General features: G+C 49.1%; 5 protein-coding genes across 22 annotated transcripts; 1 reads left to right on the top strand and 4 right to left on the bottom strand.

The window, feature by feature from the left end:
* Window positions 1-4,191: 4,191 nt before the first annotated feature.
* LOC133234530 (interferon alpha-inducible protein 27-like protein 2) lies at window positions 4,192-15,530 on the bottom strand. Of its 2 annotated transcripts, none has more exons than XM_061395190.1 (6): window positions 15,405-15,530; window positions 14,654-14,779; window positions 14,170-14,307; window positions 6,182-6,211; window positions 4,972-5,133; window positions 4,192-4,435 (listed from the first exon to the last, which is right to left on the bottom strand). In XM_061395190.1, exons 2-6 carry the CDS (start codon window positions 14,724-14,726, stop codon window positions 4,296-4,298), a joined length of 543 nt encoding a protein of 180 aa, XP_061251174.1. In that variant the 5' UTR covers window positions 14,727-14,779; window positions 15,405-15,530; the 3' UTR covers window positions 4,192-4,295. The 2 variants fall into 2 exon arrangements, with proteins under 2 accessions (XP_061251174.1, XP_061251175.1); XM_061395191.1 differs by having other exon boundaries at window positions 14,654-14,775; window positions 15,405-15,520.
* Window positions 15,531-36,594: 21,064 nt separating this feature from the next.
* Window positions 36,595-51,083, bottom strand: LOC133234528 (interferon alpha-inducible protein 27-like protein 2A). Of its 8 annotated transcripts, none has more exons than XM_061395181.1 (7): window positions 50,942-51,083; window positions 45,575-45,819; window positions 43,531-43,686; window positions 42,998-43,150; window positions 38,536-38,565; window positions 37,354-37,515; window positions 36,595-36,845 (listed from the first exon to the last, which is right to left on the bottom strand). In XM_061395181.1, exons 3-7 carry the CDS (start codon window positions 43,601-43,603, stop codon window positions 36,616-36,618), a joined length of 648 nt encoding a protein of 215 aa, XP_061251165.1. In that variant the 5' UTR covers window positions 43,604-43,686; window positions 45,575-45,819; window positions 50,942-51,083; the 3' UTR covers window positions 36,595-36,615. The 8 variants fall into 8 exon arrangements, with proteins under 8 accessions (XP_061251165.1, XP_061251166.1, XP_061251167.1 ...); XM_061395182.1 differs by having other exon boundaries at window positions 45,575-45,789; XM_061395183.1 differs by lacking the exon at window positions 45,575-45,819.
* Window positions 51,084-51,122: 39 nt separating this feature from the next.
* On the top strand, window positions 51,123-69,634 carry DDX24 (DEAD-box helicase 24). 3 transcript variants are annotated; one of them, XM_061395164.1, is made up of 9 exons: window positions 51,123-51,230; window positions 52,402-53,121; window positions 59,501-60,013; window positions 61,084-61,237; window positions 61,560-62,075; window positions 63,579-63,654; window positions 66,882-67,070; window positions 68,374-68,503; window positions 69,097-69,634. In XM_061395164.1, exons 2-9 carry the CDS (start codon window positions 52,407-52,409, stop codon window positions 69,357-69,359), a joined length of 2,556 nt encoding a protein of 851 aa, XP_061251148.1. In that variant the 5' UTR covers window positions 51,123-51,230; window positions 52,402-52,406; the 3' UTR covers window positions 69,360-69,634. The 3 variants fall into 3 exon arrangements, with proteins under 3 accessions (XP_061251148.1, XP_061251149.1, XP_061251150.1); XM_061395165.1 differs by having other exon boundaries at window positions 51,124-51,230; window positions 52,405-53,121; XM_061395166.1 differs by having other exon boundaries at window positions 51,145-52,132.
* A 1,967-nt stretch (window positions 69,635-71,601) lies between these two features.
* Window positions 71,602-94,701, bottom strand: OTUB2 (OTU deubiquitinase, ubiquitin aldehyde binding 2). Of its 6 annotated transcripts, none has more exons than XM_061395175.1 (8): window positions 85,385-85,511; window positions 85,266-85,299; window positions 81,005-81,100; window positions 79,593-79,711; window positions 76,803-76,853; window positions 76,281-76,365; window positions 75,604-75,798; window positions 71,602-74,641 (listed from the first exon to the last, which is right to left on the bottom strand). In XM_061395175.1, exons 1-8 carry the CDS (start codon window positions 85,399-85,401, stop codon window positions 74,435-74,437), a joined length of 804 nt encoding a protein of 267 aa, XP_061251159.1. In that variant the 5' UTR covers window positions 85,402-85,511; the 3' UTR covers window positions 71,602-74,434. The 6 variants fall into 6 exon arrangements, with proteins under 6 accessions (XP_061251159.1, XP_061251161.1, XP_061251162.1 ...); XM_061395177.1 differs by lacking the exon at window positions 85,385-85,511 and adding an exon at window positions 84,745-84,890 and having other exon boundaries at window positions 85,266-85,314; XM_061395178.1 differs by lacking the exons at window positions 85,266-85,299; window positions 85,385-85,511 and adding an exon at window positions 94,490-94,701.
* A 19,211-nt stretch (window positions 94,702-113,912) lies between these two features.
* On the bottom strand, window positions 113,913-127,286 carry CCDC197 (coiled-coil domain containing 197). 3 transcript variants are annotated; one of them, XM_061395172.1, is made up of 8 exons: window positions 126,684-127,286; window positions 125,953-126,174; window positions 124,583-124,665; window positions 122,670-122,848; window positions 119,307-119,417; window positions 117,811-117,882; window positions 117,393-117,509; window positions 113,913-114,162 (listed from the first exon to the last, which is right to left on the bottom strand). In XM_061395172.1, exons 2-8 carry the CDS (start codon window positions 126,006-126,008, stop codon window positions 113,959-113,961), a joined length of 822 nt encoding a protein of 273 aa, XP_061251156.1. In that variant the 5' UTR covers window positions 126,009-126,174; window positions 126,684-127,286; the 3' UTR covers window positions 113,913-113,958. The 3 variants fall into 3 exon arrangements, with proteins under 3 accessions (XP_061251156.1, XP_061251155.1, XP_061251157.1); XM_061395171.1 differs by having other exon boundaries at window positions 125,918-126,174; window positions 126,684-127,282; XM_061395173.1 differs by lacking the exon at window positions 117,393-117,509 and having other exon boundaries at window positions 125,918-126,174; window positions 126,684-127,283.
* Window positions 127,287-138,691: the final 11,405 nt, after the last annotated feature.

Genomic DNA, 138,691 nt, shown 5'->3' with positions numbered 1-138,691 from the left:
GACTCAATGAACATGAATTTGGGCAAGCTCCTGGAGTCGGTGATGGACAGGGAAGCCTGGCGTGCTGCAGTCCATGGGGTTGCAAAGAGTTGGACATGACTGAGCCACTGAACTGAGAAACTCACACAACATTATAAAACAACTGCACTCCAATAAAGACTGATTAAAAATAAACATAAAATAAAAAGACAAAATTCTGCTGTTGGCCTGCCTTCCAATCCATAACGCTCTTTCCTATTCACTGAAGAGGTAGGGAGTATTTAAAAAGGCAGAGACAGACACACAAGCCTGATTAGGAGGCTGCTCCAGTTTTCCCACAAGGACCGGCCCTTTAACAGAGGACAAACCACATCCTGTCCATAGGGCACAGTCACTGTCTTTGGCCACACAACTGTCCTGTGTCCCTGTTCTCTTTGAAACAGGAACTTACTTCTCTTTCAGGTACTGGAGTCCCTGCCCCGACCCTGGGCTTGTCAGAGGCCTGAGTGCTCCTGTCAGCCTCCAAACGTGAGCCCAGAATGAATGAAACCAATCATCATATCCCATCCTTTGGGCTAAAGTAACCAGTTTAGGAATAAATAGATGACTCCATTTAGGATATTTACAGGAACATTTACCAGAGATATTTGGGAAAGAAGTTTCCTTGCTTATCAACAGAAGTTCATGAAAAAATACCTTTTAGGGGGAAGACCAGAATTTAGAAGCAGATAACCTCCAGAGCGTGCAAACAGGCCTCTACTAAACCAGGAGTGTGGCAGCCAAAGGATGGAGCTGATACCTCAGAAAGTAGATGTAACCCAGCAGGACTCTATGGGGTCTCCCTGGGACAGACCTCACCCCCATAGCCTCTACTGTAGCTCCTCTCTGAGTGCTTCCCTGGTGGCTCAGTGGCGAATAATCCACCTCCCAATGCAGAAGATGCTGGTTCGATCTTTGAGTCGAGAAGATCCCCTGAAGAAGGAAGTGTCAACCCCCTCCAGTATTCTTCCCTGGGAAATCCCATGGACAGAGGAGATTGGTGGGCTACAGTTCACGTCCAAAGAATTGGACGTGATTAATGACCAAACAACAACAGAAGTTCCTCTCTGAAGTACACAATAGTATCTCATGCATATTTCCTGAGGTTTTCAGCTGCTAAAGTCCACCACCAAATGGAAGAGATTAATTACTCAGTGACCATGAGCATGTAGCCCATAGACCTGCTGGCACCTAAGGACTGATAATGTTAACTGCCCTATTGCCTCACCATAAACCAATCAGAGAACTGTACAAGAGCTAATCAGGGATGCTCAGGGATGCCTTCCCTCACCTGGCTTTTAAAACTGCTTTGCTGAAACCCTATGGGGAGTTTGGTTTTTCTGGGCACAAGCCCTGCCTCGGGGAACCCTGCTCTTCCGCCTAAACATAAAACCTAAGTGCCTTTGGTCTCAAAAAATGGGGTTTTTCTGGGCACAAGCCACCCATTACCCTTGCATGGCCCTGCCATAATCCCCAAACTCCATTTTGGTTTGTTTAAGCTTATTGTGCCTTGGGCACACAATGTTTCATTGGGTAACACAAACAGGAGGGATAGGAAAAAACAGCCCCTTGGATTCAGTGTTGAGCTGCTAATTTACACTTTGCCTGAAGACAAATGACCTTTTTATTGTTCAGTTCAGCAAGCCAGCAAATTCTCTTGAACTCTGAGCCAGTTATAACCAAGATTCTATTACTTATAACTACATAAGCCTTAAGTAAAGCAACACCTACTCCAAGCAGTCTTCCCAGATAACTACAATTACAATTAATGTCTGCCTTCTCTGTCCTCCATGTCATAAAGCTCGAATCTCTCAATGGATTACACACATTGTTTCATGTTATCGGTTAGTTATTGGTGGGTAACAAATGCCTCCCCCCCACTCCAAAATATTTATTTAGCTCGTGATTCATTGGGTCAATAGTTTTCAGTTCAGTCGCTCAGTCGTGTCTGACTCTTTGCAACCCCATGAACAGCAGCATGCCAGGCCTCCCTGTCCATCACCAACTCCTGGAGTCCACCCAAACCCATGTCCATCGAGTCAGTGATGCCATCCAACCATCTCATCCTCTGTCGTCCCCTTCTCCTCCTGCCTTCAATCTTTCCCAGCATCAGGGTCTTTTCAAATGAGTCAGCTCTTCACAGCAGGTGGCCAAAGTATTGGAGTTTCAGCTTCAACATCAGTCCTTCCAATGAACGCCCAGGACTGATCTCCTTTAGGATGGGCTGGTTTGATCTCCTTGTAGTCCAAGGGACTCTCGAGAGTCTTTTCCAACACCACACAGTTCAAAAGCATCAATTCAGTAGTTTAGGCATGTGGTTTTCCTGGTCTCAGCTGAGCTCCCTCCTACACCTGCAGTCAGCAGTGGGCTGGCTTTGTGAATCTTAGCTGGGCTCACTCCTGAACCTTGTCTGGGAAAAAAGAACTGACTCCTCCATTAGGTCTCTGTGTTAGTTTTCCTCCAGAAGGCCAGCTCGGCTTCAGGGAGGGATAATAAATTCCAGCTCTCAGTGAGATGAACTGTACAGGTACGTTGAAAGGGCACTGGGACGTGGTCATTTCTGTCCTTGACCACAGGCCTCTTAATGGCATTATATCTGTGCTTTCCTCAAACTGCCCACCAACACTGCACCTGTTTGGAGTCTAAGCTCATATTACTTGCCACATGACGGGTCAATAAATTGAGAGACAGGTTGTTGGGGCAATGAAAAGAGACTTTATTCAGAAAACCAACAGACTGAGAAAATGGCAGTCAAATGTCCCAAAAAATCATCTTCCCAGAGTTAGAATTCAGGCTTCTTTTATTCTAAAAGGGGAGGGGATGTGGCTGATTGTTCAATCTCCTTGGTGCCTTTATTCTTGGTACTATTCCCATAGGTCTGGTCACAATGTTCCTATAAACCTCCAACTAAACAAACGTTATGCTCTGTTCTGCAGCTTTTTAAAGAAGTGTTCTATCATTAAGAGCCAGAGCCTTGAGAATGGGCTGTCCTGTGTATTTCAGGCTACAGGAAACATTCTTTTACAAAGGTGCAAGCCAGCATGACTAAGCACAGGCAACAGAGAACAAAAGTTAGAGCTAAAGGAATAGACCCAGTGTGGAGTCAGCTTTGTTCAATGTTACACACACTGGGCTGAGAGGGACCCCGCCAATCTACTGCAGCCATAGGAGACTGGGATGGAGCCCTTGAAGCCAGCTGGAAGCTGCAGGAGTGAGCTGAGGCAGCATCGTAAGGAGACAGCCAGGTGGAGAAGGAGCAGGAGGGAAGGCAGATGTGAAGGCCAGAGTGGGGACCTGGGCTGGAGTCCTGGAGCCAACAGGTTGGGATCCGAGACTCACGTTTAAGTAGAAGCAGGTCTTTCAGAACCTGGTGTGGGTTATCCACATGGGCTGGCAGGTTGCAGGTGCCAAGTTAACACACACGGAGCCTGGCACTGGATCCAGGGCGAGGCACCCAGTGGGTCTTAGGAAGTGAGTGTTCTGCACTGACCAGCCTCTTGGGAGCCCCATGGTGGGGAGACCTGTCTGTCCTTGCAGGTTCTGGGCGGTCTCACTTGGGGCCAGTGAACTGAGCTCTAGACAACAGAGACACAGCTCTCAAGAAATGCAGATTTCAGGGTGGGGAACACATGTATACCTGTGGCAGATTCATTTTGATGTTTGGCAAAACTAATACAATTATGTAAAGTTTAAAAATAAAATAAAATTTACAATTAAAAAAAAAAAAAAAGAAATGCAGATTCTCTTCCCACCTTAAGCATTCCAAAGGCCACCAGGCCAGACAGACAGTGTTACTGATGAGTCACGAAACAGCCAGACCCAGAGTCTTGGGTGGGGAGGGGAGGGAATGAATACTGCCTGAGGATAAAGGGCTTGGTAACTGAGGGTCAGTGCCTCAAACTGACCCCAGGGCCAAGCCGTTGGCTCCTCTGGCTGAGGTCTTTGAAGACCTGTGGTCCAAGTTCCCATCTGAAAAGCAACAAACTGAGGCTCAAAGAAGAGACACAGTCTTCGCAGGGTCAAAACTGAGTGGCAGGACTGGGAAAAGACTTGGCTTCCTGTTCTGGATTGGTGCTCATTCTTACAGAGTTCCTGCCCTACACCCAACACCTACAGGGCTCTGTAGGTGCCCCGCACCTGCCTGGTGAACAAGAACACAGCACGGACACTTACTGAAGGTCACTGCATCTCAACTTTATTTCTTATGATTCTTTGAAGAGTTTGGGGAGGCAGGGGACTTGTGATTTGGGAGACTGACATCCTGATGCCCTGGAGGGTCATTTCCAGAATGGGAGCTCATTTCTGCTTCGGTACTGGGTCCTCCTGGAGGAGCTGTAGGAATCCCACAGCAAGGCCCCCAAAAGTGCCCCAGCAGATCCCAGGAGGATGTTGGATGGTGTGGAAAGTCCAGTTGCCCCTGGGGGAGAGGAGAAGGTTAGAGCACAAGAGGACAGGCAGACCCAGCAGTCCCCGGCAAGACTGTGGGTGTCAGAGACCTCAGGACTGACTGGAGGCCCTAGACACCAACATCCCACCCCTGTTTCCTCCTCTACTTCTGAGACCCCAGGATATCTGCTCAGGGAGGGGCGGCTGCACATGGCTGCCCAAAGAGGAGACATGAACGCCAATGATCAGTCCATCAGTGACAGGACAGACTCTCTGAGAAATGACAGGCTGTCCCTCCCCTTCACAGCACCAGGCTGGGCTCGGGAAGGAGTGGGCACCTAACCAGGTTTTTTAGGGTTGATGAGGAATGCAGGCCTCCTGAGCGACACACCCCTCGTCCCACCACCCCACACCCAACCAGAAGAGGGAACAGTGACGGGGATACAAAGGATAAGTGGGACACTGAGGACCACGAAGCTGGAAGAAGCCTGTCTGCTTCTTTAGCATCTGGATCAATCTTGTGCTATTTGTTACCCCTCCCCCGCCTCCTCCCCGGGAGACACTTACCCTTGGACTGGAGATTGGAGACTAGGCTCCCAGAGGGAACTCCGCCCCCATTGGCTCTTGCAGTTGATGACATCATCTTGGCCGCTAAGGAGGAGCGGGAGATTCCTTTTCTGGTGAAGCCCACGGTGTCCAGCAACTCAGGCACAGCCCTCACGGCCATGACTGTAAGGGCAGAGACACTTCAGGGCTAGCTGCGAGGGACAGGCTCGCCAGACCTCCCTGACACCTTCCTGGGGGGTTGAGGTGAGGGGTCCTCTTCGCTCTCCTCAGACCACAGGGCCAGAGGCAAGGGAAGGCTGTAGGTGTGGACACAACTGGGTGGACACCCACCCCGACACCCCGTCCTCCTCCAAGAACCTGGAACCCAGGCCTGCTCCTGACTCTGCTTGCCTGTGACCCTGGAAGAGTCAGCAGTCCTCCCTGGGCTTTAGTTCGCCCTTTATGAAATAAAGTTGAGACAAGGAGGGGTCTTCAAATGCCCCCTTTTGGTGGGAACTGGTGTCTTTCGTGCAAGCACAGGCCCAGAGTATGAGGACAGAACTGCTCTTCTGAAAAGCTGCCGGGTGGAAGCTTCTGTCCTCTGCCCTGAGGCCACCAGTGAGCATCCCCCCAGGGTCTCTACATCTCCAGACAGTGCAGGCATAGGACCTTCTGCAGCCAGGAACCTTCTGTGTCTGTACCGTCCGCATGGCGGACACATGTGGCCACTGAGCACTTGAGACTGTGGCTGGTATGACAGAAATGTTTCATTTTCTTTAATTTTGGCCACCGTGTGGGAGGACCCTGGCCAGAGGCCCAGCAGGAAACCGCTAGGCTTGCTGGATGACTAGAGGGTCGTAGGCAGAGCAGTTCTGAGTAATCCACACAACTCAGCTCACACACTCCTGACAGCCATTTGGAAGGGCCCCTGGCACTGCTTTCTGGGGAGGAATCATGGGTTCAGACAGATCTACCAACTTGCCTGGATCCCAGTCTGCACTTGGGAGAAGCTGAGATTGGAAGTGGTTGTTATGAATGAGTTTCCTTCAGTTCCTTCTCAGCTAGGTTCTTGTTACCTCAAGAATTCAACCTCTGTTCCCTGTCCACCCCACCCCTACCCACCCAGGTCTTGGGGCTGAAGGCAATCTTGGACTTGGTCAAGGAAGGTTGCTCCCAGGAGCCCAGGGACAGGGGCAGATGGGTCCTTGAGCTTCTTCCCAAGGAGACTTACCTCCTCCAATCACAGCAGCTGCAGTCATGCCTGGAGACAGAAAGAACCCCTGTGAGTGCCCAGCAATGGACTTCCACTGAGTCTCTGCTGCTGTCCCAGTGGGAAGGGTTCCCTGGAGTTGGGATCACAGGAGACAGAAGCCCTGTGTGGCTCTCTCTGCTTTTACAGAGAAGTCTGATTTTCCAGAAATCAGAGGAGGATGGACAAGAGTCCAGAGCTCTGTGATGCTCCAGATGGGGAGAGGAATCTGCCTTGAAAAGGTTTCATGCTGCTCTTTGAACTTAACACATTTTGGTATCATTAAAAAAAAAAATCAAGAAAAGCATGCTACTTTTTTGCAATGGAATATATTTGACTGTTCTGTCTGTTCATCTTCCAGACACCCTGTGCCCATCCCAGGCTACAGCTGGAGTGGAAGCCCCCCATCCTCTAGGGCTCAGCCTACTTGTGACTTTCTGCAGGAAGCACCCCTTATTCCCCCATTAGAAGGCACCATGCTTCCTCTGCATGTCCTGCCTTGAGGCTGGAGCCCCTGGCTACACTGGACAGAGCACGCTTGGACCAGACTGAGTTGCTCAGAGCTCTTGGGTCTGGCAGGGACTAGGGATTTTGGACACCTGGGACAGTTCCAGAGATTTCAGGATCTGCAAGAGTGAGCTCAGATAGCTCTCCATGAAAAAGAGTCTAGGTCCCAGGCAAGGGAAAGAAGTTGGAAAAGCAGTCTCCATCCCCAAGTCATTTCTGGAAGGTTGTAGCTCGTGGCTCACCAACATCTCTCTCCATCAGGACCCCTGACCTGTCTTGAGGGTTTCCATTTCTGCACAGACGATGTTTTCAACGAACTGATCTTACAGTTCTCACCTCCTCACTTTCAAGAATCTTGGATCCTATGCCACATACACCCAAGGTCATACCCTAGGCCAGGGGTTCCCAACCCCGATACTGGTCCCTGGCCTGTTAGGAACCCAGTCGCACAACAGGGGCTGAGTGGCAGGTGAGCCACCGAAGCTTCATCTGCATGTACAGCCGCTCCCCCTCGCTCGTATTAACGCTTGAGCTCCACCTCCTGTCAGATCAGCGGCAGCATTAGATTCTCGTAGGAGCTTGAACCCTACCGTGAACTGTGCTTGTGATAGATTGATGTCGCCCACTCCTTATGAGAGTCTAATGCCTGATGATCTGAGTTGCAGCTGAGATGGTGATGGTCGGACTGGGGAGCAGCTGCAAATACAGATGATCACTAACAGAAAGGACTGCACAGGGACCATAAGAAATGAATACCTTGCAGACTCATATCAAAACCCTACTAGTGAGAGGCAAGTGACAAGCTGCATCTGGTGGCAGGCTTTCAGTCAGAATCCGACACTTATTTTAGTGCCCACATGTCCCACTCACTGTTTTCTTTACCATTTCCATCCTTGCCTCTTTCCTGCACTGTGCACTTGTTTTAGTCACAGTTTTGGTAAGCCCACAAGCTAACCCTTGACAAAATAAGTAAAAAAAAAAAAAATTTTAAGCAAATGTCGCTGAAGGTTTCTTTGAAAATGGAGAAAGACCCAATGATGAGACTGTAGAAGACTCTAAGATGGCCAACGAAGAGAAAGCTACATTCAAAAGAAAATACCAAGACTGCTAAAGTACAAGTTCATTGCAGCAGGTGATTCACGTTCTCCAATCCTGCTTTGTGTAACACGTGGGACCAGCTACCCAATGAAGCTTTGAAACCTTTAAAACTGCTTTGCCGCATGGAGACCAAGCACCCTGCATTAAAAGACAAGCCTTTGCGGTTTTTCAAAATTTTAAAAAAAAATGTGAACATGAAGAACGGAAGCAATTATCAAAGGCCTTCACTTTATCAAATGTATCTGCACTGAGAGCATCATTCTTAGTGGTTAACTGCATTGCTAAATCTAAGAAACTGTTTACTATTGGTGAAGAATTGATCCTGCCTGCTGCTAACGTCATTTGTCATGAACTTTTAGGAGATGCTGAAGTTCAAAAGCTGGCATGTGTTCCTCTTTAGGAGAGGCTGAAGTTCAAAAGCTGGCATGTGAAACAGCAGACATGTTGAGGCCAATTGTTAGAAAGGATTAATGAGTCACCGTGGTATGATATCGGAGAAGGCAATGGCACTCCACTCCAGTACTCTTGCCTGGAGAATCCCATGGGCGGAGGAGCCTGGTGGGCTGCAGTGCATGGGGTCGCTACGAGTCGGACACGACTGAGCAACTTCACTTTCACTCTTCACTTTCCTGCATTGGAGAAGGACATGGCAACCCACTCCAGTGTTCTTGCCTGGAGAATCCCAGGGACGGAGGAGCCTGGTGGGCTGCCGTCTATGGGGTCGCAGAGAGTCCGACACGACTGAAGCAACTTAGCAGCAGCAGCAGCAGCAGTGGTATGCAATCCAGGTTGGTGAATCTACCGATGTTGACCACAAGGCAACTTTACTTGTTTTTGTGCGATATATTCTTCAGGAGGATGTGCACGGGGATGTTTTACGTACCCTTTTCTTGCCAAGCAAAACCACAGCTTCAAAACTATTCAAGTCTCTGAATGACTACATATCAGGAAACCTGAACTGGTCATTTTGCATTGCTATATGCACGGTCGGAGTGCGTGCCATGACTGGATGGAATTCTGGTTTTCACTATATTGATCAAAGTGGTCACCTCTGAATGTGAGTCTACACACTGTCATCCACAGAGAAATGCTCACCCGCTGAAAAATGTCACCTGAACTTAACGTTTTGCAGGAAGTGATGAAAATTATCAACCACATTAAAGTACATGCCCTTAACTCATGTCTGTTCATGCAGCTCTGTGAGGAAATGGATGCAGAGCACAAATGTCTTCTCTTACACACAGAAATGAGACAGCTTTCTAAAAGTAGATCACTGGCCAGCAGTTTTGAGTTGTGAGAGCTGCTCCAGGGATTTCTTTTAGAAAAGCAGTCACCACTGGCAGCATATTTCAGTGACACAGAAGGTGTCGAAAAACATCCTTACTTGTGTGACGTATTCAACTTGCTCAGTGAACTCAGTCTGACACTTCAGGGGAGAATGTCAGCTGTTCAAGTCACCAGGTCAAGTGGCTGCATTTAGAGCCAAACTGGAATTATGCAGGCAATGAATGAACACTGGGAATTTTGACGTGTTTCAAATATTAGCAGAGATTTGGAAAGAGACTCGGTCAGGGTCGTCTTTCTCCCAACTGGTGCATGATCCACTTATTTCAGCTTTCAAAAGAGTTTGACCATTACTTCTCAACCACAGAAGACCCCTGAACTGGGAAGGAATGGATCCCTGACCCATTTGTAAATAATCCAGGTAAACTGACTTTGTGCCTGCTAGAAGAGGATCAACTGCTTGAGATCACAAATAACAGTGGCCTTGAAAGTATGTTTGCTGCTGCTGCTGCTGCTAAGTCACGTCAGTCATGTCTGACTCTGTGCGACCCCATAGAAGGTGGCCCAACAGGCTCCTCTGTCCCTGGGATTCTCCAGGCAAGAACACTGGAGTGGGTTGCCATTTCCTTATTCAATGCATGAAAGTGAAAAGTGAAAGTGAAGTTGTTCAGTTGTGCCCGACTCTTAGCGACCCCATGGACTGTAGCCTACCAGGCTCCTCCGTCCATGGGATTCTCCAGGCAAGAGTACTGGAGTGGGGTGCCATTGCCTTCTCCGAAAGTATGTTTGAGATGATTTCAAATCTCCATATGTTCTAGATTAAAATCAAGGCAGAATAGCTTGAGATTGCCACAAAAGCACTGAAAAGCCTGCTTCTGTTTCCGACAGCCTATCTTTGTGAAGCAGGGTTTTCTGCAGTAACAGTAACCCAAAGGAGATGACGGGTAGACTGGACATAAGTCAGACACTTCAGGTATTATTGTCCCCTGTCACCCTCAGATGGGACCATCTAGCTGCAGGAAAACATGCTCAGGGCTCCCATTGATTCTGCATTATGGTGAGTTGTACAATGATTTCATTATATATCTCAATCCAATAATAATATGAATAAAGTGCATGATAAATACAATGTGCTTGAATCATCCCCAACCATCCTCCCTCTCCGTGCCTGTATCTTCCCTGAAACTGGTCCTGGCGCCAAAAAGGTTGGGGACTAGGGCCCTAGCCCAAGCTCACCACTATGGGAACAACTACCCATTCGAGTGTTCGAGTTAAATCTCACTTAATGAAACTTAAAACTCAGTTCCTGAATTGCATGGACCACTGCTCAAGTGCTCAATAGTTGCATCTGGCTAGTGTGATCTACCATACTGGATCACGCAGGGAACACGCTTACCATCACAGAGGGTACTACCAGAGAGTGCTGCCCTAGACCCATCACCAGTGAAAAATCCCTCTCTCTATGATCAATGACCAGCGCTCCCGTGGACACTCTCACCTCCTCCTCTTACAGATTCTGACTCTAACACAGCCTTCAACATTTCAGCAAACGCAGTGAGATTTTCAATCTCTGTCCAGGCACACCTTGGCGATACTGTCGATCAGGTTACAGATCACCAAAGTAAAGGGAATATCATGTGAACTTTTTGGTTTTCAGTGCATATAAAAGTTATGTCTATATACAAGTTATATTTATGCATAACTAGACTATACCCTAGTCTGCTAAGGGTGTGACAGCCTTATGTCTAAAAAGACAATGTGCATACCTTAAAAATACTTCATTGCTAAAAATGTGAACCTCCACCTGCCAACTCTTAAGTTGTTACAAATCTTCAACTTACAAAGCGCGTGCCTGTGTTAGTTTCCTGAGGCTGCAGTAAGGAATTACCAGGAACTGTGCTAATTCTCTCATGTTTTCTCCCAGTCAGAGATCCAAGATCAAGGTGTAAAGAGAGCCAGGCTTTTTCTGAAGGCTCTAGGGGAGGATCCTTCCTTATCTCTCTAGCATCATTGTCTAGCTGTTGGTGACAAACTCTGACTTGTGGCCGCATCTCTCCAATCTGTTTCTGGCTCTACCACTGCCATCCTAGTTACCATCACCTCTTGTAGTCCCAGATCAGGGAAGGGGACAATACAGAGGATGTTGGCCACTGGGTACAGGGAAGAGGAATGAAGGTGTTAAATCCCCTCTTTGCCCCCTGTGGCCCATAAGTTAAAGTCCACCTGTTCCATGAGCATGAGGGGGTCCCTGCACGATCAGGCTTCTGCTTAGATACCAGGGAATGAATAGAAGCCACCTCCCTGCCTCCTGATGTTCAATCTTTTGCTGGCCAAATCCAGGCACATTTTTAAGGACTCTGGCATCCAACACATCTTCCAGAACCTGCTCTGAGCACACGTTCCCAGTCTTCCTCGGCCACCTTCACCTATAGACTCCCAAGTGTGAATTGTGCTCCTGCTGCCACAAAATTTCCCACAAGGCAATATGATTCTCTGAAATCTCTGCTGGAATTTGAGTTCTTTCAGGTCAAGGGCCAAGCTGCATTCACTGCTGCTTTCTCCTGTGCCAGGCACAGGCTTGGGATCAAGGAGGCACCGAAGGAGGAGTTCAGAGAAAGAAGTACTAATCCAAAGTGCACCTTTGGGCATCCTAAGTCATGCTATGGTCTGAATGTTTGTGTCCCCAAAAAATGATATATTGGAACCTAATGCCCAATATGATGATGTTAGGAGGTGGCCCTATGGGAGCTGATTAAGACCTGCAGGCAGAGCCCTCCTGATTGAGGTCAATTTCCTTATAAAAGAGATCCAAGAGAGTTCCTCTTTTCCTCCCAACATGGGAGGTTAATGCGAAAAGATGGTTGTTCTAGGATGTGAGCTGTCATCACACACAGAGTGCACTGATGCCTAGATCATGATTTCCCAGCCTCCAGAACTGTGGAAAATAAGTTTCTGGTTTTTTAAGCCATCGGATTTACCGCATTTAGTTATAGCAGCCCTAATTCACTAAGATAGAGCACAATCAACAGAGTGAAAAGGCAACCTACAGAATGGTAGAAAATATTGGCAAAGCATGTATCTGTTTAGAGGTTCATATTCAGGACATAGTATAAAGAATTCCTCCAACGACAGAAAACTTGATTTAAAATAATTTGATTTAAAAATGGGCAAATGTGCAGCGCAACTGGAGAAAGCCCACATGCAGCAATGAAGGCGCAGTGCAGATAAAAAAAACAAAAAAAATATGGGCAAAGAATCAGAATAGACATTTCCCTAAAGATATTCAAATGGCCAACAAGAATAGAAAATATACTTAATATCAGTAACCATTAGGAAATTCAAATCAAAACTGCAACGAGATATCACACCACACCCATCAGGAAAGCCACTATATAAAAATAACAAAAATGGAAAATAACAAATGTTGGTGAGGATGTGGAGAAACTGGAACATTTGTGCACTGTTGGTAGGAATATAAAATGGTGCAACAAACATGGAAAACAGTGTGACAGTTCCTGAAAAAATTAAGAATAGAAAATCATATAACCTAGCAATCCCATTTCTGGATATAGATCCAAAGAAATTGAAAACAGGGTCTTAAAGAGATATCTGCTCCCTACGTTCATAGCAGCAGTGATCACAGTTGCCAAGAGGAAGCAAACTAAGTGTCGATGAATGGATGAATGGATCATTACCAAGTAGTATAGATGCCCGAGAGGATATCATTCAACTTTAAATAGGAACTTCTGACATATGAGGAACCTGGGGAACCTTATGCTAACTAAAATAGACCTGTCAGAAAATAACAGATGCTGTATGATTCCAGTCACATGGAAATTAGATTAGATTAGTTGAGCAAAGAGACAGAAGGAGCTGTGGTTGCCAGGAAGTGGCAGGAGGAAAACAATAGTTAATGTCTAATTGAGTTTCAGTATGAGGAGATGAAAAGAGTTCTGCAGATGGGAGGCACAGTAACACGAATATGGTTACCACTGTTCAAGAGCCGACTCACTGGAAACGACCCTGACGCTGTGAAAGATTGAGGGCAGGAGGAGAAGGGAGTGACAGAGGATGAGATGTTGGCTGGCATTACCGACTCAATGAACATGAGTTTGAGCAAACTCTGGGAGATAGTGAAGGACAGTGAAGCCTGGCGTGCTGCAGTCCATGGGACTGCAGAGTCAGACACGACTTAGTGACTGAACAACAAAGAACAACAATTCAGTGTATGCTAACAAATGGTTGTGTTTGTTAGTCCCTCAGTCCAGTCCACTCTTTCTGACTGCATGAATTGTAGTCCTGCCCATGGAATTCTCCAGGCAGGGATACTGGAGCGGGCAGCCGCTCCCTTCTTCAGGGGATCTTCCCAACCCATGGATCGAATTGAGGTCTCCCGCATTGCAGACAGATTCTTTAACATATAAGCCACCAGGGAAGCCCAGTTGTTTTGGTAAATTTCATGCTATGTGTATTCTGAAAGGACTTTAAAAAAAACTCTGTGACTTTTGCTGCTGTGGCCCTAGGATGGCCCCACATTAGAGGTGAATCTGCTCTTGGAGGGTGTGTTCTGGGAGGACATTAGTGACCTGGCCCTGGGGCATCAAGGGAGGAGCACAAATAGAGAAATGAAACTTACCTGCCTTGGGTGCTGGGGGGCAAAAGGAAATCATGGGCAGTGACCTTTAACTGGCAAAGAGCCATGCCCGAGCCTGTGCCACGTGGCTGTCAGGCATCTAACCTGAGCAGCACCTCTGCCCCACCTAATTGGAAGTGACCTGGTTCTGAGAGACCCCTAAGAGTGACCCCTATGCTTAAAAACAAACCTATAAAGGCCCAGAGAGGGCAAGTGACTGGCTCTGGGTCACTCAGCAAGTCAGAGGCAGAGCTAAACCCTGAAGTGCGGTCCCTCTGATTCTAGAGCATCATTTATTTCATCTCCTGTGTACAGTGTGGCTTTTTTCTGACAGTGTGTCAGAGAGATTCCATCAGGAAGACTGTCCTTACACTGACAACTTAGCAGGTTGAGCTGAGCAGTGGGTGTGGGGTGAGGATCCATGGATTGGTGCTCAGAGATAGCTTACCTGCATAATGGTAGAAATTGGGTGGGTCTCTGGGGTCAGAGTCAAAGTCATCTGGTCCCTGATGTGGCCCCCGTGGTGGCTTCCCAGGAGAAGAGCCATAGGAGACCTGGTTGGTTGACTGGGAAGGTTCTTCTTCCTCTGGAAGAAAGAAATAATGGGGGAGCACACAGCGGGGCAGGCAGCTGGGGAACAGACCCCACACAGCCCCCTCCACCCTTTCCTGAAGACCCCAGAATCTCTGATGTAGGGAGGGGACCTCAGGGGAAGCTGAGCTGAGAGGTGTCAAGGGTGCTTGGAGGTGAACCAGGGAGAAGCCCAGCACCAGTGGAGAGCTGGAGGTCCTGACTGCACAGAGCAGGAGGCTGAAGCCCAGGGGAAAGAGACTTGATGGGCACCAGGTCAGAACCCAGACCCTTGCTGCCCACGTCCAGGAACCCCAAGCTCTGGGCCACCCTCCCTCTGGAGATTTCCCAAGGGCACTCACCTTCCAACAGCAATTCTGGCAGGAGGGGACCCAAGGCATCGCCTTCCCCGCTCTCTATGGCTCTAGCTGACATCCTGGAGGCAGTGTGGGAGCACTGGTTCTGGATGCAAGGACACCACTGTCTTTCTGAGAAACAGAGTGTGAAGTAAAAACTGCTCTGCCTGATTTCAGGCTTTGCTGATAGCTCAGTTGGTAAAGAATCGGCCTGCAGTGCAGGAGACCTGGGTTCGATTCCTGGGTTAGGAAGATCCCCTGGAGAAGAGAAAGGCTAGCCACTCCAGCATGCCGGCCTGGAGAATTCCATGGACTGTATAGTCCTTGGGGTCACAAAGAGTCGGACATGACTGAGCGACTTTCGGGAGGGCATCTGTCTTCCGTTCCAGCCCTGCCCTCTGTCCCACTGCAGCCTGTGGACCACTTCCAGCCCACCCCCTTAATCTGCTCAGACCACAGTTTTGAAGTTAATAATGACTTTGCTTGGCTCCCTGATCTCCAGAATCCTGGCCACCTCTAACACCGCATCTCTGTCCCCTGCTCACTGCCCAGCTGGTCTAAGTTCCAGGGCTTCATAGTAACCTGGGTCAAGACAAGACCAGAGGTTCCCAACACCCCATGGTAAAGGTGGGATCAAGCCCCCTCCACACATTCAGCTCTGGTCGCAGGGTCAGCAGTCCTGATAGAAGTGGAGAGGGAGGCTGAGAGTGGAGTCCCTTTGCTCCCTCCCCTCCCCACCTCCCAGGCCCCCACTTACCTTGCTTAGTATTATTGGGAATCAAAGAGTAGTGTGTGAAGCCCGGCCCAAAGTGAGGCTGTTGAGAACTCCAGCAGGCTAAATAGTCCCTCCCTGGATTACCTCTGACCTCAAGAGTCCAAGAGGGAAGTGAGTCACCCTCATCCCCCGCTTGGTGCCACGTAGACCTCACATTTGCATGTTAACGGGAGGATGAGGGGCTGAGCTTCCCTCCCAGATTCCCCTTCCTGGATACGTGAGGAATCCCTAGTCCACCTTTTTATAAAACTTACCTGCAATTCTTGTGAACTATATTTTCCCTTCCCTCCACCATTTGTAGGTTTATGGTACAAAATATTTTTCCTTGGCTGACAAATGGCACAGAGCCCTAATCTCATATCTGTAATAACTGAGGAGGCAGAGCAGGTTGATGGTCAAAGCATCATTTCTAACCAGTGCCTGGGGAGGAATCCTTAGTTGCGACTAAGGGAGTGAAATACCCTTGATGTGCCTTACTTTAGTGACACACTGGCATTCACAGAATTGGTGGTATTATTACATTTACTTCTTTTTGTCCCTTGATGTATGGAAGTGTTAGTTGCTCCGTCATGTCTGACTCTCTGTGATCCCGCCAGGCTCCTCTGTCCATGAAAGTCTCCAAGAGTACTGGAGTGGGTTCCCTATTTCCAGGGGATCTACCTGACACAGGAATTGAACCGGTGTCTCCTGCATTGCAGGCAGATTATTTACCAGCTGAGCTACCAGGGAAGCCCCCTAAGACATATATATATATATGTTCCTTATTATTATATGACATATGTAAATATTATATATTTTATATGTGTATATATTTTACTTATTTTACATTATCTGCTAAAAGGAAATGAAAGCTGAACGCCAAAGAATTGATGCTTTTGAACTGTGGTGTTGGAGAAGACTCTTGAGAGTCCCTTGGACTGCAAGGAGATCCAACCAGTCCATTCTGAAGGAGATCAGCCCTTGGATTTCTTTGGAAGGAATGATGCTAAAGCTGAAACTCCAGTACTTTGGCCACCTCATGCGAAGAGTTGACTCACTGGAAAAGACTCTGATGATGGAGGGATTGGGGGCAGGAGGAGAAGGGGACGACAGAGGATGAGATGGTTGGATGGCATCACTGACTCGATGGACGTGAGTCTGAGTGAACTCTGGGAGTTGGTGATGGACAGGGAGGCCTGGCATGCTGCGATTCATGGGGTCACAAAGAGTCGGACAGAACTGAGTGACTGAACTGAACTGAACTGAAGAAAGAATAGCAAATTAGTTGTTTTACCCTTAATTTTGTTTTACTATTTTTGTTATGCAAAGCAGGACCCAATGCAGGTCCAGCTGCTTCCAAAGTGAGGTCTTGGAATGGCTCTTATTTGCTCCCTCCTAAGGCTTGTCTCTTCCCTGCCCATCTCATGCCTACCCCGCCTAGAGACTTGAGGGTCACCTGATGCAAACCAGGCTTGTTGCCCCAGAGTCCTAGTGCCCAGCAACAGGTGGGTGATTAAGAACTGATGAGACTCAGTTCTTCTCATCCAGTGGTGAATGTTTTAGAGTTTCAGCATCAGTCCTTCCAATGAATATTCAGGACTGATTTCCTTGAGGATTGACTGGTTTGGTCTCCTTGCGATCCAAGGGACTCTCAAAAGTCATCTCCAACACCCAGTTCCAAAGCATCAATTCTTCAGTGCTTAGCTTTTTTTATAGCCCAACTCTCACATCCATCAGAGAAGGCAATGGCACCCCACTCCAGTACTCTTGCCTGGAAAATCCCATGGATGGAGGAGCCTGGTAGGCTGCAGTCCATGGGGTCGAGAAGAGTCAGACACGACTGAGCGACTTCACTTTCACTTTTCCCTTTCATGCATTGGAGAAGGAAGTGGCAACCCACTCCAGTGTTCTTGGCTGGAGAATCCCAGGGACAGGGGAGCCTGATGGGCTGCCGTCTATGGGGTCACACATGACTGAAGTGACTTAGCAGCAGCAGCAGCTCACATCCGTACATGACTATTGAAAAACCTTAGTTTGACTAGATAGACCATTGTCAGCAAAGTAATGTCTCTGCTTTTTCATATGCTGTCTAGGTTGGTCATAGCTTTTTTTCCAAGGAGCAAGCGTCTTTGAATTTCATGGCTGCAGTCACCATCTGCAATGATTTTGGAGCCTCAGAAAATAAAGTCTGTTACTGTTTCCATTGGTTCCCCACCTATTTGCCAAGAAGAGATGGGACCAGATGCTATGACCTTAGATTTTTGAATGTTGAGTCCTAAGCCAGCTTTTTCACTCTCCTCTTTCATTTTCATCAAGAGGCTCTTTAGTTCCTCCTCAATTTCTACCATAAGGGTGGTGTGAACTGCATATCTGAGGTTACTGGTATTTCTCCCAACAATCTTGATTCCAGCTTGTGTTTCATCTAGGCTGGCATTTCACATGGGGTACTCAGCATATGAGTTAAATAAGCAAGGTGACATCCAGGAGCACTACAGATACATTGAAAGGGCATGGAGAATATGGTAATCGAGGTGGTATGGTAAATGACCCTTAATGACATCATCTGTGTGCGTGCCTTCCACCCCCATCCCCCACCGCCACGAAGTCTACACCTGTTACAGAATCTAAGCTCATATTGCTTGCCACATGACAGGGCAAGAAATTGAGAGAAAAATTGTTTGGGCAATGAATAGAGACTTTATTCAAAATGCCAGGAGACTGAGAAGATGGTAGACCAGTGTTCCCAAGAACTCTCTTCGCAGGGCTGCAATTCAGTCTTCTCTGATAATGAAAGAATGGTGTAACTGGTTACTGGAACCTTCTTGATGCCCTTCTTCTTGCAGCTATCCAGGTAGGTCTGGTCACAAGGTTCCGATGTTGTTGTTTGCTTGCTCAGGCGTGTCCGACTTTTTGTGACTCCATGGACTGTAGCCCGGTAGATTCCTCTGTCCGTGGCATTTCCCAGGTAGAAACATCCAGTTACACAAATGTTATTCTCTGTCCTGTATCTTTGTAAATTTATTTTTAATTGAACGATAATTGCTTTACAGAATTTTGTTGTTTTCTGTCAAATCTCAGCATGAATCAGCCATAGGTATACATATATCCTCTCCCTTTGAACCTCCCTCCCATCTCCTGCCCCATCCCACTCCTCTAGGTTGATACTGAGCCCCTGATTCAGTTTCCTGAGCCATACAGCAAATTCCCGTTGGCTGTCTACTTTACATATGGTAATGTAAGTTTCCATGTTACTCTTTCCATACATCTCACCCTCTCTGCCCCTTCCCCACGTCCATAAGTCTATTCTCTATGTTTCTTTCTCCACTGCTGCCCTGTAAATAAATTCTTCAGTACCATTTTTCTAGATTCCATATATATGCATTAGAACATGATATTTATCTTCCTCTTTCTGACTTACTTCACTCTGTATAATAGGTCTTAGGTTCATCCAGTTCATTAGAACTGACACAAATGCATTCCTTTTTATGGCTGAGTAATATTTCATTGTGTATATGTACCAGGTTTCTTTATCCATTCATCTGTCAATGGACATCTAGGTTGCTTCCATGTTCTAGCTATTGTAAATAGCGCGGCAATGAACAATGGGATACATGTGTCTTTTTCAATTTTGGTTTCCTCAGGGTATATGCCTAGGAGTGGGATTGCTGGGTCACATGGTGCTTTCATTCCTAGCTTTTTAAGGCATCTCCATACCGTCTTCCATAGCGGCTGTACTATGGTTCCCTTGTACATACGGCTGTACTATGGTTACGTTGCCACCAACGCTGCAGGAGCGTTCCCTTTTCTCCACATCGTTTCCAGCATTTACTGCTTTTAGGCTCTTTGATGATGGCCATGCTGACTGGTGCGAGGTGACATTTCACTGTAGTTGTGATTCGCATTTCTCTAATAACGAGCGATCCTGAGCATCCTTTCCTGCGTTTGTTAGCCATCAGTGTGTCTTCTTTGGAGAAATGTCTGTTTAGGTCTTTTTCCCACTTTGATTGGGTTGTTTGTTTCTCTGGCACTGAGTTGTATGAGCTGCTTGTATCTTTTGGAAATTAATCCTTTGTCAGTTGTTTCATTTCCCATTATTTTCTCCCATTCTGAGGGTTGTCTTTTCACCTCCCGTCTAGTTTCCTCTGCTGTGCAAAAGCTTTGAAGTGTAATCAGCTCCCAGTTGTCTACCTTTGTTTTTATTTCTATAACCTTGGGAAACTTTTGCTAATTGAAATAAATCAGTCAGAAAGAGAAAAATACATCATGATTCCATTTACTTGGAAATTAGTTTAATTTGGTCAGATTCACAGAGGCAGAAAGGACTGTGGCTGCCAGGAGCTGGGGGCAGGAGGAAAAGGGTAGTTAATGACTAATGCTTACAGAAGTTCAGGTTGTGGGGTGGGGAAAGGAGTTCTGGAGATCGGGGGTACAAAATGTGAACATAGTAAACACTGTTCGATGCACACTCACAAAGGTCATGTTGGTATTTAAGGCTATGTGCATTCTGCCATGATTCATTTTTAAAGCATGTGCCTTTGGTGCCCTGGCCCTGGGCTGGCCCTGTCTTAGAGGTGACACTGCCCTCGGAGGGTGTGTCTTTGGAGGACATTATTGACCAGGCCCCGTGGTATCAAGGGAGGAGCACAAATGAAGAAATGAAACTTACCTGCCTTGGGTGCTGGGGGCAACAGGGCAGGCGTGGCAAGAAGCTGTGCCAGCCGGCTGACCAGGAGCCAGAGCAGCCTCTGGGTCCTACCTAATTGGAGATGACCTGGATCTGGGAAACCCTTAAGAGTGACCTCATCCTACCCCTGTGAGGTCAGAGGTGGCTCCTCTCTCTGTTCTCTATGGTTTTAGCTGTCATCTTGGTGGCAGTGTGGAAACAGGATGCACAGCCAAGGACACCTCTATCTTTCTCACAGACAGAGTTAGAAGATCAGAAGTGCTCTCCTGATTTATGAAGGACTAGGGGGCGGGCACCTCTCTACTGCCCCAGCCCTGCTCTCTGTGCTATGACAGTCTGTGGGCTACTTCCACCCACCCTGCTAATGTGCTCAGAAAACAGTTTTGAAGTTAGTGATGACTTTGCTTGACTCCCTGACCTTCAGAATCCTGTCTACCTCTTAACACCCCGTCTCTGTCCGATGCTCACTGCCCACCCAGTCGAAGTCTTAGGGTTCAGAGCACCCAGGTTCGGGACAAAACCCGAGGCTCCCAAAGTCACATGGTAAAGGTGGGCTCGAGCCCCCTCCCCACACTAACCTCTGGTCACAATGACCACAGCCCTGGATGCTGCGGGTGGAGTCCTGTGCTCCCTCCTCTCCCGCACTGCCCAGGTCCCTGTTTATCCTGGTTGGTAAGTGTCTGGGAAGGAAGAGCAGTGTGGCAAGTTCTGCATGGAGTGAGTATGCGGCCTCTAAGCAGCTGAATAGTTCCACCATGGATGAGATCTAACCCCGAGAGTCCAAGGAGGAAGTGAGTCAGTCTCTTTCCAGCTGTGGTTTCTCCCCTACTTTGCTAGTGGAACAATGAGGGCCATGGGCTGGTCTTGGGCAGAGCATGACTTTCCCTCTCAGAATATTCTTCTTGCATATGTTTGAAATACACAGTCCTCCATTCTAATAAACTCACCGGGCTTCCCTGCTGGTCCAGCATTGAAGAGTGCAACTTGCAGGACAGCGGACACAATTCGATCCCTGCTCCTGGAAGATCCCACATGCCATGGATCTACTAAGCCCGAGCACCCCAACTATTGAGCCCTCACGCCTACATCCGTGCTCTGCTAAAGAGAAGGCACTGCCATGAGAATCCTGCCCACAACTCTTGCTGCTCTGAAGAGTAGCCCCTGTTTCTGCAACTAGAGAAAGCACGTGCACAGCAACAAAGACCCAGCACAGCCAAAAGTAACTAAATAAATAAAATGCTAAATAAACATTCACCTGCAATTCTCAGGAACTTTATTTTCCCTGTTCCCCACGATTGGCAAGTTTACAGTCGAAACATTTTTCCCTTGGTTGACATATGGCACAGAGCCCTAATCTCATATCTGTAATAACCGAGGAGGCAGTGCAGGTTGGCGGTTAAGAGCAGGATCTCTGACCAGCGCCTGGGTGGGAATCCTTACCTGTGACCTTCGGGGAGTGGTTTACCCTTGGTGTGCCTTAGTTTGGTGGCACACAGGCACGTACACATTAGGTGCTATGACTACATTTGCTTCTTTCTGTCCCTTAGCCCCAGTGGAGTAAGTCTCATGAAAAGTGTACATTTGTCAGTCTCCTTCTCCTGGGGCTGGAGCTCAGTAAATATGATTTGAATGACAGAATGAATATGGACAAGAAAGGGGAAAGTGACAGTGAGTGTGAAGCTGGGCTGGGGTGGGAGGACAAGGGGCAGGAAATGAAAGAAAGGGCAGAATCAGGGGTGGAAGAGGGCACTGCTTGGGACAGGTGACTGTCCTGGGAATGGGGGCCTTGTCCCTCCTTCCAGAGGAGGACAGGAGGGACCAGAGGCAGGGCGCTGTCTGTCCCCCACCCCCACCCCTGCTTAAGCTTTAGGACAACAGCTCCAAACATTTCAGCAAATCCTGCTGCAGTTTCCCTGAGACACTGCAAGATGCTGTCCATGGGGCTAAGAGCGGAGAGTTTGCAGGAGTCGGAGAAGGCAATGGCACCCCACTCCAGTACTCTTGCCTGGAAAATCCCATGGACGGAGGAATCTGGTGGGGTGCAGTCCATGGGGTCGCTAAGAGTCGGATACGACTGAGCGACTTCACTTTCACTTTTCACTTTCATGCATTGGAGAAGGAAATGGCAATCCACCCAGTGTTCTTGCCTGGAGACTCCTGGGGACGGGGGAGCCTGGTGGGCTGCCGTCCATGGCGTCGCACAGAGTCGGACACGACTGAAGCGACTCAGCAGCAGCAGCACCTTGTTGTCACTTGGTATTGGCTCCACTTTCCTGGAAAATTCAGGGCATGAGAGACACCTGCCACCTACAGAAGCAGGCAGATTCGTTTCTCTGAATTTCCTGTCGCTGGATGGTAGCTAGAGGAAATTAAACTAGACGAAATTAAAAGATGCTTACTCCTTGGAAGGAAAGTTATGACCAACCTAGACAGCATATTAAAAAGCAGAGACATTATTTTGTCAACAAAGGTCCGTCTAGTCAAGGCTATGGTTTTTCCAGTGGTCATGTATGGATGTAAGAGTTGGACTGTAAAGAAAGCTGAGCACCGAAGAACTGATGCTTTTGAACTGTGGTGTTGGAGAAGACTCTTGAGAGTCCCTTGGGCTGCAAGATCCAACCAGTCCATCCTAAAGGAGATCAGTCCTGGGTGTTCATTGGAAGGACTGGTGTTGAAGCAGAGACTCCAATATTTTGGCCACCTGATGCAAAGAGCTGACTCATTGGAAAAGACCCTGATGTTGGGAAAGACTGAGGGCAGGAGGAGAAGGGGACGACAGAGGATGAGGTGGTTAGATGGCATCACCGACTCAATGGACATAAGTTTGGTACACTCCGGGAGTTGGTGATGGACAGGGAGGTCTGGCGTGCTGTGGTTCATGGGGTCGCAAAGAGTCGAACACGACTGAGTGACTGAACTGAACCGAGATGGTAGCTAGAAAGACACCTCATGGAACAGAAAAGACTGGTGCCTTCAGAGTACATGTGACATTACAAACTCGTGAACACGGGTAAGAGAGAAGTGATCTACTGAGGGGAAAGGAAAACAAAACCTTTGCATTATTAGAATTCCCAAAGAGAGTGCTTACGGAAGAATATTTTTAAAGTCTTTAACAAGGAAGTCAGGGCACTTCCCTGGTGGTTCAGTGGTTAAGAATCTGCCCTGCAGTGGAAAGGACACAGGTTTGACCCCTGGTCAGGGAATTAAAATCCCACATGTCAAGGAGCAACTAAGCCCAAGTGCCAGAATTACCGAGCTCTCGGGCCTCAACTAGAGAGTCTGTGTGCTTCCAGTAAATGTCCACCCGGAATAACAAAGACCTGAGCAGCACAGCTAAGACCCAACGCTGCCAAATAAACAAATAAATATTTAAAAAAAAAAAAAGAAAGAAAAGAAACTCAGCCTTGGGAGTTCCTGGAGATCCAGAGATTAGGACACTGTCCTTCCACTGTAGGGGACACAGGTTCCATTCCTTGTCCGGGAAAAAAGATTCAGCATGCTGAGATGTGGCAAAAAAAAAAAAAAAAAGTCAGCCTAGAAAAGGTGATTCTTAAAGAGAGAATTGTTTACTACCAATGAATATTTGAGAAGACATTCAATCTTGCTGAGAGTAAAAATAATTTTTAAAAAAAGTAGCTCTGTGTGTGTGTGTGTGTGTTCCATAAATCATTCAGTTAGAATTTGGCTGCAGATATCAGGACTCACTCCAGCTAACTGAAGCAGAATGTGTTTTTACACAAGGAGTTCCATGCCTATAAAAGCACCCCAGGATTGGAGAAGAAGGTTCAGGGTTGAGTCTCCGGGAATGAACACCCCACCCTCTAGAGGAATACTGAAGGACTGGGCACCGAGCATGCTGGGACTGCTGCCGTGATCAGGAACCAGAGACACTGGGAAGCCACTCTGGGACCAAACTGCCTTGTATGTCATGTCTGCAGATACAACCATGCATCTCAGTCAGGTGAGAGCTGGATTCTGACTCCACTGCTGCTGCAGAAGACCTAGTCCTCGCTACTGTGCTTGGCAGCAAAGCAGCAGCCCTGTCTTCCTGCCTGACACAAGATCCAGTGCCTTTGCAGAACCGGTGTCGCCAGAGAATCTGGGGAATATGGTCATTACTCTCTGTCCTGGGGGTCACAGCAGGGGTGAAGCAGAACTGAGTGAGGACGACCCCCACAGTTGCTCCAGAGAAAGTAAATCAAAACACCCGGTGTTGGCTTGGGGCAAGGAAAGCTGAATGCTCACACCTTGCTGGGTGGGATGTGCTCTGATACCTAGGTCACAACCGGCAACACAGAAATGTGTAATAACAGCTGTCACTCCACTCGATTCAGAAATACTCTTTCTGGGAATTCATTGTAAGAAAAGAGTCAGATATGTGCACAAAAATATCTGTACGTGATTGATTTTCATGGTGTTATTCAGGACACCAAACCTTTAAAACAAGACGAAATCAAGGACTCATAATTTTATGCCCCTGAGTAACAGACATCTATGTGGCCACTGATGCTAGTGTCAAAGACCAGTTCACCATTCAGTGAAAGAAGCCTGGGAGAGTTGAACAATAAAGAAAGCTGAGCTCCGAAGAATTGATGCTTTTGAACTGTGGTGTTGGAGGAGACTCTTGAGAGTCCCATGGACTGCAAGGAGATCCAACCAGTCCATCCAAAGGAAATGAGTCCTGAATATTCAATGGAAGGACTGATGCTGAAGCTGAAACTCCAATACTTTGGCCACCTGATGTGAAGCACTGACTCGTTGGAAAAGACCCTGATGCTGGCAAAGATTGAAGGCGGGAGGAGAAGGGGATGACAGAGGGTGAGATGGTTGGGTGGCATCACCAACATGAGTTTGAGTAAGCTCCAGGAGTTGGTGATGGACAGGGAGGCCTGGTGTGCTGCAGTCTATGGGGTTCCAAAGAGTTGGACATGACTGAGCGACTGAACTGAATTAAACTGAAAGAAGCCTGAGTTCAGGGACCCTCACTTGCACTGGTTCTGTCCAGGAGAATCCCTGAGAACAATTCTGCAGTATGCTAGCATTGCTATCATTCAGTTCAGTTCAGTCGCTCAGTCGTGTCCCACTCTTTGTGACCCCATGAATTGCAGCACGCCAGGCCTCCCTGTCCATCACCAACTCCCAGAGTTCACCAAACTCTTGTCCATCAAGTTGGTGATGCCATCCAGCCATCTCATCCTCTGTCGTCCCCTTCTCCTCCTGCCCCCAATCCCTCCCAGCATCAGAGTCTTTTCCAATGAGTCAACTCTTTGCATGAGGTGGCCAAAGTACTGGAGTTTCAGCTGTAGCATCATTCCTTCCAAAGAACACCCAGGACTGATCTCCTTCAGAATGGACTGGTTGGATCTCCTTGCAGTCCAAGGGACTCTCAAGAGTCTTCTCCAACACCACAGTTCAACAGCATCAATTCTTCAGCGCTCAGCTTTCTTCACAGTCCAACTCTCACATCCATACATGACCACTGGAAAAACCATGGTCTTGACTAGACGGACATTTGTTGGCAAAGTAATGTCTCTGCTTTTGAATATGCTATCTAGGTTCGTCATAACTTTCTTTCCAAGGAGTAAGCGTCTTTTAATTTCATGGCTGCAATAACCATCTGCAGTGATTTTGGAGCCCCCTAAAATAAAGTCTGACACTGTTTCCACTGTTTCCCCATGTATTTCCCATGAAGTGATGGGACCAGATGCCATGATCTTCGTTTTCTGAATGTTGAGCTTTAAGCCAACCTTTTCACTCTCCTCTTTCACTTTCATCAAGAGGCTTTTTAGTTCCTCTTCACTTTCTGCCATAAGGATGGTGTCATATGCATATCTGAGGTTACTGATATTTCTCCCGGCAATCTTGATTCAAGCTTGTGCTTCTTCCAGCCCAGCGTTTCTCATAATGTACTCTGCATAGAAGTTAAATAGGCAGGATGGCAATATACAACCTTGACGTACTCTTTTTCTTATTTGGAACCAGTCTGTTGTTCCATGTCCAGTTCTAACTGTTGCTTCCTGACCTGCATATAGGTTTCTCAAGAGGCAGATCAGGTAGTCTGGTGTTCCCATCTCTTTCTGAATTTTCCACAGGTTATTGTGATCCACACAGTCAAAGGCTTTGGCATAGTCAATAAAGCAGAAATAGATGTTTTTCTAGAACTCTCTTGCTTTTTCATGGTCAAGCAGATGTTGGCAATTTGATCTCTGCTTCCTCTGCCTTTACTAAAACCAGCTTGAACATCTGGAAGTTCACGGTTCACGTATTGCTGAAGCCTGGCTTGGAGAATTTTGAGCATTACTTTACTAGCATGTGAGATGAGTGCAATTGTGCGGTAGTTTGAGCATTCTTTGCCATTGCCTTTCTTTGGGATTGGAATGAAAACTGACCTTTTCCAGTCCTGTGACCACTGCTGAGTTTTCCAAATTTGCTGGCATATTGAGTGCAGCACTTTCACAGCATTATCTTCCAGGATTTGAAATAGCTCAACTGGAATTCCATCACCTCCACTAGCTTTGTTCATAGTGATGCTTTCTAAGGCCCACATGACTTTACATTCCAGGATGTCTGGCTCTAGCTGAGTGATCACACCATCGTGATTATCTAGGTCGTGAAGATCTTTTTTGTACAGTTCTTCTGTGTATTCTTGCCACCTCTTCTTAATATCTTCTGCTTTTGATAAAGGACCATTTCTGTCCTTTATCGAGCCCATCTTTGCATGAAATGTTCCCTTGGTATCTCTTCAAGAGATTTCTTGAAGAGATCTCTAATCTTTCCCATTCTGTTGTTTTCCTCTATTTCTTTGCATTGATCGCTGAGGAAGACTTTCTTATCTCTCCTTGCTGTTCTTTGAAACTTTGCATTTAGATGCTTGTATCTTTCCTTTTCTCCTTTGCATTTTGCTTCTCTTATTTTCACAACTATTTGTAAGGCCTCCCCAGACAACCATTTCACTTTTTTGCATTTCTTTTCCATGGGGATGGTCTTGATCCCTGTTTCCTATACAATGTCATGAACCTCCATCCATAGTTCATCAGGCACTCTATCTATCAGATCTAGGCCCTTAAATCTATTTCTCACTTCCACTGTACAATCATAAGGGATTTGATTTAGGTCATATCTGATTCCCTAAAGATCCAAATGGCTAACAGGCATATAAAAAGATCCTTGAATTCAGTCAACATTAGGGAAATGTAAATCAAAACCATGAGATACCACTTCACATCCATCAGGATAGTTACTACTAAGAAAACAAAAAAAAACATAAAATAACAAGTCTTGGTTAGAATGTGGAGGAGGTAGCACTCCAGCTGAGAGGTTCGTAGGAATGTAAAATGCTACAAGAGTTATGGAGAACAGTATGGCAGTTCCTGAAAAAATTAAAATAGAAAATCATATGATCCAGCAAGCCAATTCCTGGATATAGTTTTAAAGGAATGGAAAACAGGGTCTGAAGATATATTTGCACCCCATGTTCAGAGCAGCATTTTTCACATTTGCCGAGAAGTGCAAGCAATCTAAGTGTCCATCAACGGATAAATGAGTCATAAACATGTGGTAGATACACACAAGAGAATACCATTCTGGCTTTAGAGGAAGTTATGACATATGGGTGAACCTAGGGAACATTATGCTAAGTAAAACAAACCAGTCAGAAAAATACAAATACTGTATGATTCCACTGATATGGAAATCAGATTACATTACTCAAAATTTGAGAGACAAAAAGAACTGTGGTTGCCAGGATCTGGGGGCAGGAGGAGGTGAATGTTTAACGGGTACAGACTTTCAGTTTCGGTAATGAAAAGAATTCTAGAGATCAAGTACACAGCAATGCAAATGTAGTTAACACTATTCAACCTCTGCTGACAGACTGTCATCTTGTCGAATTACATTCTATTGTGTATTGTCACCTGATTTTAAAAAAAGAAGCTGATACCTTTGGTGGCCTGGCCCTAGGCTGCCTTCATGTTAGAGATAACACTGCTCTTGGAGGGTGTGTTCTGGGAGGACCAGGTTCTAGGGTATCAAGGGAGGAGCACAAATGGAGAAATGAAACTTACCTGCCTTGGGTGCTGTGGGGCAACAGGGCAATCATGGGCAGTGACCTTCAACTGGCAAAGAGCCGTGCCCAGCCTGTGCCAGATGGCTGTCAGGCATCTAACCTGAGCAGCACCTCTGCCCCACCTTATTGGAGGTGACACGACACTGAGAGACCCCTAAGAGTGACCTCATCCTATCCCTGTGCTTAAAAACAAACCTATGAAAGCCCAGAGAGGGCAAGTGACTGGCTCTTGGTCACTCAGCAAGTCAGAGGCAGAGCTAAACCCTGAAGTGTGGTCCCTCTGACTCTACAGCATCATTTATTTCATCTCCTGGACACTGTGGCTTTTTTCTGACAGTGTGTCAGAGAGATTCCATCAGGAAGACTGTCCTTACACTGACAACTTAGCAGGTAGAGCTGAGCAGTGGCTGTGGGGTGAGGATCCATGGATTGGTGCTCAGAGACCCATTACCTGCATAATGGTAGACATTGCTGCCTTCCAATGTGGGTGGGTCTCTGGGGTGAGAGCCAGAACCATCTGGCCGCTGAAGTGGTCCCTGTGGTGCCTTCCCAGGAGAAGAGCCATAGGAGGCCTGGTTGGTTGACTGGGAAGGTTCTTCTTCCTCTGGAAGAAAGAAATAATGGGGGAGCACACAGCGGGGGGGTGGGGGGGAGCAGCTGTGGGAACAGACCCCACACAGCCCCCTCCACCCTTTCCTGAAGACCCCAGGATCTCTGATGTAGGGAGGGGACCTCAGGGGAAGCTGAGCTGAGAGGTGTCAAGGGTGCTTGGAGGTGAACCAGGGAGAAGACAGAGACAGGGAGGCCCAGCACCAGTGGAGAGCTGGGGGTCCTGACTGCACAGGGCAGGAGGCTGAAGCCCAGGGGAAAGAGCCTTGATGGGCCCAGAGCCCCTGGTGGCAGCACCAGGCCAGAACCCAGACCCCCGCTGCTCACGTTAAGGAACCCCAAGCTCTGGGCCACCCACCCTTGGGAGCTTTTCCAAGGGCACTCACCTTCTGACAACAATTCTGGCAGGAAGGGGCCCAAGGCATCGCCTTCCCCACTCTCTATGGCTTTATCTAACATTCTGGAGGCAGTGTGGGAACAATGGTTCTGGAGCCAAGGACCCCACTGTCTTTCTGAGGAACAGAGTGTGAAGTCAAAACTGCTCTGCCTGATTTCGGGCTTCCCTGATAGCTCAGATGGTAAAGAATCTGCCTGCAATGCAGGAGACCCTGGTTTGATTTCTGGGTTGGGAAGATTCACTGGAGAAGAGATAGGATACTGACTCCAGTATGCTGGCCTGGAGAATTCCATGGTCTTGGGGTCCACGGGGTCACAAAGAGTCGGACACGACTGAGCGACTTTCAGGGGGGTGTCTCTCTGCCATTCCAGCCCTGCCCTCTGTCCCACTGCAGCCTATGGACCATTTCCAGCCCACCCCTTTAATCTGCTCAGACCACAGTTTTGAAGTTAATAATGACTTTGCTTGGCTCCCTGATCTCCAGAATCCTGGCCACTTCTAACACCCCATCTCTGTCCCCTGCTCACTGCCCAGCTGGTCTAAGTTCCAGGGCTTCATAGTAACCTGGGTCAAGGCAAGACCAGAGGTTCCCAACACCCCATGGTAAAGGTGGGCTCAAGCCCCCTCCGCACATTCAGCTCTGGTCACAGGGACAGCAGTCCTGATGGAAGTGGAGAGGGAGGCTGAGAGTGGAGTCCCTTTGCTTCCTCCTCTCCCCACCTCCCAGGCCCCTGTTTACGCTGCTTAGTAATTGTTGGGGATCGAAGAGTAGTGTGTGAAGCCCTGCACTTAGTGAGGCTGTTGAGAACTCCAGCCGGCTAAATAGTCCCTCTCTGGAAGACCTCTGATCCCAAGAGTCCAAGGCAGAGGTGAGTCCCCTTCATCCCAGGCTGGGTGCCATGTAGACCTCACCTTTGCATGCTAATCGGAGGATGAGGGGCAGGGCTTCTGAAGGAGCATGACTTTCCCTTTCAGATTCCCCTTCTTGGATATGTGATGAATCCCTAGTCCTCCTTTTTATAAAACTTACCTGCAATTCTTGTGAACTTTATTTTCCCTGCCCTCCATGATTTGCAGGTTTACAATACAAAACGTTTTTCCTTACTAACAAATGCAGAGAGCCCTAATCTCATATCTGTAATAACTGAGGAGGCAGAGCAGGTTGATGGTCAAGAACACCATCTCTGACCAGTGCCTGGGGAGGAATCTGTAGTTGTGACTAAGGGAGTGAATTTCCCTTGTTGTGCCTAGCTTTGGTGACACACTGGCATTCACAGAATCGGTGTTATTACTACATTTACTTCTTTTTGTCCCTTGATGTGTGGAAGTGTTAGTCGCTCCGTCATGTCTGACTCTTGGTTACCCCAAGACTGTAGCCTGCCAGGCTCCTCTGTCCATGAAAGTCTCCAAGTTAGGGTACTGGAGTGGATACCCTATTTCCAGGGGATCTACCCGACACAGGAATTGAACTGGTGTCTCCTGCATTGCAGGCAGATTCTTTACCAGCTGAACTACCAGGGAAGCCCCCTGAGACTTATATATTTATAAGCCTTATTATTATATAACATATGTAAATATTATATATTCTTATATATGTATATATTTTACTTATTTTACATTATCTGCTGAAAGGAAATGACCAGATTATTTCCCTTTAAGAAAGAATAGCGAATAGTTGTTTTACCCATAATTTTTTTTTTTACTATTTTTGCTATGCAAAGCAGGACCCAATGCAGGTTCAGCTGCTTCCAAAGGGAGGTATTGGAAAGGCTCTTATTTGCTCCTAATAGAAAAAGCACAAAATGAAATCAAGAATGCCGGGAGAAATATCAATAACCTCGGATATGCAGATGACACCACCCTTATGGCAGAAAGTGAAGAGGAACTAAAAAGCCTCTTGGTGAAAGTGAAAGAGGAGAGTGAAAAAGTTGGCTCAGAGCTCAACATTCAGAAAATGAAGATCATGGCATCTGGTCCCATCACTTCATGGGAAATAGATGGGAAACAGTGGAAACAGCGTCAGACTTTATTTTAGGGGGCTCCAAAATCACTGCAGATGGTTATTGCAGCCATGAAATTAAAAGACGCTTACTCCTTGGAAGGAAAGTTATGACCAACCTAGATAGCATATTCAAAAGCAGAGATATTATTTGGCCAAAAAAGGTCCATCTAATCAAGACTATGGTTTTTCCAGTGGTCATGTATGGATGTGAGAGTTGGACTGTGAAGAAAGCTGAGCGCTGAAGAATTGATGCTTTTGAACTGTGGTGTTGGAGAAGACTCTTGAGAGTCCCTTGGACTGCAAGGAGATCCAACCAGTCCATTCTGAAGGAGATCAGCCCTGGGATTTCTTTGGAAGGAATGATGCTACAGCTGAAACTCCAGTACTTTGGCCACCTCATGCAAAGACTTGACTCATTGGAAAAGGCTCTGATGCTAGAAGGGATTGGGGGCCGGAGGAGAAGGGGACGACAGAAGACGAGATGGCTGGATGGCATCACTGACTTGATGGATATGAGTCTGAGTGAACTCCGGGTGTTGGTGATGGACAGGGAGGCCTGGCGTGCTGCGATTCATGGGATCACAAAGAGTCAGACACGACTGAGTGACTGAAGTGAACTGATGGCTGATTCATGTTGAGATTTGACAGAAAACAACAAAATTCTGTAAAACAATTATCCTTCAATTAAAAATAAATTTACAAAGATACAGGACAGAGAATAACATTTGTCTAACTGGATGTTTCTGCCTGGGAAATCCCATGGACAGAGGAGCCTGCCCAGCTACAGTCTATGGAGTCACAAACAGTTGGACACGACTGAGCAACCAAACAACAACATTGGAACCTTGTGACCAGACCTAACTGGATAGCTGCAAGAAGAAAGGCATCAAGATATTCCAGTAACCAGCTACACCAGCTATACTTCTCATTATCAGAGAAGACTGAATTGCAGCCCTGCGAAGAGAGTTCTTGGGAACACTGGTCTACCATCTTCTCAGTCTCCTGGCATTTTGAATAAAGTCTCTATTCATTGCCCAAACAATTTTTCTCTCAATTTCTTGCCCTGTCATGTGGCAAGCAATATGAGCTTAGATTCTGTAACAGGTGTAGACTTCGTGGTGGTGGGGGATGGGGGTGGAAGGCACACACACAGATGATGTCATTAAGGGTCATTTACCATACCCCCTCGATTACCAGGATGACCATATTCTCCATGCCCTTTCAATGTATCTGTAGCGCTCCTGGATGTCACCTTGCTTATTTAACTCATATGCTGAGTACCCCGTGTGAAATGCCAGCCTAGATGAAACACAAGCTGAAATCAAGATTGCTGGGAGAAATACCAGTAACCTCAGATATGCAGCTCACACCACCCTTATGGTAGAAATTGAGGAAGAACTAAAGAGCCTCTTGATGAAAATGAAAGAGGAGAGTGAAAAAGCTGGCTTAGGACTCAACATTCAAAAATCTAAGATCATGGCATCTTGTCCCATCTCTTCTTGGCAAATAGGTGGGGAACCAATGGAAATAGTAACAGACTTTATTTTCTGAGGCTCCAAAATCATTGCAGATGGTGACTGCAGCCATGAAATTCAAAGATGCTTGCTCCTTGGAAGAAAAGCTATGACCAACCTAGACAGCATATGAAAAAGCAGAGACATTACTTTGCTGACAGTGGTCTGTCTAGGCAAACTAAGGCTTTTCCAGTAGTCATGTATGGATGTGAGAGTTGGGCTATAAAGGAAGCTGAGCACCGAAGAATTGATGCTTTGGAACTGGGTGTTGGAGAAGACTTTTGAGAGTCCCTTGGGTGTCGAGGAGACCAAACCAGTCAATCCTCAAGGAAATCAGTCCTGAATATTCACTGGAAGGACTGATGCTGAAGCTCTAAAACATTCACTACTTGATGAGAAGAGCTGACTGTCCTCAGTTCTTAATCACCCACTTGATGCTGGGCATTAGGACTCTGGGGCAACAAGCCTGGTCTGCACCAGGTGACCCTCAAGTCTCCAGGCCGGGTAGGCATGAGATGGGCAGGGAAGAGACAGCCATTCAGTTCTGTTCAGTTCAGTCGCTCGGTCGTGTCCGATTCTTTGCAACCCCATGAATCACAGCACGCCAGGCCTCACTGTTCATCACCAACTCCCAGAGTTCACTCAAACTCACGTCCATCAAGTCGGTGATGCCATCCAGCCATCTCATCCTCTGTTGTCCCCTTCTCTTCCTGCCCCCCATTCTTCCCAGCATCAGAGTCTCTTCCAATGAATCAAGTCTTCACATGAGGTGGCCAAAGCACTAGAGTTTCAGCTTTGGTATCATTCCTTCCAAAGAAAGCCCAGGGCTTATCTCCTTCAGAATGGACTGGTTGGATCTCCTTGCAGTCCAAGGGACTCTCAAGAGTCTTCTCCAACACCACAGTTCAAAAGCATCAATTGGGAGTTCCTGGAGATCCAGAGATTAGGACACTGTCCTTCCACTGCAGGGGACACAGGTTCCATTCCTTGTCCGGGAAAAAAGGTTCAGCATGCTGAGATGTGGCAAAAAAAAAAAAAAAAAGTCAGACTAGAAGAGATGATTCTTAAAGAAAAACTTGTTTACTACCAATGAATATTTGAGAAGACATTCAATCTTGCTGAGAGTAAAAATAATTTTTAAAAAAAGTAGCTCTGTGTGTGTGTGTGTGTGTGTGTGTTCCATGAATCATTCAGTTAGAATTTGGCTGCAGATATCAGGACTCACTCCAGCTAACTGAAGCAGAATGTGTTTTTACACAAGGAGTTCCATGCCTATAAAAGCACCCCAGGATTGGAGAAGAAGGTTCAGGGTTGAGTCTCCGGGAATGAACACCCCACCCTCTAGAGGAACACTGAAGGACTGGGCACCGAGCATGCTGGGACTGCTGCCGTGATCAGGAACCAGAGACACTGGGAAGCCACTCTGGGACCAAACTGCCTTGTATGTCATGTCTGCAGATAAAACGATGCATCTCAGTCAGGTGAGAGCTGGATTCTGACTCCACTGCTGCTGCAGAAGACCTAGTCCTCTCTACTGTGCTTGGCAGCATAGCAGCAGCCCTGTCTTCCTGCCTGACACAAGATCCAGTGCCTTTGCAGAACTGGTGTCACCAGAGAATCTGGGGAATATGGTCATTACTCTTGTCCTGGGGGTTCACAGCAGGGGTGAAGCAGAACTGAGTGAGGACGACCCCCACAGTTGCTCCAGAGAAAGTAAATCAAAACACCCGGTGTTGGCTGGGGCAAGGAAAGCTGAATGCTCACGCCTTGCTGGGTGGGATGTGCTCTGATACCTAGGTCACAACCGGCATCACAGAAATGTGTAATAACAGCTGTCACTCCACTCGATTCAGAAATAGTCTTTCTGGGAATTCATTGTAAGAAAAGAGTCAGATATGTGCACAAAAATATCTGTACGTGATTGATTTTCATGGTGTTATTCAGGACAGCAAACCTTTAAAACAAGACGAAATCAAGGACACATAATTTTATGCCCCCAGGTAACAGACGTCTATGTGGCCACTGATGATAGAGTCAGGGACCAGTTTACCACTAAGTGAAAGAAGCCTGTGAGAGCTGGACTATAAAGAGAGCTGAGCACCGAAGAATTGATGCTTTTGAACTGTGGTGTTGGAGGAGACTCTTGAGAGTCCCTTGCGCTGCAAGGAGACCCAACCAGTCCATCCTAAAAGAAATCAGTCCTGAATATTCATTGGAAGGACTGATGATGAAACTGAAACTTCAATAGTTTAGCCACCTGATGTGAAGAGCTGACTCATTGGAAAACACCCTAACGCTGAGAAAGATTGATAGCAGGAGCAGAAGGAGACGACAGAGGATGAGTTGTTTGGGTGGCATCACTAACTGGATGGACATGAGTTTGAGTAAACTCCAGGAGTTGGTGATGGACAGGGAGGCCTGGCGTGTTGCAGTCCATGGGGTTGCAAAACACTGGACATGACTGAGCGACTGAAGTGAACTGAACTGAAAGAAGCCTGAGTTCAGGGACCCTCATTTGCACTGGTTCTGCCCAGGAGAATTCCTGAGAACAATTCTGTAGTATGCTAGCATTGCTATCATTACTATTTGCAAAAGTATGATATTCTAAGAGTAACAGGTTAAGACTACAGACTCCTTCCAAATTGTCTTTCCTCTCCCACCTTCCCTTGTTTCTGAATGACATTTTAGTGCTATTGGCATTTTAGATTGTAATTCTCTATTATATTTTTTAGAGTTTTCTCTTCCCAATTACTTTAATCTCAAACCCCTAAATCCTAGATCTGTCCTTGGTTATATAGATTTATATTTGTCAATATGGGTAACTGTTCCTTAGGTATTATTAAGAAGGAATTTGACAACGCAGTAGTAAGGGAAGATACTGTTTGGTGTTTTAACATGTACATATGTTTTTCTTTTGCTTGTTTGTTTTTCTGGTAAAATGTCACATAAAGTCAAACTTGCTATTTGAATTACATTTAACTGCATGTACATATCTTTTTCATTATTTAGTTTATTTCTCTTTGGCTGTATTGAGTTTCATTGCTGTGCAGGCTTTCTCTAGTGGTGCTGCTCAGGCTGCTCACTGTGGTGGGTTTTCTTGTCTCAGACCATGGGTTCCAGGGCACATGGGCTCAGTAGGTGAATCTTGGGGGCTCAGTTGCCCCAAGCATGTGGGGTCTTAGTTCCCTGACCAGGAATCGACCAATTCTCTGACCAATGTCTCCTGCATTGGAAGGTGGATTCTTAAGCACTGGACCACCAGGGAAGTCCCTGTACCTGTGTTTGTGATGTATGGTACTTGGAGCAACTTTGGAAGTCTGGGCAAAACTCTAGGTAATTTACGATGTCGCAGACATAAATTACTTTTACCATCTGAGTGAGAAAACAGAGTTTTTCAGTATCATGGCCACTCAGACGACTTTGGACGTCAGACGTGTGGATTTCTTTACAAGAAACTCCAGTTGTCTATGGATAGCAGCTGGGTGTCCTGGAATTTAACTTGATTCTAAGAAAAACTAGAGTTAACCCCATGGGTTAAGGGCTCAAACCCACAAGATTGCCCCACTTAGTGGCTCAGATGAGAAAGAATCTTCCTGCAATGTGGAAGACCCAGTTTCTATCCATGGGTCGGGAAGATTTGCTGAAGAAAGGAATGGCAACCTACTCCAGGATTCTTGCCTGGACAATTGCATGGACAGAGGAGCCTTGCCGGCTACAGTCCATGGGACCGCAAATAGTCAGACACGACTGATTGAATAACACTTTCACTTTTGGTCACAATAGAGTGGAAACAGACCTGGCTTCCTGTCATGGATATCACTGCCCATTCTTACAGAGTTCTTGGCCCATATCCTGTCACCAGTGGCTCTACAGATGCCCTGCACCCTGTCTGATAAATAAGACCCCAGTAGGGACACTCATGAAAGGTCACAGCATCTTGCTTTTACTTCTTATGATTCTTTGAAGCATTTTGGGAGGCAGAGGGCTTGTCATTTGGGGGACTGACATCCTGAGGCCCTGGAGGGTCGTCTCCAGCATGGGAATCACTCTCTTCTTCAGTACTGGATCCTGATGGAGAAAAGGCCTTCTTTATTGCATCCCAACACGATGCCCCAATTTTTGCCCCAGCAGAGCCCAGGAGGATGTTGGATGATGTGGAAAGTCCAGCTGCCCCTGGAAAAGAGGACGAGGTTAGAGCACAAAGGGACAGGCAGGCCCAGCAGCCCCCGGCAAGGCTGTGGGAATCAGAAATCCCAGGACCATCTGGAGGCCCAAGAAATAGACATCCCACCTTTGTTCCCTCCTCTACTTCCTGATACCCCAGGATGTCTGGGATGCTGCACATGGCTGCCCAAAGAGGAAACATGAACTCTGATGGTCAGTCTATCAGCGACAGGACAGATCCTCTGAGAAACGACAGGCTGCCCCTCCCTCCACAGCACCAGGCTGGGCCCAGGGAGGGGACCTACATGTAGGGTTGAGGAGGAATGCCCACCTCCTGAGCTGTACGCCACTCATCCCACCAACCGTATTCCCAACGAGAAGAGGGGACAATGAGGGTGACACAGAGGACCAGGGACCCTGATGACCACGAAGCTGGAAGAAGCACAGAGGCCCTCCTCGTGCCTGAATCCTGAGCTGGTTTGTCACACCCTCCCCATCCTCCTGCCCGGACACCTACCCACGGACTGGAGAGTGGCCACCAGGCTGCCGGCGGCAACTCCGCCCCCATTAGCCACGGCGGCCGCTGACATCATCTTGGCCGCGATGGAGGAGGCGGCGATTCCAGCCCCGGTGAAGCCCATGGCACCCAGCACCACGGGAACAGACCCCACGGCTAGGGCTGTAGGGAGAGGGGAGATTTGGGGTTAGCCCCATGGGACCGACTCCCTAGATCTCCCTGACACCTTCCTGTGACATGAGGTGAAGGGTCCACTTTGCTCTCCTGAGAGCCTCGGCGTCCAAGGCAAGGGAAGGCTGTAGATATGGACACACGTGGGTAGGGGGAACCCCTCCAAAAACCTTAATCCCAGGCCTGTTTGTGCCTCATTTTAGCTGTGTTCCTGGGAACCTCAGGAGCCCTCCCTGGGCTTTAGTTCGCCCTTTATAAAATAAAGTTGAAACAAGCAGGGGTTTGACGGGGAACTGGTGTCTTTCACGCAAGCACAGGCCCACAGTAGGAGGACAGAACTGCTCTTCTGAAAAGGTGCTGGGTGGAAGCTTCTGACCTCTGGCCCGAGGCCACTGGTGAGCATTCCCCTGGGTCCCTACATCTCAGATGGTGCAGGCATAGAACCTTCTGCAACCTGGAACCTTCTATGTCTACACCGTCCACATGGTGGACACATGTGGCACTGAGCACTTGAGACTGGCTGGTGTGACATAAATGTTTGATTTTCTTTGATTCCAGCCACCACAAATGACCCTCACCAGTGAATGACCCTCACCAGTGGATGACCCTAACTGGGCTCACTGGATGGGCTCCAAGGATTACAGAGCAGTTCTGAGGAATACACACAGTTCAGCTCACACATTTCCTACAAGCCTTTGCAAGAAACCATGCCCCGGCTTTCTGGGGAGATATCACAGATTCAGATAGCTCTAACGCCTTGCCTGGGTTCCCACAGTTTGCACTCGGGAGAAGCTGAGATTGGCAGTGGGTGATGTGAATGGCTTTGCTTTGGTTCCTTCTTGGCAAGGTTCTTGTTACCTCAAGAATTCCACCTCTGACCACTTCCACCCCACCCCTACCACCCAGGTCTTGAAGCTCAAGGCAATCTTGGACTCAGTCAAGGCCAGACTCTCCCAGGCGCCCAGGGACAGGGGCACATGGGGCCTTGAGTTGCTTTACAAAGAGACTCACCTCCTCCAATCACGGCTGCGGCAGTCTTGCCTGTAGACAGAAAGAACTCCCATGAATAGCCAGCATTTGCCTTCCCCTACGTCTCTGCTGCTGTCCCAGTGGGAAGAGTTCCCTGGAGTTGGGATCACAGGACAGAGCAGCCCCTGTGTGGCTCTCTGCTTTTACATAGTAGCCTGATAGTCCAGGAATCGGAGGAGGATGGAAAAGAGTCCAGAGCTCTGTGATGCTCCAGAGGGGAGCACAACCTGCCTTGAAACGGTTTCATACTGCTCCTTAACTTTAATACCTTCAGTATCATTTTCTCAAAAAGAAAAAAAAAGAAGTCAGAAAAGCATGCTGATTTTATTTGCAATGGAATAAATTTGACTGTTCTGATTTGTTCATCTTTCAGACACCCTATGCCCTTCCAAGGATATAGCTTGAGTGGAAGCACCCTGTCCTCCAGGGCTCAGCCTACTTGTGACTTTCTGCACAAAGCATCCCCGACTCCCCCATCAGGAAATGTGTGTGCTGCCTTGAGGCTGGAGCCCCTGGCCACACTGGATTCCAGCAAGCCTGTACCACACTGAATTGCTCAGAGCTCTTGGGTCTGGCAGGGACACCTGACCGCAGCAGGGACTGGGGTGTTCGGCAGTAGAGACCAGGTGTTACGGAGATTTCCGGAACTGTGGGAGTGAGCTCAGCCAGCTCCCCAGGAAAAGAAGCCTTGATGCTAGGCAAGGAGGAAAAGGTGCAAAATCAGCCTTGGGCCCCCAGTCATTTCTGGAAGGTTGTAGCTCCTGGCTCACCAACACCTCTCTGTCCATCAGGAGCCCTGACTTGTCTTGAGGGCTTCCATTTCTGCACAGATGAAATTTCTAACAACCTGGTCTTTCAGTTCTCACCTCCCTACTTCCAAGGATCTTAGACTCTATGCCATACACACCCAAGGTCATACCCTATACCTATGCTGCCTGCTATGGGAAGCACTAGCTATGTGTGCTACTTAAATCCTGAAATTGAAAGAGAAAGTCGTTCAGTCCTGTCTGACTCCTTGTGATCCCATGGACTATACAGTCCATGGAATTCTCCAGGCCAAAATACTGGAGTGGGTAGCCTTTCCCTTCTCCAGGGGATCTTTCAACCCAGGGATCGAACCCAGATTTCCCACATTGTAGGCAGATATCTTACCAACTGAGCCACAGTGAATTACAATAAAATAAAGATTACAACTCAGTTTCTGGTTCACATGACCCAGTTCTCATTAGTCAAACATGGCTAATAGCTACTGTCTTGGATCACACAAAGTTCATGGTCATCACTGCAGAAAGCTCTGTTGGACAGTGGGGCCCTAGATCTTGTCACTGACAAACATTGCCTCCTCCCTGCGATCAATTTCAGCACCCCTCTAGAAACTCCCAGCTCCTCCTTTCACAGATTCTGATTCCAATATAGCTTTCAACAGTTCCTCAACCACAATGAGATTTTTGATCTCTGTCCAGACACAACTTGGAGTGCTAGGGATTCAGTTCCAGGTTACTGCAATAAAGCAATTATCAGATGATTTTTTAGTTCCCCATTGCATATAAAAGTTATGTTTATAATATGCTGGAGTCTACTAAGTGAGCAATGCCCTTATGTATTAAAAAATGTGTATATCTTAAGTTAAAAATACTTTATTGCTAAAAATATGAACCAACTCTGCCAACTCTTGGTTGCTACAAGCCTTCAAATTGTTAAAAAAAAAAAAAAGAGTATCTGCAAACTCCAATAAAATGAGATTTGCCCACATTAGTTTCCTGAGGCTGCAGTAACTAATGACCACAAGCTCTGTTCATTCTCTCATGTTCTCCCGATTCTGGAGGTTGGAGGTGTAGGCAGAACCAGGCTCTCTCTGAAGGCTCCAGGGGAGGATCTTTCCTTGACTGTTTCAACATCACTGTCTAGTGCTTGCTGACAACTCCTGGCTTGTGGCTGCCTCGCTCCGATCTCTCTGACTCCACCGCTGCCACCCTCGTGGGCATCACCTCTCCTTGTCCAGGATTAGAGATGGGGGGCAACACACAGAATGAGACACATCTGTTGGCTGCTGGGTACAGAGAAGAGTGAAGGTGTTGGGGTCCCTCCTTGGCCCCGGTGCCCACAGGCGAAAGTTCACCTCCTTAGTGAGGATGAGGAGGCTCTCGTTGATCTGGCTTCTGCTTCTATCCTGGGGAAAGAATAGAAGCCACGCCCAGCCCTCAGCATTCAATCTCTTGCCTGACAAATCCAGGAACATCTTCCAGACTCTGCCACACATTCCCAATATTCCTGAGCCACCTCCACCTAAAGACTCAATGTGAGTCTACTGCGCTCCTGCTGCCACAGAATTTTCCACAAGGCAGTATGATTCTCTATCGTTTCTACTTTTTGAGTGTTTTAAAGTCAAGTGTAAATCCTCCTTCTCTGCCATCTCCCAACATGCCAAGAAGTACTGGCTTGGGAACAAGGAAGCTCTGAAGGTGAATTTCAGAAAAAGAAATATGAATGAAGCATATCTTTGTGCATGCAAAGTCATGTTATGATCTGAATGTTTGTGTTCCTGTATTTTCACAGGTTGAAACCTAATACCCCGTGTGATGGTGTTAGGAGGGGAGCTTCTAGGAGGTGATTCAGTCTTGAAGCCAGAGCCCTCTTGGTTGAGATCAGTTTCCTTATGAGAGAGACTCCTCCACCCCATTCCCCTGCCAGTTCCTTTGTTCCTCCCAGCATAGAAGCTTACAGGGATGGCTGTCTAGGAAGTGAGCTCTCACAACACACAGTCTACCGGTGTCCTAATCTGTGACTTCCTAGGCTATACAAAAGTGAAAAACAAATTTCTGTTCTTTTTAAGACACCTAAGTTATGGCATTTTGTTATAGCACCCATAATGATCTACATCAAGACACAATCCACACAGTGGAAAGGCAACTGATAGAATGGGAGAAAACCTTGGCAAATCACGTATTTGCTGCTAAGTCGCTTCAGCCGTGTCCAACTCTGTGCAACCCCAGAGATGGGAGCCCACCAGGCTCCTCCATCCATAGGATTTTCAGGCAAGAGTACTGGAGTGGGGTGCCATTGCCTTCTCCATCATGTATCTAGTAAGGGACTAATATTCAAGGTGTGGTAGATAGAATTCCTATGAGAGAGAACTCAAAGAACTCGGTTTAAGATTGGCAAAGAATTCAAATAGGCAATTTCCTAAAGAGATACAAATGGCTAACAAGCATTAGGAAAGATGCTCAAATTCAGTCATCATTAGGGTCTTGTACACTGTTGGTAGGAATGTAAAATGGTGCAAGAGCTATGGAGAACACTATGGCAGTTCCTGAAAACATTAAAATAGAAAATCATATGATCCAGCAGCAAGCCGATTTCTGGATATGATTTAAGAAACTGAAAACAGGGTCTTGAAGAGAGATTTGCACTGCATGTTCATAGCTGCATTTTTCACAGTTGTCAAGAAGTGGAAGCAATCTAAGTGTCCATTGATGGATAAATGGATCATCACCACGTGCTAGAGACCACAAGGGAATACCATTCTGCATTAAAGAGGAAGCTATGTCGTATGGGTGAACCTAGGGCCTTATGCTAAGTGAAATAAACCGCTGACATGGAAATTAGATTACCTTACTCAAATTTTAGAAATAGAAAGAATTGTGGTTTCCAGGAGCTGGGAGCAGGAGGAGACAGATAATTAATGTTTAACATGTACAGAGTTTCAGTTTTGAGAAATGGAAAGAATTCTAGAGATCAAGTACTCAACAATGCAAATGTAGTTAACACTATTCAACCTACGCTGACAAACTCTCATCTTGGCAAATTAAATTCTATAGTGTATTATCACCTGATTTAAGAAAAAACATACATGTACCTTTGGTGCCCTGGCACTAGGCTGCCCCACATTAGAGGTGACTCTGCTCTTGGAAGGTGTGTTCTGGGAGGACATTAGTGACCAGGCCCTGGGGTATCAAGGGAGGAGCATAAATGGAGAAATGAAACTTACCTGCCTTGGGTGCTGTGGGGCAACAGGGCAGGCATGGGCAGTGAACTCTGATCAGCAAGGAGCCGTGCCTGAGACCGGGCCTGCCGGCTGTCAGGCATCTAACCTGAGCAGCACCTCTGCCCCACCTTATTGGAGATGACCCAACACTGAGAGACCCCTGAGAGTGACCTCACCTTACCCCTGAGCTTAAAAACAAACCTATGAAAGTCCAGAGAGGCCAAGTGACTGGCTCTGGGTCACTCAGCAAGTCAGAGGCAGAGCTAAACCCTGAAGTGCGGTCCCTCTGGTTCTAGAGCATCATTTATTTCATCTCCTGTGTACAGTGTGGCTTTTTTCTGACAGTGTGTCAGAGAGATTCCATCAGGAAGACTGTCCTTACACTGACAACTTAGCAGGTAGAGCTGAGCAGTGGGTGTGGGGTGAGGATCCGAGGATTGGTGTTCAGAGACCCGTTACCTGCATAATGGTAGACATTGCTGCCTTTCGACTTGGGGGGATCTGTGGGGTCAGAGCCAGAGCCATCTGACCCCTGACGTGGCTCATGTGGTGCCTTCCCAGGAGAAGAGCCATCAGAGGCCTGGTTGCTTGACTGGGAAGGTTCTTCTTCCTCTGGAAGAAAGAAGAATGGGGGAGCACAAAGCGTGGTGGGCAGCTGGGGAACAGACCCCACACAGGCCCCTCCACCCTTTCCTGAAGACCCCAGGATCTCTGATGTAGGGAGGGGACCTCAGGGGAAGCTGAGCTGAGAGGTGTCAAGGGTGCTTGGAGGTGAACCAGGGAGAAGCCAGAGACAGGGAGGCCCAGCACCAGTGGAGAGCTGGGGGTCCTGACTGCACAGGACAGGAGGCTGAGGCCCACGGGGAAGAGCCTTGATGGGCCCAGAGCACCTGGTGGCAGCACCAGGCCAGAACCCAGACCCCCGCTGCTCACGTTAAGGAACCCCAAGCTCTGGGCCACCCACCCTTGGGAGCTTTTCCAAGGGCACTCACCTTCTGACAACAATTCTGGCAGGAAGGGGCCCAAGGCATCGCCTTCCCCACTCTCTATGGCTTTAGCTGACATCCTGGAGGTGGTGTGGAAACACTGGTTCTGGAGCCAAGGACACCACGGTCTTTTTAGAAACAGAGTGTGAAATTAAAACTGCTCTGAAAAAAAAGAAAAATAAAATAAATAAATAAAACTGCTCTGCCTGATTTCGGGCTTTCCTGATACCTCAGATGGTAAAGAATCTGCCTGCCATGCAGGAGACCCTGGTTTGATTCCTGGGTTGGGAAGATTCACTGGAGAAGAGATAGGCTACCAACTTCAGTATTCTTGGGCTTCCCTTGTGGCTCAGTGGGTAAAGAATCCACCTACAATGTGGGAGACATGGGTTCAATTCCTGGGTTGGGAAGATCCCTGGAGAAGGGAAAAGCTACCCATTCCAGTATTCTGGCCTGGAGAGTTTCATGGACTGTATAGTCCATGGGGTGGCAAAGACTCGGACATGACTGAGCGACTTTCACTTTCACTGCCTGATTTAGGCTGCACTAAGGTTTCAGGGGGGTATCTCTCTGCCGTTCCAGCCCTGCCCTCTGTCCCACTGCAGCCTATGGGCCACTTACAGCCCACCTGCTTAATCTGCTCAGACCACAGTTTTGAAGTTAATAATGACTTTGCTTGGCTCCCTGATCTCCAGAATCCTGGCCACCTCTAACATCCCATCTCTGTCCCCTGCTCACTGCCCACCTGGTCTAAGTTTCAGGGCTTCATAGTAACCTGGGTCAAGACAAGACCAGAGGTTCCCAACACCCCATGGTAAAGGTGGGATCAAGCCCCCCCCCCCACACACACACTCAGCTCTGGTCACAGGGACAGCAGTCCTGATGGAAGTGGAGAGGGAGGCTGAGAGTGGAGTCCCTTTGCTCCCTCCCCTCCCCACTTCCCAGGCCCCTGCTTACCCTGCTTAGTAATTGCTGGGGATCGAAGAGTAGTGTGTGAAGCCCTGCACATAATGAGGCTGTTGAGAACTCCAGCAGGCTAAATAGTCCCTCCCTGAATGACCTCTGACCCCAAGAGTCCAAGGAGGAGATGAGTCCCCCTCATCCCAGGCTGGGTGCCACGTAGACCTCACCTTTGCATGCTAATGGGAGGATGAGGGGTGGGGCTTCTGAAGGAGCATGACTTTCCCTCTCAGATTCCCCTTCTTGGATATGTGAGGAATCCTTAGTCCTCCTTTTTATAGAACTCACCTGCAATTCTTGTGAACTTTATTTTCCCTGCCTTCCATGATTTGCAGGTTTACGTTACAAAACATTTTTCCTGACTGACAAATGGCACAGAGCCCCAATCTCATATCTGTAATAACGGAGGAAGCAGAGCAGGTTGATGGTCAAGAGCACCATCTCTGACCAGTGCCTGGGGAGGAATCCTTAGTTGCGACTAAGGCAGTGAATTACCCTTGATGTGCCTTAGTTTGCTGACACCCTGGCATGCACAGAATAGGTGGTATTACTATATTTACTTCTTTTTGTCCCTTGAAGTGTTAGTCACTCTGTCGTGTCCGACTCTTGGTGACCCCAAGACTGTAGCCTGCCAGGCTCCTCAGTCCTTGGGGATTCTCCAGGCAAGATTACTGGAGTGGGTTGCCGTGCCCTCCTCCAGTGGATCTTCCCGACCCAGGGATTGAACATAGGTCTCCTGCATTACAGACAGATTCTTTACCACCTGAAGCACCAGGGAAGCCCTTCTGTCCCTTATCCCTGGTGGAATAAATCTTATGAATAGCATAGATTTGTGTGTCTTCTCCTGGGTCTAGAGCTCAATAAATATGTTTTGAATGGTAGAACAAAGAAGAAGAGGGAAGTGAGAATGTCAGTGTGAAGCTGGGTCAGGGAACAAGGGGCAGAAAACGGGGGAAGGGGCAGAATCAGTGTTGGAAGAGGCCTCTGCTTGGGACGGGCTTGAGTGTCTTGGGAATGGAGGCCTTGTCCCTCCTGCAAGACGAGGACAGGAGGGGCCAGAGCCAGGGCCCTGTCTTTCCCCAAACCCCACCTCTGCTTAAGCTTTGGGACAACAAAGCCAAACATTTCCGCAAATCTGCTCCAGTTTTGGTGAGCCACTGCGGGACGCTGTCCACGGGGCCAAGAGCAGAGAGGCTGCGGGAGCCCCTCCTCGGTGTCACGTGGTGTTGACTTTCCTGGCAGAATTCAGGACACAAGGAACATCCCCAACCTGGAGAATCAGGCCGATTGGTTTCTCTGAAATTCCTGTCACTAGAAGATAGCTAGAAAGACAGCCTATGAAACAGAAAAGACTGGTATCGTCCGATCACAGGTGACATTAAAAACACCATCCATCCCTGTCTCTTTGACCTAAGGGCTGTGGTGGTCACCTTGGGTCACGTTCTGGGACCCGGTCCCGTCTGTGGTGCCGGAGGAGCTTGAGAACTGACTGGGTTCTGGATGCCTGGCTCCTTCATGATGATACCTGGACAGGGTTTGGGGACCAGGCCCTGAGGGCACCACCAGCTGAGATCTGCCTCCTCAACCAGGTCTGGGCACTGTGGGAGGACCCTGATGGGGTACTTGACCTGGGCAGGGTAACCTACACCTTCATGTACCTTCTCTCCTCTTAGGCAGGGCCTGAGCCTCGGAGGGCAAAAGTTGTACCTTGGGACCTTGCTGTTCCTGCTTCCTTGGCAGGACAGAGAATAATCTTTGTTTGGTGGAGATTTACAGGAACATAGTGCCCTGACTGGGACCTGACCTCTAGAACAAGGGATCTGACATCAGGAAGGTTACAATAATCAAATACACCCCTCCCTCGTTTTTCCTAGAAAGGGGCTTTACTGAAAGCTTCCAGATTTCTGGATTTTTAAGGCATGAGCCACCTGTCTCCTTCCTGGCCCTGCAAGAAACAGTCCTCTGCTCCAAACTGACGTTTTGATATTGTTTGGCCCCACTGTTTGCTGGGCACACGGACATACATTCGGTTACATAACCTCTTCCTTGGGTTCTATAATTTGCCAAAAGGCTTACGGAACTCAGAAAAGCACTTTCCTTACTATTACTGATATACTACAAAGAGTATTAAAGGATGCAAGTCAACAGCCAGATGGAAAGATACCTCCGATGAGGCTGGAGCACAGGAGTTGCAGTCCCTGCGGAGTCTGGGGTGCATCACCCTTCCAGAGTGTGGATGTGTTATTGTTTCCCAATTGGCAGTTCTCAGAACTCCATATTGTAGGGATGTTGATGGAGGCCCCATAGTGTAGGTGTGATGGAATATTAGCTTCATTTTTATCCCTCTCCTCGCCCTGCAGGATTGGGGTTGGGGCTGATCATGGCTTGGTCTTTCTGGTGACCAGCTCCCATCCAGGAGCCCAGCTAGAATCACCCCATTAGAACAAAGGATGTTTCTGTCACTCAGGAGACTCCAAGGAATATAGGAGCTCTCTGTAAGATGCACCTATCACTGGTACAAAGGTTTTAGGAGTTCTGTTGTTAGGCATTAGGGTCAAAGATCAATATATATATATTTTTTTTCCTTATTATTTCACATCATCATGATATTCCATATTACTTCACATCACCTTCTGCTAAAACAAAATGCCAAAATTATTTCCCTTTAAGAACGAATAGCAAATTAATTGTTTTACTACTAGTATTAATTATTTTAGTAATCAGAATTAGATGCAGGTTAAATCCTTTGTGATAAGAATATATGGGTGATGTAGTTTCTTCTTTACTTGTTAAACATTCAAATAATGATAGATTTAAAGAAGTTCCCAAGTTCGTGCAGAGGGGTTCTGGGGATCCTTCACCCAGTTAACTCCATTGCTTATATATTATGTAATGATAGTATAAGCTAAAAGCTAGGAAGCTAACATTGGTAGAAAGAGTGTGTATGTCATTTTACTACATGTGTAACCAATATTGCCTCAAGATACAGAACTACTCCATCACCACCAAACCTCTCTCTAACTGAAGCCTCACACTGAACCTCTAACTATCTCCCTGGCCCAGCTTTCCTTATCCCTTGAAACCACTAATCTGTTTTATATGTCTATAATTATGTCATTTTAAGAATGTTATATGTTTCGTGACGGGCTTTTTTTCATTCAACATAATGCAGTTTAGATCCATTGAAGTTGTGTGTATCAATAGTTTGTTCCTTTATATTGTTGAGAAGTATACCATGATATAGATCCACAGGGTTTTTCCCCCAGTTTTATTGAAACATAATTGATGTATACCATTGTGTAAGTTATAGTGTGCAATGTGATTTAATACATGTATATATTGCAAAAAGATTATGTACACTGCCGTTTGTTTATCCATTCACCTATCTTGGTTGTTTTCGGTTTTCAGCTATTAGCTATTAAAGCTCCTATGAACTGTCAACAAATGGCTGACCAGGGCAGTACTCTGTAACTTTTGGTACCAGGTTCAACTACAAAAGTGGAGTTGAAGAGTCTGTTCTCAGCTAGAATCAACTGCTTACTCATTCATTCATTCATTCACTCAACAAATATCTATGACTCACAAAGTCAGTCAGACATTGATTAGACATTTTGGGGGGATGCCAAGATAAATCTGATGGGATTTGGTGAGGAGTTTGCAATCTAGGAAGAAATATAAGACAAGAAAAATACATCTCTCTCTCTAATACAGAGCTACAAGTGCTATTCAGCACAGCAAAAGCTCTGGGAATCCTGAAGAAGGAGATGTTGAGACAAATTCTTAGCCTGAATTATACTTTATTCAACTGTGGTTACATGTTTGAAACAACATTCGGCAAGGAAATTATTACAAATTTCAAGTTAATTCAATCTCAATGCTTTTATACTTTGAACTACATATTGAGCTAAGGGTCACAAAGCTGGTTTTGAGACAACTTCCTTGCCAGGTCTAAGGCTCTCCAAGCAACTTACTTTGCAGAGTGAGGAAATTTGACAGCTATTGTTTTCTTCTCAGTTTGAAACCAACTCAGAAAGAATGCCATTTCAACATTGTATCTATAATAATCAGGAAAAGTTTTATTATGAAAAAATAATGCATACATAAAAACTTAATCTGATGTCAGAATTTCCATCTCATGTGTCATTCATAACTTCTCCCCTTTCCCCAGCTTAGATTTGATTCAGGCTCTCATGTGGAGAGGTTTCAGAAGGGGAAGGGAGACAGAATCTGCTCCTCGCTTTTCTTTCCTCTACTTCCTTACCAAATGGCTGCTTTTGGCAACGTCAGGGTCAACTGAGTAGAGCCATGAGACATAAAGGTGCAAAAAGCTATTTTACTTTAGGTGGTACAGTATGTAGAGGTCTCTTGACTGTCCAATAGAGCTGTCTCGGTCAGGGAGGACATCCAAACAAAAGCTGCCCTTTTCTCTCCAAGGATGTTTTGATGGTTAATTTTATGCATCAGTTTGACTGGGTCATCATGCCCAGATACTTTTCACACATTATTCTACATGTTTTTGTGAAGGTGTTTTTAGATGAGATTAATATTTAATATCTAGACAGCATATTAAAAACCAGAGACCTTGCTTTGCCGATAAAGGTCTGTATAATCAAAGTGATGGTTTTTCCAGTAGTCATGGATGGATGTGAGAGTTGGACCATAAAGAAGGCTGAGCGCTGAAGAACTGATGCCTTCAAACTGTGATGCTGGAGAAGACTCTAGAGAGTCCCTTGGACACCAGGGAGATCAAAACAGTCAATCCTAAGGGAAATCAATCCTGAATATTCATTGGAAGGACTGATGCTGAAGCTCCAATACTTTGGCCATCTGAGCTCATTGGAAAAGACCTTGAAGTCGGGAAAGATTGAGGGCAGGAGGAGAAGTGGGCGACAGGATGAGCTGGTTGGATGGCATCACTGACTCAATGGACATGAGTTTGAGCAAGCTCTGGGAGATAATGAAGGACAGGGCAACCTGGCGTGCTGCAGTCCACTGGGTCACAAAAGCTGGACGCAACTTAGTGACTGAACAACACCAAACATTAAAAAAATATTATTATTATTATTATTATTACAATTTTGCGGTGTGCTGGGTCTCCATTGCAGTGCACTGTGTGGTTGTTGCTCCACGGCCTGGGAGACGTTAGTTCCTCATCCAGGGAGTCAACCTGTATCCCTTGCATTGGAAGACAGATTCTTAACTACTGGACCACCAGGAAGTCCTAAAGGACATTAACATTTAAATCTGTGGACTTTGAGCAAAGTAGATTCCCCTCTACGGTGTGGGTGTGCCCCAGCCAAGCAGTTGAAGGCCTTAATACAACAAAAATTGACTTTCCCTCAGCAATCAGGGATTCTGCGAGCTAATTGCCTTAGGATGCTTTCCCTGAGTCTTCAGCCTGCTGGACTACCTCAGCAGATCTTGGATTCACTCAGTTTCCACAATCACTGTAACTCAATTCCTTAAAACAAACCTCTCTCTATATATGGTATTCTGTTGATTCTGGGTCTCCGGGGAAAGTGAAATTGAAAGTGTTAGTCTCTTGGTCATGTCTGACTCTTTGCAACGCCATGGACTGTAGCCCACCAGGCTCCTCTGTCCATGGGATTTCCCAGGCAAGAATACTAGAGCAGGTTGCCATTTCCTTCTCAGGGAATCTTCCCAACCCAGGGATCAAATTCAGGTCTCCAGCATGGCAGGCAGATTCTTTACCATCTGAGCCACCAGGGAGAACCCTGACTAATACAGATGCTTTTGTTAGTTTTTTGGAGGCCTCCACTGAGAATCTCTATGTATCTTTTGGACCCCATAAGACAGCCCCCAAGTACCACCTCTGGGACCCTACTTATAGCCTCTTTCTGGTGAGGTCCCTTTTCCCTTGGCCACCAACTGGGCAAGGTTTGTCAAGGTTCTGTCACGACAACCTTGCAACGCTCCCGAGCTGGGTAGCTGGCCCAGAGTCGGACAGGACTGAGCGACTACCATTTTACAACTCAACCAGTCTGTACTGGAGGTTCTGTTTTCCCCAGGTTTTCATGCCTCCGCCTATTGCTCACTGATGGTTGGGGACTCTGTGCGACCGTACGAACTGCAGCTCGCCAGGCTCCTCTGTCCATGGAATTCTCCAGGCAAGAATACCATAATGGTTGAGTGGTCGGTTAAACGCTAAAACGTTTGCGAGGTTCCAGGCACACAGCCGATACGTAACACAGTGCGCTGAAACTAAAGCAAAAAGACAAGAAAACTTGCATTCCCGTGCATGAGCTAGCACAGAAGTCTCCTGGAGGAAGCAGGGTAAACCTCACCTGTTGCGCTTGCTCCCTAAGCCCTGGAGGAGGACCTACATTTCAGTTCAGTTCAGTCGCTCAGTCGTGTCCTACTCTTGGCGACCCCATGAATTGCAGCACGCCAGGCCTCCCTGTCCATCACCAAACTCCCGGAGTTCATCCAGACTCACGTCCATCGAGTCAGTGATACCATCCAGCCATCTCATCCTCTGTCGTCCCCTTCTCCTCCTGCAAGCGGAGGCCGATTTCACTCGCTTCCGCAGTCCGGCCGTCAGTCGCGCCGCAGCGAATCAAGTGCGGCGTCTAGAATGGGGGCGGGACTTCCTTCGCTACGCGCACGCGTGCCTGCGTGCAAGCCCCGCCCCGGAACTGCGGCGGACGCTGCCGCGGCACGCCGGTGCTGCGTGCTTGGACGCGTTTGCCGGGCGTCTGAGGGGGCCGCGGCAGGGTAGCCTCGCGGTGAGTGCCGGAGCCGGAGCGGGGCTGGGGGCGGGCTCTCGCTGCGGGCTCCTCCAGGCCCTCGGGTTCTCGGGACCAGAGAGGGGTGGCCGCCGGCCTTGTCAAGCGCCCTGGCCGACCCTGCTCTGGGGGCCTCTTCTAGGGCCTCCGAACCAGCCGAGTGGGCGTCAGGGCTTGGCTGGTTCGGCTTCTCCGCTTGGTGCGCCCGTTCGAGCTTGAGACGAGGCGCCGGTGCGGGCCGGGCCGGGCCCCAGAAGGAGGGACCCCCGGGCTTACCCCGCGAGTCACACTCCGCGTCCTCGACCCGCTTGTGCCTGACCCTCACGCCTCTCCTCGGTTGGTGAGGGTAGTCTGTGATCGCGGCGTCGCGGATGCGGGGTGGGAGTGGACCTTCCCTGCACGCTGGCGTGCTTTGCCTACGGGGCGCGATGCTAAGTGAACGTGCGCCACTTTTTCGTCATGGCGTGACAATCCAAGGAGCCGCAGGCTCTCTCATCCCCATTTTCCAGACGAGGAACTGAGACTCGTGGAGATTAATAACGGCCACCCCAGACCCACAGCTAACCAGTGGCGCGTCAAGATTTGAACCTAGGTCTCCTTTTGTTTTCCACGGAAGCTATGATTTTTCTCTTCCTTTCTGAAAAAGGGAGAACATGGATCAAGTTCCAGTCAAACGAGTTGTGCATCAATGGTTTTTAAATTACCTAAAATGTAATGATTAAAGCTGGTTGGGTTTTAAGTCACTTGGCAACAGCCAGAGTGGTGACACAGGCATTTGACCTCTTGGGGTAAGATTTGAGAGGGAAGAAAGCTTTGTGCACTCAGTAGAGCCGACCCCCTAAAATATGAAAACTCTGAGGTTCAGAGAGGATTGAGCAGGACCTGCCAAGGGCACCCAGGCAGTAAGTATTGCGTCTGAAATCCAAACTAGATCTAGCTCATCTGTCTTTGCTACACCTCCTGTGTCCTCTCTGTTGTAGGCCTAGCTGCGTGTTCTTGGGTACATTTCTTCCCTTCTGTGATCTTCTCCAGCTGGCAGCATTGGTGTTAGAGCCATCTTTGTGTCCTTAGTTTTTTGTAAGACCTGATAGCTGCTTAGGAAATATTTGTTGCCTCAGAATCCTTTGCTTCCCAGTTGCCAATCTAATGGAACATTTTTTTTCCTTTTCAGCAGCCATGAAGTTGAAAGAGAAAAAATCAAGGCCGAAGCCAACAAACTGTGGCAGATTTCAGAAGAAGGGAATCAAGGTTGTGGGAAAATGGAAGGAGGTGAAGATAGACCCAAATATGTTTGCAGACGGACAGATGGATGACTTGGTGTGTTTTGAGGAACTAACAGATTATCAGTTGGTCTCCCCTGCCAAGAGTTCCTCCAGTCTCTTCTCAAAGGGAGAGCCCAAGAAGAGAAAGGCACAGGCTGTTGCAGAAGGAGAGGAGGAAGGAGAGCCTGGCTCCTCAAAGAAAAAGATGAAGTTGAAGAAGAGTAAAGATGTGGAAACTGAAGGAACCAGTTCCCAGAAAGCGTTTGAGGTCAAAGATACTGAGCCAGCGCCCCAGGGAGAGAGCACAATTTGTCCTGATCCAGAGGTAGGGGAGATGGCATCAGAAGGCCTGGCGCAGACTGTACCAAAAAAGAAGAAAAAGAAAGGGAAAAAAAAATCAGAGCCTTCCCAGGGTACTTCTCCAAAGGTGCCCAAAAAAGCAAAAACGTGGATGCCTGAAATGCATGATCACAAAGCAGATGTATCAGCTTGGAAGGATCTGTTTGTACCCAAGCCGGTTCTCCGAGCACTCAGCTTTCTAGGCTTCTCTGCCCCCACACCAATCCAAGCGCTGACCTTGGCACCTGCCATTCGTGACAAACTGGACATCCTTGGGGCTGCTGAGACAGGTAAGGGCATTCTTATCTGGCCAGGGCGAGATTGCTTCTGGCTTGTGGCCACTAACAGGCTGGATGGTTGGGAGACTGGGGAATGTTGGGAACATGACCACAAAAGCACTGTTGCATGAAGACTTTAAGAAGTCCGCTAGCTATGGGTTGAAATGGCTCACTTCCTGATTGGTGCCCTATGCAGGTCACTTTATTTCTCTCAGCCCTGTAGACTGCATTATTAAATGGAGATAGGTAAATTCAGTACCTACATCTTTTGCTGTGTGCTGTGTACTTAGTCGTTCAGTTCTGTCGGACTCTTTGCAACCCCATGGACTGTAGCCCTCCAGGCTCCTCTGTCCATGGGGTTCTTCAGGCAAGAATACTGGAGCGCATACCCCTTCCCTTCTTCAGGGAATCTTCCCAACCCAGGGATTGAACCTGGATCTCCTATATTGCAGGTGAATTCTTTACCACTGAGCCACAAGGGAAGCCCTTTTTGCTATGTGGGTTAAGTGTAAATGCTTAACTAAATTTATACATTTACACAATAGTAAACTGCTAACAAAAAACAACAGTAAACTAAAATTTACACAGTACATTGTAAGTAATCTGTGAAAGTGAAAGTCACCCAGTCGTGTCCTACTCTTTGCGACCCCCATGGACTGTATACAGTCCATGGAATTTTTCAGGCCAGAATACTGGATTGGGTAGCCTTTCCCTTCTCCAAGGGATCTTCCCAACCCAGGGATCGAACCCAGGTCTCCCTCATTGCAGGCAGATTCTTTACCAGCTGAGCCACCAGGGAAGCCCAGGTGATCTGTAAATGGTAGTTTTTTCCAATTCTTGAACCTCTTCTGCATGACTCGGGGGTACAGTGGGACTAAGATCAGCCCTCTGGAGAGGTAGATCTTCATCAGTATAAAGAAGTGTCTAATTCTCAAGAGTTGTCTACAGATAAAAGGGCTGCATTGGGAGTTGGTGGGTTTATTGGCATTGGAAGGTTTCGAGTGTGTAATAACCATTGGGTGGATTTTGTAGGCAAATTTGGGCAGGCGGTGACTGTTGAACTAGGCATTGTTTAAAGGTCCCTCATACCCGGGCCGTCTGCGGCTTTCTGAAGTGATGCTAGGTTGACACCCTGGGAGACTAAACTGTTGATGGGGGTAAGGAGCAAACAGACCTGAAACTATTAGTCCAACTTGACCAACAGTAACCATTAGAAATAACGTATGCTATGCAAGCCTCATGTGTAATTTAAAATTCCCTAGGAGCCATATTATAAAAGGTATTTTTAAAAAGTGAAAATTAAATTTAATAGTATATTTAACCATTACATAACATTTCAGTGTTAATTAATGTAAAATTATTAATTAGATATTTTACGTTCTAATGTTTACACTGTTTTCAAAATCTGATGTGTATTTTGAACCCATCTCAGTTTAGAGCAGCCACATTTTAAGTGCTTGATAGCTGTATGTGGCTAGTGGCTACTATATTGTATGGCATAGACCTGTAACCAAAGTGGGGCGGCTGCTCGCTCCTCAAAAGCCAATGAAGAGGCCAGGTTGGTGGAAAGGAAAGTTTGCTTTATTTTGGATACCAGCAATGGGGAGTGGGGGAAGACTCCTGTCCAAAGGCTGGCTTTCCCCCTGCCACCCCATGACAACCAGTGGGCAAGAACTTTTATAGACAGAGGGAGGGGGCTTCATGCAGAAACAGCACAGTCAGCTCTGACAGACATCTTGAACTTGGTCATTGGTAGTCTGACCAGCCTCATTTTGACTGTTTTAAGTTCATTTAATTTCAGCTCCAAGGTCTGTTTGTTTCAGTTTTCTTGAGGCCGGTTCTCAGAAACGTGGCCGCTTATGGGCTTCCCTGGTAGCTCAGTGTAAAGAATGCATCTGCCAATGCAGGAGATGCAGGTTTGATCCCTAGGTTGGGAAGATGCCCTGGAAAAGGAAATAGCAATCCACTTCTAATATTTTTGCCTGGGAAATCCCATGGACTGAGGAGCCTGGGGGGCTACAGTTCAAGGGGTCACAAAAGTAGGTCATAACTTAGTGAGTAAATAACAACAATGTCACGGCTACCGTCCAGTCATCGTGCAGTTAACTTCTTTCATCTGGTGGGAGGTTCAGTATCTACAAGACAGCTCACAGGATGTGGCTCAGAATATTATCTGTAGCCCTTGAGAAGGAACTAAAGGTCCTTAACTGTGTTTATTGACTAAACTATTATTATTTAGTCTTGTTGGACTGCTTTCCTTTTTTTCTGCATTTTCTCACTTCTCTCATTTAACTTACTGTTTGGCTCAAGTTTTTCCACAGACAAAAGGCAGGCAGAGGGTATGATGGGGAAGAACTATTGGGTCCTACTCTGTTTCAGAAATAGACCATCTAGAAACTTTGTGCCTTAGATTTCTGGAAGAGTGGTCAGGGAACTTGAGGTGAGGTCCTGTATAAAAGTCACAAAGATGGAAGAGGGAGGAAGCCCCAGGAAAGGGGAATGGAGGTTTAACAGTTGTGTGTTACATGCGTTATATTGATGAAAGTTCTCACAACCACTGTGAGGTGGATGCCATTTTTATTCCCATATTACTGAAGAGGAAACTCAGCCTCACTGAGGATAGACAGTCCCTAAAACTGCCCCACTGAAAGCAGTAGTGCTAGGATTCTAGACCAGATCTGTGTGCTGTTCAGCGCTGCTGCAGGACTTGGGTATGTGCAGAGAGGCCTGGAGGCAGAGGCCAGGTGTGAGCCACTGCGCCTAGAGATTGGTGTTTGGGCTTATACCGCAGATCCTCTCAGGCTGTTTCTCTTGAGTGCTGTGGATCCACAGGTCCAAGTCTCAGAGACAAACTGCTGTAGACGGACTGCTGCCAATGCCGGTAATGAACTTACCCATCACCCCCGAAAGATGTTAGGCCCCTTAAGAATCCCGCCTTCTCTGGTCCGCTCCTTGTCCATCCCCAGATAACCTCTAATAGTCTTTTTATCGCTATAGATTAGTTTGCATTTTCCGGAATTTTAAAATAGATCCTACAAATATGTATTTTGGGGAGGGAGAACCTTGCGCTTTAACTCAGCATCCTTTGAGATTCAACCGTGTTATTGCAGATACCAGTGGTTCGTTTCTTTCCCCTGATAAGCGGCATTCCGCTGAATGGATATAGTGCAGTTTGTTTATCTGTGTTGATGGATGGTTCTGGTCTTTCTAGTTTTTGGCGTTTACAAGTAAAACTGTCATAAATATTGGCATATCAGTCTTTGGATGTATGCTTTGATTCATTGGCTGAATACCTAGATGTGGAATCGCTAGGTCTTTTGTAAATGTAACTTCTTAGGAGTTTTCCAAAGTGATTGTACCATTTTACATAATCACCAACCTATGAGTTTGAATTGATCCGTGTCCTTGCCAGGGCTTAGTGTGGTCGGTCTTTAATTTAGATTTTAAAATTTTTAGTGTTACTTCCTTGTGGCTTTAATTGGTATTTCCAAAGTAACTAGTGAAGCAGCATCTTTTCAAGTGCTTAATTGTCATCCATGTCATCATCTTTGGTGATACCTGCTTAGTTCTTTTGCCTGTGTTTCAATTGGGTTGTGGTTTTATTACTGAATTTATTATATGTTGTAAATACATCTCCTGTATCAGATATATGGTGTGCATTTTTCTCCCCTAGTTTGTGCCTTATCTTTTAGTTCTCTTCTGAAGAGCAGGAGTTACTATTTTGGTGAAGTTTAAATGATCTTTTACAGATTTGCTTTCCTGAGAATCTTTTGCCTAACACAAGATCACAAAGATTTTCTCTTACGTTTTCTTGTGGAGGTGTTACTAGTTTAGTTTTAGGTTCTCTGTTTCAGTCGGATTGTTCCTGTGTTAACTTTTGTGGTCAGAAATATGGATCAAAGATTTGGTTTTGTTTTGCATATGGATATCTAATTACTCCAGCATTGTTTGTTGAAAAACTCTTTCCCCACTAAATTGCCTTCACATCTTTTTTGAAAATTGGTAACAATATAGGTGTGGGTTTATTTCTGGAGTCTTCTCTTTTCCATTGACCCATTTGTCTATCTTTACTGTTTTCCCAACACCTCACAGTGTTGGATAGTGTAGCTTTAGTGCAAGTCTTAAAGTCAAGTAGTGTAAGTCCTCCAACTTTGTTCTTTTTAAAAGTTGTTTTGGCTATTCTGGTGACTGCAGCCATGAAATTAAGTGACGCTTGCTCCTTGGAAGGAAACTATGACCAAACTCGATAACATATTAAAAAGCAGAGACATGACTTTGCCAACAAAGGTCCATCTAGTCAAAGCTATGGTTTTTCCAGTAGTCATGTATGGATATGAGAGTTGGACTATAAAGAAAGCTGAGTGCTGAAGAACTGATGCTTTTGAATTATGGTGTTGGAGAAGACTCTTGAGAGTCCCTTGAGCTGCAAGGAGATCAAACCAGTGAATTCTCAAGGAAATCAGTCCTGAATATTCATTGGAAGGACTGATGCTGAAGCTGAAACTCCAATACTTTGGCCACCTGATGTGAAGAACTGACTCATTGGAAAAGACCCTGATGCTGGGAAAGACTGAAGGTGGGAGAAGGGGATGACAGAGGATGAGATGGTTGGGTGGTATCACTGACTGAATGAACGTGAGTTTGAGTAGGCTCTGGGAGTTGGTGATGGACAGGGAAGCCTGTCGTACTGCAGTCCATGGGGCTGCAGAGAGTTGGACACGACTTAGCGGCTGAACTGAACTGAGGCCCTTTGCGTTTCAATATGAATTTTAAAGTCAGCTTTTCAGTTTCTTCAAAAAAGCCAGCTAGTATTCTGATTAAGATTGCATTGGTTATAGAGCCAACTGAGGATGTGACATCTAGACAGTCTAGAATCTTCCAGTCCATGAATGCAGTATATCTCTCCAATTTTTTAGGTCTTTGCTTTTTCTTACTGCTGTTTGTAGTTTTCAGTGTATATACTTCCGCTAGCTTTATCCTTAACTATTTCATATTGTTGATGCTTTTGTAAATAGCAATTTAAAATTTCCTATTTCTGTTGCTAGTAAATAGAAGTATGCGTTTATTTATATTGATCTTGTATCCTGCAACTTGGTATAATTAACTGGTTTCCTGAAGATTACATAGGATTTTCTACAAAGGTGATTATGTCATCTGGTCTGGTTGCATTTTGTTTACTTTTTTCTTATCACACTGGCTAAAACTTGTGGGCACCGTTGCTTTGTCCCTGATTTGGGGAAAAATGTTCAGTGTTTCATCATTAAATATGATGTTAGCAGTAGGTTTATCATATTTAGCTTCTGTCAGGTTGAGAAAATTCTCGTCTATTTCTAGTTGGAGAAAGAGTCTTATCAGGAATGGTGGTGGTATTTTTTTTAAATGCCTTTTCTGCATATATGGGATGTATACTTTTTTCATTTTCAATTTGTTGATGATGATAAACTGAATTTAGTTGCAATATATTATTCCATTTATACATTGTTGGATTTGATTTGCTAAAATTCTGTTGATGATTTTTTAAATTTCTCTTAATGGGATATTTGTAGTTTTCTTCTAATGTCTTTGGTTTTGAAATCAGGGTAATACTGGGCTCAGAAAGACTTGAAGTGTTCTCTTCAGTTTTCTGAAGGAGTGTGTGTAGAATTGGCATTTTTCTTCCTGAAATATGCGATAGAAGTCATCTCAGAAAATGGGCAGCTCTAAGGAACAAGGTACTATAAGCAAGAACTCAGCTCATTTACTCTGAAAAATCATCTGTGAGTTTTTTGAGGCCTGTGATAAAAGCTTCTTCACATAGAGATCACTTATTTGCTTCTGCCTGGGGCATTGTAATTTTGGAATCACTTTAAATTCTCAGCCTGAGGTATTTTGTTTCTTTTGTTTTTTGACAACATAGATGGGCTCCATACACATTCAGAGGCTAGTTTGAAAATGTTCAAGCGTACACAAAAGCTTTAAAGTTTTCCTTGAAAACTAAGAAAACTTTCTTTCATTACCTCCTCCACCAAAGAAACGTGTTGGGAACGTATTATACAGATTTCCATTTTTTACCCTTCAGTTTTATGTTCCTCCACAACAGCAGCAAAACACTCACACCCACAACTCACCTGCCTCTTTGGGTCTCATTGTTTGGACATTTGTCTCCGGTTACTGTTGGCCTCAGCTCAGCGCTGTCTGTCGGACGCACCCTCAGGTGCCTAAGTATACGCGTGCCCTCTGGGTGCAGTGCAGTTGGGATACCCGCGTAGGGTGGAAGGAGCTTTGCATTGGTCAGGGTGGCACTTGGCTATTTCAGGGTCCCTTATTCCGAGTAAGAATAGAACCTCAGGCAAGAGTGTGTACCTCTGTTGATTCACACTGCTTTTGTTTGTTTTTTTGTTCTGCTTTTAAGGAAGTGGGAAAACTCTTGCCTTTGCCATTCCAATGATTGACGCAGTGCTACGGTGGCAGGTGAAGAAGAAGCCTACCCCAGCAATAAGTAACACAGGAGCTCCACCTGGGGAGACCGGTAATGAGGCTGGAGCTGTGCCTGGAGCTTTGCCTGATGAGATTGGAATTGAGGGGGAAGCACCTCCCAGTGAGGTCGGAGCGAAGACTGGAACACCACCCAGCCAGGCAGGAACCAGTATTGGAGCGGCCGCCTCAGACCCGGGGCTGCCGTCCCGTGACGGTGATGGTGACGCTGGTGAAGGGCCTTCTTCCCTGATCAGGGAGAAGCCCACCCCCGAACAGGAAGACAACCAGGTGGAAAAGCATGATGAAGAGCAGGCTGGAAAGTTGAAACAAGAATTGGGTGGCAGCACTGTGCCGCCGAAGCGTCCTCTGCTTGGACTGGTTCTGACTCCCACTCGAGAGCTCGCTGTTCAGGTCAAACAACACGTCGATGCTGTGGCCAAGTTTACAAGTGAGGTTTAATTCATTGAATAAATGTTTCCTGAAAGGATCGCAGTGGTGGGGGTGGTAGAGGTGAATGAGCTGTGCCTCCCGCCCTCTAGAGGGAATTTGATTTGCCAGAAAATTAAGCCGGACAGAAAACTGTTTGAGTGACACATTCTTAATTCTCCCAAGGATGACACATAGCTAACGCTGTTCTAGCTGCATAAGCGCTTAGTTACCTTACGGAATACAGTGGATACTTGGAGGGGTTTGGCAAACCACCGTTTAAGGGGTGGTTTATTTTTTTCTGGTAAATAAAGTGCTGCCACACCCATGTATTTACACATTGTCCATGGCCACTTTTGCACCACCAGTGAAGAGTGGAATAGAGCTAGTAGTTGTGACAGAGACCGTTTAGCCCACACACAGGGCCACAACTGTTGACTGTTCAAAAAAGTGTGCGGACTTCTGCTTTAGGGCATTAGCACTTAAATTTTCTCAGGGAATTCCTTGGGAAAGGCTGCATAGTGGGGGTTTCAATTTTATAGTAAAAGGAACGATTCTTTACCGAGCTCTTACTGTGTATGTGAGGCACTTGACTAAGCACTTTGCCTGCATGATCCTTTTTGTTCCTCCCACACTGGACACCTTGAGAAGTCCTCCACTGGAGAGAAGAGAACACTAGGCATTAGAGGAGATTGAGATGAATCTGGATTGAGGGGGACGGGCAGGAATTCCCCTGGGAGAAGTGTCACAGCTGCTGGTTCCATCTTCCCAGCACTGCGGTGTGCCACTGGTCTGCTTCTCCAGAGCCTTGGATGTCACCATCCCTGGGTTCAAATCCAGCACTACTGTTGCGGGTGAGGGGAAAGAGTAGAAAAAAATGAGGTTGGGGGAGTAGGCCAGGCCTAGGTCATAGCAGACCCAGTAAGCCCTCCAGTAATAGCATCAGCAGCCCAGGCCAGCTCTTAGCACTCCCCTGGAGAGGGGAGCTGTGCCGCTGACTGGCAGCCTTTGCTAATCTGGGGGCACTGGTGTCCACAGTGGAAGAAATAAGCAATCAGACTAACACTGTCCCTCGTGTTGTGTGAACCATAGGCATTAAAACCGCTATTCTGGTTGGTGGAATGTCCACGCAGAAACAGCAGAGGATGCTGAACCGCCAGCCTGAGATCGTGATCGCCACTCCAGGCCGGCTGTGGGAGCTAGTTAAAGAAAAGCACCCTCATTTGAGCAACCTTCGGCAGCTCAGGTGAGAGTACCTCCCTTTTCCCCCACCCCTTGTTCTGAAGTGGGCCTGAGGTGACTTGGCACAGTGCATCCTCCCTGTCACAAAGTGCCATTGTGGGGTACTAAGCCTTGGTACTAGGTACCCTACTAGGTACTAGAGACTTGGCCTTTAGAAAACCAAGCATGTGTGAAGGAGGTTAGTTGAGGGCCCTGGTGGAGGTGGTGAAAGTGGTGTTTGTCTTGGGTTGGCCAGGGGTAGGGGGGTGGGCACTGGCAGAGTATGCTGTGGTGACTCCTCTTTCCTGCTACTAACCTGGTGATCACGGGTCTGTCTGGATCTGTAGGTGCCTGGTGATCGATGAGGCTGACCGGATGGTTGAGAAAGGCCACTTTGCTGAGCTCTCACAGCTGCTAGAGATGCTCAGTGATTCCCAGTACAACCCAAAGAGACAGACCCTTGTTTTTTCCGCCACACTGACCCTGGTACATCAAGCTCCTGCCCGTATCCTTCACAAGAAGCACGCTAAGAAAATGGACAAAACTGCCAAACTTGACCTCCTCATGCAGAAGATTGGCATGAGGGGCAAGCCCAAGGTCATTGACCTCACAAGAAAGGAGGCTACGGTAGAGACGCTGACAGAGACCAAGATCCATTGTGAGACTGACGAGAAAGACTTGTATCTGTACTACTTCCTGATGCAGTATCCAGGCCGCACCTTAGTGTTTGCCAACAGTATCTCCTGCATCAAGCGCCTCTCCGGGCTCCTCAAAGTCCTGGATATCATGCCACTGACCCTGCATGCCTGCATGCACCAGAAGCAGAGGCTTAGAAACCTGGAGCAGTTTGCCCATCTGGAGGAGTAAGTCAGGCCTGTGCACAGACTGGCCACTGGGTCCAGGTTGCCAGGAGGGTGGGAAGCTACCTTCTATCTTGGGAGCCTTATTAGTAGAAGGTAGCAACGGCACCCCACTCCAGTACTCTTGCCTGGAAAATCCCATGGATGGAGGAGCCTGGTGGGCTGCAGTCCATGGGGTCGCTAAGAGTCGGACACGACTGAGCGACTTCACTTTGGCTTTTCACGTTCATGCCTTGGAGAAGGAAACGGCAGCCCACTCCAGTGTTCTTGCCTGGAGAATCCCAGGGACGGGGAGCCTGGTGGGCTGCTGTCTATGGGGTCGCACAGAGTCGGACACGACTGACGAAACTTAGCAGTAGCAGCAGCAGCCCCCAGCCTTTTTTAAAATTTTGCACAGCATGAGGCAGGTTCACTCTCATCTAGTACATTTATTTTTAAAACATATCTCAAGTGCTTTTGACTCTCCTCAAACTACACATACATTATGAAACATCATCCAGTACATAGTATTGAGTGTTTGTTTTGAACCTGCTACTGTGCTGCTGCTGCTGCTAAGTCACTTCAGTCATGTCCGACTCTGTGCGACCCCATAAATGACAGCCCACTATGCCCCCCTGTCCCTGGGATTCTCCAGGCAAGAACACTGGAGTGGGCTGCCATTTTCTTCTCCAATGCATGAAAGTGAAAAGTGAAAGTGAAGTCGCTCAGTCGTGTCTGACCCTCAGCAACCCCATGGACTGCAGCCTACCAGGCTCCTCCGTCCATGGGATTTTCCAGGCAAGAGTACTGGAGTGGGGTGCCATAGGGCCTGGTAATAGAGTAGTGCATAATGCAAAGTCCCTGCTCTCAGGGAGTTGACATCCATGTGGAGGGAAAAGTAAGTATATAGCTTGTCAAGTGGTGCTAGGTGCTAAGAAGTAAAGTTACCTGGGGAGTTGAGCAGACTGCGGGTGTGTGGTCTGGGAGGCTTTTCTCATAAGGTGAGATTGGAGCAAGTGTGGAAGAAAGTAAGGAAATGTGACTATCTGAGGAAAACCATTCTGGCCTGAAGTACGCTAAGCAAAGACTTGGAGGCAAGAGCAGATCTGGCATGTTTGAGCAAAAGCAAGGATGTCTACCTGTGTGACTGAGGGAATGAAGTGGGAGGGTGATAGGAGACGAAGTCACAGACCTAGAATATGACCCTGTTTAATTCACTTAAAGTAGTCTGTGTTATTGCAGAGTGTGGCTTTATTGATTGTGGCCAGTGAAACATAGGTTTGGATCCTGGCTCCACAGCCGAATAGGCATGTATGTATCTTGGGAGGTTAGTATCTCTGAGCCTCAGTTTTTTCATTTCTCAAAGGGAGATATGTACTTAATAGTGTTATCCGGAGATATGTACTTAATAGTGTTATCTTGTAGAGTGTTAGTAAGGGTTGTAGTATTTAGAGTACTCGATTGTGGTAAGGAGTTGGTTATGATAGCTGTTAGTTGTTATTAATAAGTTTTCTCTCTCTACCACAGTTGTGTGCTCCTGGCGACAGACGTGGCAGCTCGGGGCCTGGATATTCCAAAAGTCCAGCATGTCATCCATTACCAGGTCGGGACATCGGGGAATTTGTGGGCATCTCCCGGCATTGAGCAGGGACTTTTTAAAGCCAAGGTTGAGGGAGAGAGCAGGGAGAAGGAGAGTTGTTGGTCCCAAGGCCTCATGCAGCAGAGAATACCACTGGTGTCTGGTGACCAGCTAGCTGCTTCCACGTAACTGTGGTGAGATTTATTCTCCCAAACCTCTTGGCATTGTCTGGTGTCAAATAGGCCCTCTCTTTTTGACTTGGGTAGGCTATGTAATACTGGCAGGTAGGAGTCTTAGTTTCTTCTGTGAAGTGGGCATAGTAAAGTTTAGCATGTAAAATGATTACCCTGCAAGAGAGAAAAGACTGTGGTGGTTAAGTCCTGCAAGGTGAAATAGGTTATTATGTGTGAGGACTTTAGAAAGCCAGGCGGCACTTCCTAAGTGTTAGCTCCTGTTGATGCGGACGTTAATATTCGTGCATGAACCTAGCAAGAATTAGCAGAGAGTGGTGGTTAGGAGCATGGGCTCTCAAACCTCACTTCCAGCCTTTGAATGCTTCTTGGCTGCTTCTCAGTGGGTTAGCTTTTGGCATGTTACTGAGTGTCTTTGGTTTCAGTGTCTTTGTAAATTGGGAGTGGTGATGCTGCTGCCTACTTCATGGGGTTATTCTGATGAGATGAACTAATGCTGATGGATTACTCCTAGCACCGTGTAAGTACTCTGCTGCTGCCTACTTCATGGGGTTATTCTGATGAGATGAATTTAGGCTGATGGATTACCTGGCACCGTGTAAGTACTCAGTAACTGGTGTAATTATTTCTCCTTTTAAATCCTTCTTGCTTTCTTTTTTTTTCCTTTAAATCTTTCACACTTTTAACAGTCTTTGAGGGTGCCAGTTCAGTTGAGCAAATCTTTATTCTTCCTCTTTTTGGGAGAGTCCAGGTCAGTCTGTGGGAAGTATCCAGATGAACAAAATACAGTTCCCAGCCCCTAAGAAGTATCAAATCCACTAGAGGAGGTGAGATGCCTGCAGCCATAATTTAAGGCAGAAGATACTAGAAAGTGGCAAAATAAAGTTGGACAAAGAGATAACTTCTGGTGTGGGAGGTTAGGTTGGAAAGTGCTTTCTAAAAGATGCTTGGCATTTAGGGATGGAGAGGATTCCGGCATGTAGAGGTAGGGACGGAAGGAGGAGAGAACGTGTGGTAGAGGGTTGTTGCTGGGCAGTGAGAAGAGGGGGTGTGTGCTCTAAGAGGAAGTGAAGGATATTTCACGTCTCGCACCATCATGAACCATGGGTTAGGCACTGAATTAAATTTGCCCATTCTGGTCCATTTTAGTTCACTGATTCCTAAAATGTCAATGTTTACTCTTGCTGTCTGTCTCCTGTTTGACCACGTCCATTTGCCTTGATTCATGGACCTAACATTCCACATTCCTGTGCAATGTTGTTCTTTACAGCATCGGACTTTACTTCCATCACCAGTCACATCCACAACTGGGTGTTGTTTTTGCTTTGTCTCAGCGTCTTCATTCTTTCTGGAGCTGTTTCTCCACTCTTCTCCAGTAGCATATTGGGCACTTACCAACCTGGGGAGTTCATCTTTCAGTGTCATATCTTTCTGCCTTTTCATACTGTTCATGGATTCTCAAGGCAAGAATGCTTAAGTGGTTTGCCATTTCATTCTCCAGTGGACCACGTTCTGTCAGACCTCTCCACCATGACCCATCTGTCTTGGGTGGCCCTACAGGGCATGGCTCATAGTTCACTGAATTACACAAGGGCTGTGATCCATGTGATCAGTTTGGTTAGTTTTCTGTGATTGTGGTTTTCATTCTTTCTTCCCTGTGATGGATAAGGATAAAAGGCTTGTGGAAGCTTCCTGATGAGAGGGACAGGCTATGGGAAGTCTGGGTCTTGCTCTGAAGGGCGGGGCCATGCTCAGGAAATCTTTAATACAATTTTCTGTTGATGGGTGGGGCTGTGTTCTCTCCACTGTGGTTTGTCCTGAGGCCAAATATGGTAGGGGTAATGGAGACCTCCTTCAAAAGGACTTAAGCCAGCATGCTGCAGCTACCAGAACTGTTGCAGTCAGTGCCCCTGACCCCACGGCAGGCCACTGCTGACCCACGCCTCCACTGGAGGCTCCTGGACACTCACCGGCGAGTCTGGCTGTCTCTTGTGGGGTCACTGCTCCTTTCTCCTGGGTCCTGGTGCACACAAGGTTTTGTTTGTGCCCTCCAAGAGTCTGTTACCCCAGTCCTGTGCAAGTTCTGTAATCAAATCCCCCTGACCTTCAAAGTCAAATTCCCTGGGGGTTTTCAGTCCTTTTGCCAGATCCCCAGGTTGGTAAATCTGTTGTGGGCCCTAAAACTTTTGCAACAGTGCGAGAACTTCCTTGGTGTAATTGTTCTCCAGTCTGTGGGTCATCTGCTCAGCGGCTCTATGGTGGGGCTAATGGTGACCTTCTCCAAGAGGACTTAGGCCACACACCGCACCTCCCAGGTCTGCTGCAGCCAGAGCCTCTGTCCCCGCAGCACATCACTGCCAACCTGTGCCTCTGCAGGAGACACTCAAATCCTCAAAGGCAGGTCTGGCTCAGTCTCCGTGGTGTCTCTGGGTCCTGGTGTGCACATGGTTTTGTTTGAGCCCTCCAAGCATCTCTGGCGGGCATGGGATTTGATTCTAAACACAGTTTTGCCCCTCCTACCATTTTGTTGGGGCTTCTCCTTCGCCCTTGGGTGTGGGGTATCTTTTTTCAGTGGGATCCAACATCCTCCTGTTGACGGTTTTTCAGCGGTTAGTTTTGATTTTGAGCACACAGCCTCTACTCCACCATCTACTGGGTCTGCCTGGAGCGCTGCTCTAGGAAAGACACTGAGCCTTGCCTGGGCTCCGTGGAGAAGACTGCTCTTGATTAGTGGTGTGCGCCACGGTGTGGGGGGGCAGTCGTCCACTCCCGCGCCACGTTAGCTGTGGATGACACATCCACTGTTTCTGCTCTTTATTGGGATGGTCATGAGAACCTGAACCAGGGCAGGGGGCGGAGCCTGCATAGTGAAGGGGCCAAACCTGGGGACAGTTTGGATGTGGGACCTAGGGAGAAGGGCTTGATCTCTCCACAGGGCTGGCGAGGTTTCTAGCTGCCTGGCTGGGAGGGACGAGAGTCCTGCCTTGGGTTGTTGGCCTTGAGGGGACGAGTGGTGTTTGGTGACGGCCACGTGTTAACCTCCCAGTTCTTTATTGGTAGGTCCCTCGCACCTCAGAGATTTATGTCCACCGAAGTGGTCGGACTGCCCGTGCCACCAGTGAGGGCCTCAGCCTGATGTTGGTTGGGCCTGAGGATGTGATCAACTTTAAGAAGATTTACAAAACCCTCAAGAAAGATGAGGACATTCCACTGTTCCCCGTGCAGACAAAGTACATGGATGCAGTCAAGGTAAAAAGAAAAGCCAGAAGCCCAGTGCTGACGAGGGGAGGGCTTGTGCCGCTCCCTGACTTTGCCGTGGGATTCTTGGAGTACCACTCTTGGACACTAGTTCCTAGTTTTGTGTAAAAAAGAAATGGGAGGGTGCCGTTCCTCGAAGGGGGGGAAGAAAGGGTGAATGGCCAGAGTGAGGAGCTTTCTTCACGAGCTCTTCCTTTACTGTGCCCCCGAAACTTCCACCATCAACCGCTGCCCCCCGCTGGCCAGTGCAGCAAGCATAGCTGGACGGATGGATGGTTGTAGGGAAGTGGGGTCAGTGTGCCTCACTGAGGCAGAAACTGAAGGTCTGTCACATCCCTGAAGCTGATGCCTATAGTTCCTACCTTTGGGGTTTTACTCAGTAAACATTCACTTGAGTGAGTGCTACTGACTATGAGCTGTCGCGTGTCAGGCACCCAAGCGGGGTGGCTGCTTTTCCATAGGAGTCCACTGGCTCGTGCAGCAGGTTGAAGTTCAGGTGCAGAGGAAGCACTGTGGGCGGGTGGGCGTACAGTAACACGGGTAGGGGATTTAGTTTCCTACAAGCCTCCTGCAGGCAGAGATGTGAGAAGATGAAGAAGGGATGGAATTCCAGGAATTGGGGGAGCAAAAAGCAAGGAATGGCTCCAGTTCTGTTGGCTCCTCTGGTTCAAAAGGAATGTCAGTTGTGTGGGAAAATGAGGTGGGAGATGAGGCGGACAGATGGAGATTGCAGAGAGGCTTAGGAGCCACTGTGCTTCCCGTGGTTCTTCATCACAAGATCTTTCCCTTTTTTTTTTTTTTTTGGTGTTTCCTATCACTGCGGTCTGAACCCAGTACGCATAAGGAGAATCGAAGTGTTTTGGGAGGAGGAGGACGGGGGGAGGCAGTCCTGTGACAGGTCTGTGTTATCCCTGTAGAGTGAGAGCTGGGCCCTCACCCTGCTGTTGGGGTGTTTCCAGGTCTCAGCTCGGCTGTGGAGGTCAGCCGTGGTATCTGGGAAACACATTTCCCCTTTGAACACGTGTAGATTGGGAGTCTGACCAAGGTGGGCTGCCAGGAAGAGGGGCTGTTCAAGTTGGCTTGGAAAGCTGGCTTTTGAGGTTCGTGTGTACACACTCAGCAGTCGTGATTACTTTAACCAGGGACCAAAGAAATGCTTTTTGATGGGAGCTGAGGTGCCTCTCTCTGAGCACTGACGTCAAGAGTTTTTTTAAAAACACAATTTAAATGAGCCTTTATTCCCCAGAGGCCTGAACCCTCTGTCGGATGAATACTTTCTCTACCTTGCCCCTAGGAGCGAATTCGTTTAGCTCGACAGATTGAAAAAGCGGAGTATCGGAACTTCCAGGCTTGTCTGCACAACTCGTGGATCGAGCAGGCCGCGGCTGCCCTGGAGATTGAGCTGGAAGAAGAAATGTATAGGGGTGAGGAGCCAGATGGGCTTGAGGAAGGGTTCATTCAGCTTTTAGCTTTGGTTTTTCCCTTCAACTTCTGTCTGTTGGAGCCTCTCCCACCGCCATGGGTCCCCTCAAAACCAGCAGGATGCCTCCTCCTCCTTTGCGAGAAGCCCTAATCTCAGATGAGCCTAAACCCCTCAGCCGTTGCCATCATGTCTGGAGGCTGTAGTTCCATCCCTTGTGTGGAGAGATGGGGGAGGTCAGGGCAGGCTCTGAGAGCAGACTGCAGGTGTTTGCTGCCTATTCTCTTAACTAGCTATGTGACCAGGTCAGGTTACTCAACTCTGTTGTACCTATGCTGTCCTCATTTATAAAACCAGGGCATAAAGTACCTGCCTCATGGGGTTGAAGGACAGGGTGGCCCTGAGTGGTTCTCCTAAACTGTTGGAAGTTAGCCAACACTGGCCTCTGCAGAGAACCTAGGAGCCCTGTCTCCCCAAGAGGTCCAAAACATTTTTTCATCATGAGTATTATCCATCAAGGGAAAGAAAATGCTCCTATGCTGCTGCTGCTGCTGCTAAGTCATAGTAAATGCGATCTATTTTGAATTGTGTTTCAAGGAGGAAAAGTTGATGAGCAGGAAGAGCGTCGGAGACAAAAGCAGATGAAGATCCTGAAGAAGGAGCTGCGCCATTTACTTTCGCAGCCGCTGTTTAAAGATGACCTGAAAACCAAGTATCCCACTCAGTCAGGCAAGCTGCCCCTGCTCACGTCTGCCCCAAGAAAGGGTGAGTCCGCGCTGAGCTGCCTTTCCAAACAGAAGAAGAAGAAGAAAAAGCAGCAGCCGCAGGAGCAGCCGCGGCCGAGCACAAGTGCAGGCTGACCGCCCCCGGGCCAGAGTCAGCTGGCGGCCGCGCCGTGTCTGTGCTCGTGCTTGTAAGGAAACCCTCCCGCCTTGGATCTCACCCAGTGTCAGCTCTGGTTCCAGAAATCCCCCTCTCTTCCACGCCACCCCTCACAGCAGGACAGACCTCATGCAGATTTGTGTTGTTTCAGAGTACGAATTCTGTGTGCCAGCTTATATATTTCTGCATTTCAGTGTTTACAGGCTTCTTATATATGTAACTTGATTTTCTCAATTAAAAACAATGGTCAGAACCAACGTGTCATCTTGAGTTTCTGCCAGAGCCGGGGAGGGGGTGCCGTCCAGGCCTCGGGCTGCAGCCTGCTCACAGTGTGGATCAAGCAGAGGTGGTGAGTTTCGCCGATCACGATGGAGTCATTTCTGCCTGGGTCCCCAGCGTGTGTTCCCGCTGTTCTCCATAGCAGAATCCTAGCAGTTTCTTCGCTCTTTCTGCCTCACAGCTGTTGTCTTGTCTGAGCCTCCTTGGGAGGTGGGCAGGGTAGAGATTGCTGCTCTCGGGTTCCTAGAGAACACAGCTTCCTTAACCTCACTGAGCCCCTTGTGGGGAAGCCAGGAGCAGTATGCGGAGTCTGACCGTGAGGCGTGCAGGTTTGGCTCTGGCCGGTCTCCAGCCTGGTCTCTCAGCTTCCCTCCTCTGTATGACAGAATGGTTGCTGCCCACGCTCTCATGCCCCCATTCCTTTCCCCGAACCTTTGTCCCAGCATTTCCCTTGGCCTGTTTGCCTTTTCCCACCCCTGAGCAATGCTGGCCCCTGAACCCCAGGAGGTGAGGTGTTCCTCCTGTAGACACCCACAGCACTGGCTGCACTGCGATCTGGTATCTTGCTGGGCTCCCTGAGAACAGAAGCTGCTTTATTTCCCCTGGCAGCCCTTGTGCTAAGATCTGGGCCTGGTGTAAATAGGAGCTGAGGGGACATGTGACCTCCCGGCACCACCGCAGGTTCGCCAGTCAGTCTGGGTGAGTAGCCACAGGCATGGGAGAAGCAGACATTTCTGCACAGCTAAGTCTGTGCTTCAAAAGGTGTTCCCGTGGCCTCGTAGTTGGCAGCTGTATCCCTGTAGCCCCTGTAGGTAACTGCAACAGGGTGTTGGCCTGAACTCAGATTCAGGTATCACTGGTGTCGCTTCGGTGCTTTCTATCTGCTTTAATTATCGTTTAGTTTCTGTCAAGGCCCTGGGACATAAGTCTTACACCCTTTGTTGTAGTTGAGAAAGCTCATGCTCAGTGGTTAAGACTTGCTCAGAGCTAGGATTAGAACCCTGGGCATTTCCTTGTAGGTCAAAGGCAAATTTAGAAAACTGCTTTGGTTTTTATTTTTTTTTGGTATGCCTTTTTTTTAAGTGTTTTGTTTGTTCTGGCTGTGCTGGGTTTTGTTGCTGTGCGCAGGCTTTCTCTAGTTTGCAGTGAGCAGGGCTCCTCTCTAGTTGCAGTGTACAGGCTTCTCATCTTGGTGGCTTCTCCTGTTTTTTCGTGGAGGAGCCTGGGCTCTAGGCTGAGGGGCTTTAGTAGTTGTGGTTCCTGGGCTCTAGAGCACAGGCTGGTTGTGGGGCATGGGCTTAGTTGCCCCATGGCATGTGGGGCACTGATTTTCCTGGACCAGGGATAGGACCCATGTCTCCTGCATTGGCAGGCAGATTCTTCACCATTGAGCCACCAGAAACCCCCTGTTTTAAAGGATGTCTTCCCAGCATCACCAGTGACGTGGAGGAGACTGTGAAGTCAGCTTCTGAGTGACAGCTGTCAGGACGGCAGGGGCTCTCCCATTTTCCAGATGAGAGCAGTGGAGGTACAAGCAGACTCAAGGTCCCTCAGCAGCTCCTGAGCCTTGAGAGGCCTGAGGACAGTCGTCACAGGCCAAACAGACCCACTGATGTCCTTTGACATCCTGTCCTTGCCCCCTAACAGCAGATTGTTTTGTGGTGGGATAACATGGTAAAGAGCTGGGTTTTAAAAGATAGGGCCAGCCTCCAAGGCAGTTTTGCTCTCTGACCCGATGAGGTAAAGCTCTGGCGAGGCCTGTGGTTCCTTTGGCACTTACAGCCCAGCCCAAGGACAGAACTTCCTGAGTGGCTGGACCTTTCACTCAACGAAGACACTACGGCCCCTGCTGATCCACTCACACAGACAAGCCCTATGGGACGGCAGTGTTGCTGTTTGGTGCGGGCCAGGTACCGACTATTAAGAAGCCAGGACCAAAAGTTGTTATGGAAACCATTTTAATACTAGAAAAATGTTTTTAATCAATTGCCGAGGAAGCTGTAGGGCCTGGCCTACCTCCCACAGAACCAGGGGCCCCTGGGGACCCACTCATGGAGCCACAGCCCGTGCCCCTGCCTCCGCTCAGCATGGCAGTGTGTGTGGTCCTTTGATGACTTCCCTCTGCCTGGGAAACTGCAGAGCCACCGCCAAGGTGGCTTTTCCCCGTCTTGGGGTGTTCTGCCATGTCCCATTGGGAAGGGTCTGCGGGGGAAGCATCCCAATTGTAGGGCACCCACTACACGTCAGGTCACGTGATTATTTTCACACATAATCTTGTTTCACTTGAACCAATAATTCTGTGATATGTTGGTAATTGTCTCCATTTCACCAGTGTGGGAATTGGAACTCGGGGAGTGAAGTGACTTGGCTAAGGTCATATAACTAGTTAGTGACAAAGTCGAGATTTCGAACCCAGGCAATCTGGCTCCAGAGCCACTTTGTGCTTAAAGTAGGAACCAAAAGCGAGGACAACTCTGTTGCTAAATAGTCACACTGATTTATAAAGTTCCCTTCGGAAGGAAGCTAACACATGTGCAGTTGTAAAGACAAACTCTCAAAACAACTTTCCTTCCAGCTTTTGGTCTGCAAAGAGAAGGCATCATGGGATGGGTGCATTACCCAGGAAGTGGGATCTCCGGCATGACTGGCTGCTGTAGCCAAGCAGGGTAATGTACGTGGATGAGTGGATTTCTTAATTTTGTGTTCCTTAGAGTTCCTCTGAATTCTGCCACTCCTTTCCTCCACAGCGCTTTCCCTTCAGAAGCAAGATCTGAGGGCAGATGTGAAGGGAAGAGAGCGTTGCTTTGGGTTAGGCCAGTGGTTTTGTGAAAAATGGGAGAGCAGAGGGCAAGGTCATGACAACAGCCTGCCTCTCTCGGGTGCTCCGATTCTAAACTGATAGCATCTCTCCTGGGAAGAGGGTCCCCCCCCACCCCCCGCCACCCACAAGAGCACTGGCAGGCCTGGAAAGGCACAGACACACCCCGAAGGGAATTTCTCCAGCCTTCTGCTGAAGAGAAAGCTTCACTTTTGTGAATGCTGCACAAACTAGAAATGCAGTTAGGGAGCAGCCACTGCTGATTATACTGTGCCTGACAGCCCGGCCCGAGACCCAGGACACCTCTCACGATGGCTCAGAGCAGCCGAGATTGAGCTCAGGGTCCTTCAGTTTGGAAACAGGGATCATGACATTCACAAACCATGTAACGTGTTAGCCCACTCTGACAGTGTACTTGTCACAGTGTACTCCTCCCCAGGCCAAGGTGGGAGAGGCAGGGAGGGGGAACCCCTGCACCAATTCAGAGATCAGGGTCAGATTTACATTCCTGTGAAGAAGGGACAATCACTTAGCTTGAGCCCGTGGGTCCACATTCCAGCCCAGGGCAGTACGGGAACCTGGGCCCCTGCCTGCGATTAAGAGCACCCTGACACTGGTCTTCCCAAAGGCAGAAAATGGACGCAAGAGTGCCCTTTGTATACAGGGACTGGGAGCAGTCTGTTACCCAGCCCTGGCACAGTCTTGGCTGTCAGCAGACACTGCAGTCTGACACTGAAGCACCAGTAGATTCGAATAAATCCCTGCAGATTGGAACCTTTGAAGGCCTTCGATTAAGGAAGGCAATTCCACACCCCTGCATTCTCCCTTTCTTCCCAGAGGGGAAGACAGCTTGCTGGCAGTGGCCGTGGCCCAGCCAGGGCTCCTTGAGATCCTGAGGCAGCAAGGTGAGCAGGTTATTAAGGGCCAAGTCCAGATGGATGAATGAGGAGGCTGGCAGGAGCCAGGGCTCTTGGCTCCCCGGCAGCTCCCACAGTGGTGGTCTCCCACACTAACACCTGCTCATCTCCGTCTTTCCCACCTAACCTCTAGCCAGCCCATAAGAGGGAAGGGAGAAAGAAGCCAAAGACAGCCTCAAAAGGCTTGTCTGCTCTGCTCGGCTGGAGTCTGGTTGCATGTGCTGGTCAGTGCCTCCACCTGGCTGCATCGCTAGATCCTACTTCCAAGGTGTGTTAGGGATGACGAGACAGCTTCTTGGTCCTCCAGGACCCTCGTCTTTCTCAGTGTCTGTCCAGGTGGGGCTGGTGGCAGAACCCTGCAGGGCTGCCCTCCAGAAGGCAGGCAGTCCTGGCCCTGAGGGAGGTAAGGGGCCCGACAACTTGGGCTTCATGCTGATGGCCACAGGCCCCTTTCTAGACTTTGGTATTAAAGTCTTGTTCCTCAAGTTCGGGGTGAGAAAGCACTCCATCGTGAATGTTTGGAAGTACACTGGAGATCTCCAAGTTGGCCTCAGTTCAGCATCCCACGTGCACTCCAGCAGCTGACTGGACTTGATTTTTTATAGAACTGGTAAGACCTTGAGCTTGAGCTTTTCCTCCACTGCAGAGAGGCACTGCCTCCAGGGAAAATAAACCAAAGGACATTTTTTTACCCAACAACAGAATGTCAGCACTGGCAGGAACCTCCTCCAGATGGAGATTTGGACCCAGAGATGGGTAGTGACCTATGCAATGTCTCAGAACTGGGGGTAGAGCCAGTCTGGCATCCTTGCCCAGAGTTATAAAACATTAGATCCTCCATGAAAATAAATATTAAAAATATTATCACCAAGTTACCAACAGTCCATAGTGAGTAGGCCTTATTCCCAGTGCCTTTGCCCCAAAGGCAGCAACGTTCTCTAACTATAGTCTAAATCGCTTAAAAAACTGAAAAGCCATAATGTCCATTCAGAATGCAGTCCCGTTAGGTGACAGGCTCCACTGCATGGCCTAAAATTAATCAATGTTTATCGGCTGCATAAAGGATGTTGTAGTGGGATGTTTTATAGAGCAGGTACACGGAGGGGGTGGCAGCCTCGGGGAACACGTGGTGGTTCAGGGCCGTGTCCATCTCGTCCACGTACTCCACCTGCAGGGCGATGTTCAGGGCCTGGGACAGGGCCGTGATCTGGATGTGGTCACACTCCATAGCCATGGGCTCCACTTCCTGCAAAAGCCACAAGGAGAAAACAACCCAGTTGAGGATGCATGCCCAGCAGAGGACAGGTGAGAGGTCCCACCCTGGCTTTTTGCCCAGTTGCAGAGCTCAAAACCTCTGCAACTGTGCAATGGTCTCCACAACAGGCCTTGAGTCAGATGTCGACACACGCATTTTCTAGAGAAGGAAACGCAGGCTCAGTGAGGAAGGAACAGATAGAAATCACCAGAATTAAAAGGTTTGAATCTAGATCTTTTTGATTCTGGTCCCCTCGTTGTATGTCAGAAGAACACACCACTTTGAAGAATCTGGAGAGGAGAGCAGGAGTTTTTCAGCTTGGGCTTTCTAATGTATAAGGAACCTCAGAGCAGAAGGGGACTCTATCATAAAGGGATTTCAAGCTTAGGTGCTTAAAGAGGGCTGGGCGAGCAAGTGAGCAAGTCAGTGGAGACAGGCAGAGATGGTGACAAGCTGGCTAGTGAGTCCCAGTAACTCAGGCAGCTGCCACTTAGCTCCTGCTGATTGTTGCCAGGCAAGAATAAAGCCTGGGGAGCTGGATCTTCTGATTTTTCCAGAGAAATCCAGACATCCATATAAAAACTGCACAACGTTTAAATGGTTGGCAGTCCTTTCAGGTAAACACCACACATCATAAAACATGTCCTGGAGCAAAGATGACTATGGGGTTGCTACTCTGTCATTTTGTAAACAGTCCAGTCCAAAGGCCCTTTCATGAGACAATCTGAGGCTCAGAGAGGGAAAGCGACTTGCCCAAAGCCACACAGCTCAGGCAGCTCAAGGACAACCTGTTCAGTTTTCTAATCTAATCTAATGCTCTGAATTGCCATGTAGACGTGACACCCCAGCCCCTGGTTAGGGAATGTCGGTGTTAAGGTCTCCTAAGGAGAGAGGGATGAGAGCAGAGCCCAGGGTTGGAGGCCACATCCCAAGCCAGGACCCCGAGGACCTACATGAGCGCAGAAGTCTTTGATGTCCATCTCCTCGTCGATGAAATGTCGGAAGAAATCTGCACGGTTCCTGATGAAGGCAGAGGTCAGCAGGCGCAGGAACTGCACGATTCGGTCCGAGAAGCTCTGGTCGTTGAATACCTTCAGCAGGCTGGACACGGAGCCATCCTTCTCCACCAGCTCTACCACGCTGTAAAACTGTACCCCCGGGCCCTCAGCTGGGGGCCAGGCAGGCTCTGCCCCTCCCTCCACGAGCCTGGCTCCATGAAATTTCCACTCTGAAATCCTCAAGTTGAGGCACCAGAATCAATCCATCAGAGATCTCACCAAAGCTAAGTGACAGGGTTAGAGACACTCTGTAGTGAGTCCCTTGGCCCCAAGTCTCCCTCCTCACTGCCGTGACTGTGATTCTTACATACAGATTCAGAAGTGAGAGTCCTCCAGCCCCGCACCACCCTCACTAGTGGGGTCAGGGGGGTGAGGTGGGGAGGCTGGGGGAAGTTTCCAGCCTGACAGCTACCGTTCCAAAGGAGGTGCCTCCTCCCAGAGGAAGGGCAGGGCCTTGGGCTCCCTGGCCCCTCATGTCCCCACAAGCTGGAGGCAACCCTCAGTCTTCTGTCTGCTCTGCCAGCCCTGAGAAAAGCTGAGCCCCTCAGCTGTCATGCCCAGGGTTAACTCACAGCGTTGAAGAAGTTTCGGAACGTGTGCTCCTCGAAGCCAGCCACCAGGAGGTCGTTGGGGGTCTGCAGTACACGCTCTTTGAATCTGAAGGAGAAAGCCAGTGCTTTCAGGGAAAGGCAGGGGGCACTGCTGTGACCATCAGCTGTCCTCTCACTCCCCACTCTGCCACCACACACCTGAGAGGCACTGGAGGTGGGTTGTAGACCCATTTCACAGATGAGGAAATTGAGGTACCACCCATTCCAAAATATACTGATTCTATCTTCCAAAGGTCTCTTGACTGTCCCATGGTTCCTGGGGCATCAATACCATCTCTGGCCTGGCAACACCCAGCCTCCCCTCCCTCCTGGTCCCCACTCCACAGGGACTGTAAGAGTGACCTGCCGCAGCCTTCTCCCTCAGGTCACAGCTTCTCAGCACCGGGGTCCCGGAAGGGCCCCTGCTGAGCTCACCAGCCACATCTCCAGTCTAGTCCACAGCCTCCCTCATGCCCTACAGCCACTCTCCCTTCGCATCTTCACCCCTTGACATCCACTGTCCCCTCGGCCAGGCCTGCTCTTCTCAGAGATGGGCTGAATGTAAAAAACATTGTTTTTTTAAAAAAAACAAGAGTATCATCTGTGCTCGTGAGGTTATCTTTGTCTGTTGTGTGTGGACGGTGGAAATACAATCTGGACTATAGGGTATGTTGCATACATCTTCCCAACTCCCTGTTCAGTGAACCCATGATGGTAGCTTGAAAAAAAAAATCATGACAAGAGGATTTAGACCACAGAAATCAACTCACACCACAGGTCAGGTCTCCCAGCCAAATGGCCATTAAACCTTTGCCAGCACTGACCTACCGCAAGATCTGGTCCAGAGACCCCACCTCTTGTCACTGCTCCCGCTGCAGACCGCCAACAGGCACAGCCCCTTCTGAGACCTGTCCTCACCCCCAGGGACAGCGAGGAGCTGCCCCAGGAGACAGAGTTCAGCAGCAGAGACGAGACACAGTCCAAGGGACTGGTCCACAGGAGGGAACACCTTCCACACAGAAGGGCCGAGTGGAGAGGCTCAGGGGGACCAGCTGGCTCGGGCCTAACTGCAGTCCGGCCCCTGGGAGGGGAGCCCAGGCTCCAGTGAGGACGCAGCAGGGGTTTTCATGAGGGACTCAAGGCACAAGGAGAAAGGCCTGGGAGGTGTAGGTGCCCGGTGGGAGCGCGAGGGGAGAAGAGGCTGGTCTGAAGCCAAATCATCTCATAATCTGGAAGGTGAGGCACTTTTACTTTTGCTGAAAGGCAGCCTGCCCCTGGCTGGGCCGGTGTCTCTAAGCCCATTTTGGCCAGGGCAAGTGTGGGAAGGAGTGTGGAGCGGGGGGCTGCAGCCCCGCTGCTAAGTCGCTCTCTGGCTTTATAATGCTCCCCTTCTGTGCAGGGTGGGTGATGGGGACAGGTCTCCATGGCAGGCTGTGAAGGCCTCTCTGGCCACTGTTCCCGTGAGGCCAACATGCACAGCTCGGCTCCCAGCTCTCTTGCCTGCACACCCTCCCATCCCCGGCTACGTGCCCATCGCATCCCCACGCTCATTCCTCACCAGTGCCTGCGGGCCTCACAGTGCCAGCCCTGGGGTCACAGAGACACAAGGGCCCAGTCTAGTGGGGGCCAACAGTCAGGGCAGGACTCCCGCCCGGATGAGGTGAGGGAGGGGAAGGAGGACGGTGTCCAGACTTGCAGCGCAGGTCCCCTCTTGCGCCAGTCATGTAACCTATCCAAGGCTCAGTTTACTCATCTGTAAAATGGGATGACACCAGCCTGGTACTTCCCACTGGACCCCACCTGGATGGCTCCCAGGCATTTCAGACTTGGCAACCTGGAGCTCCTGATCTCCCCCAGCCTCCCTGTGTGGCAAGGGCTTCTCAGTCCTGATAACTCAGGGCAAACGCCCAGCACTCAGCCTCAACTCTCCGCTACACACCCCACTCCAGCCATGAGTGGATCCTGTGGTGTCACCTCCACTCGATCAGGCCACCTCTACGACCTCTCCTCTGGGCTCTCCAAGATCACACCCCTTGCTGCTCTCAGACGCCATCATTTGTGCGTAAGCCTGGTTTTTCCTGCACACAGCAGCCTGCACGTCAGGCCTTTTGCTCTGCCAAACCCTCTGTGGCTCTATCTCATTCAGGCCAACATCCGAGGTCCACGAGCCCCATGAGGCCCTACCCCACCGGCCCCCGCTATGTCTCCAACCCCTACTTAAAACTGTAGCCCCTAGCCCTGGACAACCTGGCTGCCTTTCCTGCCTGATTTTTTTCCCCACAACGCTTCCCACCATCTGACACAGCAAGTTCTGTCCGTATCTACTGTCCCTCGTTCCCAGTTAGGATGCTAGCTCGACAGGCAGAGCGCTTTGTCTCTCCTGTTTGCTGCTGCATCCCCAGGGCCCACGACACAGTCGGCATGTGGCACCCACTTGGGTGATGGCTGCAGGGAGCAAGGGTGCCCCAGAAGGAGGGTAGAGTAGAAACCCACTCAGCAGAGGAGTTCTGGCACCAGGATGCATGAATCAACCCCATGTGCTCTGTGACCCGTGGCCACTCTGCACTCTTCCCTGGTGTGTGTGCAGGAGGGCATCTGATGAGGAAGCCTGGGATCTTCATCAATCCTCTAAGGGCTGTGAGACTTCCAAGGTTAAGGAAGCGGGTCTCAGCATCTTGCTACTACTCCTTGTTACCCAGCAGCAGCGGCAGCTTCTCCGGGAACCTGTGAGAAATGCAGAGTCCCCGGCCCCAGCCCCACAGAACTGGAATCTGCATCTGAAGAAGATCCCAGGGGGTCTGCACAAATGCTGACGTCTGAGAAGCCCCGAACTAAGCTGAACCCCAGGGGTCAAAGGGAGGATCATGTCCCAGCTGCAGGACAGAGGGGCCTAGGGCGGCATCAACTCCAGATCCAGGCTGACCAGGTAGACGCCTGGGTTACACACACTCACATCCAAGGCCAGCTGAAGTGAGCCAGAACAACGGGCAATGCTTCTTTGTTTTCTCCTTGGAATGAGGCTTCAGGAACACACCCAAGGCAAAACTCACTTCACCCAGGCACACTCAGATCAGAGAGTTGAAAGTGCCCACTAGGTCATTTGTCCCATCCCCAGCCGGCCCCTTGGCTGCTCTCATTTCCACCACGAGGCCGCTGGGCATCCCCTCAACGTGAACGCCGCCACTCACTCCCTGGGCTAAGCAGGGTGCACTGAGGTCAAACCCTCAGGGAAGTTCAGGGCTGATCGACGCAGCAGAAACATAGCCTGCCCAGCATCCCTCACACAGCACTCACTTGAGGATCTCCCTGCTCTTGCCCAGCAGAGACTCCAGGTAGGAGTAGCCCAAGGCCCGGTAGAAGCAGTTCCCATCCCCCTTGGTCTTGCGGATGGCGGTGAACCTTTTGCTGAGTTCCTGCGGGGGACAGAGGAAATGTGGGCGTCCGTACCAACGGCACCCCCGTCAAAGTCCTGTCAGGGGTGGGGTCCCGCCTCCCCCAGGCAACATCTGCTCTCAGACTGGAGGCCCTCCACGGTGTCCCAACTCTCATCCCACAAAAATAAAAATACGTGGAGTGCGACCTGCCCGAGGCACTGTGAACGGGGAGCCGTGCCCCGCTCTGAAGAGCCTACAGGCTAGGGGGACGATGGACAGCTAGACGACTGTCACAGGAAGACAGGGGATGCACAGGGGGGCGGAGCAGTGGCATCTACACCAGACTTCAGCAGTCCAGGAAGACTTCCTGGAGGAATGGCACCGAGGGAAGTGGTGTGCCTGGTGGGGGCAGCGAGGGTGCATGTGGCTGTGAGGTGGGCCAGGGGCTGCACAGGCAGTAGGAAAGGCCTCCCCGGACATCGCCAAGCAGTCTGGCCAGTCCTCCAAAAGAGGTGTGGCATCCCCACGGCACCCCCTCCAGTTCTGCTCTGAGCTGTCAGCTTCCGCCCCGGCTGCCTCCTGGGCCTGCCTACAAGTCAGGATTCCGATGGCCCAGTGTGGTTTCCAAGGGGTCAGGGAGTCCCTGCTCCCACCAGGGTGGTGCTGACGGCTCCCCAGAGGCAGGCTGTAGGGAGGGGTGTACTCCCTAGAAAGCCAGCTCATCTCCCAAAGGCTGAGATATGCAGCCCAGCTCTCACTCCTGCCCCAGGAAGGGCTCCCGGCGGCCACAGGAGACAGTCCTGCCCAAGCGCAGGTGACCAGAGGGCAGTAGGGGCACACCCAGATTCCTCCTAGTCCTGTGACCGTTCCTGCATCCTTCAGCCATCTCCCCTTTGTCAGAGTCCAGCCAGAGTGGGCCTTCTCACCACAGAGCTGCTCACAGAGTGGTTACAAATACTACTTTTATGAGCTCAGGCTGCCTGGCCCAAATGCCAGCTCCTCTACGCGTGCGTGGTAGAATCATGGGTCAGCCATTTAATTTCTGTAACTTGGTTCCCTCAGCTGTGAAATGTGGGTAATAAAAGTTCTGACCTTGCAATGCTGTAATGAGGTCAAAAACTGCTGGTTTGTTTTTTTTTTTTTTTTTGCAACTAAAGGATTTCTCACTAAGGTAAATACGTCCAACATTGCATTATTCTGGGAGCCCTCTAATTTGTCCAGGAACCTGGTCCAAACGCAAAGCCTTTTTACCTTCAAAGTGGTACCTTTGTCTCTGCTCCCAACTCCAGCCCATTTCATCTAGGCTCCCCTCCTCCTGACCCTCTGCATTACCTGGATTTTCCTCTGGTAGATCCTGTTTTCAGGATGATCCCGAAGAATTGATAGAATGTCACATTTTTCTGATATTAGGTTGAAAGATGTTTCACTCTGAAAGACAGAAAAAGGAGCAAAGCTGTGACCATTTCAAAAGCAACCACAGGACTTTCATCAATAGAAAGCCCACGACCTGCTGGTTGCAGGACGCAGTGAATGTTGCCTTCCCTGGACAGAAGCACCTGCGAGTATGTGACTGGCAGCCCAGAAGCCAGGCTCCCCGGCAGGAGTCAGGGTCAGCCCCATCGTGAGAGGCGTATCATCTTGTAAGTCCTTTTGTTTTAAATTGTTTGGAAATATTTATTTAGTTGGCTGTGCTGGGTCTCAGTTGCAACATGCGAACTCTTAGTTGTGGTACGTGGGGTCTAGTTTCCTGACCAGGGATCGAACCTGGAACGCTGGCATTGGCAGTGCAGAGTCTTAGCCCCGGGACCACCGGGGAAGTCCCTCATCTTGTAATTTCTGAACTGACTCATTTTATAGACTGTAATACGTCAGTGCACAAAAATAAATGCAGCATGGTTTAAAGACTTAAATGTAACACCCGAAACCATTAAACTTCTAGAGGAAACCATAGGCAGTATGCTGTTTGACGTTGGTCTTGGTCGTATTTTTGGGGGATCTGTCTCCTCAGGCAGGGAAAACTCAAACAGAAACAAACAAATGGAACTACATTAAAACAAAAAGCTTTTCATCCAGGAATCTATTTCCTGTCTGTGTAAACTTGCCTCTTCTGAACATTTCATACAAATGGAATCATATGATTGGTCTTCTATGACTGATTTCTTTCAGTTAACATAATGTATTTAAGATGCATCCATGTTGTAGCACGTATCAGTACTTTTTTCCTTTTTGTTGTCAGATAATATTCTATGGTATGAGTATACCATATTTTGTTCCATTTGTCAGTTGATGGATTTTGGGGTTGTTTCCACTTTGGGGCTATTATGAATAAAGTTACTATGAATATTCCTGTTTAGAAAAAAAAGCTCTTGCACAGCAAAGAAACTTTCAACAAAAGGAAAAGGCCACTTACTGAAAAGGAGAAGATATTTGGAAATGATATATCTGAATAAGGAGTTAATATCCAAAATATATAAAGAATTCATACAACTCAACATCAAAGATACAAACAACCCAATTAAAAAATGGGCAGAGGATCTCACAGATATTTTTCAAAAGAAGACATGGATGGCCAACAGGTCCATGAGAAGATTTTCAACACCGATAACCATTAGGGAATCAAAACCACAATGAGGTATCACCTCACCTCTGTTAGAATGGCTGTTATCAAAAAGACAACAAATGACAAGGTTGGTGGGGCTTCCCTTGTGGCTCAGCTGGTATAGAATCTTCCTGCAATGCAGGAGACCTGGGTTAGATCCCTGGGTTGAGAAGATCCCTTGAAGAAGGGAATGGCTACCCACTCCAGTATCCTGGCCTGGAGAATTCCACGGACCGTACAGTCCACGGGGTCGCAAAAGTTGGACACAACTGAGCAACTTTCACTTTCTAACAAGGTTGGTGAGAATGTGAGGAAAAGGGAACCCTGGGTGCACTGCTGATGGAATTGTAAACTGGTATAGTCACAGACATCCTGGAATGTGAAGTCAAGTGGGCCTTAGAAAGCATCACTACGAACAAAGCTAGTGGAGGTGATGGAATTCCAGTTAAGCTATTTCAAATCCTGAAAGATGATGCTGTGAAAGTGCTGCACTCAATATGCCAGCAAATTTGGAAAACTCAGCAGTGGCCACAGGACTGGAAAAGGTCAGTTTTCATTCCAATCCCAAAGAAAGGCGATGCCAAAGAATGCTCAAACTACCGCACAATTGCACTCATCTCACACACTAGTAAAGTAATGCTCAAAATTCTCCAAGCCAGGCTTCAGCAATATGTGAACCGTGAACTTCCTGATGTTCAAGCTGGTTTTAGAAAAGGCAGAGGAACCAGAGATCAAATTGCCAACATCTGCTGGATCATAGAAAAAGCAAGAGAGTTCCAGAAAAACATCTATTTCTGCTTTATTGACTATGCCAAAGCCTTTGACTGTGTGGATCACAATAAACTGTGGAAAATTCTGAGAGATGGGAATACCAGACCACTTGATCTGCCTCTTGAGAAATTTGTATGCAGGTCAGGAAGCAACAGTTAGAACTGGACATGGAACAACAGACTGGTTCCAAATAGGAAAAGGAGTTCGTCAAGGCTGTATATTGTCACCCTGTTTATTTAACTTATATGCAGAGTACATCATGAGAAACGCTGGACTGGAAGAAACACAAACTGGAATCAAGATTGCCGGGAGAAATATCAATAACCTCAGATATGCAGATGACACCACCCTTATGGCAGAAAGTGAAGAGGAACTCAAAAGCCTCTTGATGAAAGTGAAAGTGGAGAGTGAAAAAGTTGGCTTAAAGCTCAACATTCAGAAAACCAAGATCATGGCATCCCGTCCCACCACTTCATGGGAAATAGATGGGGAAACAGTGGAAACAGCGTCAGACTTTATTTTTCTGGGCTCCAAAATCACTACAGATGGTGACTGCAGCCATGAAATTAAAAGATGCTTACTCCTTGGAAGGAAAGTTATGACCAACCTAGATAGCATATTCAAAAGCAGAGACATTACTTTGCCAACAAAGGTTCATCTAGTCAAGGCTATGGTTTTTCCAGTGGTCATGTATGGATGTGAGAGTTGGACTGTGAAGAAGGCTGAGTGCTGAAGAATTGATGCTTTTGAACTGTGGTGTTGGAGAAGACTCTTGAGAGTCCCTTGGACTGCAAGGAGGTCCAACCAGTCCATTCTGAAGGAGATCAGCCCTGGGATTTCTTTGGAAGGAATGATGCTAAAGCTGAAACTCCAATACTTTGGCCACCTCATTTGAAGAGTTGACTCATTGGAAAAGACTCTGATGCTGGGAGGGATTGGAGGCAGGAGGAGAAGGGGACAACAGAGGATGAGATGGCTGGATGGCATCACTGACTCGATAGATGTGAGTCTCAGTGAAGTCTGGGAGTTGGTGATGGACAGGGAGGCCTGGCACTCTGCGATTCATGGAGTCGCAAAGAGTCGGAAACAACTGAGTGACTGATCTGATCTGATCTGATCTGATAGTCATTAAGGAAAACAGTGTGGAGATTCCTCAAACAAATTCAAACAGAACTATCATATGTTATTCCATTTCAGGGTATGTATCCAAAGAAAACAAGAGCACTTATTAGGAAAGATACAGGCATCCCTATGTTCACTGAAGCACTGTGTACAATAGCCAAGATGTGGAAGCAATCTAAGTGCCCACAATAGATGAATGGATAAAGATGTGGTGTATAATATGCAATGGAAAATTATTCAGTCACAAAAAAGAATGAAATATTTCTCTTTGCACCAACATGGGTGGAGCTAGAGACCATCACACTGAGGAAGTTAAAATAGTGAAAGGCAATATTACATGATATCACTTGCAACGTGGAATCTAAAGAAATGAACAAACATAACAAAACAAAAACAGGGTCACAGATGCAGAGAACGAACAGGTGTTTGCCAGAGGGGAGGGGGTTGGGGGGAGGAGAGAAACAGGTGAGTGCGATTAAGAGGTACAAAACAGAAGAGATGAGCCACGGTATGAGGTATACAGTGAGTGGAGTATACTCAATAATTATGTAGTATCTTTAGTGACAATAACTAAACTTACCATGGTGATCATCTTGAAGCATAGAGAACTAGTGAATCACCATGTGGGGTAACAGGAGCTAACATAGAGCTGTAGGTCAAAAACAAACTCAGAGAGACAGAGATCAGATGTGTGGTTACCCGAGGCAGGGGTGGGGTCACAGGGAACTGGAGGAAGGTGGTCAAAAGGTTCCAGTTACAAACTTCCAGTTGTAAGATAAATAAGTACCGGGGACGTAATGTGCAACATGATAAATATAATCAACAGTAGTATATTAACATTTTTAAGAGAGTATAATGGCACCCCACTCCAGCACTTTTGCCGGGAGAATTCCACGGACAGAGGAGCCTACAGTCCATGGGGTCACAAGAAGTCAGACATGGACTGAGCGGCTAACACAAGAGAGGAAGTCCTAAGCGTTCTCATCAGAGGATAAAATCTTTTCTATTTTTTAAACTTTGTGTCTTTACAAAGATGAGGGATGCTCACTAAACATGCAGTCACTGCATGATGTACGTGAATCAAATCTCTGCGCTGTATACCTTAAACTCAACGCAGTGCTGGATGTCAATAACACTGGAAGAAAAAAGAATATAGTAACTGAAGTCTATGAGCCTCCATACTGTAAGGAGGCTCCATACTCCCTTTGTCTTCTCCTGACCTTCCTGTCTCACTCATTCATTCCTTCTTCTATTCATCCAACTATACCCAACCAGTCTGCACTAAGCTCTGTGTTTGTTGTTCAGTCGCTCAGTGGTGTTAGAGCTGGAAACACAGAGGTTAGACCGTCTAGCACCACCTACTGGTGAAAGTTTATATCGCAGCCCAGCTCTGAGTGGAGGCCAGTTTCCACCCAGAGAGAGAAATCAGGGCCTCTAGACGTGGGGGCTTGGTGCGAGGCCGTCTATGGCGTCACACAGAGTCGGACACGACTGAAGCGACTTAGCAGCAGCAGCAGCAGCAGCAGCAGAGGGTGGAGACGGAGAAGGCAATGGCACCCCACTCCAGTATTCTTGCCTGGAAAATCCCATGTACCGCAGAGCCTGGTAGGCTGCAGTCCATGGGGTCGCTAAGAGTCGGACACGACTGAGCGACTTCACTTTCACTTTTCACTTTCATGCCTTGGAGAAGGAAATGGCAACCCACTCCAGTGTTATTGCCTGGAGAATCCCAGGGACCGGGGCGCCTGGTGGGCTTCTGTCTATGGGGTCGCACAGAGTCGGCCACGACTGAAGCGACTTAGCAGCAGCAGCAGAGGGTGGAGAAGTCATCTAATGGCAACAGGAAGACCCAGGGCCAGGGGAAGGGTAGGACACATCTAACAGCTAATCTCCCACAGGCTTGTCTCTGCCTCATGTTTTTCCTGCTCACATGAGGGTTCAGGGCAGTGGGAGCTGCACCCCTGTCTCCAACCCTCACCCCCAGCCCCGGGAAAGGCTCTGATTTCATCAGGAATATAATGTTAAAATATAATGTGAAAGCCACTTGTGTGTGTAGTTGAAACAAGTAGCCTTGATGAGAACCTACTGTATGGCTCAGGGAACTCTGCTCAATGCTCTGTGGTAGCCTAAAAGGGAAGGACATTTTTTTTTTTTTTTAAAAAGGGTAATATATGTATAGTCATGAAACAGAAGTAGATTTTTTTTCTGGAATTCCCTTGCTTTCTCCATGGTCCAGTGTATGTTGACAATTTGACCTCTGGTTCCTCTGCCTTTTCTAAACCCAGCTTGTACATCTGGAAGCTCTCAGTTCCTGTGCCAATGAAGCCTAGCTTAAGGATTTTGAGCATAACCTTACTAGCGTGTGAAATGAGCACAGCTTGTACAGTGGCTTGGACAGTCTTTGGCACTGCCAAAGAATAAGTCCCATTATTTACCCACCTACCTCAGTAAAAAAAAAAGTCTTGTTTTTTACACACAGCTGACTTAAAATGATGGCTTGGGTCTTTTTAAATGATGGATGATGACAAAGGAGCACAGCTGTATTGAACACTGCTCGCACTTGGACTGCCCCCCCCCCAATAATACCCAACATATGGTGAGGGAAGAGGCACAAACTCAGTTCTATTTGATGAGCAGTTTGAGACAATGTCACTGGCAGAGTGGAAAGCAGTATAAAGAATGAATCCTAAATACAGAGCGACAAGAACTGGGTTGGCCAAAAACTTCATTTGAGTTTTTATAACATCGTATGGAAACACCTGAACGAACTTTTTGGCCAACCCAATATTGCAGATGGTAGAAAACTGCCAGTCAAAATGAGAACGTGAAAGGTGGGTCAGGAAGGGGACCCACAGGCCTCACACCAGGGAAGCCTACCTAGGCTTTCCACTCGCCACAGTCGTATCATTTTTGCAAAGTAAATAGCAAATTTACTTAGGCTATTTAAAACAGTCAATTTAAAAGGAAAACATTAAACAGCAGTTTGGGGGTGGGGAGGGGCTCACACTTGGGGTTCAAGAGACCCACCGTCAGCCCCAGGCGTTTTATTCCCTGTTCCCATCCTGCCACCCCCCCACCCTTTGTAGGTATTCCCTATGTCTTTCAATATGTCTTTTAAAAATACCAAGTTGTTTTATGTAAGCATGCGTTTTAAATGTGCAACAAATTATTCTATAGGTATCGTGGCATTTTCTCTTCACTCAATACTACTTAAGATCCATCCTGTTTGACAAATGGCTCTCAGGTTGGTTGCCCTGCCCAGCAGTGGAGCCTTGAGTTGGCTCCAGCGCCCCCTCGTGGTCCCGGGTGTGTTTACAGGGCCACTGGGAGGGGTGAGTGAGTTTCTACTTTGGCACTTTGGGAGTCCCCGCCTGGCACGTCCAGAGTGACTCAAGTCAGCCCAGGTGGCCTCCGCCCCACTTCCCATAAGCATGGCCCTGGTCACATGGCTGGAAGAACAGCCTCAGCTCACTGGCCCATTAACCAGGTACAATACTCTGCATTTGACCTTGGCTGACTGTAATTGGTGGGTTTTTAAATCATGGCCGAAAATTTCCAGGGTGTTATGGGACGGGGACTGGCCTCGCCTGACAATGTTGCGTCAGACCTCATCAGGTCACTTAAAAAGATTTTAGCCTTTAGCTGCTGATTTGCAAACAGGTGCTAATGAATTAGGTCAGGCAGATAGCACCTCTACTCTGAAACAGTTTTGAGCTGCCGAGTGGAAGAATGTATTTCAAAGTGGAGAAGGATGTTTCTCTAATCACTGACTCCTCCCCAGAGACCCCGGGAACTAACCAGATGCACTACAATGGGGGCTTGGTGTTCAGACCAGATCTGAGTCCTTGTGGGGGTCCTCTCACCTCCTACCTTCGGAGACTATAGAACCAGCACGTCACCACCTACTGGGGTCCTGCTGACCCTGCCCTTGATCCCCACCCCACGTCCAGACACCGCCCACCTCCAAATGGAGGGAAGGCAAGTTCCCCCCTACTTCCCTCCGTTTTCTCGCCAAAGCCTCTACACATCTACAACCTGTCCACATAGCCCCAAGAGTTCCTCAACCAGCCTGAGACCAACGAAAAACCAGGTTGACCCCAGCCCTCCACCTCTACCCTCATCCACGGATCCTGCCCCACAGAGGCGGCATTTGAAGTCCCGAAGGCTTCCGGTAAAGATGTGACCCGCCAGGGCCCAAGGGAGGGCGCACTGCCAGCGCGATGTCGGAACTCGTGCCCCACAGCTGCTGTCTGCCCCCTCCCGGCCCATGGGAACCCCATGCGCCCAGCACTGTGAGAGTGCCCCCAGGGACCCCCCCAGGAGATAATGGGGTGACAAGGAGCTGCGGGGCAGGGAGGGGCCAGGCTGAAAGGACTGGGCTCTGGCAGCTCGGGCCCACAGACCTTAAGGCTCTGACCCACAACACGTGTGACCCACGCCCACCCCCTGCCCCTCCGGTGAGTTCTCCATGGGCCCCTCCTGGAGCAGGCACCGCTCGGGGTTGGAAGCCAGCCCCGGTGAGCTTTCAGGAGAGGCGACACGAAGCTCCACGCGGACGCGGTCCTTGTCACTTCTGTCGCCGTGCTCCTGGAACAGCTGCTGGTCCCCAGCAGGCACGGAGTACCCTCTGGTTGATGCGTCACCTTTGCTGGGAGGTCACTGTATGCCAGGTGCTGGGGATAATCTCACTTAAGCCTCACGGTAGCTCTGTTCTACACATAGAAACCGAAGCCCAGAGAGGTCAAGCTGTTGGCCCCAAGTCACACAGTGAAGCGATCCCGGAAGAAACTGGACCCTGGCCCCCCAGCATTAAAGGTATTCCACAGACCTGGTGCCTTTCTGGGTCTCTCCCCCTCCACGAAGAGAGCCCACCTGGCCCTCAGCTGTGCTCTGTCGTCACTTCCTGATGGCTCTTAATAGCCAAGCCTCAGGCTCACGCCTCTACCTACAATCTCCGCCCCCTCGCCCAACCCATGACATACCCCGCGGTGCCTCTGTGGGCACCCCCGGCCCAGGCTCTGAGGTCCTGGTGGGCCTCTCTTGGGTCCACCCTGAGGCCTGGTGGGCAAGGCCAGCCCTTGGCCTGCCTGACCTTCCTCTGAGGCTGCTCTGCTGGCAGGGCTGACCCCGGGTCGTGAGTCAGCCTTGTTAACCAGGCCCAGCCTCCCAGAAGCCACAACTCAGTGCGTGGTCTGACTTCAAGCTACCAACTCCTCCACAGCAGGGGCCAGAGCCTGCAGCCTCACCACCAGTGGGGCAGGACCCAGAATGCAGTCCGCCGCCCCTCTCAGAAGGTCCCTATCATTTCTAGAGGCTCCCCCGTGGCTCCAAACCTGGCCTTGCCTGCCTACCGCTGGGGTCTCCATAGCGGGCTGTTTGCAGGGGCTGGAAGGAAATGCCTTTTTATCTGATTTTTATTGGAGTTTGGTTGCTTTACAATGTTGTGTTAGTTTCTGCTGAACAACAAAGTGAATCAGCCACATGTATACATATCACCCCTCCCTCCTACACCCCACCCCACCCCCCTACCCCCTGCAGGTCATCACAGAGCACCGAGCGGAGCTCCCTGCGCTAAACAGCAGCTTCCCACTAGCTATCTGTTTTACATATGGTAGCGTATATATGTCATTTCTATTCTCCCAATTTGCTCCACCCTCCCAGGGCCCCCCCACCCCACCCCATGTCCACATGTTCGTTCTCTATGTCTGTGTTTCTATTCCTGCCCTGCAAATAGTTCATAAGTACCATTTTTCTAGATTCCATATATATGCATTAATACACAACATTTGTTTTCCTCTTTCTGACTTACTTCACTCTGTATGACAGACTCTAGTTCTATTCACATCACTGCAAATGACCCAATTTCATTCTTTTTTATGGCTGAGTAATATTCCAGGGAATGCTGCTTTAAATGTCTACTTTAGGGTATAATGTACGATGTACCAACATATGGAATAATCGAACACTTTTACTGATGAGCAATCAAAAACATTTGGAGGCCAAAGATTTAGGGGAGTGCTAGTCCTAGGGCTCTGAAGTGGCTTCTTACTGCTGCTGTAACCAATTAGTACAAATACAACGATTTAAAACAACAGGATTTATTATCTTACATTTCTGGAGGCTCGGGGGAGAACCCACTTCCTTACCTTTGTCAGTTTCTAGAAGCTTCCTGCATTTCTTGGCTTATGATCCCTTCCACCCACTGTCACACCTCCTTCTCACTCTGAGCTTCCTGCCTCTTCCTTATAAGGATCCTTGTGATCGCATCATTGGACCTCCCCGGTAATCCAGGGTGCTCTCCCCATTTCAGGACCCTAATTCACCATACCTGCAAAGCCCTTGCTGCCATGTGAGGTACCCTATTCATGGGTTTGGGGATTAGGATGTGGGTGTCTCCGGGGTGCTATTACTCAGCCTACCACTCGCATGCCTCATCTCTGCTGTTCAGCGCAGCAAACAGGGAAGACCCTACACCTGAGGCCCAATTGTCTCAGGTCAGTTATTGGCTGGCCTTGCAGACAGCCCGGATTCAGATGCTGGTCCTCTCTCATCTGACACCTGGACTCTTAGCACCCTCCTAACCGACCCTCAGACCTTCATCTCCCGCCCTGACCTCTCCCTAGAGATCCAGCCTCAAACACCACCAGCCACCAGGATGTCTGACCACGATCCCCAAATTACTGTGCCCCTAATTGCCTTCTCCCTCCACCCCTGCATCCCCTCCAGGTGTCACCAGATCTTCGAAAGCCCCCCTATCCAGATAGAACTCACACCAAAGATGCGGAAGGACTCTTCCCCTCCTCTCTTCCTGCTTCAGCTCTGCTCCTGTGTCTGGCCAGAGCTGCCACCATCTGCCCCCAGGGAGGTGGCACCAGCGTCTGCCCAGTGGACCTCCTGGCTCCCACTCCCGCTCCCACCATCACCCACAGCACCCAGCATGGGCTCCCACAAAGCGAACCAGTTGAGGGCGAGACCTTCCCCAGGTCCCTCCAGTGGCTTCCTTCACTTGGGAAAAAACTCAACCTTTGGATGACAACCGTCATCTGGCCTTGCTCCCCTCACTCTCCTGAACTCCAGCCCCAGTGACCCTCCTTATGTTCCTCCAAAAAATGCACCCATTTCTACCGCAGGGCCTTTGCACATGCTGTTCCTGTGCACAGGCGGATTCTCTGCCTCTTTACATGTCTAATCACCTTCCTTGACCATTTTGTCTAAAGTTGCCCCTCCCCCCAACCCCTACTGCCTTAACTTGCTTTATGTCTTCAGCGGGTTCTCTAACATATACGTTCATTTGTTGACTTGCTTTCTGTCTATCTCCCTCCACAAGAATGTCAACTCCATGAGAGTAGGGACTTTGCTTGCCTGTCATGACCAGATTCCCCAGTGCCTGCCACATAGTAATGCTCCCAAAATGCAGAATGAGTGGATGAGGGAATAGATGGAAAAGCTGGTCTCTGACTCCAGCCTGGCCACTTCTGGCCCTCTGTCCACTCCACTGCCAGAGAGACCATCCAAATCAACCATCTCTTATTTGTCAAAAATACGTTATGGTCCCCTCCACCACCACATTTGCAGAATAAAACCCAAACCCCATGGCGCAGCATGTGAAGCCCTTTATAGCACATTCTGAATCCCCCAGTTTTTCTAGATTCATCTCTCCTTGCTCCATACAGACCACTCACCATTCCCAGAATATCCCACTCTTAACCATGTTTCCAGGCCTGTCCCACCCTGACTGGAATACACAATTCCCCAAATGCTTCCTGAAAACTCCTACACATCCTTCAATACCCCATTCAAAAGACCCCTTTGTGAGGCCTTCCTTGACACTCACTTCTCCCTTAGAGTGCTTGGGTTCCTGCTGTGCTCCCCAAGCCCTTAGGCTTCTTAGGTCATGACTGGTAGTTCAGGAATTGCTTGTGTCCAGTTCTGTCTTGTCTCAGGCAGTGAGTTCCTAAAAGAGGGCAGGCCCTTGTCGTTCTCATCAATGCCCAGCCCAGCGTGGGGCTGGACTAGGGACCCTACTGGGGGCTTGTTTGAAAAACCAAAGAACAAAGCACAGAAGGGCCCTGTGGGTTTGCTGTTCACATCTGACCCTCACTCTTCACTGAATGCCCTTTGAGTGAGCACGAGACCCCTCACTACCTACAACCTCCATCCGTGGCAGCCCCCAAGCCTTGTCCTCACCCAGGCCACTGCCTTCCCAAGGGCTTCTATGTCTTCTACCTGGGACCCTTCCCTAGCTCAGTGACTTTGAAATGGATACAGAAAGAAAACACTATATGTTCCAAAGGCATTCTCCTCTGCCCACCACACACACACTCACCATCATCCATACCACACAGACTCAAAAACATCACCAGTGGGCCCGGCACGGTGCCTGGCAAACAGTAGATGCTCATTAAATGCTGAATGAACAGACGAGAACACACCATGCACTGCCTCTGCCCCTACCCTCTCCCCATGATTCCCAGAGAGATGTCTTGTTTGGCAAGTTAACCACTTCATTCCTCTCCAAGACACTACGCCGCCCGTCACAGGGCGCGGGCTGGTGCTCTGACTCTACCTGCCCTCTAACTTCTGTTCTCCTGAGTCCAGGGCAGACGGGAGGCTGGAGTCAGAGGCCTCACTGTGCACCATGAAGGCCAGAAGATCAGGCCCCAGCCCCACTGCCCTACCATGCCCTCGGCTACCCAGTGGTGACTGGAAGGCAAGCCAGCCTTGGCTCCAGGGTGGCTAAACCCATTTTTACCCCAGCCCTGGCCACTCCCTTGTGGGCAATGCAGAAACACCTCGGTGCCCTTCCAGGAGCAGCAGAGCCAGGTAAACCCTTAGGCCCTGCCTGGAAACAGGAAGTGGTGTTTCCAGGTGCTCCAGAAACCCTCAGCCACACCCAGCTGGTTTGTCCAGGACAGGCTGGCTTAGATGACCCGGCCACCCACGCCACACTCAGAACGTGTCAGACCATGACCAGGCTTTGACCCGTGTCCCAAGCCAGCGGCAGCCCGCAGCAGTCAGTGACCCATTTCCTTACTTAAACCTAGGAGGGAGGAGGCTCTAAGAACCAGGCCCCTTTGCACACCCATTTCCAGGATTCTGTTGTCAGAGGGAAAGCCATAGCCAATTATCTGAACCAAGCGCTCCATGCGCATCACCTCATGTGATCCTCACAGCAGCCCATTATACAGATGTGCAAAATAGTGCTGGGGAGGGGAAGCGACCAACCAATGCCTCTTGGGTTTCCAGGGGGTGGAGGTGAGATCACCCCTCAGGGCTGTGACCACAAGCCAAGCCACCAGTCCTTATATGTTCCAGGCTCCCTGGAGCAGGGGGGTCAGAGTTGATCAGTTTTAGGCATTCATCACACCTAGTCCTCTGCAGATTGCCTGTGCCCCTGTCTCCCCTCACCCCCAAGATGGGCTGATGTAGTAATACAAACGAAAAATTCCTGGTGGCTCAGATGGTAAAGAATCTGCCTGCAATGCTGGAGACCCAGATTCGATCTCTGGGTAGGGAAGATCCCCTGGAGAAGGGAATGGCAACCCACTCCAGTATTCTTGCCGGGAGAATTCCACGAACAGAGGAGCTTGGCGTGCTGCAGTCCATGGAGTTGCAAGGAGTCGGACACGACTGAGCAACTAACACACACACACAGTAATACAAAGAGCACTGGACTGGGAATCCAAGTCCACCATGATCAGTCCCAGCCCCTCCCTGTCTGGGCCTGAGGGTCCCCGCCTGCCCAAGCCCTGAGTTTGGCCTGGCTCAGAGGGTCTCCGGGACCGTTTCTGGCCCCTAATTCACGTGCCTCACAACTTGAGACAGTCTCTCCACGTGGGTCCTAACTGCAAAGACCTTCTGTTGACAAGCAGGACGGAGAGGATGTCGGGCCACCCGTGGCAACCCCAGGTCCACTCGTGGGGCTTGGGAGTGGGGAGGTCTCTAATGGCTGAGCCCTCGGGTGGGTGCGGCCGGGAGCTGCGAACTGCGGGGCTACTAACGAAAAGGAGGCGACCCTTAGCCCTGGAGCCTCCCTGTCCCCGCCGTCGGAGCGGCACACGGGACACCAGGGACTAACGCGCTGGGGGCGGGGATCCTGGGCGCTGGGTTGGGTTCCCGGCGCTGACCGTCCACGGGAGCCTTCCAAGAAAGGACCCGGACCCCCCGGTATTCCTGGGGGGCCCGAACGCAGCGGATTTGACACTGGGGGCTGAGCCTCGCGCCGGATCCCCAGTCCCGCGAGTGCACATGCGCCCGGGGGGCGACCCCGCCTACCGCGCCCCCTTCCCACCCCTCCTTCCCCGCTTCCCCCTTAGACCACTGACCATAGTGACCGGAGCCGTCGGGCCAGGTCCCGCCCCAGCGAGGAGCGATCCGGTGCGGGAGGGCGCCGCGGGAGCCACTGGCTGGCTCCGCCGTTGGGTCGGGCGGCGGGGGCCTCGAGGGCGTGGGGACGAGCGGCGAATACACCCGACCGCTCCGCAAACCAGAGGTTAGACCTCTACTGTGTCCCAGCAAGACACACGCCCCGCGATTGACGTCTGAAGCGGGCAATCAGAAGCTGGGCCACAGGACGTCACAGAAAGTGGGTGGGACTTCACGCACCTTCAGCCTATACTTTAGGGGCCATTTGACAGGGTACCGCCTCCTTTTAAAGACACAGAAACCTCTTAACTAGCAAAGGAGTTAGCCCAACCCAGAAACACAAGTCTTCGTTTGTGAAGGCTGAAGGACTTTCGCTCAAAACTGTAAATTGAAGTCTTCTGAAAGATTGGCTGTGCTATGTGCTAAGTCACTTCTGTTGTGTCCGACTCTTTGCGACCCTATAGACTGTAGCCCGCCAGGCTCCTCTGTCCATGGGATTCTCCAGGCAAGAATACTAGAATGGGTTGCCATCGCCTTCTCCAGGGGATCTTCCTGACCCGGGGATCGAACCCAGGTCTCCTGCATTGGCAGTCAGATTCTTTGTCGGCCCTCGTTAATTCATAATAAGGTCATATAAGTATAGTTTGCTCAAGATCAGAGGACAGGTGCTTACGGAACATGTGTTCACTAATATTAAGTTACCTGCCTGCACGTGTAGCTTCTAAATAATATTTTACCCACTTCCAACTCATGAATCAGTAGGTTGCCAGGCCACCCAATTAATGTTTGTTGAATGACTGAATTTCTACGATCGTTAATTCTGTGCCTCTGGAATTGTATGGCTATATATGAGGCACAGACCGTGAACCAGGCTTGGTTGACTCACCCTGTATACAAGCTCATTATTGCTGAACATCAAACAGACGAATATGTATCATTCAGAACGAATATGTATCATTCAGAGATTCATTCACTAGTCCCTGACTGCTGGAAGACAGTGCTTTGGGGGTGGGGGCAAGGGGCTCCAATGAATTGTATGTACCCCTTTTATAAGTATTAATACTTCCGGGATTGTGTATTAATTCCCCCACCCGACTCTTACACATCTGCTGTTGGTACCAGGCTAGGCTCTCAAGTAGACAACATCTACATCTTCCAAGCGCATACCACTTACTCAGTGGGGAGTTTGGGATCAATCAAGACTCAAGGAGAAATAACAATAAAAGCTAATTTTTTTTGAGCACTTACTATGTATCAAGCACCATCCTAAACTCTCAACCTATATTATCGTAATTTCCTCACAACTAGTCTATGGCGGTAGGTTCTATTATCCCTGTTTTACAAATGAGGAACTAAGGCATAGAAAAATTAATTTACCCAGCACATGGAAGGATTCAATCCCAGGCAGCCTGACTCCAGAGCTGGGTTTGAATTTGTTCTGAGGAGCAATGCAGGTGCTTGCAAGGGGCTGTGTACTCCCCATGCCTTTTCCTGCATGTGGAGTTTCTGCTCTGTTGTTTGTTTGTTTGTTTTACAGCTAAGGAAAAGCCAGAGAGGTGACAGGCTCAGTGCAGGGCTCATCTAGTAAGATGTTCAGCTGGGATGAAGCCCAGATTCTGACTCCATATCCAGTGCTCAGTGGAGACTGTGTTAGGTGGACTTCACTTGGTGGAGGAATGATTGAGCCAGGTGTGGCTCCTGGGGGTGTGGGCGAGGAGACTTTGCTGAGAAGAGCAGGGAAGGGTCTGTGAGGGCACTGCCTGGGGCCTGGTCTCAGGCTTAACCCTTGTCAAGCCCACTTCAGAGTCATTTGGGCCTTCCAGAAGGAGGGCTTCTAAGAAGGAGCCCTCATGCTGGGTCATAATAAGCCCTGAGCCCTTGGCCCATCTCCTCCTCTCCCCAGACCACAGCAGCTCCAAACCAAGCTGGCACTGGCCTGTGGAAGGAGCACAGGCAACCCTGGGCCCAGGCTAGCTCTAGACCCTGCCGCTCACGGCTGTGTAGCCTCAGGTGACTTCCAGGGCCTCTCTAGGCCCCTGACTCCCCACTCAGTGAAGGAGCTGAACAATTTAGGCCATTAAAAATAGATGAAAAAATATTTTTAATAGTGAAGCTTTTAAACAAAAACACAATCTTACACAGAATCTCAGTACTATGTGTAATGGAAACTTTCCTCAACTGGGTCTTGAATGAGCAGAGAAAATGTAGTCTCTTTAGTCTGTAAGTAATCAGACTTCTCTCTTAAGAGTCCCTTGGACAGCAAGGAGATCAAGCCAGTCCATCCTAAAGGAAATCAACCCTGAGTATTCATTGGAAGGATTGATGTTGAAGCTGAAACTCCAATACTTTGGCCACCTGATGCAAAGAGCGGACTCATTTGAAAAGACCCTGATGCTGGGAAAGATTGAATGCAGGAGAAGGAGGGGACAACAGAGGATGAGATGATTGGATGGCATCATGAACTCAATGGACATGAGTTTGAGCAAGCTCCGGGAGATAATGAAGGACAGGGAAGCCTGGCATGCTGCAGTCCAAAAGAGTCGGACACGACTTAGCAACTGAACAACAACAACAACAAAATCTGGTAAAAAGCAGGGAGAAAAAAGGCTTCCAAATAGTTCAGCCATTTTCTTTCTTTTTTTCTTTTAAATATCTACTTACTTATTCTTCGATCTTCATCGCAGGATCTTTAGTTGAGGCATGCCAACTCTTCGATCAGGGATTAAATCTGGGCTCCCTGCATCGAGAGTAGAGTCTTAACCACTGAACCACCAGGGAAGTCCCTAGCAGTTTTCAGTCTGGGTTTGAGTTGAAATCATGAACCGTCCTTCTAAGGGCTGCCCTGTGTTCTTTCTGGAATGAACCTACTCCACTTCTGCCTTATCTCCTCTCTCTCTCACTTCCCCACATCCTTAATACATGAGCTTAAGAGGCTGGCTTCAAGTACCCGGAACCCCCCTCTAAGCCTCTGCTCCTCCTGGAACGTCCTTTTCACAGGCTCCATTTGTCACAGTCCCCTATCCCCACCCCCATCCTTCAAATTCTGGCTCCTCCTCCACGAAGTCTTCTCAGATTTCCAAGCTGGTCATGAATTCCTCTGAATTTCCACTGCATCATCTCTGTCCTGCTATGTCCTTATCCTTTCCAACTGTGAGTTGGAAGGAATAGTAGGACGTGTAATTACAAGTGTGAGCAATGGCATCAAGTGTATTTCTGTCATGACTGCCATAGCATCACTCCTTGTGGAAGGCATGCCTCTCTGTTTCCTCATCTGTAAAGTGAGGGTATCCATACCCATCTCAAAGGGCAGTCAGGAGGACTAAATGAGATGATCTTGAAAAGTACTTGACACCGCACTCGGTATCCAGTAAGCGCCCCATATACGTGGACCTTGCCTGGTGCTTACTGGGGCCTGAGTCTTGTTCATCTTTGCCTAAAGGGGACAGGTAGGGATTTGCATGTAGTAGGAAGGAGCCTCAAGGACGTCTGTGTCTTTGCCAGAAAGAGAGGGGTCGCCTACCCCCTCCCAAGTCATTTTCCCGAGACTATGGTGGAGAGTTCTCGGGCAGCCATAGCCCTGTTGGCGGAGCTGTTTCAGTGCAGACCCACTTCCTGGTGTGTGTTATCGTCGTGCTGTTTCACGCACTTGACCGTCTCTGCGAGCTGCGGGCAGGGTGCTCTGCGGGAAGCCCAGGACGCCCGGGTTTCCTTGCAGGATGTCAGCACCATCCTCCTGGCTGCTCCCTGCCCCCACCCCTCGCATTAGAGCCTGCAACTTTGAGCCGGAAAATCTGAGATACAAACTTGCATGCTGTGTCGCCGCTGGGGAAGATCAGAAAGAATCGGATCCCTCCTCCCGTCCCCTACCCTTGGGGAATAGAGCTGTGGGCCAGCCCTGGGGTCAGTGGGCTTCCCTGGCTCCCACTCCGAGGGGTGAGGCTGAGAGAGAGGCCTTTACTGTTAAGAAAAGCTCTTTCCAGAAAGAACAATGGGACTTGGGGGAATTAGGGTATGGGGAGTAGCACCTGGCTGAATAGAGAGAATTTTCTGAAATTGGGGAAGTGGTGGAATTAGGTGTCCCCGAACAAGGGGAAGCCAAGCACTCCTCCTTGAGAGGAAAGTCCTGTGTGCCTGGGGGAACGCCGGACCCTGGCCGGGCTGGCCAAGACTCCTTTGGTCCCTCTCTTCAAGACACCTTGTATGTTTGGGCAAAGACTGTGACCACCAAACCAAGACTGCTCGCTCAACATTCAACAATGATTTATTGTGCACCTACTGTGTGCCGGGCACTGCCATGCACAAGTGTGCACAGTACTTGCTGGCCTTACCCAGCTCCCTCTCTGGTGATGGTGGGGGGTGATTTCAGGCTCTCAGCCCTGAATCTGTTGCCCTAACCACTCACTGTCTACAGGGTTGGGGGAGGGCGGGAGGGAGCCCCTCAGAAGACAGATTTCATTTTCCACCAGTCCTGGAGATGGGACACTCAGTTAATTTCAGGAGGAAAAAAAAAAATAAACAAAAAGAATGTGGTGTTTCTTGTACCCACCAGGCTGCTTGGGCTTTTCAAATGAGAGGCAAGAAAATCTGTTAGAGAAATAACTTTACAAGGCTCAGTTATACAACATAACAGCTCACTTTTCAGTTTAAACATCACCCGCAGCCTTAGGAGGCTAGTAGATAGGCCAGTTTTCCAGGCAACTGCTCATTTGTGGGTTCCTCCCAGGCCTGGGTTTTGAAAGCTAATGTTTCTTCAATTTGGATGGCAAAGGCGCTTATCTCACACAGCCTTATGAGCTGAGCAGGGAACACGCCCAGTTTCCATGGGAGGAGAAAGGAGTGGGTGTGACTGGCAGAAAGCCAAGGCCACTGGGGGGTGGGGAGGTGGTCCTGGGCTTGGCCGGAGCTGCCTATCCTGTCCCATCCTCACATCCCTGGGGCAGAAAGCCTGGCTCCTGAAGGAGGCTAGAACATGTCCTGGCTATGAGACCTGGGGCAGGTACAGGACTTCTGTGATAGGCAGCCTCTGCTGCTGTTGCTGCTGCTAAGTCACGTCAGTTGTGTCCGACTCTGTGTGACCCCATAGGCAGCAGCCCACCAGGCTCCCCCATCCCTGGGATTCTCCAGGCAAGAACACTGGAGTGGGTTGCCATTTCCTTCTCCAATGCATGAAAGTGAAAAGTGAAAGTGAAGTCGCTCAGTCATGTCTGACCCTCAGCGACCCCATGGACTAGAGCCTACCAGCCTCCTCCATCCATGGGATTTTCCAGGCAGGAGTACTGGAGTGGGGTGCCATTGCTTTCTCTGAGGCAGCCTCTAAGGGCCCCCAACAACCCCATCTTGATGTTCATACCCTTGTGTAATTTCCTCCCTGGGAGCGTGGGCTGGACCTAATGACTTGCTTGTGACAGGGTACAAGAACAATGGAGTGTCATTTCTGAGACTAGGTTCCCCAAAGACCATAGCTTCTGTCTGGCTCACTCTCTCTTCTCTCTCACTTGCCATGTTATAAACTGCCCTGTGGGGAGGCCCTTGGGGCAAGGAACTGAGAGAGACCTTCAGCAAACAGCCAATGAAAAACTGAAGGCCTCAGTTCAACAGGCTATGAGGAACTTCATTTGCCAACAGCCACGTGAGTGAGCTTGGAAACCGATTCTCCTCTGGTTGAGCCTTCAGATGAATCCACAGCCCTGGTTGACACTTTATTGAAGCCTTGTGGAGAGATACTGAGCCAGAGGACCCAGCTAAGCCATGCCCAGATCCCCAACCCACAGGAATAATGAGGCAGTACACATCCAAGAAGAAAAGCTATGACCAACCTAAACAGCATATTAAAAAGCAGAGACTTTTTAATTTGCCAACAGAGGTTCATCTAGTCAAAGCTATGGTTTTTCCAGTAGTCATGTATGGATGTAAGAGTTGGACTATAAAGAAAGCTGGGTGCCGAAGAATTGATGCTTTTCAACTGTGGTGTTGGAGGAGACTCTTGAGAGTCCCTTGGACTGCAAGGAGATCCAACCAGTCCATCCTAAAGGAAATCAGTCCTGAATATTCATTGGAAGGATGGATGTTGAAGTTGAAACTCCAATACTTTGGCCACCTGATGCGAAGTACTGATTCATTTGAAAAGACCCTGATGCTGGGAAAGATTGAGGCAGGAGGAGAAGGGGACGACAGAGGATGAGATGGTTGGATGGCATCACCAACTTGATGGACATGAATTTGAGCAAGCTCTGGGAGTTGGTGATGGGCAGGGAAGCGTGGCATGCTGCAGTCCATGGGGTTGCAAAGAGTCAGACACAACTGAGCAACTGAACTGAAACTGAAAACATCCCTCGCTTTAAGCTGCGTTTCAGGGTGATTTGTCACGCAGCATTAGATGACTAATACAGTCTCTCTTGCTCTCAGCCTCAATCTGCTCCTCTAAGAAGTGGGGTTAAAGATACATCTCTGGGTAATCGTGTGGATGAACCCGGCTCTGGAGGTTCTTCCTCAAGACCCCACTGGAGGCAGAGTAGATGTTCCATAGCACCATCCCTCGCTTCTACTTTAGTCACACAAATCAAAATCAAATAGCAAACTATGCAAGTGCTGGGAAGGAAGAGAACAGGGTGCTGTGGGGGCAGAAGCTGTGGCCCTGGCCTGGCCTGGGAGAGGGGAGGTTTCTTAGAGGAGGTGAATTTTGACTGAGATCTGAAGGCTGAGTTGGAAGAGGGTTCATTTATCCTTCTCTTCCCTACCCCCTTGTTAGTCTCTTTCTTAGCACTTTGTGGTTTCCTATCCTAGTACTTATCACAGTTCATGACTGCTCATGGAGAAGGAAATGGCAACCCACTCCAGTATTCTTGCCTGGAGAAGCCCAGGGACAGAGGAGGCTGGTGGGGTCGCACAGAGTCAGACATGACTGAAGCGACTTAGCAGCAGCAGCATGACTGCTCATGTGTCTCTGCCTTGAGGAAGCTCCGGGTCACATAGTAGAGCAAGTACGTGGCACAGGGCCTGGAACATAATAGGTGCTCCAGAAAACTGCCCTGAATGAATGGGTAGGCACAAGACCAGGGGACAAAGCATTAGCGGGAGAGGGAACAGCATAGGTGACCGTCTGGGAGGGGGCCCATCAGGCTGGCATGAGGAGCGTGGTACCAGTCAGCCTGGAGAAGGAGGCCAGGGCCAGATCACATAGGCCTTGAGGCCTCGGGAAGGGAGTTGTCTTCAGGGCAATAGGGAGCCATAGAAGGGACAGGAGGGAGAGCGACACAATCAGATATGCTCTTTTGCGAGATTGGTCTGGCTGCTATGAGGTGAATGGGGTTCAAGAGGGCAGCACTGGAAGCAGAAGGCTTGAAGGTCAGAGACGAGAGGGCCAGGAAAGAGTGGACCATATACAGGGACAGAAGGTGACATGGACAGGCCCTGTGGTGACTAGACCTGGGGCGGCAGGAGAGAGAGGGTCCAGGCTGATGCCACGACAGTGCAGCCTGCATTAGACTGAGCAGAGCTCAGTGTCTGAGGGAATCCCCCAGGACATGAAAAATGGAGACATTCAGGGCTCTGTGATCCTGGAAACTCTCTAGGTCCCTGGTGAGCAAAGCTCAGAAGAGCCTGGCCTTGGAGGGGGCTGGTAAAAGCTTCTTGAAACTCGAGCCTGTGTTTACAGATGATGGAGGTTGTGTGGGGAGAGTGCCGGCTTCCCCGGTCCAGGTCTCAGGGGTCCCTGAGTTCCGCCAGGCAGAGCTTGAAGAGCGAATAAACACGGAGCAGCTTTCTGGATCATCTGTTTTCCTCAAAGATTTTTACAGGGAAGAAAACAATATATATATACTGGTATAAAACAAAGTATTACAAAGTAGAAAGCAAATTCACTCACATAAAAATTTCGTATGAAAATGCAAAAGTGTGAAGATATTTGGTTTCCCTCAGGTCCAAATACCAGACCCCTGAAAGTCTGAGTAAACTCTTCTCCACCACTGGAGATATTTGGGCGGGAAGGAGGGGAGGGTTCTTGACTTTGAGCATGAAAAGTGCTCTAACTTTGACGGCAGCCAGACTTCGGCTCTGCCACCAGATTGCTGCGTGACCGTGAGTGAGTTACTGTGCCTCTCTGAGCCCAGGTATCAGTTTCAGTGGCCCTCGAAGGACCTGTCACTCCCCAGCTTCAAGCAGCCGTTCCTCTCAGACTGACTTTCCAGCTCTCCCAAGTCTCACCTTTTTGCCACTTGCTGGAGGAGGATTAAAATTTGCTCATTTCCTAAGTGGCAGCATTTTGCATAGAATAATTTCTTCTATGAGATCACAGGAAACAGAAAAATGAACTGAATCATTGTAGAAATAAATAACTGTAGATATACCCAGTCTCCCCACCATATCTTATGCAAGCATTGATAGTAAAATCCAAACTGTATAAAGGTCTTAGATTAACTCTTTTTTTAGATCAACTTTTTGAAATCTTTTAATATGATGTGCTACACTATTTGGTATGAAAGAAAACAAGAAAGAAAATTTGAAAGTTCCCAATAGATATCATGAGATCTTATTTTTAATCAGAACTTCCCATAAATGAGCAAGAAGACATAAATAGACATTTTACTGAAGAGGGTGTAAGTTGGAAAATAAGTATACAAATAGGTTTTCCACAGCATTAACCAGTGGGTTATGCAAATTAAAATCACAGTGAGATACCATGATGTGCTTATTAATTAGAACAACATTAAAAAGAATGACTCCATCAAATAAGAGGATATAGAGAAATGGGGCCACTCACTCACTGCTAATGGGACTGTAAAATGGTACAGCCACTCTGGAAAAGAGTACTGTGGTCTCTTACAAAACTAAAATTACATTTACCAAACAACCCAGCAACTGTACTCTTGAACATTACATCAGAGAAATGAAAAACTTTTGTTCATACAAACGTGAAGTGAAAGTCTCTCAGTCGTGTCTGACTCTTTGTGACCCCGCAGACTACACATATTAAAAAGCAGAGACATTACTTTGCCAACAAAGGTCCATCTAGTCAAAGCTACGGCTTTTCCAGTGGTCATGTATGGATGTGAGAGTTGGACTATAAGGCAAGCTGAGTGCTGAAGAATTGATGCTTTTGAACTGTGATGCTGGAGGAGACTCTTGAGAGTCCCTTGGACTGCAAGGAGATCCAACCAGTCCATCCTAAAGGAGATCAGTCCTGAATATTCAGGAAGGACTTATGCTGAAGCTGAAACTCCAATACTTTGGCCACCTGATGTGAAGAGCTGACTCATTTGAAAAGACCCTGATGCTGGGAAAGACTGAAGGCAGGAGGAGAAGGGGATGACAGAGGGTGAGATGGTTGGATGGCATCACTGACTCAATGGACATGAGTTTGAGTAAACTCTGGGATTTGGTGATGGACAGGGAGGCCTGGCGTGCTGCAGTCCATGGGGTCACAAAGAGTCAGACACGACCAAGCAGCTGAACTGAACTGAACTGGACTATACAGTCCATGGAATTCTCCAGGCCAGAATACTGGAGTGGGTAGTCTTTCCCTTCACCAGGGGCTCGTCCCAACCCAGGGATCGAACCTAGGTCTCCTGTATTGCAGGCAGTTCTTTACCAGTTGAGCCACAAGTGAAGCCCACAACAGGTGAGTGGTTCAGCAAACTGCAGTCCATCCACATCATGGAACATTACTTAGCAGGACAAAGGAACAAACTATTGACGCACAGAACAGCTCACTCGACTCTCAAGGGAATTGTGTGAAAATAAAAATTATGAGTGAAAAAAAGGTCCATATCAAACAGGTTATATGCTGTAAATTCTCACCTGTATAACATTCTTGAAATGGCAAAATTAAAGAGAAAAACATGGCGGTGGTTGCTAGGTGTTGTGGTATTAAGTGGGGTGGGGAGAGCTTTTGATTATGGCTATAAAAGGGTGGCTGGAAGAATTCTTTTGCTGGGATTTTTCTGTATCCTGACTGTGGTGATGGCCACAAGAATCTACATGTGTGATAAACTGCATGCAACTAATTACATGCCCATATACATTCAATGAAGGCCTGCAGAACTGGGTAAAATCTGAATAAGTTCAATGGGCTGCCTCAGTGACTGTTTCCTGGTTGTTACACTGTGCTCCAGTTATGTAAGACAGCTACCACTGGGGGAAGTGGAGTGAATGCCATGCAAAGATTTTTGTATTATTTCTTACAACTAAATGTTGTAAGAAATGTCTATAATGTCTCAAAATAAAAGGGTTTTTTAAAACAAATCTTTTATTAAAAGAACTTCCCAAATCCATCCCGTAGAGCTGGTGGTAATCTAGCCAGCCATTGTGAATAAACTATTAACAGACAAATACACACACACACACACACACAAGGCCCGTCGTGTTTTTTTATCCCCTTTCCATTTCATCCATCCCAACTCCATATGTTAAAGGCCAGTGAGGACTGGAAGGGCTCTGTGGGCCGCTGTGGCTCACTCCAGAGCAAGTCTCTGTGGCTCCAAAAAGTTAGGCACTGTCACTGTCTTGAGTGAGGGTACTGGCTGTCCTGAGGCCCCCTCCTCCCTCATCCCTTGGAACAGCCCAGAGTGATGGGCTACAGCATTCTTACGATCTATGATATTGTGCAGAGAGGAGAGAGGGAGATTTCCCCTGAGAATTCCCTTGGAGGACTCATGAATCCTTGCCTGGTTTAGCAAGTCTCACCCTGGGCGACTGGTGGAGAGACAGCTCACCCTGGATGGTGGCATGGCCCCACCCAGGTATCCATCAGCACCCATGTATGGGACATGGATGACCTCGATGGCCAAGTGGTAGACAAGATCCCTCTGCCTTCCCAAATATCCCTCACTCGGGGCTCCTACGCAGGCCTTAAACATCTTTTCTCTTAGAGATTCATTCCTTTGCTTAAGACTTTCGTTTGTTCATTCATTCACTCAGTGGGTATAAGAATGCATTCATTCAAAACTTATTTCCTGACACCTATTCTGTGCTAGGCTCCACACTGGGTGCTAGAGTATGTAGTTAAGACATGACTTTCCTGAGAACTTCTCCTTCAGGTGGGGAGGATATAAATTCAATTAAATGATACCTTTAAGGAGGTAGGTACTCTTGAGAACCTTGTACAAGGGGATAGCAACCCAGAGGTGGGCTGTGGGGCAGGGGCAGCTGGGAAGGCTTCATGGAGGAGGTGAGGCTGGAAGAGGATGGAGGAGAGGGGCAGGGAAAGGGAGTCAGGGCAGAAGGAACCTTCCTTGAAGCACAGGACCGCAGTGGGAGCCCAGGTGGTTGATTGGCTGGCTAGAGACAAGGCTCCTCCCACTTCCCAGACGCCCTTCCCAGATCCCAGCGAACCACGAGTCACACCTTCACCAGAGGGGAATGCAACCTTGCCTCAGAGCAAATTAGACCAGTGCTTGGCCATGCAGGTGGATCCTGAGAGGATCTTGTTAAAATGCAGATTCTCTGCCTTTCTCACAAGCTCCCAGGTGACTCCCGGGACGCAGGTCCCTGGACCACACTTTGAGTAGTTAGGGATCTATAGTAGCAACCTCCCTTGATTCCACCTGGGAACTTCATTTCACCCAGATCTGAACTTGAGCCATTGGCTGCTGCCCTCTAGGTCATGATTCACACCTTCATAACACCCACCCGTCCCACCAACTCTGGAAGGAGACAGATGTGGGGCCTGCCCTTGGGCTGTGTGACCTCAGGCAAGTCTTCGACCTCTCTGAGCCTCCATTTCCTCATCTGCAAAATCGGATAGTTGTTTTCACAGGGTGAGTACGAAGGCTGCATGAGCAATGATGAGCTTAGCAAAGTGGATGGTACAAGCACGACCAGTGCATGTTAGTGCTTGTACTTGCGCTTCTGCTGCCAACGTTTCCAGTTATATTGTTCCATCTGGAGCCCAGCGGACTTGAGTTAATGTCCCAGCTCAACCACTGAGCAGCTGTGTGACCTTGGACAAACCACACAACTGCACCAAGCGGTGGCTGCCCCTTCTGTAGAATGGAGTTGGGAAACTGCCGCTTCCTAGCTCACGGGTTGTGGGGAGGATTCAGTGGTCTGTAAGCAGCCTCCTGGTACCACACCAGGAAGTCCTGACCACGTGGAGAGCCAGCAGGAAGCCTAGCTGTCTAGATTTACTCACACATCCCTGCTTGTCCAACACTGAACACCCACTCTGTGCCCCCCGATAGGCACAGAGATTGAGGGGTGAGGGAGATGTCACTCGGAGCCTCACCTCTCGCCATGCACAGGGCTGGAGAGCCACTTGGGGACCTGGGGCTGGGCATCCTGGCAGCTGGCAGCTAGGACAAGCGAGCTTTGGCACCAAAGGGCACAGAAATGGTGCAGCGGCCTCTGAAGATGCCTAGTAAGATACAGGGACATGCTGGTACCGGGTGGGCTTGGGTCTGAACACGTTTGAGATTTTTTTTTAAATTTTTAATTGGAGTATAGTTGCTCTACAATGCTGTTGGTTTCTACTGTACAGCAAAGTGAATCAGCTGTACCTATACATATAGCCTCTCTTTTTGGATTTCCTTCCTGTTTAGGTCACCACTGAGCACTGAGTAGGATTCCCTGTGCTTTACAGTAGGTTCTGAAGACATTTTAGATGTTCCCGTAGTCTGGCCAGCACTTATAGTCTTGAGTACAAGTCTTGAAGTAGCCGGCCATTCCTGGGCCAAGAACAGGGCTGGGCAGAGCCTGAATCCCCAGGGTGATGAGCTGGGAGTGAAGGCAGAAATGCCCAGAGCCTCTTTTCAGCTGGGGCCATGGTGAGGAAGCCTCCTCCACAATTGTCCTGTTACCCGGTCTAGGAAACTTCCTTACCTGAAGAATGGAACTCAGATTGGGACATCAGATTTTTAAGGTTAGACAGAGACCATTCAGAGAATGGAGCCACATTCCAGAAAGCAGAATTGCTGAACTTGGAGAAAGCAGTATTCAGGGGCCAAGAACCCTGTCTTCAGAGACTTGATGAGAGTCCTGTGGTTGAACCACCTGACAATCTACTTTGTTCTTAGAGATGTCAAAGGTTAGGATCAGTGAAATGCCAAGAAGAGTTGGTTTCCAATTACTTTAATCAATTTTTGAATAAAGTTCCCCCCCAATTATAAAAGTTAACCATGTTTATTGCAGAAACTTTGGAAAATATACAAAACTATAAAGAAAAAAATGAAAAATTAGAATCTTCCAATCCAGGGTTCACCATTTTTAACATGGCAGAACAGAGTTTCTAACTCTTTTTTGACAGTTCAATGGTCCTCAGAGACCCAATTCCTGCCCAGCAGGTGGGCTGCTCCCCATATGCTGGTGATTCTTGGATTAGAAACAGCATGGAATTTGAAGAAGTGTGCAGGTGTATCTGACAGCTACTGCTGTGATACTGTGTAACAAACAAACTCCCACTTCACTGGCTTACTATTATAAGCATTTATTTCATAATCAGGTCTGTGGGTTCAGTGAGGAGTGAATGGTATCAGTGAATCTAAGCTGCGGGTTGGTCTATGTGGGCTCCATGTGGCTTTCATCCCTCCTCAAGCAGGGGGCTCCCACAGGCACATAAGGCCCACTGCACAGTAAGTTTTAAGCCTCTGCTTGTGTCATAATCCACTAACATCCCATTGGCCAGAACAAGTCACATGGCCAACCCAAAGTCAAGAGGTAGAGATGAACACTGAGCCTTTGTCAAGAGTGTGGATGTAGATGCGCCCATGGGCTGGGGGGTGGGGCACTTATTCAATCTCCTGCATCTGGTGGGTCTAACACTTCCCACCCCCTCCCCAGGGTCAGGACCCTCCTGTGTGGAAGCACTGCTTTCGCCCTTTAGTCTATTTCCCTCTTTTACATATATAATTTTGATTACACAGTGTTAGTCGCTAAGTCATGTCCAACACTTTAACGGCCCCATGGACTGTAGCCTGCCAGGCTCCTCTGTCCATGGGATTTCCCAGGCAAGAATACTGGAGTGGGTTGCCATTTCCTTCTCTAGCATTGGGTGTATATTCAACTTTTAAAAAAATGCTTGTTTTCTTTTTTCACTTAGCTTTATACCCTATAGATAATTTCCTTATATTAAATATTTTTGAGAACATGGAATATAATGGCTACAGAATTATAAAGTCATAAAGTTTTGCATGACTGGTTGCACTCTCCCTCTGAGATACTGAGGTTTTATCCAGTTTGGCTGCTATAAGTAGCAATGTGGTGGACATCTTGGTACAGACACTGCTTGTACCACATTGGTCATATGGTTGGTCTCTAGCCATGGAAGATACGCACCTCACTAAAGCTCAAAAATTTGACCAAGGCCTGGAAATCAGAGCATGGAATCTCCCTTAGTCATAGAGATTTGTTCAGAATGGAGAGGGAGCCTAGGCTTGGCCAGTCAGGGATTTGTTTAAAGAGTGACATCTGACCCAAGGTGATCCAATCAGAGTAAAGCCTGGGACTTGCCGGGGGTTTACTGGGAGGAGACACACTCTCTTTTCCTCTGACTTCAACTTTAATGGATGCATGCCCGAGGATGCTGGCAGCTGTTTTGTTTATGCGAAGCCTGAGAATGAAGCCAAGATGCAGGAAAGCAGAGCCCACAAACAGACTGGATTCTGTGGCCACTGGGCCCCTGATCAAGCTGTTCCTGAAGCTTGAGAATTCCTGGACTTCTTGTTTTATAAGCCAATACACTCTCTCTTTGGCTTAAGCCAAGTTGAGTTGGACTTTGTCATTTTGAACCAAATAGCTCTGGTTTCATTCACTTAAATTTTTTGACTTAGAATTGCTGAGCCAAAGGACACAAACATTTTGTAAGCCTCTTAAGACCCCTTTTCAGAGCGCTTTCCAGAGAGTTTATACAAACAGCATTGCAGTGTTGGAGAGTCTATCTTACATGGATTAATGTATTAGCTAATATTTTTTTGATGGGCAGAAGTTATAAGGTGTGGACGTCCCTGGTGGTCCTGTGGTTAAGAATCCACCTGCCAATGCAGGGGATACAGGTTAGATCCCTTGCCTTGGAAGAGTCCACGTGCCACAGAGCAACTAAGCCCGTGTGCCAGAGCTCCTGAAACTGCATACCCTAGAGCCTGTGCTCCTCCAGAAGAGAAGCCACCGCAGTGAGAAGCCCTACTGCCACAACTAGAGAAAGCCCCAGCAGCAGTGAAGACTCAGCACAGCCAAAAATCAGTAAATCTTTACTTAACCACATCCACAAAGACCCTTTGAAAAAAAGTTATAATGTGCAATTTTATTTTCAGTCAAGAGAAAGATCTTTCATGTTTGTAGGCCATTTTTATTTTGTGTTTTATTTTTGTCCATTTTGGGAACAATTGATGTCATTCTTTTTACTCGCGTTCTTTCAATGTCAAAAACATTGATCCTTTTTCAAATTTCTCAGCATTTCCTTGATCTCACCCCACCCCCATTTTATTTTCTTTAGACATTTTGCTGTGTTCTGAGGTAGATGCAGCTTTCATTTTTATGTGGTTGAACTATTTTCAGGCATCGCTCCTGGTTGCTTTGATGCTTCCGAAAATTCTTCCGGACTAAAGGTAGATGTGGAGCAGATTTTCTTCTTTTTGACGTGGATGTACTCGGTGTTTCGCACCCTGTGATTGGAGACCAGTCTGCGCTGGAATCATCTGGGATGATTGTTAAAACAACAGATCTTGGGGGCCTCATGCCAGAATTCATAATTTCTGAGAATAAGCCCTGTTTAGCAAGTGTCATAGGTGGTTTTAATGAATACTGTCGTTGGAAAACCACCTCTCAAAGGAATTGGAATATACTATAATATCTGGTGGGAAAAAAAAGACATAACTTGATCTTTCTGCCAAATAGCCAATTTTCTCAGCTCCAGCCATTAGCTAATAGTCTGCCTCTTCCTGAATGGTCTGTAGAAAGAATGCTCTCACACTTAAAGAAAATTAAAGCTGGAATTTGATGTCAGGTACAAAGAGCTCTCAGTCTTGGAAAATGTCCAGGCCCTCAGGCTCCTGGTGTCTTGGGGTCTCAGGGTCTGGATGTGAAGTCAGATGACATGACATTTCATAAGGTATCTGAAACCACTGCTTTTTTCCTCCAAATGCTCCTGAAGGCCTTTCTCCAGCTAACTTGGAATCCAGAAAGAAAGTGCTTTGAAGGTTCACGGCCACGGCTGAGAGAGCTTTCTCAAAAGAGAGCCTTTTTTTTTTTTTTTTGACAAAAAAGCCCAGCAAGGATAAACTCCCATGCTCTAGTACATGCCAGCTGCCTGGGAGCACAGGGCCCTTCAATGCAGGGCCCAGGTGTCAATTTCATGACCAGGCTCTGCCCAGGGGAGCCTGGGAGTTTCTAGAAGACTCGGTCGGATGCCTGCTGTAACTTATAGCAGTGACCAGGTCACTGTCACACCAAGCCTCTGTTCTGATGGCCCTCCTCCCCAGGAAGTGTGTCAAACATCTGAACTCGACCTACTAACACACGCATAACGTGTGCACAGCAGGTAGATGGCAGGGTACAGAAGGACAAGAGCTCTTCACAGAGCCCCAGTGGGCAGGCAGAGGACCGTGCCCTGGGCCCCTAACAGGGTGTTATGTCCAGGACCTCTGGGGAGGTCATATGGGGTGGGGATGGCCCTCCCAGAATGCCAGGACCCCATCATGCTTGCCCCATTGTACAGATGGGAACTGGAGTGCAGGCAGGGGGCTTGGTGTTCCACGTGGAGCAGAGCCCACCTTAAGCATTTGGGATTTGTCATTCCTCCAAAGCAGCAGTTCCCAAAATGTGGTCCTGGGACCAGCAGCATCAACATCACTGGGGAGCTTGTCATAAATGCAGACTCCAAGGCCTGGCCACCCCAGGCCTGCTAAGCTCTGGGTGTGGATCCACACTCGATCCTAAAAAGCCTTCCTATGCAGATTTAGGAATCATTGGCTTAACATGTGCCCACATAACATGGGATCCCATTACATGGGTTCTCCCACAGTACAGGGAAATTAAGGAGATGCTTCAGATCTCTTTGGAAAGCAGATGTTGCGGGGAGAGAAAGAAAGCAGAGGGGAGTGGATGTGAGAGGCTTCCTGTGATGGACTGAGCATTCCTGTCCCCTGGCACTCCTATGTTGAAATCCTCAGCCCACTACAATGGTGTTGAAAGTGGGGCCTCTGGGAGGTGATCGGGTGAGGGTAGAGCCCTCATGGATCGGATTAGTGTCCTTATAAAGGGACCCCAAGGGGCTCTATCACTCATTCCACCGCCTGAACCAGGAAGTGGGCTCTCGCCAGACCAAACCTGCCAGTGTCTTCATTGTTGACTTCCAGCCTCTAGAATCAGGAGAGAAACATCTGCTGTCTAAGCCACCCAGCATATGGTATTTTAAAAAGATTTACTTATTTATGGCTGTGCTGGATTTTCATTGCTGCTTTCTCTAGTTGCAGCCTTATTTCATAGGCTTTCTCTAGTTGCAGTGAGAGAGGGATGCTTTCTAGTTGTAGTGTGTGGGCTCCTCATTGCCGTGGTCTCTCCTGTTGGGGAGCTTGGGCTCTAAGTGCACAGGCTTCAGTAGTCGTGACTCATGGGTTCCAGAGTGCAGTCTTGGTAGCTGTGGCTCACAGGCTCAGTTGCCCTGCAACATGTAGGATCTTCCATGACCAGGGATTGAACCAGTGTCCCTTGCATTGGAAGGTGGATTCTTAACCCCTGTACCACCATGGAAGCTCTGGCATATGGTATTTTATTATGGCAGCCAGAATGGACAAAACACTCCCATATATGTCCTCCAGAACAGAGTCCAAACCTCACAGTCCAGGCTTTGGGACCCCACGTGGCCCCCCAGCCCACCCACCATCTCAGACTGCCTGTCAGATTCTTCATGCTGCAGCCAAATGAGAAGGCCCCTGCCTTGTGTTTCCTTCACTTCCTCCAGCCCTCCCCTCACCTCTCTCTTCTGAAATCTGACTCAAGCTCTACCTGGGATGTTCTCTTGGCTCCAAAGGCCCAAGAGTCAAAAACTTGAAATGATGCTTTCTCTGCAGCACCCTCACCCTTTTGGTGTAAACTGCTCTTAAGACCTGACCCAACATCACCTCCTTTCTTATATTCAGCTTCCCTAATTAATTTAGTGGCCAGGTCCTACTCAGAGCCCCACCCCACTCTCCCTCCCTCTGAACCTCCCGTTATCTCTCCCAACAGTACCTGGAGAACATCAGTCCCGTGTTGCTTATTGGAGGAATTGCATCATCTCTTCTGAAACTCCCCCATGAAAGGTAACTTGCTGACATGCCACTGTTTGCCACAAATCAGTTGCTCTGAACTTTCAACGTTTACCTAAGTCAGTCAACATCAGCAGATTCCCAGGGGCTGCGGTGGTCACTAGGATGATTTTACTCCCGTGGCTCAATGACACCAAGCCAGTGCATCCCTGCAGACCAAGTCTTTCCAACCTTGACCTAAGAACTTCAGACTGGAACAGGGACTCCCTTAGACATCCTCACACCCAATTTCACAGGTGGGAAAACCAGCCCCGAGAAGGGCTTTGCCTTGCCCCAGTCTCCCTGAGAGTAGCACTCATGCCAGGAAGCTCTTGGACCCTTGGATGGGCAGTAGGCACTGGCTTGGTATCCAGCTTTTGGGAGCCAGTGATGAGATGCCCCCTACTAACTGAGTTCCCTCCACCCTGCTGTGGGTCAGGCCAGCTCCCATGCATCCTATGGCTCTGGGCGTCTCCTGTGACTCCTGTGTTCCCAATAATCAGGCATTTATCCAAAGCTCCTTGGTCTCAGATAGATCCACTCACAATAGTGAGAAATGCATCCCTTACTTCCGGTACGGGTCTCCAGCTTGATACCTCCCACCTGGCTGCTGCCTCCAACTCGGGACCTTCCCCTTGACCCCCTTCGCTTGTCCATGGTCCCAGGCAGGCCTCATCTTGATCCCTGTGCTGTGCTTAGTCGCTCAGTCATGTCCGATTCTTTGCGATCCCTTGGACTATAGCCCTGCCAGGTTCCTCCGTCCATGGGGCTTCTCCAGGCAAGAATACAGAGTGGGCTGCCATGCCCTCGTCTGAGAGATCTTCCCCGACCCAGGGATCGAACCCAGGTCTCCCACATTGCAGGTGGATTCTCGACCATCTGAGCCACCAGGGAAGCCCAAGAATACTGGAGTGGGTAGCCTGTCCCTTCTCCAGGGTATCTTCCCGACCTGTATTGCAGGTGGATTCTTTACCAGCTGAGCTACCAGGGAAGCTGCACTTTGATCCCTATCAGTCCCCAAATGTGGGGAACAGTGCCCCCTCAGCCCCTTCTGGCCTCAGGATCCAATTCTGCTCTCTCACTGCCCCGCCCCCACCTGCTGGCCACCCCCTCCCTGCCCCACCCCCTCAGCCCAGGAGCCCAAGTGGGTGAAGAAAAGAGGCCAAGCAGGTGGGGATTTGGTCATGATGCTGGCAGCCTGGAGGCCCCAGGCTGCCTCAGCTTAGGCTGAAGCACTCTGAAGTCTGGGTGCTGGGGAAGAGGTTCCTGGGGGTTGAGTCTTCACTCACTGAATGTTTCCTGAAGGGCCTGGGGTAGCTTCTGAGGCCCTGGTTGTTGGGGTTGTTTGCTGTCCAGCACACGATGGGTCCCGTGAGCAGTGAGATGAATCTCACAGTCTCCATTTTGTCCAACATGAATTCCTGGAAGGAAACAGAAATCTCTGGCACCTGACTGGGCACCGGCCCCTGGACACCACTTCCCAGACACCAAACCACCATCAAAGGTTGACCTGCACGTCCTTTCACAAAGGTCCCCAACAAGGATGTGGTATCAATGCCAATTGGCAAGTGAGCAAACTGGGGTTCAGAGAGGTTAAGTGGTTTTCCTGAAACGACACAGCCCAGCAGTGGCAGAGGGGGATGGCTGAGTCCAGGTCCTCGTGAGGCTTCCTGAATGGGGTTGCCTCTTCTCACCACTTCCTCCAAGAAGCCCACCCTGACTGCCCACAGCCTCTCTCTCTGAGGGGCACTCATTTCTTAAGGGCCTGGTTACCGTTATTTCCTCTACCTCTAACTCTTTCTCAGGCATAAGAGTGTGACTGTAAGTCTTGACTGCTTGATTGTTGAGGGGGATCCTTGGGACCCCTTGACATTGCTGGGTAATTTCCTCCTTTTTCTTGGGAAGAAGATGAAATTAATACACTGTGAGTATAAGGGCAAATGAGCCCTTTCTCAAATGTTTATTCGTGTCCAACATGAAGGAGCTACACCCCGGGGGATGCCAAATATGTGGCATTCAGTGTGAGCGGTGCCACGGAGCAGGGTGGCCCTGATACTGCCCATGACACTCTTGTGAGAAGTTCTTCTCAGTTAAGACGCAGCCTCACTCACTGTGGATCATCACTGCTGGACAACACAGGCCATGGGTCTTGCCCACCACCCCACCCCCTGCCAGTGTCCTGATAAATCCCATGGACAGAGGATCTTGGTGGGCTACAGTCCACTGAGTTGCAAAGAGTTGGACACGACTGAAGCAACTTAGCAAGCAGCAACAGGTCCCAGAGGCACTAACAATCCTGAATTCAAACTACTCCACTGAACCTGCCATGAACGAGGAAAGCAAGTGACGGCTTAGGATGAAGCCAGTGCTGAAGAGGAAATAGGGGAGGGTGGAAAGGACGGTCCTTGTGGTGCCACTGAGTCTGAACCCCACCTAGATGTTGAAATTACATGCACAACACAAGACATGCTGTTACAAGAGTCAAATAACCTCAAAAAAAAAAAAAAAAGGAAGAACAAAGCTGGAAGACTCACTTCCCAATTATAAAACTTACTACAAAGCTACAATGATCCACACAGTGTGGTATTGGCTAAGGACAGATGTGAGGACCAATGCAATAGGATTAAGAGCCCAGAAATAAACCTTCACATCTGCAGCCAATTGATTTTTGACGAGGATGAGGAGACAATTCAATGAGGAAAGAGTAGTCCTTTCAGCAAATGGTAACAGGACAATTGAATATCCTTACACAAAATAATGAAATTGGACCCCCATCTGATACCATATACAAAAATTAACTAAAATTACATCACTAACCTAAAACTACAAATATCTTACAAGAAAACTTAGATATAAATCTTCATGACCTTGGATTAGGCAATAGTTTCTTAGATATGATGCATAAAGCACAAGTAACTAAAATAAAAATATATACATTGGATTTCATCAAAATTGAAATCTTTGTGCTCTAAAAGACATCATCAAAGTGAATAGACAACCAGTAGAATGAGAGAAAATATTTTCAAGTAATATATTTGATAAGGAATTTATATTCAGAGTATGTAAAGAATATTTACAACTCAACAGTAAAAAAGACAAATAATCCAGTTTAAAAAATGGGAAAAGAATCTGAGTAGACATTTCTCCAAAGAAGATATGCAAATGGGCAATAAACACATGTTTATATTGCACATTATTCATCATCAGAGAGATTAAAATCAAAATCACAATGACATACCACTTTATATCCACTAGGATGGCTAAACTATCAGAAACAGACCATCGAGTGTTAACAAGGATATGAAGAAACTGGACCCCTCATACTTTGCTCACAGGATTGTAAAATTACACAGCCACTTTGGAAACCAGTTGGCAGTTCCTCAAAACGTTAAACATAGAGTTACCACGTGAACCAGAAATTCCACTCCTAAGCATTTACCCAAGATAACTGAAAAAGTTATGTCCACACAAGTACGTGGCCATGGGTACTTTCTTCGTGGTTCAATGGCTAAGACTCGAACTCCCAAGGCAGGGGGCCCAGGTTTGATCCATAGTCAGGGAACTAGATCCCACATGCTGCAACTTTAAAAGATCACACATGTTGCAATGAAGATCAAAAAATCCCCTGTGCTGCAACTAAGACTCAGTGCAGCCAAATAAATAAATATTTTTAAAGAACATGGGCAATAGAGGCATTATTTATAATAGCCGCCAAATGAAGACAACCCAAATGCCCGTCAGTTGCCTACCGGATAAACAAGAGTGGTCTGTCTATACAATGGAGTATTATTCAGTCATAAAAGGGAGTGATTTACATAATGAAGACATTATGCAAAGTGAAAGAAACCAGACACAAAATGTATTATTTGGGGGGAGTGGCAAAAGGATTCAGGAATGAGATACTGCGAATGATGGTGCAGTTCTGACTGTACTGAAAACAGTGAAGTGAGCTCTCTGAATGGGTAAGTCTTAGGGCACTGGAAGTAGGTCTCATATTATTAAAACTAAAACAAGGTGTGCTGTCATTGGTGGAAGCCAGTCTGATGACCTGACCTCCACTGTTGCAGCATCAGCATTATGACTGATGGGGGTGTGGACGACTGATGGGGGTGGGGACCCTCCCAGTGAGAAGGCAAAGCTCAGCGGACTTGAGCAGAGCCTGAAGTTTAAGACGAGGACCCCTCGGTCCTCATCGGGAGCTCATCAGTGCTCATCGGGAGCACTGAGTCTCCCTCGGTCACTGAAATATCCCTCCCCGTGCAAACATATGATCACACCTGTGAGCATCTTGGTGTGTTGCTTTGCAGGTGTGTCCATGTATGTTTCATGGGTATTGCAGGGTGTTTGGTGAGACCATATGACTATCTGTATGAGTGTGTACCCTGTATGTGTTTGTGTGTGTGTATGTGATGTAACAAAGTGGACTACACATTAAGACCAGGCAGGACAGGATTTCCTTTACAACTCTGACCCAGCACCAATAGGTGCTCACTACAAGTTTGTTGAGAGGCTAAAAAAGACCCCAAGACCCTACCGCACACATGCAGGCACCATTCAGCCAGGGAGGGAAGGGCCAACAGGGCAGCTCACCAGGAGCCGAGGCCCAGGACAGGCTCAGGTCGAAGCCTGCCTGGGAAGCACAAGTCCTCACCTGGATGAGGTCAAGCTTGGAGAAGAGGCCCGTGCCCCTGGGCACGGCGTGGGCAGCAGAGCAGCACTGCCGGGCCATGTCATTGATGGCCACTTGCATGTAGTTGAGCAGCTTGTTCTGCAGGGAGGGGAGCAGGCTGGGGCCCCCTCTTAGAATCCCCTGCCCCCTCTCCCCACCTTGCTCAGGCCAGATAGGCATCCTGGAGCCAGGAGCCACCTTCTCATCTCGGTCTGTGCTCCACACCCAAAGGGGCTGGGATGAGTCCCTCCACTCCCTGGAGCCAGAGCATCCTCCCCTGCAAAGAGGGACACAGGATGGACTGGCCTCCCAGAGAGTCCACCCGGCTGGGGACACCTGAGGTCCACACCCAATGGAGGGGCTTGGTCGGGGGAACGTGAAGGAACCCAGGGCTCCTCACTCGGGGCAGCTCCAGAGTCCCGCACTTCAGGTCTTCAGAGTCATCATTAGCTGCGGCTTCCTTGCTTCCCACCTTAAAGAGAAAGACCCAGAACAGGCTCTGTAAACTGCGGCCAATCCAGCTCCCCCTCAGGGCTCCTTGGCTGGGAGTAGAAGCCCACTGACTCCAATGCTCGTGTCTTCCAAACTAGTCTCCTACGGGGCCTGAGAAGGTCCCACATTCACCGACTGCACCCTGCCCATGTGGGGTGTGCCCAGCACAGCCCTGTTCCCCAGCCTGGCTTCCCCACCTCCTCCCAGCAAACCCCGAGGCTAGTACGGTGCAGACTCTGGCATGGGGAGGACCCGGGGGGTGTTCAGAGGGTAACTAGTGCACAATCCCCAGCCTAGGAAAGAGACGCTCAAAGGATTAAACCCAGAAATCTTGGCTCCTGACTTCAGTTCAGTTCAGTCGCTCAGTCGTGACTCTTTGCAGCCCCATGGACTGCAGCACACCAGGCTTCCCTGTTCATCACCAGCTCCCAGAGCTTACTCAAACTCATGTCCACTGAGTCAGTGATGCCATCCAACCATCTCATCCTCTGTCGTCCCCTTCTCCTCCCGCCTTCAATCTTTCCCAGCATCAGGGTCTTTTCAGATGAGTCAGTTCTTCACACCAGGTGGCCAAAGTGTTGGAGTTTCAGCTTCAGCATCAGTCCTTCCAATGAATATTCAGAACTGATTTCCTTTAGGATGGACTGGTTGCATCTCCTCGCAGTCCAAAGGACTCTCAAGAGTATCCTCCAACACCACAGTTCAAACGCATCAATTCTTCGGAGCTCAGCTTTCTTTATAGTCCAACTCTCACATCCATACATGAGAACTGGAAAAACCATAGCTTCAAGTCCCTTGACTTCAGCCCTGACTTATTCTTTCTGAGCATCACTCTTCTCCAAGGTGAAATAGAATATGAATAAGAATCACATTATTTAGGGGTGCACATGCCTGAATGGGGGCATCCCAGCTACCTTAACAGCCTGTGGCCTCAGCATCTGCCTCATCTTAGAGAAGCCCTTTGAAAACTAATAGCCACCAAATCAGAGCAGTCAATCCTAAAGGAAATCAACCCTGAATAGTTACTGGAAAGACTGATGCTGAGGCTGAAGCTCCTCTAGTCTGGCCACCTGATTCGAAGAACTGACTCATTAGTAAAGACCCTGATTCTGCGAAAGACTGAAGGCAGGAGGAGGAGGGGAAGACAGAGGAAGAGATGGATGAATGGCATCAGCGACTGGATGGGCATGAACTTGGGCAAACCCCGGGAAATGGTGAAGGACAGGGAAGCGTGGCATGTTGCAGTCCATGGGGTCACAAAGAGTCGGATACAACTTGGCAACTGGACAACAACAAGCCGTGAGGGAGAAGTGGGTAAGTGATGTGTGTGTGTGTGTTGAGGGCTGATATTATGGAGGAGACAGCAGCCCCCAGCCCTTGTCCCACCCAGCAGACTGAGCTCACCTCACAGCTGCCCACGTCTTTCTGGAGGGTGAATCCATGTTCCAGCTGCTGCCACTGCTCCTGCTTGCGGTGGCACCTCCTCTGCAGCTGGCACAACCGGATCTTGAGGCGCTGCGGTGAGGGTGGCTGGGTCACTTCGGTGTAGCAGACCCTCCCCTGGGGCATCTGCCCTGGGCCTGGTCCAGGAGCTCAGTGCTCAGGGTGGTCTGAGCGAGGATGGGGGTGGGAGTGGAAAGTTCGGGGATCAGAAAGTTCTGGAGGGAGTCAGAGCCATTCAAAGCACCAGGAGATGTAGGGAAAGGTATGTCTAGGTGTTCTCTGGTGGCTCAGGTGGCAAAGAATTTGCCTGCAATGCGGGACACCCAGGTTCGATCCCACGAGGAGGGCATGGCAACCCACTCCAGTATTTCTTGACTGGAGAATTCTATGGATACAGGAGCCTGGCGGGCTATAGTCCATGCAGTCGCAAAGAGTCAGACATGAAAGAAAGAAAGAAAGTGAAGTCACTCAGTCCTGTCTGACTCTTTGCAACCCTGTGGACTGTAGCCCACCAAGTTCCTCCATCCATGGGATTCTCCAGGCAAGAATACTGGAGTGGGTTGCCATTTCCTTCTCCAGGGGATCTTCCCAACCCAGGGACTGAACCCAGGTTTCCCTCATTGCAGGCAGACGCTTTAACCGGAGTCACCAGGGAAGCTCTACTGAGTGACAAACACTTTCACTTTTCAGGCCGACTGGGGTTTGAATCCCAGCTCAGCTCCTAGAACCCTGTTTCACTCTCCATAAGTAAAACCACCTGTCTGGGCCCTTCCGGCTGCAGGGCTGCTGGGAGGACCCTGGGTTGGGGATAAGGCTGTGAAGGCCTCTGGGGCACAGGCTGTGCTGGGCACACTCCCCCGCCAGGCCCCGTGAGGATGTGCTGGGGGACACAGGATATACATGACTCCTCACTTTTCTGAGCCCTCGTTTCCTTACTTCGAAAATGAGAAAAATAGCCTGCCTGGGACTAAAGTGCAACACTTGGCTCAGAACTAATATCATCAATATTTTAATGCAATGTTCTTAAAAATCAAAGTTAATGCAAAAAATAATGTATGATGAGCAAAATATTAAAATTTTCGATAAAGTTGGGATCCAATATTGCACTTGCACACCTCACTCACCTCCCCTAGTCTCAGCTCTAGGAATAGAAACACCTACCTTGGGGTGCTGGTGTGACATCTGAATGAGATAAAGCATGTTAAGTGCTTTTCACACTGTCCCTTAACTCAGCAGGGGCCACAGGACTGGAAAAGATCAGTTTTCATTCCAATCCCAAAGAAAGGCAATGCCAAAGACTGCTCAAACTACCACACAATTGCATTCATCTCACACGCTGGTAAAGTAATGCTCAAAATTCTCCAAGCCAGGCTTCAGCAATACGTGAACCGTGAACTTCCAGATGTTCAAGCTGGTTTTACGAAAGGCAGAGGAACCAGAGATCAAATTGCCAACATCCGATGGATCATCGATAAAGCAAGAGAGTTCCAGAAAAACATCTATTTCTGCTTTATTGACTATGCCAAAGCCTTTGATTGTGTGGATCACAATAAACTGTGGAAAATTCTTCAAGAGATGGGAATACCAGACCACCTGACCTGCCTCTCGAGAAACCTGTATGCAGGTTAGGAAGCAACAGTTAGAACTGGACATGGAACAACAGACTGGTTCCAAATAAGGAAAGGAGTACGTCAAGGCTGTATATTGTCACCCTGCTTATTTAACTTATATGCAGAGTACATCATGAGAAATGCTGGGCTGGATGAAGCACAAGCTGGAATCAAGATTGCCGGGAGAAATATCAATAACCTCAGATATGCAGATGACACCACCCTTATGGCAGAAAGTGAAGAGGAACTAAAAAGCATCTTGATGAAAGTGAAAGAGGAGAGTGAAAAAGTTGGCTTAAAGTTCAACATTCAGAAAACTAAGATCATGGCATCCGGTCCCATCACTTCATGGCAAATAGATGCGGAAACAGTGGAAACAGTGGCTGACTTTACTTTTTTGGGCTCCAAAATCACTGCAGATGGTGATTGCAGCCATGAAATTAAAAGATGCTTACTCCTTGGAAGGAAAGTTATGACCAACCTAGACGGCATATTAAAAAGCAGAGACATTACTTTGTCAACAAAGGTCTGTCTAGTCAAGGCTATGGTTTTTCCAGTGGTCATGTATGAATGTGAGAGTTGGACTATAAAGAAAGATGAGCACTGAAGAATTGATGCTTTTGAACTGTGATGTTGGAGAAGATTCTTGAGAGATCCTTGGACTGCAAGGAGTTCCAACCAGTCCATCATAAAGTCCTGGGTGTCCATTGGAAGGACTGATGCTGAAGCTGAAACACCAATACTTCGGCCGCCTCATGTGAAGAGTTGACTCATTGGAAAAGACCTTGATGCTGGGAGGGATTGGGGGCAGGAGGAGAAGGGGACAACAGAGGATGAGATGGTTGGATGGCATCACTGACTCAATGGACATGAGTCTGGGTAAACTCCGGAGTTGGTGATGGACAGGGAGGCCTGGCATGCTGCGGTTCATGGGGTCGCAAAGAGTGAACACGACTGAGCGACTGAACTGAATTGAACTGCATTTCCTCAAAGGAAAAAAAGAGATAGAGAAAAAATGGTGTAGGTTTTTAGTGCTACCACTAGGGGGCAGAGACTGGCTGCAAACTCCAAGCCAGGTCCTTGAAAGAATCAACCAACCCGTCAGCCTCTCTTTTCCTGTTTTCTCCCTCTCCATGTCCCTGTCCTCTGTCCTCTCGTGTCCCCAGGTCCCAGCTGCAGCACAAAAATTCATCATGCCATGCCTTTGCCAGGGCAGTTTCTTCTGCATGGAATTTCCATCCCTTGGGGTGAAAGTTGATTTTATTAGAAGATAAACCAAATATGAGAGAGATGACCTCTGGGGGCATTTACTCTGAGACAGTTTCTGTTCGGTGTCTCACAACTGCCTACCAGCTAGGTTGTATTGCCCCCATTTCACAGTTGAAGAAACTGAGGCTTAGAGAGGATCGTGCCCAGGGTCATGGAGCTAGTCAGAGGCTGAAGAGGAATTTGAAACTCAGTCTGTCTGAATCTAGCACTCCTGACTTTTCTACCACAAAGATTACTTTTTAAGTATAAGCTGAGTTTTCCAGGGGACACACCCAGCAGAAGCGGAGGGAAAGGGATTCAGAACAAGGCTCTGGAGTGACAGCCCCACCAGATTCCCAGCAGCCCACCCCTGCTCCAAGCCTTCTTCTGGGGTGCAGAGGGCGGTAGGTGCCTACACCCCAGTTCTCTGCCCAGGGGGATGAGCCAGGCTTCAGGCAGCTGTTACCGGGATCAGAGCCCTGTGGCCCTCCTCTAGAGACTCCAGGCTCTTGTGGACGGCCTGGTTCATCTCGAGGAAGGCCTTGAGACGCTTCTGGATGTCCTGGCTGACTGCGAAGAGCTTCCCGTAGCGCTCCACCATGGCCGCCACCGGGGTTTCTTCCGGCTCCTCCCCTTGGTTGTAGCCTACGGAGACAGTGCGTGGCAGGATGGGTGGGCACAGAATGCCCAGCCCCTACCTGCCCCCTGCAGTGATGCTCACACGGTGGTGGTGGGGAACTGCTGCTGTCAGCTGGAGCCTCAGAGTTGAGAAGGCTCCATCACCCACACCTCCTGTCCCTTCAGGAGAAGCCTCAGCATTTGAAAGGCTGCAAGGATTCAGGATTGAGTGATTCTGGATCACTGTCGAGCGAGGCAGGAGACTCCCCACGCCCTGCCCCATCCCCTGGAACCCCCCGGAGAAACTGCTGGCTGGGGGAGCCTGCAGGAAGAGGACAGGGGTCGTTGCTGCCCTGAGTGAACAGGCCCCAGCCTTGGTGTTTGCTCCTTCTGGGTGGGTTGAACAGGGTTGCATGGCTAGGAAGGCCCCAACCTAGGAGGTTGCTGGCAGCAGCCCTGGGCGCTGGGTCCACATCAAGACCTGTGCTTGGCCTGGAGCCCTGTGCCCCTCCTTGGCTCGGTGCTCAAGGCTTCCAGTCACACCTCCCAGCAACCCCTGCCGGGCCCCGGTGTTCCAGCACACTGGAGCTCACCAGCCCCAAACCCACCACGCGGGGCTCCAGCCTACGTTTGTGCTGTTCCCTCTGCCTGCAGCGCTGGTTCCCCTTTGCTGAACACCTTTGAGCTCCATGAGTGGCCCCCTCCTCCATGAAGCCTTCCCTGACCTCCAGGGCAGAGTCCTTGGGGCTCCCACAGCTCCAGAGCACTTAGCACAGTGGCTCTGAAATCAGATAGACCAAAGTCTGAGACCCAGCTCCACCACTTCCTGGCTGAGTGACCTTGGGTGAGTCCCTTAACGTCTCTGAGCCTAGGTAATACAGTTCCCAGAAGCTCCTACGTGTATGCATGCTCAGTCACCCAGTCATATCCAACTGTTTGCAACCCCATGGACTGTAGCCTGCCAGGCTCTACTGTCCCTGGGATTCTCCAGGCAAGAATACTGGATTGCCATTTCCTTTTCCAGGGGATCTTCCTGACCCAGGGATCAAACCTGCGTCTCCTGCATCTCGTTCTTTGACAGGCAGATTCTTTACCACTGAGCTACCTGGGAAGCCCTGGCACCTCGTAAGGAGGACTTATACCTTAGCACAGAGTAAATATTTCATAAACAATAACAGTTATTTTATTATTGATGGTGTAAAGATAATAATATGATGATAATAATACAAATATGTAACTATGACTTCCCTTCCATTTCCTACCAAATTCCCAGCACTGATCACAGTGGATTCTGGCACAAACCATGATCAAACGAGACACAGAAACCCATTTCAGATGTCTGTAATTTTAGCTCCTAAGAGCAAAACCAAAGACAAATGACATAATAACAATAGCTGACATTTCCTGGGTGCTAGCTGAACGTCAGGCACTGTGATTTGGGGTTGGCCAGAAAGTTCATTCGGGGTTTTCTATAAGATGGTACAGAAAAACCCAAGGGAACTTTTTGGCCAACCCAGTATGTGATGATGAAATGTGATCCAGGCCACAGAACTCTCATTGTCCTCACTGTACAGAGACGCTGAGAACTTGCCACACAGGTCACACGGCTGGCGGCCAAGCTGGCTCGACCACAGTGAAATGGGCCTGTGGGTTCCCATGCAGCAGGTGAGCTCGAGGTTCAGTGGGGCCACACGTGCCCAGGTCCCAGGCTGGGAGGTGGTCGCGGAGAGGACAGGCCTTCTGCAAAAGCTCCATACGTACCCTTGGGGATTTTCTCAAGGACCTTGATCAGATAGTCTTCAAAAACCTTGTGCTTCTCCACCTCCCTCTTCAGCTTCCTCTGCCTGTAGAGTGAGCCAGACTTGAGGACGTGGTGTGGAGACCCCCAGGCCATGACCCCTGGCAAGGGCCCGTCTCTGGAGCCGTGTGGATCTGGGCTGGACCGGCTACTGTCCCCATCAGTGGGCCACTGACTGTGTCTCTCCACCCCCATTTTACTGCTGAGTAAACTGAGTCATAGAGAGGTCAAATAGATGCCTGTGGTCAGGCTGTAAGAAAGGAGACCTGGGGGGAAGAGCAAGGCTGAAACTTTCTGGCGTGGGGTCTACGGAGCCCCTCCTGCAGGCTGAGCAGGTGGCAGATGGCCTGAGCCCCCACTAGCCAGTCATCTGGCCAGGGGCTTCACCTCTCTGCCTGGGTGGGCCATGTGTAACAGGCGTACTAGTTCCTCACAGGAAGGTGGGGACCAGGTCTGGAATGCCCAGCGCATCTGAGGTCGGGGCCCCAGCAGCCCCCAGAGGGGAGAAGGCCACATGGACTGCCCAGCCAGGCTTGACAGTCAAGGGCATCACCAAGCAAGATGAGTCTCCTGCTCTGGGCCCATTCAAGGTCAGCAGTTAAGGGCAGAGAGCAGAGGGAGACAGGGCCATGTTAGGTATCTCTGAGTGACCACTGAGTGCCCCAGGGCAAGCCACTCTGCATCTCAGACCCTATTTTCTCATCCACACCATCCTGAAAAATGCAAGAAAGAACGGTCTTTCCCGCTGCAAATACCACGTGGGGTAAGCCACAGTGCTAAACATTATTGGGGTTGGAAACCCTGTGAGAATATGATGGATGGGTTGGACCTTCTCTCCAAAAAATCGCTCACAGATGCATCCTTTTGCACCCAATTCAGGCTTTCATGGGCAGCCTGATAGGGAAGGGGCTCTCTGGGCAAGGACCCAGGGCATCTGCTTGGAGCCAGGGCAGCAGCCTCGCACGTTGATTTTGGAAGGGCTGAGTTGACAGGTGCATGGGGATGGCCACCCACAGCCCTGCCTTCACGCTGGGAGACTGAGCTTGTGCGGGGCTTGGGGCCAGCCAAAGCCTGAAGTCAAAGAGGGAGAGTTAGGCGCCCCCACCCCTCTCTACTCACAATTCAGCTACCCCTCCTGACTTACTCGAGGCATCCCCCACCCCCTGGCCATTTCCTGGCCCTGAGGAATTTTTCCATTGCCTCCTCAGGCATTTTTGCTCAGTCCCAGCCGCTTAGGCCACTGCAGGTGGCCCTGGGGCCGGGGCCCGGGGCACAGCGGGGCTTGGGACAACTCGTACTTGGCCTGGAGTTGGCAGAGTTCCTGGAACAGCACCTGCAGGCCCCTGTCCTTGTTGCTGGGATCGCTCGGGCCAGCCTCCTGGCCTGCATCCCTGGCCGCCAGCATCGCCGCCACACCACCTCGGGTGACTCTGGACGATGGGGGCCGCGTGGGCCAGGCAGGAAGGAGGTGGGTGTCCACGACAACAGTCAAGGCAGCAGCTTTCTCTTCCAGTCCTTCTGACGGTCCTCAGAAGTCAGGTTCCAGTCTCGCTTCCTAGAAAAGGAAACTGAGGTTCAGAGGCGACCCCTGTGACCAGCTTGAGGATGTACAGCAGGGCTGATCTGGACTCCAGTTTCATTAAATTCAAAGTCTGGGGCCTTTGAGCAGTGCCTCCAGCTCTGGAGGAACCAAAGGTGCCATTCTGCAGTGGCATCATTGACATTGTCACACCATAACGGGGACTGTCAAGACCCATGGGCGCCGAGATGCCTGGGACTTGCAACAGGTGCTGGCTTCCAAGAGCATTTAGGAAAGAGTCCAAGGGGGCAGAGCTGGGGCAGAGTCAGAGAGTAGCCCACAGAGGGAGGAGGCTCCTTTGTCATCTGTCTCTCCCCACCCATCCTGCCAATCATTTATGCATTTAACTGACATCATATACTCTGAGTGTCCATAGAGCTAGACCGAGGTAGACACTTGGAATAAGCTCACGGTCAAGCTGGGAAGGTGGCCTAATTAACAGGCAGTTTCAACACAGCCTTGCAAAGAGTTCCTGGGCTGCTCACCTAAACGGCTAAAAGAAGACAATCTCCCTAAGCACGCCATTCATTGGCCACCTGCTGGGCCAGGCCATCACATGGGAGGAGCAGGGTGAGAAGGGGAGGGGCTACTTGGCCAACTTTTCCAGCCCCCAGCGTCAGACAGGGGTCCATGAGCACAGGGAGGAGGAAGGGGTCTGGCTGACTCACTGGACAGCTCCGGGAGCACAAAGCCATCGCCAACCTATGACGTCACAATGCTGGCTTCTGTTCTCATGACATTGTCTATTGCAGGATTCACCTGGGGGTGGAGTGGAGGGCCTGATTCCCTGAGTTCCTGGGGGCCTTTTTCTCCCTGGTTCAGTTCAGGGGAAGGGCTGGAGAGGCGTTGGTGACCTCAGGGTAGGGGGTAGGGTGGACTTGGGCTATTTTTACCCTTCTTTCAAGGCTGATCTTTCTTGATACCCTACCTTGCAAGTTTCCCAAACCCTACTGGCTTGTCCTGGGACTCCCTTTTTGCCTCCTTTAACCTGATTCTGGGTAGCTATAGCTTGGGTACTTCCCTAGGTGGGATAAGTCAGCAACCATGGAGGATTCAGCCCCTCTCTCCTCCACTCCCCTGCCACCAGCCTCCCCCCCCCCCCACAAGGCTAAGGATGAAGCCTGGCCTCGGGCAGGGGAGGTGGGGGAACAGAAGGAAACTTCTGGACCTAAACCTGGTCCTGGCCCTGCCCCTGCCTAATGCTCAGCCCTGTTACCTGGTGCAGGGCCTCTGTCACCGGCGGGGACCTGGGCACAGTGCCTGCCTCTGATACACCTGTTGCATTCACTGCCCAGTTATCTGGCCTGGCCTTCCCCACTGGAGGCCCCATTCAATCAGAGCAGGGGCTCTGCAGAGGGCAGCCTGGGAGGGTCTCACCGGGGAGAGCGTCAGGAGGGGCTGCAGTGAAGGCTGAGGTAGGGCAGGGGCTCTGCAAGTGCAGAGACAGGCCTGGGCTTGAGGGCAGGGTGTGAGGTCGGGTCTGTGGCTGGAGCTGGGCAGGGGCTGGGGCTATGACTAAGGCTGGGGCAGGCTCTGGACCAAAGGTTGAGGATGGGGCAACAGCCAACCCAGAGGAGCTGGGTTGTTATTCTGGGACAGTTCCCCAGCTTGCACTCTTCAGCATTCCCCTCATGACTCTTCATCCACAGGCAATGGGTTCGGTCTTAGCTGGCAGAGTCCCTGAGCAGATCCCAAGGGCGCTATCTGACCTCCATGGTTCTGGAGCCCAGAAAGCATTTGTTGAGACCAACCAAGAAACAAAGGTGGACCTGGATCTGGCCTTGGGCTCAGATGAAGGGTTGCTGGTGCTAAGGGAGAGAAGCCCCGGGGCTGCCCAGAGGGTCAGAGCCAGGCCTGGGGGTGGGGCTTGTGTGTGGAGGAGGGGCGGAGGAAGTCCCCCCAGTTTTGACAATGTCTGAGATGGTTCTTAAGCTTCCCAGTTGGTAGTAGTGGTAAAGAACCCACCTGCCAATGCAGGAGACATAAGACATGTGGGTTGGATCCCTGGGTTGGGAAGATGCCCTGGAGGAGGGCAAGGCAACCCACTACAGTATTCTTGCCTGGAGAATCCCATGGACAGAGGAGCCTGGAGGGCTACATGGGGTCGCAAGAGCACAAATAGTCGGACATGACTGAAGCAACTTAGCTTGCATGTATGAGGTGGTTCTTGAAGATAAGAATGAATGAGGATGGACCTAGAGGTGATTGTAACAAGTAGAGTAAGTCAGAGAAAGACAAATGGCAGACACCACTTACATGTGGAATTAAAAAAAAAATACAAATGACTATTTACCAAACAGAAACAGACTTTCAGACATAGAAAACAGACTTAGGATTACCAAAGGGAAAAGGAGGAGGAGAGATAAGTTAGGAGTTTGGGATTAACAAATATATACTGGTGCTGCTGCTCCACCAGGCTCCCCCGTCCCTGGGATTCTCCAGGCAAGAACACTGGAGTGGGTTGCCATTTCCTTCTCCAATGCGTGAAAGTGAAAAGTGAAAGTGAAGTCGCTCAGTCGTGTCCCACTCTTAAACAAGGCCCTACTGTCTAGCACGGGGAACTCGACTCAGTTCTTGTAATAACCTCTACTGGAAGGGAATCTGAACTAGAATAGGTAGGTATATATGGATAACTGAGTCACTTTCCTGTATACCTGGAACAAACACAGCATTATAGATCAACCATACTTCAGTTTTAAAAAGAATGAGTGAGGAGAAGTAAGGTGGAAAGGGCATTCCTGCAGGGGGACTGGCAGAGACAAATGTTCAGAGACACACAGTAGCAGACATGGATCGTGAGAACAGTAGGTTTAGTGGCTAAGTCACGTCTGACTTTTACGACCCCATGGACTGTAGCCTGCCAGGCTCCTCTGTCCATGGGATTCTTCAGGTAAAAATACTGGAGTGGGTTGCCATTTCCTTCTCCAGGGGATCTTCCCAACCCAGGAATCAAACCCAGGTCGCCTGCAGTGCAGGCAGATTCTTTACCAACTGAGCTACAAGGGAAGCCCTGTGAGGACAGTAGGTGGATCCTTAAAAGCTGAAGGTGAAGGTCAAAGCCAGGATATGTCTGGGGAAGTTGCCAGCAGGATCCAGAGCATCTCCACCAGGACCTTGGGATGCCTGCAACAGAAACTGGCAGGGCCACTCTGGACAAAGAACACATCTGTGAGAGGCTGTGAGGGATTGCACAGAATCAGAAGAAAGGCTGAAGAGCCAGGTTCAGAGAGGACCAGGTCCCAGGGCAGCCCTGGAGATCCAGACAGCAGGAACTCAGGGTATAACCTCCCAAGTGAATCCTTCCAACCTCTTTCCATAAGCTTCTCCATCCTTAAGAGGCCAAGTCCTTAGAGAATGTGCCCAATTGGCTGAGCCTGGGTCATGTGCCCGCCCCTTGGCTTGACTGACAGTCACATCATGGGCTCTGCCGTGGGGGCTGAAGGTTTCCCAGGGCAAATCCTGAGGCTGTTGACTCTAGAAGGGGAAATGGACCCTGGGCAGGGCTCACTGCACGGAGGCTCAGAGAAGATGGAATAAGGAGTTTGGGCTTTATCCTGAAGGTGATAAGCAGCTAAAGGAGAGACACGGCCAGACTGTCATTTCAGAGCCTGCTGATGGGCTCAGAGTGGAAGGGAGGCGGGCAGGCCAGCCGTGGCAATGTCTAATGCTTTCAGCACACTTGTAAGCACTTCCCACGTGGGATCTCATTTAATTGCTATTTTGCAGATGGGGAAACTGAGGCCCAGAGAGGTTAAGTAAGTTGCCCAAGGTCTCACCATTGGGAAATTGCTGAGCTATGAAGTTGGGATTCTAGAAGCGTCTGGAAGGTTGAGTTTTGCTGGGACATGGGGTCCTCCAAGGATATAGACTGAGGGAGGTGGCCCTGGGGGAGGCTCCATCAGCGCCCCCATCCCTGGGCGTCAAGCCTTCATTTATTAAGGGCACATGACTGACCCGCCTTCTGCTAAAGCAGCTGCTGGAACAGCCTCACCAGACCCCCATCTCTTCCCAGGCTCACCCTACTCTGTAACCTCATCTCCCAGCAACACAGGGCCCTAAACCACTTGACCCAATACAGCCACAGGCAGGGGGGTTGCGCAGGTGGTGGACCATTCACTTCCCAGGGAGGATTTTATTTTTGGCCTGAAATGTCCCACCCGTGAACAAGACTGGGAGACAGACTGCATGTGGCTCCAGAGATATTTCTCCCTGTCTCGCCATACAGATGGGGCTTCCTGGATGGCTCGGAGGGTAAAGAATTCGCCTGCAATGTGGGAGACAGAGGAGACACAGGTCCGATACCTGGGTTGAGAAGATTCCCCTGGAGAAGGAAATGGCAACCTGCCCCAGCATTCTTGCCTGGAAAATTCCATGGACAGAGGAGCCTTGGGGGCTACAGTCCAAAGGGCCTCAAAGAGTCAGACATGACTATGCAGGGCCCCACAGAGCCCTATAGAAAGACAGCCACAATTTCCAGGGCACGACGCCTGCTGTGGACTTACTGCTGCCTGGCTCTTGGCCTGGAGTCTCTCTTTGAATTCTCAGCACAATCCTTGCAAAAGGTAGAAGTATGGCTCCATTTTACAAGTGAGAAAACTAAGGATCAATGAGGAGAAGTCACTTGCCAAGGGCACATGGCTCATAATGGGTAGCAGGGCTGGCTGTGCAATCTGTGGGGACCCGGCGCAACAGGAAAAAGCTGGGCCCCTTACTCAGAAAATTAAGAATTTCAAGACAGCGACGGCAGGCCGTAAAACCAATTGGGAATCTTGGGAGCGCAGGCCTTGCACAACTGCATAGGTCCTGCTCGGGATTTGGACCCCGGTCTAGGGGGTCCAGAACCTGTTTTTAAACTCCCACTTCCTTCCAGACCACTAAGCTGCCCTGAACCCTCCTCCCCCCGACACCCCACCCCACCTCCCCCCACCCCTCTCCAGCGACCTACAGCGACCAGGGTAGGAGTCAGGAGCTTACCTCGGGGCTGAAAGGAACTTCAGAAAAGTGGAGATCAAGGTGAGGGAGGCAGGAAGTGCCAAGGTTCCACCGCTGCGGAGGAGCCCGGGTTCCAGACCTCCCAGGGAAGCCTCTATCTCTTGGGCTTCCGGAGAGAGAAATTCAAGGTCAAGCTGTCCATTATAGACAGCTGGGAGCCCACTTCAAGGGCAGAGCCACAATTAAATGGCAATAGAATCCCCTTTTGAAAAGCTTTAACAAGGACAGTGAGGCTGGAATTTGACCCCAGGGCTTGAGTCTCACAGCACAGCAGAAGGGAATGGCAGATCAGGCCTCTGCGCAGAATTCCAGCCCTGCCTGCTCTGCAGCCCCCAAACGCCCCTCAACAGGGACAAAGCTGGCCTTCTGCATCCAGAGGTGGTGATGATGCCCAGAACGCAGAGAGTGAGGCTGTGGAGCCAGGCAGTTCGACCAACTGTGTGACCTTAGGAAAAGTACACAACCTCTCTGAGTCTCATTTTCCAGAAATGCAAACTAGAGTTAATAACAACCCAGGATTAAATGAAATAATCCACATAGAACATGTAACAGCATCTCATTTTGGTAAAAATAGTGCGTGTGTGTGTGTACAAAGAGGAAACTCTAGAAGGATAGGAATAAGCTTTTAGGATCTGATTAATATTTTGGGGACAGAGGATGAGGGGAAACCTTCCTCTAACTCTTTGAGAAAAGCAAGCAGCTCTGCCTGACACCTGGTAGGAGTTCTACCAGCCTGAGTTTCCCTTCTCGCTCCCTCCAGATCACAGTGGCAGTGCCCGCCTGGCACAGGATGCTTGTCTGAGAGTGAGTTTTCACAGAGGGAGAGCCTGAAGCAGCTAAGCCCTGTTGCTGGGGCTGGTGCCAAGGATGGCTCCAGGGAAGGGGTGGGGAGTCTATGTAGCTGGTGGGGGGTGAGGAGGGGTGACGGGTGGATGGGGGAGTTGTGGGGTGTGGGTGAAGGTGTAGCGAGCGTGAGGCAGACAAGCATAGCGGTTCTGCCAGAATCTTGCTAAGACCCTGCACTGCTTAGACTCCCCACCCCCACCGAGATAGACTCTCAGGTATGTCCCTAACCCTCCCTCCCACCCCAGTCCTCTGAGGTCCCAGCTCCAGCCCTCATCCTTGCTCTGCGTCCCCCCAACCCGCCCCGCCCCCCCAGGAAGGTCTCGGGTACCAGAGCTGGGGCAGCCCTTCCGAGGCCTCCGGGCCATCCTGGGACAGAGGACAGGGCACTGGCCGGGGCCCCAGGGCCCATCAAGGGGGCTGGGCCTTTCAATGTCTCTGCCATGACATCTTGGCTCCCTCCACGCCCCACACCCCCCACAGCAGCTCAGAGGAACTGCCCTTGAAAAGAGGTGTGGGAAGGGCCTGCTCCAACCACAAGAAGTGAGGGCTGAGTTGTTTAGTCACTAAACTGTGTCCGGCTCTTTGCAACCCCATGGACTGTAGCTCTCCAGGCTTCCCTGTCAGTGGGATTTCCCAGGCAAGAATACTGGAATGGGTTGCCCTTTTCTTTCTCCAGGGGATCTTTCCTACCCGAGGATTGAACCCACGTCTCCTGCTTGGCAGGCACATTCCTTACCACTGAGCCACCAGGGAAGCCCACTAGGGCTGAGGGTCACCTGTTAATTATTTCCTCTTTGTCCTAGAACATAACCTTCCCCAGGAAGAGTCTTCAGGGCAATCTGGGGAAACACTGAGGTATAGGGAACAGAAAGGCCTGGGCTCAATCACAGCTCCTCCACACTCCAGCCTTGTAACATTGGCAGGTCACCTCTTTGCTCTGAGCTTCAGTAATGGGGTCATCTTAACGAGGCCCACTGGATCTGCCTTCAGAACCACTCAGATCCATCCACTGGCCCACACCGGTCCAAACCCCCATCTCTCCGACATGGACCAATGCAGTGACTGTCCCTGCGGGCATCCTACTTCTCCGTCTCCTGCAGGCCAGTCACCTCCCTGCAGCCAGAGAGGGTTCCTTCAAGAGCAAATCCCCTCTGCCCACTTCCCTGTCTAAAACCAGTGCAATGCAGATAACTGCTTAACCACCTGCTTCCCAGGGTGCAAAGCCATGACCTGTGGTGCTTGCCAATTTCCATGGTGTAAATACTCCCACTGTGGCTGATTTCAAGCTACTAATAGTTTAACAACAGGCAAAAAATCCTGAAGATTTAACAGATGATTGTCAGGAGTGGGCATGAGTTGTCTGCAGCACACAGCTGCTTACAAACCTTCCAATAATTACAAAAGAAATTTAAACCCTGGAGGACCAGGTCCCCAGTGATCTGGTCCCCTACCTCGGCCATTTTCCCCACATTGGTCTTCCCCTGGCTCACCCCAGGGCCTTTGTACCTGTGGTTTCCTCTGCCAAGAGCACTGTTTTCTCAGCTGTCCATAACATCAATACTTTCTCTCTCTTGCCTTTTTGATCTCAGCCCAGATGCACCTCTCAGAGTGGCCTCCCCTGACCATCTCAAACCCTCTTGACTTCAGCTCACCTTTGGTCTCACTGCATTCTTGTTCTGGGAAAAAAATGGAAAATGGGGAAATTGGGGAAAAAATGAAGCAGTGGCAGATTTTATTTTCTTGGGCTCCAAAATCACTGCAGAAGGTGACTGCAGCCATGAAATTAAAAAATACTTGCTCCTTGGAAGAAAAGCTATGACAAATCTAGATAGCATATTAAAAAGCAGAGACATCACCTTGCCAACAAAGGTCTATATTGTCAAAGCTATGGTTTTTCCCGTAATCATGTAAGAGTTGGACCATAAAGAAGGCTGAGCACCAAAAAATTGATGCTTTCAAATTGTGGTGCTGGAGAAGACTCTTGAGAGTCCTTTGGACAGTGAGGAGATCAAACCAGTCAATCCTAAAGGAAATCAACTTTAGATATTCATTGTAAGGACTGATACTGAAGCTGAAGCTCCAATACTTTGGCCATCTGATGTGAGGAGCCAACACTTTGGAAAAGACCCTGATTCTGGGAAAGATTGAGGGCAGGAGGAGAAGGGGGCGACAGAGGATGAGATGATTGGATGGCATCACCGACTCAATGGTTTGAGCAAGCTCTGGGAGATAGTGAAGGACAGAGAAGCCTGGCATGCTGCCGTCTATGGGGTCACAAAGAGTCAGACATGACTTAGCGATTGAACAACAACATTCTTGTTCAGTTCTATTTTGGTCTTGTTACTCTGGGTTGTCTCTCTCCTCACTGCAATCTGATGTCCACCAGGACAAAGAATGGTCCGTCTGGAATCTTAGTGTCTAAAAGAATAGTATATCTTTCAGGTGGCTCAGTGGTAAAGAATCCGCTTGCTAAAGTAGGAGACTCCGGTTCAATTTCTGGGTCAGGAAGATCCCCTGGAGAAGGGAATGGTAACCCACCACAGCATTCTTGTCTGGAGACTCCCATGGACAGAGAAGGCTGGAGGGCTACACCCCATGGGGTCCCAAAGAGCTGGACTTAGTGACTGAGCACATACACAGAGAAGAATAGTACCAGACACACAGTAGGTGCTCAATAGATGTATGGGTTCAAGCACAGCTTTGGAGACACACATCTTTGGTTTTAAGTCACGGCTCCCCCACCAGTCACGTGCATAACTATCGTCACTTAATCTCTCTGGACCTCAGTTTCCTCATCTGTAAACTGGGGACAGCAGTGTCTGTGTGATGGAGCTGTGAGAACCCAGAGTACGGTGTCTGTTATTACCAGGGTCTCAGAAAATGCGACCAGCTTCTTCAGTTGCATATATCCAATCGCAGGGACTCAGTCCCTCCCAAAGTCACCTTGTCCACCTCTGGGCCACTCTGACTGCCAGAACATCTTCCCTTCCTTACACTGAGTCCAATTATGTCTCCTCATAGTGTCTCTTGTTAAGTCCTAGTTCCTCATAGGAAGTCTTGTGTTTTCATAACCACGCTGTGAATGTTGGAGCAGACTGATGTCACATTTCAGCATGGCATTGAAGGCAGATGTGACGTTCCTCAGTGGCTCCTCTCCAGTCACGAGCTGTCCCGTCTTGGCACATTGCCTGACCTCGCTGAGCCTCAGTTTCTTCCTCTGTGAAATGGGGTTAACGTAGTACCTACCTCAAGTGTAGTTGTGGGGATTAAACTAGCTGATTTACACATACACTTGGGCTTCCTTTGTAGCTCAGCTGGCAAAGAATCCACCTACAATGCGGGAGACCTGGGTTCAATCTCTGGGTTGGGAAGATCCCCTGGAGAAGGGAAAGGCTGCCCATTCCAGTATTCTGGCCTGGAGAATTTCATGGACTGTATAGTCCATGGGGTCGCAAGAAGTCACACACAACTGAGCAACTTTCACACGACCCCCACCTCCCCACAGAAAGAGACTGTTATTACTCTTACTCTGCCTGGCGTGGGTCCACTCCCAGAGCCAGAATTTGTGCCACTTTCAGGTCCACAGCCGTTTCCGGTTAAGGCCAGGCCCTCTCTTGAATGCTCTGCAGCCAAGCTGGAAAAAGGGCCTGTTCTTTCTGGGTCGCCCACCCCACCTGCTCCCAGCTGTCAGAGCCACCCCCTCACAGTGGACCGGGGGAGTCTCAGCACTTCCCAAACTCTCCAGGGATTACCTGACCCTGGGCGGTCATGCCATCATTCAGCTCGGAGGCGAGGCCCCCAGACCCTGTGCCATGAGCTGCCCCATGTGAGGGCTGAGTCCCCCTGGGATGACTTCTGCTGGCTCTCTGGGTGCTTGGGGGTGTCCCAATGTCCCTAAAAATGCTGGCAGTGGTAGATGAATGGGGCAAAGGAGACCAAGCTGGAGCAGCAAGGAGGAAGGAGGGTGGATTTCTGAAAGTAGGAAGAAGGGGCTCAGGGAGAATCAAGTTCTAACCTGGTCCCACGGTTTCCCCATCCCCAGGACTGTGAATACAGTGAGCCATCACACTCCTGATTACGTCACCTGCACAGGTCTAATGACGGCTCTGCATCCTGGGCTGAGAATGGAAGATCATTGCCAGGTAGGTCTGATCTCATCACGGGAGTCCAAGAAAGGCAGAGCATCTTCTCCAGCTGGTGGCAGGGGAGCGAGTCTGAGAAACTTCACACCCATCTGACACCCTGCCCTCTCTCTCCAAGCATCCTGTCCTAGATGCCAGCCCCCTCAGGGTTCTGCTGTGAGCTCAGAGCTGAGGCTGAGAATTTGGCCATGTCACTACTGACAGCCAGGGCCTGCTCATGGAAACAGGACCAGGAGGGCCTCTGTGCATGGTCTTGGGGGCATTTTAGGGGTTGATGCCATGCAACTGGGGAGATGTCGAGGTCAGTCCCCTCATCTTTAGACTGTGTTCTTGCCCTTAGGGAAACTTGATGCCGCTGCAATACGAGAAAGAAGCAGCCCATAGCTCCAACCTTATGGCAGAAAGTAAAGAAGAACTAAAGAGCCTCTTGATGAAAATGAAAGAGGAGAGTAAAAAAGTTGGCTTAAAGCTCAACATTCAGAAAATGAAGATCATGGCATCTGGTCCCATCACTTCATGGCAAATAGATGGGGAAACCATGGACACAGTGGCTGACTTTATTTTTCTGGGCTCCAAAATCACTGCAGATGGTGATTGCAGCCATGAAATTAAAAGACATTTGCTCCTTGAAAGGAAAATTATGACCAACCTAGACAGCATATTAAAAAGCAGAGACATTACTTTGCCAACAAAGGTCCGTCTAGTCATGGCTATGGTTTTTCCAGTGGTCAAAAGAAGGCTGAGCGCTGAAGAATTGATGCTTTTGAACTGTGGTGTTGGAGAAGACTCTTGAGAGTCCCTTGGACTGCAAGGAGATCCAACCAGTCCATCCTAAAGGAGATTAGTCCTGGGTGTTCATTGGAGGGACTGATGTTGAAGCTGAAACTCCAATACTTTGGCCACCTGATGCGAAGAGCTGACTCATTTGAAAAGACCCTGATGCTGGGAAAGATTGAGGGCAGGAGGAGAAGGGGACGACAGAGGATGAGACGGTTGGATGGCATCAGCATCTCAATGGACATGGGTTTGGGTAAACTCTGGGAGTTGGTGATGGACGGGGAGGCCTGGCGGCTGCGATTCATGGAGTCACAAAAAGTCGGACATAACTGAGCAACTGAACTGAACTGATAGCTCCGTCTATTCAGGCAGAGTGTAAGTGCTTCAAATCCAACCTATTCTTCTAGTCAGGGGTGACTGGAAATGCCTGTGATCTGAGGGACACGTTAGTCCGCCAATTAGGGGCCCTGTAAGTGGGATCACCAGATTTAGAAAGAAAAATACAGTGCACCTAGTTAAATTTGAGTTTCAGATAAACAGCAAGGAATTGTGTAGTGTATCTTATGAAATAACTGGGACTGCTATACGTGGACTGGGTTTCCCTGATGGCTCAGTGGTAAGAATCTGACTGCCAATGCAGGAGACCTGGGTCCAATCCCTGGGTCAGGAAGATCCCCTGGAGAAGGGAACGGCAACCCACTCCAATCTTCTTGCCTGGAAAATCCCATGGACAGAGGATTACACGGGACTGGTGGGCTACAGTCCATGCAGTCACAAAGAATTAGACACGATTTGGCAACTAAAACAACCACATCACTTTGACTAAAGGAGTATTTATTGTATGTCTGAAAGTCAAGTTTAACTAGATATGCTGTATTTTATCTATAAGATACATCAGGCATATGCCAAAGGTTGAATGAAGAGGAGCTGATGAAGGGACAGAGAGGTGGGCAGGGTCAAGGGTACCAGGACAGACTGAGGCACCTGGAATTCAGGAACAGTGGGAAGCTGGCACCGTCCCCGGGAGGAAATGATGACCTGGAGCCTGGTGAGAAGCCTCCCAAAGAGCCACAGCCGAACTCGGGCCCAAAGCAGAGGAGGAGCTGGACAAATAAACACCGGACCTCTCCCCTGTCCCGCCTGCAATGAGGGAGAACTGGGTTTGATCCCTGGGTTGGGAAGATCCCCTGGAGAAGGGAAAGGCTACCCACTCCAGTATTCTGACCTGGAGAGTTCCATGGACTCTATAGTCCATGGGGTCGCAAAGAGTTGGATACGACTGAGCAACTTTCACTTCACTTCACTCCCCTGTCCCGCCCACCTGGCTTCCCATTGGCTGGACCCTGTCAAAAGCCAGAGGGCAGGGGGTCTTGGGTGATGCCCTGGTCAGCCTGCCAGGCACTGAAGGGCAGAGCAGGGATCTGAGAGCAAAGGAGCAGTCAGTACAGTGTGGACAGGAGACCAGGGCTTCTTAACCCGCCCTGGGCTCTGTCCCCTTGATGAGATTTAGAGAGTTCTTTCCCAGCATCTGCCCAGGATGGGGCAGAGTCACAGATGCTATATACAGGCCCCCGGGCCTCCAGGAAGAGGCCCCACATGCAGGCCAAGCAGACATGGCCAGATGTCCACAGGGCCCTTCCCCCGTCAAAGCATGGCTCCAACTGGCTCCAAGCTCACCGGGGTCTCTGGCCCTTTGCGTCCAAAGCTTTTCCCAAGACTTCTACCAATTTCAGGAC

This window comes from Bos javanicus, chromosome 21 (genome assembly GCF_032452875.1).
Source record: "Bos javanicus breed banteng chromosome 21, ARS-OSU_banteng_1.0, whole genome shotgun sequence".
Taxonomy (NCBI): domain Eukaryota; kingdom Metazoa; phylum Chordata; class Mammalia; order Artiodactyla; family Bovidae; genus Bos; species Bos javanicus.
This window is presented reverse-complemented; position numbering and strand designations above follow the sequence as displayed.

Bases quoted from the DNA above. Each gene is read 5' to 3' on its own strand.
- LOC133234530 (XM_061395190.1), bottom strand. From the start codon at position 14,726: ATGTCAGCTAGAGCCATAGAGAGCGGGGAAGGCGATGCCTTGGGTCCC. The intron at 14,308-14,653 runs GTGAGTGCCCTT...TCTTTCTTCCAG, and splicing joins GCCAGAATTGCTGTTGGAAG to AGGAAGAAGAACCTTCCCAG. The intron at 6,212-14,169 runs GTAAGCTATCTC...TTCTGTCTCCAG, and splicing joins CAATTTCTACCATTATGCAG to GCATGACTGCAGCTGCTGTG.
- LOC133234528 (XM_061395181.1), bottom strand. From the start codon at position 43,603: ATGTCAGCTAAAGCCATAGAGAGTGGGGAAGGCGATGCCTTGGGCCCC. The intron at 43,151-43,530 runs GTGAGTGCCCTT...TCTTTCTTCCAG, and splicing joins GCCAGAATTGTTGTCAGAAG to AGGAAGAAGAACCTTCCCAG. The intron at 37,516-38,535 runs GTGAGTCTCTTT...CTCTCCCTACAG, and splicing joins CGCAGCCGTGATTGGAGGAG to CCCTAGCCGTGGGGTCTGTT.
- DDX24 (XM_061395164.1), top strand. From the start codon at position 52,407: ATGAAGTTGAAAGAGAAAAAATCAAGGCCGAAGCCAACAAACTGTGGC. The intron at 61,238-61,559 runs GTGAGAGTACCT...CTGGATCTGTAG, and splicing joins AGCAACCTTCGGCAGCTCAG to GTGCCTGGTGATCGATGAGG. The intron at 67,071-68,373 runs GTAAAAAGAAAA...CCTTGCCCCTAG, and splicing joins AGTACATGGATGCAGTCAAG to GAGCGAATTCGTTTAGCTCG.
- OTUB2 (XM_061395175.1), bottom strand. The intron at 79,712-81,004 runs GTAATGCAGAGG...TGTCCCCCGCAG, and splicing joins TCTACCAGAGGAAAATCCAG to GAACTCAGCAAAAGGTTCAC. The intron at 76,366-76,802 runs GTGAAGATGCGA...TTTCTCCTTCAG, and splicing joins GGGACAGTGGATGTCAAGGG to ATTCAAAGAGCGTGTACTGC.
- CCDC197 (XM_061395171.1), bottom strand. From the start codon at position 126,024: ATGCTGGCGGCCAGGGATGCAGGCCAGGAGGCTGGCCCGAGCGATCCC. The intron at 122,849-124,582 runs GTACGTATGGAG...CTGTCTCCGTAG, and splicing joins CCTTGAGAAAATCCCCAAGG to GCTACAACCAAGGGGAGGAG. The intron at 117,510-117,810 runs GTGAGGAGCCCT...CCCTCCCTGCAG, and splicing joins GGACTCTGGAGCTGCCCCGA to AACAAGCTGCTCAACTACAT.